Here is a 144,179-nt window from a genome sequence, read left to right on the forward strand (position 1 = left end):
AGCAGCGGCGGAATGTGATCGCGCCTGACTGGAGGCTGCAACGGGCGACTTTGACGTCGCTTTTACGAGGTTCCAGTAGCGGCCGAATGTGATCGCGCCGGACTGGAAGTTGAAGCGGGCGACTTTGACGTCGCTTACACGGGGCTGCAGTAGCGGCGGAAAGTGATCGCGCCGGACTGGAAGCTACAGCCTGCGTGGAGAGTGTGTGTGTAACTGCTGCCGAAACGGTCCCCGTGATGGGACGGCAGTCGGAACGTCGGTTGTTGGGGCGGCACCGGCCCGAAATTCCACAGCGTTGTTTTTTTGCAATTGCGATCGCGATGGCGTCTCCCTTGGATGATGCAGCAGGACACAGTTTCCAATCGCGATGGCGGCCGTGGGTTCTTTTTGCTGAGATCCCCCCCTACGCGAGGAGGATCCCATCCTCGTCGCCACTGTTGTGTCCGAGCAAATGAGATAATACACAGTATTGAAGTATTACACGGCACAAACAGAACGTTTTATATTTACAGATAAAACAATATACAAATCACAGTAAAACGGGCCGCGTGCCCTGCCGAGAGCTCCTGCTCTATCGGCTGTTCCACACACTCTGATCGTGCGGTGCTTATGGATGCGCCGGAGTGTGCGTGCGCACACTGGCATCCTCTCTGGGACTCCACCATCGACAGGACGACTGTCGCGGTGAGAACAGGGGTCGCCTATCATCCACAACAGTAAGTATCCTACGCGGACATGCCCTACCTTATACAGGCTTTCGACACTTAATTCACTACCACGTAGGTGGATAGTCAATCCTTGCTACGAGGGGACGGTCCATTACAGGCTTGAACTCATGACGGGCATGTTATTAAGTCGTTCGAGTTGACGACTGTACCACGGGACCACTCCCTTTGCGGAACTATGGAGCTTTTTAACAAGCACTTGGTACTCTCTGGAACCTTGCAGCTGGTTAGCCTGATGTGTATGGCTCACGATGGAGCTTGAAGGCTTGTTAAGAAAGTGTGCCGAACTTGATGGAACTTCATAGCTTTTTAATGCATGTCATCGGTACGAGGTGGCTTTTGTCAAAGTGTCTGTGACTGGTGCCGTCAAATATCTCATTGCTGCTGCACAAGTTAGATAAGTTAAATGAAGAAGGAATATTGAGTGAAGTGATTGTGATGGTTTAGTAAACTATGTGAAGTTATGTGGAATTCAAGAGCTTTTAGAGTTTTAAAATAAACATGCATATAAAAAACGCAAATCGTGTTGTTAAATTCATTGATGACGCCTTGCTTAAAAATAAAACGCAAAGAAAAATAATCCCTGGCACCGTGGCATAAGGAAGCTGCTTAAGCGCTATTTGAAAGACCCACCTGAAACATTGATGCTGTTTATCTACTGCAAAAGGCGAATTCAAGCAGCGATCTTTAGCATGCCAAAATTAGCTTCTTAAGCAAATATGGCTATTTGGGATTATTTCGGGGAATCGTGCAAACTATGGGCTCGTCCGTTGTATAAGAATATTACGGTGCTTCAAATGCTCACAATATGGACACACCAAAACATTTTGTAAAAATGAAGAAACATGTTCAAAATGTGGTGAAAACCACCCAACAGTAACGTGCAAATCATTATGCTTCAGGTGTATAAATTGTGAAAATGAAAATCTAAAAAATAATGCCATGCTAGATACAAACCATGCAGCCAATAGTAAATGGTGTCCAATATATAAACAAGAATTAGAAAAAATATCAAAATTTGTACAATAGCAATCAAAGAATAGCACCCCAAAAAAATGGGGAAATAATTTACTTAAACGTCGCAGGTCTTTCTACACATTATATTCTGCTAAGAAAAACTGTGGAAACTATTAAACCCTTATTAGTTTTCATTTCTGAAACTCACATCACAGAAAGTGAAGCATTTGAACAATATTATATTCCTGGATATAGATGTTCCTTTTGTTTATCTCATTGAAGACATACAGGAGGTGTGGCGCTGTATATCAGAGATTCTGCTCTTTTTAAACAAATTCTAAGCGAATCAATTGATGGAAATTGATTTTTGGGTGTCAATATTTTGAGAGGCATGTCTCCAGCTTTATTTGGTGTTATATATCATTCACCAAGTTCTAATGAAACTAAATTTATTGAGCAACTAGAAATATGGATGGATAGCTTCATTGATTGGACTAAACAATGTATAATTGTTGGAGATTTTAACATAAATTGGCTGGATCAAGAAAAATCCAGAAATTTAAAAAAAAATAATGTGTTCAGTAAATATGCATCAAAAAGTAAACGAGCCAACTCGAATCACCAATCGCTCGAGAACTTTAATTGATCACGTTTCTAGTAACATTGATTCAATTGTAGTACAAACTGAACCATCTTTAAAAAATAAATGAAAATAAAAAAAATATGGACAAAAAGTCAATTATTAGCTGGAAGAACTATTCACCGCAAGGGATTTGTTATTTAGTTTCAACAGCACTGGAACAATCGAACTTTGTAGGGATTGAAGAAAGTGCTAGTGGATTACAAAACATAATGGAATTAGCGATTGATAAACTAACCGAAGACACAATGATTAAGTCTACGAAAACAAATAGATGGTATTCGCGTGAACTTAAATCACTAAAACAAAAACGAGATAGGTTGTACACAAAATTCATTACTACTAATTGTGAAATATGGTGGCATCGTTATGCATGTATAAGAAATGAATATGTCAAAAAACTAAATACAACTCGTCAGAAATATAATTATGAGGAAATCAACAAAAACAAGGGAAATAGTAAACAGTTGTGGAAATTCTTAAAATCTTTGATAGAGCCTGAGAAAAAATCTACATCAGTAGTAAAGTTTCATGGTCTAATTAAAATAAATGAGTCTGCTATAGCAACAAAATTTAATGAATATTTCATTACCAGCATAAAAACAATTAATGATAACACACAAGTGGTTCCTAAGCCAAATCAACTAATACAGACTGAAGATCCGAGACATTTGTTCAACTTCAAAACAATATCCCTGAATGATCTAAAAACAATTTGTTTCAATCTAAAAAATACAGCGGCTATAGGGAAAATACATTCAAGAGTGATTAAGGATAGTTTTGATATCATTGGAGGACAGCTTTTATCAATAATTAACGAATCTTTGGTAACTGGTATATTTCCAAAAGTGTGGAAGATATCCAAAATAATTCCTATTCCAAAAGTTCCTGATACTATTGAGGCAGAAGAATTTCGACGATTAATATCTTGCATATATTTGAAAAAATATTAGAATTGGTAGTAAAAGAGCAGCTAATGAATCATCTTTCCACTCATGGCTTATTGATACCAGAACAATCTAGATACAGAGAAGGACACTCCTGTGAAACTGCACTTAATCTTGTATTGTCTAAATTTAGAGGTTTTATAGAACAAAAATATGAGGTGCTTGCAGTGTTTTTGGATCTCAAACGTGCTTTTGAAACTATAGCGAGACCTTTATTATTGGACACCCTGCAATCTTTTGGTATTCAAGGGGTTCCTCTAAAATGGTTTACAGATTATCTCGATGGAAGAACGCAAATTACCTCTTTTTTAAATAGTTCTTCAGATCCACTAGAAAAAACCCTGGGAGTTCCACAAGGAAGTGTTTTAGGGCCAATCTTGTTTTTCATGTATATTAACGACATAAAGAAAATATTGCATTATTGTGAAGTAAATCTGTTTGCCAATGATACAGTATTATTCATCGCAAAACCTAATTTAAAACAAACAGAGGCTCTATTAAATCTAGAACTAAATGTTTTAGATGGCTGGCTAAAATTAAAAAAACTGGCTCTAAACATTAATAAAACCAAATACATGATCATATCAAACAAAAATAATCAAAAACAGCTGTGTATTTCAATAAATCAAGAACAAATAGACAATACTTCTGAACTAAAATATTTAGGGGTTATAATTGACAATAAATTAACCTTTGGGCCCCACATAGATAATGTCATAGCGAAAGTAGCAAAAAAAAAGTGGTGTCATTAGCAGGCTTAGCAAAAATTTAAACTTTTTTGGTAAACTGCAACTTTACAAGTCGCTTATTTCACCACATTTGGAATTTTGTGCTTCTATTCTTTTTCTTGGCAATAAAACACAGATACAAAGATTACAACGTATCCAAAACAAAATTATGAGGGAGATTTTGGGTCTTGGTTCAAGAACTTCTTCTAACGTTATGCTTGACATCCTGCAATGGATGTCAGTAAAACAAAGAATAATATATCAAACAATGATTTTCATACATAAAATATTGAATGGAATATTACCAAGATATCTCGGGGAACAAATAGTTCTAGGAACGGATGTCCATCGTTACCCTACTCGTAGATCAAATGAACCGAGAACACCAAGCTACCTTTCATTAAGAGCTCAGAACTACAAGAATTTACAAGTAAATTTGGATTTTTGCGGTTAGCAATACGTAGTATGATTGGACCCAAACGCCTTTTTTTATGACGATGCCGAAACTGACTCCGTTTGGTAGCCGATTCTAATTTATGAGCCATTTCCGATTCAAGAGCCAACTTCGATTCCGGAACCGATTCCTATTTCGGAGCCGATTCCGGAGTCGATTCCGGAACCGATTCCTATTTCGGAGCCGATTCCGGAATCAATACTGGAGTCGATTCCGGAGTCGATTCCGATTCCGGAGCCGATTCCGGAATCGATTCCGGAAACTGATTCCGGACCTACTATCCAGAATCGATTCCAGAAAACTGCGGAGCTAGCCGGAATCGATTCCGATAAAAACTTCATTTTTCCCATCACTAGTAGTATAGTGTAATGTAGAATGTATACTTCTAGAAGTGCTTGCTTGTTTGTATTGTGTAATAGTGTTTAATCATAACCGCATTTATCTACTTGATGATGATGGTGTATTTTTTAATTTGTTTTTGTGAAACAAATATATCTTCAAATCAAATATCTTATATTATGAAAAAATAAGATAATTTAGAATAAAATTTAAAAAATAATGTGAGTCTTCAAAGATTCGAGGCACGCGCGCGTATAGTGGACTTTGGGGTTTAGACTCACTGGTTGTAAGATGATAGGACTTAGCGGCACCTTATCGGATTCATTAGTGGGTCGAAAACATTCAATCATCCACTCGAGTGTTATGTAGAAATATTACTTTCATTTTTATACCTAAATATCTTTAAGATAATTTCGTCCTTCTCGAACCTTTGAAGGGGAAAGTGGAGGGACCATCATCATCATCATCGTGCAAACTATGGGCTTCACTAACTGCTGAGATCCAGAAGACTTCGAGCCCGCACGAAATGTGAGATATATCAGACATTGAGTCACCTGGTGGTCCTCTATGGACACAAGTCTTGGACCATCCAAGCAGAGGATACAAAAGCTCTGGGCGTGTTTGAGCAACGCATTCTCCAGACCATCTTTGGTGGCGTGTTCGAGCATGGAGCGTGGAGGAGAAGGATGAACCACGCGCCTTAGCAAGCTCGTGGTTTCATCCTTCTCCTACACACTCCATGCTCGAACACACCGCCAACGGCGAACCGAACATCCTGACGGTGGCGAAGGCTGGCAGGATACGATAGCTGGGGCATATCATGAGGATGTCGGACTCACGCCCCATCAAGAAGGTGTTCGATAGCGACCCCCCGTTCAGCACGAGGCGCAGGGGAGCACAGCGAACTCGATGGTTGGATCAGGTGAAGCGAGACCTGGCGGAGATCGGGTGTCTACATGGATGGGAGGCTGCAGCCAGGGACCGAGCATACTGGAGAATGATTGTGAACCGGACGATGTCACATTGACGTGCTCTATCGTGAGAAATTTAAAAAATCATGAATCGTCATAGCTTAATCAATATTACATATTTGCAAAACAATACAGAGTTTTCCAGGAGTTCTCATAGCTGTGCGACACTTTATTGACTCTTTCTTATGCGAAATGAACTTATTGTAATGTTAATTGGACTCTCTAGTACCCTTGTTGGACAAATCCAATAGTAATTCCCAACGAGCCTGACCAAAAAGGGTGCCGTAGCGTTCAATTTCTAACGTATGAAGTTCACTTCCAATGGGAAAGAGTCTAGGAAGTGTCCGACAAGTATGATAACCCCTGGAAAACCCTGTAATGTTAATCAGAACATATTGAAACAAATGGATTGAATGTTTAATTATGGGAAAGTTTATATAAGAACACGATTGTGTGCAAATATTTAGCGTTTGCATATGTGTTACACGAGTTTATCAAACATGTAGATCCATTATACGTCGAAGAAAAGTAATTATGTATACCGGTTTCCTCTGGCGTGTATAACATCACCCATGTATAACATCATCCAGAAAATGTCCTTCAGCTTAAATGAACTATAAACTATAAAAACAAAAAACTAATAGAAGCAATATTTTGGCTCTGCAGCTCATAAAATGAGTACTTGAAAGACCATTTTTAAAGTTGAAAATTTGCAAAGTTGTTAAAGTTGATTACAAGCAATAGAATTATTTTACTTGATTACTTTCAAACTATATTGCCACATCAAAGCCTGTTTCCTATAATTGTTGTTGTTGTTGCCAGAAATGTTGTAGAATGTGTTTCGATATAGCTGGATTTACACTGTGAAGTAATCACACATGCGCACTCTGCAGAAGAATTCCAGTAATATGTGTGTAACGTTTAATGCCGTTACATTGCGTACCAGCATATTACTAATAAGGAAAGTCTGATCGCAAATTTGAGAAGGATGAACCTTTTTTTTTGTTTTTGTACACGTAACTTGTCTGTTCGAGCACGAATGTTACCAATGTAGGATAAATTAGAGCAATGTAAACAAAATATAGTGGTGATAGTTTATCGATCCAGGTTGCAAATTTCAGGAATAACAATATATCACACACACACACATAAAACACACACAAGCATATACATACATATATATATATATATGCATATATATATATATATATATATATATATATATATATATATATATATATATATATATATATATATATACATATATATATATATGTATGTATGTATATATGTATATGTGTATTGAACTTCTACATAAAACAAAGTGAAATCTGTTCATTGTCCTTCAACAGGTATGCACAACACATATGCAACGATATACCGGTACAATGAGTGCGAGTACGTACCATCTGTTAGTATGACTTGATTATTTCTCTTGATAGTTTTAGTGAGCTTTGAGACCTTTTGCATGTGTTTGAGAATTTCTAACGAATGTGTTAGTGCGCATGCTCAGATTACCTTCAAATGTGTGGGTAAAAGAGGCTTCTCATTGTCAGAAACTCAAGTTTGCACTCATTTTCATCTAAGAATTACATTACACGAAATGATACAAACCGGTCAATATCCACGTGCTGCCCAAATAGCAAATCTATAAGCCACAATCTAAAAGTTAGTGTGTTATTATGATGTAAAGTTAAGTGTTATTGTGGAATTGCATTACTGCAAAGTTTTTGTAAAAAAGTTGTATTATTCAACAATCTGGGTTATGAACAATTTACAGATTTGCTAGTTGCATTTTGTACACCACTCAAAGAGATGAATATACAGGTGTATCGTAATGAATAGGAACAAATTAATGGTAAGATAGTATAAACAAAGCATTGATTCTGACTTAAACTCTGCAAACATTAAACTGTTGAATCAATTGAATATGACGATATGTTTTATTTTACGATGCGATGTGATTTTTACACAAAGTATAAGGTAATTACGTATCACGACAATATTACCTGCGTTGTATCTAGTAGTTGCGCAATGATTTCTTTGTGGTTTGGTAACTCCGGTTGATTTATTTTATGTATATTATTGACTAGCGAACTCCTTTACAATGCTTTTCGAACTCAAATCAAATGTATTTTATATTATCCGAGCAGTGACTTCCTGGTTAATTTAATTTCAATTTCGAACAGTTTTCATATGTAAATAAACTTTAAAATAAATGTAAATTTCGAACAGTTTTCCGCGTAAATAAAACATTTATTAAATGGATAATATGTTTGTAGTAATGTTCGTTTATTTTCCGAGACTCATAGCTGGATGTGTTATGTGAGCTTTATTGTTGGTATGACTCTTATTCTATGGCTGCTATATAGTTTTACTGAATTACAGCCTATCATGTGAGATGTGTGTCATGTGTGTGAAGTATAAGCTGTGCATAATTTCGTTTATTAAATTAGAATTCTGCATTAAATCATTCAATGTTTGAAATATTTACATGGTATTATGGGTACAACAAGCAATGGGTTTGTTACAAAACATTGATGCGAGTAAAGCACTTTTCTTTTTAATTTTTATCAAGATTTTATATCTACATCCAGATAATATAAACAGTTACCAGGCACTAGGTTCACTCATAGGCCGGCAATATGTGTTCATTAAAAGTGTGGGTTTTGTTTTTTTTTTTTTAATATTTATCAATGTTCTGTAGTAACCTCCTAACTATTGTGCAGGCCTCCAAACTTTTGACCGTTAGATTCCAAACGATGAATACGAAGGAAAGGATGGATTTTATAGGTTCATAAATCTAGCAGTTTATTGCTTTTTCAAAAAGGGCACAAACGGCATAACAATCTAAAGCCTCCCGTCGAAATATAAATTGAAGCATATTTATTACAATTTTGTTCTTTTCCAGGGAAATTTTAACATTCTGGAACATTCTCTTTATAGATACAGAGACCCATCGGTAGTATTGTAATCAACAACGTTCCAATATCGATCTGTTGTTATTTCCTTTTGCGAATTCGATATTCTAAATAAATGTGGGTTTGATTTATTGGATTATTGGTGATAAATGTAACCTGTTCTACAGATGTTATTGATAGCGTTACGGTAGTAATAAGCATCACTCTGATTGATGCTTTTGGGTAAATAACATACCTTTTTTTTAAGAGCATTCAATGAATTTAAGTGAATTATTCCTTTAGAGCTAAGTCCAAAATCTTTCAAGTTTCTGAAAATAGTCTGAGAAATCCTCATGGTAGAAGTTTTGAAAATACAGCAACTATTAAAAAACCGGCACATAAGAGTTCAACACCTGTCAAAAAGTCGTGTACTGTAATAAGATTTTTTCACTTGTTTTGTATTAAAAAGTCGTGCATACTGTAGAAACATGAACAAAAAGAGCGGCTTACCATCTCGCTGTCGACAAACAATCCATCTAAAAGAATATAAAAGCTGTTGGACACATAGAAAGCTGCCCAGAAGATATGCTTTACACATTTAATCAATAAACTTGCCTGAATGTAAAATGTAACTATCTTGGCATCGTTAAAATTTATGTAGAGTTTTGGTTTTATAATATTTGGAATTCATTATTGCAATTAAATAATTTACATTTTTTGTGTTTTTGTCTTGTTTCAGTTTAGATCGTCAATATTCAAAACAACAATGTCGGGGAAAACGAGGTACTGAACTACAAACACGTCTGCATGGAAGCCATTTAACTGAACTAATTCCAGTGCAGTTTCATTCCCTAAGTAACGCATCTGCATTATCAGAATTGAAAAAAAGTATTGAGTGTTAAAGGAAGATATTTAAAAACATCCGGTTCTACAGCATTTACTTGGTTTGAGTCATCCAACAAAAAAGCCTTTTTACACAAAAACAATCGATTGACAACGTTGAATCCATACAACCTTCCAACCACGTGTTTAAAAACTAGAATAAACAGGAACCATGCTATACCCAGCAACATACATTGCAACGTGCCGGCCACTGCAGCTGCACCATTGCATTCAATCTACAGTAAACTTGCAACAAAACCGGCTTCACGAATAAAATCGGACTGTCTTGAGGTTGTTCAACAACTAGATATTACTCGGGAGTCTCTATGTGATCATAATAGACCGAACAGTACGCGTTTGCATTTTAAGGCAAGTAGTATACAAACTATATTGAAATATTATCAGAGTAACGGTATTCTGTGGCACATCAACTACATACAGCGTTGCTTGTCAGTAGACCAAAAGAAACACAATATATCTCTAGTATCAGATATTGAACCATTTTCAATATCAAAAACATCAAAGTAGTAATATTTACCAGCAAGGTAAAACTAAAAAAAATATACTTCGAGTATTATGAACACATTTTCGATTGCAGTAATAAACGAAGCAAAACGAGACAAGATCAACGCATTGTTAGATGATTTTCGTCAAATAAAACTGGAACCGAGTAATGAATCTGAGCCGTCACGATGTGCGCCAAAAATCATTCTTACGGACTTTTCCAGCAATAATATAGATCATATAAAAAATAGTGAACAATATGTAAAGAACAAATTATTTGAAGACAAATCGGAGACAAATAATAATGACCAAGGAACAGACTTTTCCTCAATTCATTATTGTGCTAATGAATGTGTTCGAAAGGATAGCCGTAAAAGAAATGTGAATAGCAATAACAGTGAGGGACATAATTTTCTTTCGATTCCTGAGTTATATTACAGCGAAAAAAGTGTATCTAAATCGAACATTTGTGATTGCTACCGCAGTGAAGCTAGACCACCGTGACGTTGAAAATTTTAACTTTGAATACTTTGCGTAAGTAAGTGTATCCATATGTGATAATAAATGTGCGTAAAATACTTCATTCCCTCAGGAGATCGTATAGCATGGTTTCAATTATGGATGTAAAATCGGAAAGACAGGCCTGTGATAATCGTGTAATAGTATCGCAAAGTGCGGTAAGCCAAAAGTCGATTGATCTAGATATCTCGCTTAGACCAATCATCTCACCGACAGAAGATCGTGATACAGGTAGTTTGGCGTCGAATAATCCAAATACTAACGTGAAACAGTCACAGCAGCCTTGTTCATCTTCAGTGTCATCTATAGCGACTGGATCCGATTCGTACAACCATGATATTACCGATACAGATTTGGCAAAAAAAAGTATGAAATTAAATTTGGTGAGCTCATCTAATAATAATAAGTTTGCAGAAAGCAGTATTCATCACGGATCAATCAAGGCAGAATCTTCAGATACCAGTGCAGGAGCTAGCACCAGTAGCGTTGTTACAACTACCACAGCTATCATCATGAAGCATCGCAAACTGAAAGACCGCTCGTTAAGCGATGAAATAGGATCTCCTAAATCACCTGCGGCAACAACAGGTACGATGTTTGAACTAAACCTATATCAATAATGATAACAGTGTGTATCATAATATTTTAACATGTATAAAGAACCTAAACTGTTTTTGTATCTGATTACCTGAATACAGTTTTGGTCACACGGTCTTTCTCGTCATGTAATTGTGTCGTGGAAATAGTAGTAGAGCAAACGGCTTAGTTTTACATTTTGCTATTTTTATATACAACACCAAATCTATACGAACTACACATTTATAATTGTCTTTAATTAAACCCTTTTCAACATCAAAAGAGCCTTAAATTTAGTTATACCAGATTTTTATATGTATTTATGTATGTATTAGTGAAATCTAGAGAATCAATGAATGAGCTGATTTTTCTTTTTATTCTTTTTATTATACTCTTACATGCCCTTTAGGTATGGGCATCACTGATTGCGCATTAATGTATGCCCCTACAATATCACCATCCATTCATTTAGAAGTAGTCGACGATCGGAAAGCACTAAGAGATGCTCTGTATCAAGGAATATTTCATCGACATCGGCGAACTATATTTGCCGTGGGAAGCTTTCTACGCATGTTGAAAAGTCGAAATTCTTCATACAATACAATCCGCAGTTCCTCCGAGGGAGAGGACGATACAAAATGATCGAGCATCAGATAAATTGTTATCTAAAAAATATAGTAGGGATTCGATAAATGTCTAGATAGAATTTTCTAGTCATTACATCTAAAATATATGTCATTTTAAAACATTATAATTTATAAACATAAACCAAAAATTTAAAGTTTATCCCACCGAAACAAATTTAGGTGTGTTAAAAAATTGTATTAATCCATTTAATTAATTTATAATAATATTACATAAATCAGAATATGCTCAATTTATCTCATTATTTTACAGCTTTAAATAGTGTGTTAATGAACTTTATTTACAAAATGGTGAAGAACAAGAGCTTTGTTCATAGGATCATTTGCAATCGAATTATTTAATGGGTTGTTGATACTCTACAGCTTTTTTTAACTCTAGAGCGAATAAAACGACCAATATAACCCCGGTGATACATAACATCAACAGTAACTATCTGCCATTAAATGTTAAATGAAATGCGTAGAATTTCTTTATTTGGATTACGCTTTTTTTTATATTTATTGCATATAGACATTTCTGGCAATTAAGGTTATCGTTATACGAGATCTAATTTACACCTCTTTCAAATAAAATAAAATTATATCAATTTTATGACAGATATAGTGTTATAGCATTTGTCATAGCTTAATATTCATATTCTCTATTCCTCGCTCGTTCCGTTCGTTGAATTTTTATTAATTATTCTGTACCTTTGCCACAACAAACCATAGATGGAGTTCACGTTTATTTTATCAATTACTTCGTCAACAGCTATGCACATAAAATATTTAACAATTAAATATTTTTTTGTGATCCCGTTTATATGATTTGACAAACTACGTCTTTTTCTTATTCATAGTTCATATCACTATATTAAAACATATATAGCTATCTACATACACATCATCACAAAGTTTCTCGAGTTTTTATTACTATTCCCAGGGGTTTGAAAATTTTCCCAACAAAATGTTTCTGTTCTTGAAATTAATGGCTTGATAACTGTTCTGGCACGGAATTATAAATTTAATTATGTTGGACGGAGAAATTGTTAAAACAGTGTATAGTGCTATTTTTAAAGTAGTTTATCAGATGATTTGAAAGCAATGTGCTAGATAATTTATTCATTCAATTCAAAACAGGCATCGCATGGTTTAATATTGCCATCGATTAATATTCATAATATTTATCCAAAGGTTTACTGCCAATTGAAACAATCATGTTGAAGCGAGCAAAGTTAACAAGGAAATGAGTAGAATTTTATTACTAAACCACTAATACAACCAATGAACGAAAAAAAAGTAAGGACTGATATGTTGGTTAAAGCTTTTAGGTCACTCGTAGGATGAAGTAAAACATGCGTAAAACAAGTCCTTTGAACATTAGATAATAGAAAAAACCCCATTTTCAAATCATTCCAATATTAGTGAGAGAAAATAAATATTAGCTAATACCCGCCCCATAGTATTGAGTATTGACGCTCTGTTCAAAATGTTGTGCAAAAAAGCGAACAAAAAAGATGGCCAGGCATGGCCCGGTGTTCCAGAATTTTATACAAAGATCCATCAAGCGAATAACAATGGCTAAGTCGAAACGGAAAAAGTAGAGTATAACAACCATATATTTTCCGGAATGAAATAATTGAACGCATTTTTAAATGATATCCAAAGAGCTGCAGTTTTAAACTTAGCAAAACGAAAAATCAGATACGATATTACTAAGGTATTCATTTCATCCATATACTTACAATGAGATAACAGTGTAGAAAACTGCATGTATAGATTTGTGAATAAAAGCACGATGATGAAAATGTAGTTAGCGAAAAACTGTTATACAAAAAATAAAATACACACATGCATTATTGATCCTATTACCATGAGAACTAAAGATGAGTGTTGTGTTAAGGTATAACTTTTTTTATTTATTTCGAGCAAATATTATCTTTACGAATTACAGTCTTTCCCAGAGATACGTGACACTCGAGCTACGCGAGTTTTTAATTTTGACTTATTTACGATATACGTGTACAATTTTCTCTAACGATTCTCAAATGTAAAAATAAATTGCTTTTTTACTCAAAGTTTGAAAGTACTGTAACGACAGAGATAACAAAATTTTCTACATGATTTGTATTCAATTAGAAATTAATTAACACATTTAAGTAATAACATTAATAAATTTTATAATGTATTTATCAGCCATATTTTGTCTGAAAAAAACGTGATGTTGAATTACACAAAAAAAAGAGTTTCGTGAATGTTTGAGGAACACATTATTCGCTCAATTCGGGGAATGGCTGTATTACAAACAATTGGCATAACGTTGGCACTTCTGATGCTAATTCTTAGTAATGTATCAGAATGATCAAAAATTTATTACAGGTATACATACTCTTCCTGTACAATTTATGAACTAATGGAGAGACGGTGGCTTGATGGTATGAGTGAGTATGTTATTGTTGAGCAACATGCATTTGCACTACTTTGTGGTGTGGTAAACTGCTGAATGTGTTCTATAACTGTCCTGAACTTATTTTGATGCTAAAAGAAGGTAAAATCTTGACTTCAATCGTCGCTCGCAGATGGTATGTTGTTATGTTGGTGAAACGGTACAGTATAAAAGCATCCTTCGACCTGTCAAAGGATTTATTTGACGTTATTTGACGTTCTACTGTTTTTACACGGACATTCGAAATACGCGGTGCTGGCAAAAATTTGCTACAATCGTACAACGATAATGATGTGACATTCATATCAAAAACCTTGATTGGATTTTTTTTCAATTGAATTAATGGTATTGCCGCTTGGCCTCCGTCGTGCACCGATCTTTGCGGCTGGTCCTGGCGATGCCGTCGGCTTCTGTGCGGCAAATGTTTGTCCTCTACCTTCCCGTGTTGTCGAAAGGGATGGACGAAGTGAAGCCGCCGACCACGGAGACCTCCCGCAGTGTCTTCAGCGACAGAGATTAGCGCCTTACAGCTGCTTTCCAGCTAGCTTGCAGGGGCCTATGCGGACGTAAGAGGAATCCTGCCAATGTCTAACACCTTGGTCAGATGACACGAGGTGACAAGACGGGTAGAACAGGAGAAGATGGTGAACACGCCTTATCGCCAAGTAGTGTCCAGTCGAGATAACCTTGGGTAAGGTCTCGAAGGGAGTACGAAGCATGCGTGGATTGAATCTACTTTCGGAATCGGAAATAAATCGCTTGCACATATTTCTCCTTTTTTGCTACTGATTATTTTATTTCATCGAACTGATTGCAATCGATAACGAGGTTTTTCTGGGAAAATATAATATTTACATCCTTAACTGAAGTCCTTTTCTATGATTTCTAAGATTCGTGTGCGCAACTTCTCCGACTTGCGCATGCCACCGCGCAGCGCTTTTAAAAGCATTCTGCTTTGAACCGGTTTTTAATTGTTTAATTGTGTATTACTCGTTCAATGGATAACAATGGATCCGTGTGAATGTTCTTAAGTCTAATATTAGTTTAAAATAAGTAGTAAGATCATCTCAATAATTCGCTTCTAAGGCAGTTTTTAAAGGATTGCACTGAGGTTCCAAAATCAAACAAATGACGAACTTCGTTAAACACCCTAATCATGGAGTCGAGGGGATCTCTAGATCCATATCCAGTTCGACTACGGTTCAGGGCAAGTAACGGACGTGAGCGAAGCTGAACAGCAGGCGCGTAAAAGTTTAACTGCTGAAGTAGGGATGGGCAGTCGATGTTACTTTGCAGTAAACCAGCCACAAATAGTTGTTGTGTGGTACGGCGTCGGATGTGGAGCGGAAGCAGTCCGAGGAGCAGAAGTCGCGTTTCATAAGGTGGTAACTGACTGCCAGGTGGCCAAGGTAACAAGCGTGTTGCGTATCGGGATAAGGGACGCTGTATCGATTCCATTCTCTCAGAAAGTCTTTGGGTTGAGGGCTTCCAGACGACACAGGCGTATTCGAGTACCGGGCGGATAATACCACAGTATAACGCTTTGATGCAGACTGGGTCTTTGAAATCTCTTGTTATCCGAAACAACATGCCAAGCAATTGATTACCTCGGGTAATCACCTCCTCTGTTTGCTGGTCAAATGACAGCTTTGAATCAAGTATGACTCCGAGATCCTTTATAGCATTAGTGCGTTCTATTGGTAAACCGTTAACTGTGTAGCTGGTGTTCTTAATTTCTCGTGCTCGTGTGAATGAAATGACTCGGCATTTTTCAATGCAGAGGCTCAGGCGGTTTCGATTGCACCATTGGTGAAAATCGAGAAGGTATTGTTGTAGCTCGGAGTGGTCTGTGTAATTTTTTATCGTCATGTAGATTTTAATGTCATCTGCATACATTAAATGATTCGCTGCTGGTACTACATACGATAGGTCGTTGATGAACAGTACGAACAGTAGTGGACCCAGGTTGCTACCTTGTGGCACACCAGATGATGCAATGAAAGACCTTGAATGGCACCGTTGGAAAGATACAGCATACGATCGATTGACAAGGTACGATTCTAACCAGCATATTAAATTTCGCCCAAGTCCCAACTTATTCATCTTGGCTAAAAGGATGTTGTGATCGATGCTATCAAAAGCAGCCTTTAAAAAAGGTTTTGTCGGCTTAGTAGTAGTGGTACTACTAGGCTCCACCTAGGCTCATCGGCACTCACGTCGCGTGAGCGGCAGGTATACAAGATACACGCTATGCAAAGTGCCCCTCTAAATGATCTAAGCTTTAGTGCCTTGTAATATTTTCGAGTTTCATTTTTGTTCATGAATAGTTGTTAAACCTATAGTTATTGATTAAAATAATATTCTACTAATGAATAATCCATTCATTCAAAGTGAACTGTTCGTAAAACCATTGAATTTTGTAATTTTTATATGAATTTGACATTTCTTGGACCATTATCCATGGAAATAGATTAACCGGAAACCGACCGATCCCGAGCTACCCGGATAATCGACGTTCTACTGTACCTTGCATCGGATGCGATCTTATCAGACTGATACGTCAAAATTATATACGGGATTTGAAGATAGCATCGTAGCTAAAATAATTATGTAAACTATTAAACTCATCCAAATCATCGAGATAACAGTTACAGTATACGCTCGGCAATCCGCACCTTTTTAATCCGCACAGTCGATAATCCGCACCTCGATAATCCAATAATCCGCACCTCGAAAAAGCAGTGAACTATGATTTAAAAAAATAATATTAATGATGTCAAAACGTCATTCGATAATCAGCACTCAATTAAGTGCGGATTACCGATGGTATACTGTACCAGCACTTCCGATAAAAGCGCACTGACACCAACCATAAATAAATAGGGTTTCGAATGTTCACTAAATTGATTCTATAATTCATTCAGCAAATATCGCATTGGATCTGAGCTGATTACTTATAAAAACTACAAAAAAAAAAATAAACAATACAATTCTAAGACGCATAACATCGGTTAACCCAGAAGAGAGGAGTAAATTGAAGAGCTATGTTGCTCTTGGCATTTAAATTTCCGTTTTTATTTAACCCAATTAGGTAATTTGCCTTCCAGAACGGTTGCTAACAGTATAGCACCTTTTGTCTGATATTATCAGCTACTTGGTTCCCTCCTAAATAAAAAAACAGCTAAATACTTGTGACCAATAGTACACTTTATGTATTAGTAAGTAGCTATTGCTTTCCAAACGGTTGTATATGGCACTGTAACGGGCAATGGTACAGTGTATTGGAAGTGTGAGAGCGTACGCTATTTAATTTATGCAATATATTCAAGAGGTTGAAACTAAGACAAGCCCTCAATGCATGACCACGACAAAGAGAGTTTTTTTTGTTTTAAATTAAGCGTTACGTTCGTTATTTTTATGCTACTGGTTGGAACAGTTGATTGCCTTGTTGTAGACTTGCGATTCATTCTTAATTGAACATTTGGTCATTCAACAACTAGATCGTGAAAAGAGCGTTTAGGCTAACAGTTGTATTATCAATACTGCAGATTGCCGATTAGTTTCGTGAGCATACAAAAGATATGCTGTAGTTATAAAACCGTTTAAGAACAATCGGATACGTTGTCGTAAATTGTAAATAAAAAAGCTTGCAGTGCGACATCATTTTGTTATGTAATAAATAGGTTATATACATCGTGCATAGAGTACACGAGCACAAGTTGGCCGTTTCTGCATGATTTCAAGGTTGGATACTTTTAACCTTATTGACTTTTGTCACAACTATGGCGTTGGTGCTGCGAAATATTTATCAAACATTTAATTACTTTTTCACCGAATACAAAGGTATGTAATCCTTCCGTTTTGTTAAAAAAACGTCTAACGATTCTGCGCATTGTTATATTTCATTTGTATGTGAATTTCAGATCCTCGAATCGAAAATTATCCCTTGTTAGGATCACCATGGCCAATCGTAATGATAATAATATTATACCTAAAGTTCGTCAATGATTGGGGTCGCCGATTGATGAAATATCAGACTCCATATGATCTCACTATAGTTATGAATATATACAATCTGATACAGATATTTTTGAACCTTTACATTGGCATCGTAGGTGGTTTAAATTCTTATTTTGATCCTGACTATAGCTGGAGCTGTGAAACGATCAATCAAAAAGACAACCCAGTGAGGCGTAAACTTATATTCATCACGTATCTTTATTTCATTTCAAAAATTATCGACCTTCTAGATACGGTAAGATTTTCATAACATTTAATGCCATTTTTTGAATTTTGTTGTTTTTTTCTTCAACTTTTTTTTCCTACATTTCAGGTATTTTTCATATTGCGGAAAAAGTATAATCAAATTACTTTTCTTCATACGTATCATCATGCTGGAATGGTAGCTGCTACGTATATTTTTACAAAATTTTTAGCAGGTATATATGTTGTTATGGTTAATCAGTCACAACCATTTAAAGTAAACGGCATACTTAAAATAAAATATACATAAAATTGACTGATCTAACATCTTGTATCACAGGAAGTCACGCAACACTTCTAGGACTTATAAATAGTTTTGTGCATGTCATCATGTATTTTTACTATTTCCTTACATCGTTTAAGCCTGAATTGAAAAAATCAATTTGGTGGAAACGGCATATAACGCAAGTCCAGCTGGTAGTATAGCAATTATGTGATTTTATAAAACTACACCAATTTTAAAATATTTTCATTACGTATTACAGATCCAGTTTACTATTCTTATGCTACATTTTGGAGTTCCTTTGGTAGGAGGATATTGTGATTTCCCAAAAACTCTCCTGTTCATTGGTTTTACACAAAATATGTTCATGTTCACATTGTTTGCCGATTTTTACATCAAGACATACATTAAAAAGAAGTAACATAGGTTAAAAAATAAAATAACCATATTCTAAAATAAGTCTTATTAATTATTTGTGCCCATACTCTTTATTTGTAACAGTAACTATTTAAATTTGTATGTATGTATGTACAGTGTTTCAAATTTCAAATATTACACTGTATGTGTTGTTAAAAACGTACTCGAAGAATAGAAGGTTGTATATTGGTTGATACTCAATAAGCCTCGAAGTCCCATGTAGGCCAGTAAGGCCACGTTCGTCGTTACGCGAATAAGAAGAAGAGAAGATATATTAGAATTGCTTGCCGTGACTAGAGTAACGGCTATGTGTTTCAATTTTGTTTAAAAGTATATTAGAATTAGAAAGAGAAGATATATTAGAATTGCTTGCCGTGACTAGAGTAACGGCTATGTGTTCCAATTTTGTTAAAAAGTTTTAAATAATCGAACTACTTTTAATTTGGTAATAGTTTGTATAAATAATTACTCTTTTTGTCTATTGATTTTTAAATTTACTATTTTAGATGCTAATATCGTTGATGACAATGAAATTATACATAACGGAAAGAAATTAAATGAAAATTCTGTGAATTGGCCTAACATAAAGGAGATACGTAGTTATGTATGTAGAAGTAGAGCAAATATATCAATTTGTGCATAACATAGGTTTTATTTTTTATACCAAGAACAAGTAAGCAGGAAAATTTCACAAATAGATATGAAACAATTTAAAATTGAACAATTTAAAATTCAAAACACACAACAAATGCTTACAAAGTGAGGTTTCAGAATTTGAACTAAAAAAATTGCAGCATTGCACCAAAAGTGTATAAACCGAGATGAACCAAAAGATACATCAAATGTATTGGTAACGTTGATTTGACTGATCAACATTATTATATCAATTGTTTCCTCTTGTATGATAAAAAACGGCGATGGATTGTTCAAGGCGCATTTATATCTTAAACGCCTATTTCAATTGTAACCACCATAGAGACGATAATATGTTAAATCAATTTCCAATAAAAACTAACTTATGAACCAACTGAAAGAAAGCTTTCATTATAATCATCAGTCAATGATGGTCAATGACAAAATACGATTGAATAGTAGGCTATACAATACATCCTATTGAATGTAAAATTGATTGTTAAAATTATTAAGTCGCTTTGAAACTAACGGAGTCACTGGGAAACTGTAACATCATTGACTCATAGACATGTTTGTTTATTGAAAAATTACCCGTCCTCCGCGAAGGTGTGAGGAGAGCCTATTGTATTGCCGCATTCTTAATATGTTTCTAAATTTTGTCACTCTTGAAATGTTAATGGTAGTCAAAAAATTATGCAAGTTCGTTAAATCTCCTCGACATGATGACTTACAGAACCCCTCAAAACAAACACCCTTTATAACGAGTTTTTTGCGTAGCAAATATTAATCCTGATTAATACCACTTTTAACGAAAAAAATCTCACATAACGAGCAATTTCAATTGTACTCTATGTACATTTGCTTTTTTTATAGACGTAAATGACTTGTACGGAACAATAGAATTTGTCATGTTCAAGGAATTATTGTATAAAATCCGAAAACGATTATCAGTAATCCGTTAAAAAAAATGGATACGTAATAATGGCAAATAAATAATGGACTGTATATATTAATTATTCCAGTTATCAGTATTATGATTATGTTTTTCATTTTTTCATACCAGCACATCTGCGGTGCTGGAACCAATTATTTAATTTTTCATACTCTTCTTTCTTCTTTTGCCTCAACAACCGATGTCGGTCAAGGCCTGCCTGTACCCACTTGTGGGCTTGGCTTTCAGTGACTAATTGATTCCCCCCCATAGCAGGATAGTCAGTCCTACGTATGGCGGCGCGGTCTATTTGGGGATTGAACCCATGACGGGCATGTTGTTAAGTCGTACGAGTTGACGACTGTACTACAAGACCGGCTCAAAAAACCTGTAACCTCAAAAAACCGAAGTTAATTTTTCATACACATTATATTAAAGGAGTTTTTCGTATAGGGGATACTGGATCGGATTAAACACATTATGCGAGGATCCACTGTACTTGGTATACTCTAAGCAACAAATATCTCAAATATGAACTACAATTGGCATTACGTAAGGCAAATATGTTTGTTGGTTTGTCTGATATGCTAAAATATTATCTTCAAAATAACTAATTAATATGTTTTTGAATTATACACGAACTGTTCAAAATTGCTCATAGGTTCAAGTCTCTCAAATACAGAGCACAGATCGGCTATGAGGAGAATACATTACTACAGAGCACAGAACATTATTGATGTGGGTCGCAGATAAACAGTATAGGTGGCTTAAGTCTAAAGTTGAAGAGCTAAATATGAAAAATAATAACGGTAAGTATTTATAATGTTCATTAAGTTAAAAAAAACAACTGAGTAATGAAGCCGCGTAAGGGTACAATCGTAACATAACTAAATTTTGTATTATAACACACGAATCGGGCAAACAATTGAATTTATCAAAAATGTGGTAATTTCCAAATGATTACGTTAAAATATTAAATTAACTATATGGCGATACGAGGAGGAAAAGCAATTAAGTATTAATGAAAACGATCTTTCATATATGTGCATTGTAACTCGTTAGATAGTCGAGTTTTGTTGTGTGTATGAACAAATTCCATTAGTAAATGTAAAGTACAGGTATTCCCCGATATATGCTATTAATGTGGACCGGAGGCAATAGCTTATCTCGAATATTAGCGTATGTTAAATTTCGAGGTTTTCAGTCAAATTATAGCTAATTTTCGTAACACTTCCGTTTTGCTTGAAGTGGTAGGTTTTAGCCACTAAATTAGCTATGTGATCTGATTTTAACTAAAGATTACAATTTGACACTTTTTGAAATGGTTTTTAAAATTCGACCAAAAGGGAATTTACTTTGCATTTGATATTCGATGAGTCAAATTAGCACAATTTGCTGAAAGAACTGTCAAATTTAAAACAAAGCGTATAGCGAAATCGCGTATATCGAGTATGGCGTATATCGGGGAATACCTGTAGTAAATGCAAATTAAAGAAGACAGTTGCATTATTTTTGTTCAACCAATGATGTAACGTAACCACTCATTTGACCGCTATTTAACGCTACTTCCAGCTACTTCAATGGTGCAACTGTTTGAACACTTTTCAAAGCTGAAGAAGCAACATTTCTAAACCAGTAATGTCTTTTTAACAGACATAATAACCTCTTTGATTTGCCTATAATTTGTATCGTTATGCAATCAATTTATTTGGATTGCAAAACCATGGTTCTGCAAAACCATTGCACACTTCGAATTAAAATTGGTTTAAAAACTCTACTCTAATCATCGATGCAGAGCAGTAATAAGATACTAGCGTAAGGGAAAGCAGTTCTAATATCGCCCTATATTGTGTATAAAGTTGAACAGTGCACCATGGCGACATTCGTTAGTTTTGTTACTAAAAACTATAATGATTTATTTTTTAAGCGAAGAGGTAAATATTGTTTCCCGATAAAATAGCTGGAATGAGTGTAAGCAATGATTTTATTTTGCAGACGAACGTAGCGTTCACCTTCCCTTGGCTGGATCGCCTTTATTCATCATAGGTATTGTTTGTACATATTTATGCTTCGTCCTACAGTATGGACCGCGGCACATGTTAAATCGAAAACCATATAATGTTCTGAACATGATTAAGATCTACAATCTAATTCAAATGATTGCTAATATTACGCTATTTCTACATATTGTAAGTCTGCTGGATCATTTCTTCGTAAAAATGAAACTTATTTATTTAAACTAATTTTTATTGCAGTGTTATAACGTATTCCTATTGTACGATAATTTTTCATTCCGTTGTCAACCGATCGACTACTCAATATCTAGAGTAGGGATGGATGAAGTGTACTTTAGCTACGCTTATTTCTTACTCAAGCTGCTCGACTTAGCCGATACGGTGTTTTTTGTCTTAAGAAAAAAACAGTCCCATGTTTCATTTTTACATGTCTATCATCATTCATTTATGGTACTTACTACATATTGTGCTCTAGTATTCGTTCCAGGAGGTCATGTTTTGCTGCTAGGTCTTTGGAATACACTAGTTCATGCAATAATGTATTTTTATTATTTTCTTTCATCGCTAGGAGCACAAAACCATAGCATATGGTGGAAAAAATACCTAACTAGATTGCAGTTAATTCAGTTTATTCACCTAGCTTTTCATTTTGGACGTCCTTTACTCAGTGGCAATTGTAATTTTCCGAAATTTTGGCTTTGGTATGGCTTTTTACAAGCAATTTTTGTACTTGGATTATTTTTGGACTTTTATATCAAGACTTACAATAAAACAGATAAATCTATAACAAGTCAGCGTCATTGTGAAAAAAAACGCAAAATAGAATAGAAAAAAGACTGCTACGAAAATATCGTTGTTTAACCGATGCAATAGGCCTTACACAAAAAGCTTCCTGAATCACTAGCTGAAAGATAGATATGTATAATATATTACCAATGCCATCATCCATATATTAAATTCAGTACATATTGCTCTCAAACTGTATACATTGTACGGAAGTATATACACATACGGTCTTTGGTAGGCCTCCTTCATACTGAAACAATATGCTTTCTGTTCAGCTCTGGAACAAAGCCTAATCGTCTTTGTATCTTAGTGCCTCTTTGGCCGTGTCTTTTTGTGTGTGTTGCGTACAGCGAATCTCGTAGCATTGGGCATATGAAGTGTTATACTAATTTCTTGATTTTTTTCTGTAGTGAGACATAATATGTAAAATATTGTCAATATTATTTGGTTTTAAGAAGCAAAATACAATTTGAGGACATTATTAATTTTTTAATCACAAAACGGATTTTCTTGCTATGGGTAATCAATAAGTCTCTGATAAGACTCGGATAAGGTGGTACAGGCAGACCTAGACCGACAATGGTTGTGATGGGTAAATTCAACAAATATATTCCGCCAAAATCAAAAGCGGCTCCGGAAAGTAGGTGCAAAACTCTAGACTGGGAACCGGCCGGAACCGCTAGTCGGCGGCAGTCGGAGCCGTCCGGAGTCAGAATAGTCGGAGTCGTCGAAGTCGTCCGGAGCAGTCAGAAACGTCGGAATAATGGAAATAGTGGGAGCCGTCCGGAGCCGGCTTCGCCTACCGATTAGCTCCGGACCGAAATCGTCGGATTGATATAGCCGGGAACGGAGCGAGTGTAGCAATTTTCGGATATTCAGTATAGCCGTGGCTCCGATTTCGCGAACCTATCTCTACTACATTGCATGTACATTTTATTCCAAGGTTGGGGAGAGATTTGAACAATTCCATCATAATGGAGATATGATAAAGACTTTATCTCATTGACCATTCAATTCGAACCGATGTCGATATGTATGATTCAGGCGACAGTAAAGCTTCAATCGCACAATCTTTCATTTGGTGTTTTGATACTACTGTAACAGTGTTAAGTACTATTTCACGTATTGAACGAATAACAGTGATGGCTGCAGAACAATTACACTTTGTTATTTTAGGAGCTGGAATAAACGGATTGTCATGTGCGGTTCGTTTGTCACATGAATATCCTCGTTCAACAGTACATATTATTAGTGAACATTTTAGCCCCAATACTACTAGCGACGTTGCGGCTGGACTATGGGGACCGTACTGCCTAGAAGGAACGTCAGAATATGAATGTAGGTAAGTATTTTTAAAATCCATCTAAAGCCATCTCGAGTTTTATAAAATCAAAACCTTCGATGTCAAATTCGTTTCAGGAGTTGGGCACAGGAAACGCACAACTATTTCCTACAGCTTTGGCAAGATGGATATGCTGATAAGTGCGGAATTTGTTTGGTGCCTGTTATAGAATTATTTCATAGAGACACATCTTCTCCGTGGTGGCGAAATATTGTATTCGGATTTCAAGAAATGTACCTAAGTTCTGATGATTTCGATCTCGCTCATCAAACGAATTATCGGAATAGCAAAAGCGTTGCGTTTATGTATACAACGTTTACCTGTGAGCCTTCGAAGATTATGAAATGTTACATTGACACTTTATCTAATCGAAATGTAAAATTTTATCAAAAACGATTGCAAAGTATCAATTGCCTGGAAATGTTAAACATACAGGCAAATGCAATCATTGTCAATTGTCTGGGATTGAATTCGCAACACGTTTTTAACGATCTTGAATTATTTCCTGTACGTGGTCAGGTTCAAAAAGTAAAGTCGAGTTCCGTATTTCATTCGTTTGCCAATGAATCATGTTACATAATTCCTAACACAGACACAGTGGTTCTGGGGGGAACTAAACAGAAAATCGATAGTCTACGTATAGACCCTAATGACCGTTACTATATTAGAGCGAATTGTTTCGCAATTCAACCACGCTTGAAAAACGCAGCAATTGTAATGGATTGTGTTGGATTGCGACCAGCCAGGTCTTCCGGAGTACGTTTGGAAATAGAAATTATTAGTTTTGATAATGGTAAGATTTTATTAATTATCCGTACGCATCATGTATAATTGTTTCTTGTTTTAGGTCAGAATCATGCTGTAATACATAACTATGGGCATGGCGGCGCAGGAATCTCTCTTGCATGGGGTTGTGCAGGAACCGTAACACGCTTGGTGCAACAATACATCGGTGAAACGTCGATTACTCGACTGAAATTATAGTCAATGCAAATTATAGGATACTGCTTACATACAGAAAGAAGTTGTTACTCCTAATTTTGATGAAACAAATATAATATATTTAGGAAATATACTAAAAAAGTTTATCAAATATTCATTTTTTTATGTGAAATAAAAAATTGAAATAACTTATTTTAGCAGTTGACACTACAGTAAAATGGATAATGTTTAAAAACGATCAAATTGTATAACATCTTTCATCATGAAATTTCGCAAATCCCATAAAGCATCAATTACAACCTCGGGGCGATCTTGACCACGTTTACCTAGCCACTGTGATGGAAGTCTGTTGACATCAGTATTAGGAATTGATTCTTTTCTTGCTGTGAACGTTTTTTGCCACGGCGTTATATATGTTGATTTCTGTTGAAGCCTCTCTATATATTTTATATATGCGTCAGAATGTAGCACTCGCTGTGGTCGTGGTGGTACTGTTACAAATAATGGTTCCGCCGGTTGACTCGAAATATCTAAAAGTGCATAGAATGTGCAATAAATATATCAAACGAAAAACATTCAAAAATTGTTTCAGAAAAATCTTACAGCTAAAGTATGGCGTAGCAATCGTACTGCCAATTTGTTGTGCATTGATTCCATTTGCATTGGGCATCGATGGAGGTTGCTGTGCGTGCATTGATTGAATTTGATTGACACCAGGGTTTTGCGATGACAATGCCATAAGGTTTCCGCTAGTACTATGCGATGAATGATTTCCTACGTTACCCATTGGTTGCAAGGTTATCATTCCGATGTTATTGGTGTTCGTGTTACTTCCACTCATTCCTGCATTATTTCCGATCTGTATGCCGGATGTAAAGCGCTTAGAATGTACGTAGTTTTTGCTACGGTCCTGCGGTTGAATTAATTTGCTAACTCCTTTCGTTAGATGTACTTCTTTGACATGTTTCACAAGTCGTGTAACAGATGGAAAAGGAGGCATATTTCGTCGAAGTCGTACACAATTTCTCCAGATACAGATAAATTCTTGTTCAGTTGGCGCTACGAAGGACTTGTAAACACATCCTACACCTTCAGCAATGCAATGCTCAGAGAATTCCGCGGGATCCTCAAACTGAAAGTCACATTTATCCCAACAGCACTCATACGCCTGTTTATGAAGTAAAATTGAGAAATAAAAAATAAAATAGAGAAAACAGATGATTTTAAGCTTACAGTTAGTAGTCTAACGTCGTAAAAACGGCCATAAAGCTACAATTATTAGAAAGAAACACAATGAAAATCTTGCGCACAAAATAGAACTGATAATATCTACTTATTGTCAAGGAAAATTATTTATCACATCTGAAGGATTTAGCATTGAGAATGTTTAAGCAACTTAAAAACAACATAACAACAAAAATAATAAAAAAAAACACCATACATGATTGGTTATGATGTCCTGAATGATTGGACTCTCGGTCTTGAGGTTCGCTGGGCTGGGACAATTTGATTCACCCATTTCAGCTGCATGTTTTGCTGCGCTTTCTTCATTCATTTTAATGGCGCGCTGCTCCCATATAGTCTTCTCTTGATCGCTCAAATTACGCCACTCGTTTCCGACTATTCGTGATACGTCACCGAACGTTGCTTCCGGATTACTGGCACAGATAGTCTTCCGATGTTCACTAGAGTACAATATGTAGCCTGTAACTAGCTTCTTGCCCGGCTTAGATGTTTTTTTGGTGGTCATCGACGGGGTACTGGTGTTGATAGAATGTGTTGGATGTGGCGATGCCGTCATGATTGTGTCCGAGCCAATTGACGGAGGGCCATCGATTGAATCATCGATGATACCAAAGTCGTCCTTCATGTCCTGTAAGATTCAGGTGGGGCATAACAGCACAGTTTGTGATGATTTTTAACTTTTCAACACCAGCTTTTAAATATCATGATATTGTGTTAGATTATGTTATTTCCTCCTCCATGTAATTATATGATAACTGGCGGAACACATTTTACTTTATTTGGCTTAATAAACTATGTTGTTGGTTAGGTACGTATTTAAATCTTAATTCATTGTTATGTGATAATCTTTATAGTATTGTAAAACATAGTCAATATTTATGAGGTTGTGCAAAACAGATAAACAAGCATTTTAATCGAAAAATAATAAACTAAAAATATATACAGGTTCATATTCACTTTTAGTCAGATATGCAACCGCTTAATTCAGATATGTTAGGCTACGTGTTAAGTCAGTTAGTAAGTACAACTACACACTCAAGAAATTCGTCAAACTACTGAAGACCAAACATAACGGATGTATTTTTACATGGTTTGCATTTACGTACCGTCAAATCATTCGCCGAAATCGGTTTATTCTCCTGGGCTGAAGCAATCTCACCACATGTGACCTTTTAGGATGGGCATAAGCGTAATTGACCTTTAAAATTTTATCTCAGGATTTTATTGTAATAAAAGATTACCTTGGGAGGGTTAATAGGACGTCGGAAATGATATATTTCATCTGTTGTGACCATCTGACTGTGAGTAAATTTACGTAATCCAGAAGGAGCGACAATCTTTCTTATTTGTTTTTTGAATTCATCGAAAATGGATTCACACATATATACATCTGATTCAGCTATTTCGGTTGGCCTCCCTAAAAAACATTTTTTTCAGAAAATAAAATACTAGAGTCAAGCTGCAAAACACATTATATATAACTAAAAAAATCAAACGTTCATTCCAATAATATTTGGTGATCATATAATTACCGTTAAACGGTTAATCTTGCTTTTCTCTGTTTTTTCCTATAATACGTCTTTCAATTAATCTTGCTTGGATATACGGGGAAAATTAACTTCGTGTACAGATGGGGGCATGGCAAATTTAGGAGGTAGAGACTAGTGTTGAGTTTCTTGACTTTTTCGATGAGATTTATTCATATGAATCTTCAGTGATGAGTGATTCGAATCTCGAAAGTGACATGAATCTTCAAAGATTCATCAATCTAAAAGATTAATAAATCCATTATATATCTCCAGGGATTCATGAATCTTTAGAGATGTATGATTTGCAAAATAGTTAATTTGCGCGATCTCACCAAACAACATCCTCAACATCTTAAACAACATCTTAAACCCGTCGCGGCTTTAAGCCGCGCATGGACCGTCTCCCCGTAGAAAAAAAAAAATAACCCTGTTGCGTGGACTTGTCAAAAAGTCCCGAAAGCCTGTATAGGCTGGCATGACCATGTAGGTTGTTGCTTCAAAAAGAAGAATAATGAGATGCTCAAGCTCTATGATTTTTTGGAGATGTATGAATCTCATGAATCATGAATGGATTCATGAATCCCTAGATATGTGAATCTTTTGATATTCATGAATCTTTCGAAATTCATGAGTCTTTTGAGATTCATCAATCTTAGGTGATTCAAGAATATTTGGAGATTCATGAATCTTTACAACCGGGATTCAGATTTATTCCAAGATTTATTCAGATTCATGAATCTGAATCATTTACCCAGCACTAATAGAGAAGGGCAAGCTCGGAACTGCGTTCATGAAGCTGGGTGCTGAATACAAGATCCTGTCCTAGATCCTATTCTGCAGACTGGCGTCCCTTGCTCCAAATTTAGTCGCCAGTAACCATGGTGGATTTATTGGAATCAAATCTGCCTCCGACCAAACTTTTACTCTACTAAACCAGCGATCGGCAAGGTACGGCAGGTATGTCACAGGTACGACAGGTTTACTTACTAGTTATATACTCGCTTTGATCTAGAACCGCACAACGCCCAACAATTGCTACCGCGGAAGTTGTTTCTTGAATTGTCGAAAGTAAAACTTCTTGCCTATAAAATAGGCGATTTACCGTGCCTGGGACTTCAGGAGGAGTTAGAAGCCACGGCCCTCGAAACAAAACTTTCCCGCTGTAAGTTAAAGAACATTTTAAATTAATAAATGCACGAAGCAAACTCATCAGGCAGATGATTATTCTCGAAAATAAAGCACACTTACTCTTTTGTTTCCCAAATTGAAGTGATCTGTGAAATCGATTGCTTGCCAGATTCAGTAGCAACATACACATAATCGCCGGTCTTCACTACGCCACCACAAACGGTATTGTATTGTTCGTAGTATACATTACCATCCTCAACACCATTCATGTAAATAACTACGTTTGGTTTCTCCTTTTCAGGAATTGCTTCTTGGAGCTGTAATTCAGAAAGCTCTTCTTTATGCTTTTCCACGCGCTCTTTGAAAACCGACATTACACGTTTCACTTCAATTGGTGTTTCTCGTGCTGTTAATTTCACAGGGTCATTTGCGCGCACAAGATTCCATGTTTTGAGTTTTTTAAACGATCTCGCCTTTGAACTATACCGTGATTCGCATACAAATACATCTTTACTGGAAAAATTTTCAGGTTTGAGTTTAACGTAATCTCGTATATGCATTACAAAACACTTATTTAAAGCCTTTGACAATGGAATTTCTATTCGTTGATCACTTTTGAAAAGCTCTTGTTCCATGAATTTCCTAGTCTGAACGTGAAAAGTTTCGTGGGGGCGAAGCAGTAACAAACCATTCATCATTTTGATGTTGTCACTAGTGGTCCACAAGCGCTCTATGTACATTATGCCAGGAACTGTAAAAAAAAACTTATTAATCTTTTCGACAAACAACTTAACACTGGCTCACACGTAGCACGTAATTCACACGTAACAAAAAATAGAATCATCTAGCCTACATCATACACTTACTTTTGTTTTCGGGCAAATCGATGTAGACAAAGTCCCCAGGTGAAAATACTTTTTGATCGATCGTCATACTTTCTCCTTGAGATGGTTGCTAATAAAACAGAAAGCAAAACAGTTCTTGAGAGAAACATGATTCTAAATTAAATCAATAAATTTTACAAAAATAGTAAAACAAGAATATAGGATACTAAATGGCAGGGGATTTTCATTCCCACCTACGAGTGTGCAAAGTAGATTAGCATTATCTTCTTTATACCCTCAGTGGCGGATATAAGGTATCGGTGGCCCTAGGCGATAAGACGAGTCGAAGCCCTCTATAGATGTTGAGCAAGTGAAGGGCGGTAGTGATAGCATCCAGCTTTTCACTATTGGATAATTCAACAGTGGAGGGGGCATGTTTATATAGATATAAATTTTGCATGTTTAAATGCTCTAGTGCTCTTCGCTTTTTGCACAGAAAATCCTCATTTTAACAAAAAATCCTCATATAAATAAAACGCTAAAACTCATAAACTATTGCTTTCAATCAAATAATCTCGAAATATATGTTTAAATTTGCAAACGATACAAAAAGCCTCCGACAAAAACACCTTGAGCGTTTTAAAAATCATATTGCTCTTTTAAAAATAGCTTCGGTGCGGTAAAACAACAACTTTTGACTGATAAATTGAATATTAACCTACTGAAATTCCTTTGCTGACGTTTGATTAGGCCCTGTATTAGGTACCATGCAGCCGGATAGTCAATCTTTGCTACAAAAAAATCTTTGAAGAAAATTCCGTAATACCCAAGGTTTACACTCACAACACGCATACAATACATGTAGAACATTACTATACTATTTGATAAAACATGTTTATACACCCTATACACTTACCACTGCATCACTATCGGTATCCGCTTCTTCTTCTTGTAGTAATTTTGATTGCCGCAGAGACTCAACAGCAGCACTTAAGTGCATCGTGTTATAGCTCAGGGCTGGAGATTCAAGTACATTCACATTTTGACATAATTCATCTCGTTTTTTTATAAAAAACGATTGTAATTCTATTGAATCTTCAAATACTTGAGAATCTGTGCGACTTAGCCGGCGTGCGCGTTCCAGACAACTAAAAATGTCTTCTTGAAATATATCCAAACGCTTATACAATCCTTTATCAAGTCGCCGTTTGATGAGATCCAATGAAATAGCTCGAATCCTGAAACAGAAAATTGTTTAATTGACGCATGTTTTCTAAATTATAGTTTATTTCGTTACTACCTGTTACCATCGCATTCGTCATACTCTGACAACTCAGCTAACGAATCGGAGTAACATCGACCTTCTTCGTCTTGGTAATTATAAAATGTGGTAAAAAGTGACAGTAGAAGTTCCTGCACCGCTTGTTGAACGTTAGGTACCGTTTCCTCGCTACGCAAGGCTTGTTTCGTTTGTATGAGCAATTGTTGCAGACACAGAGCATCTTTGTAAATTTGAGAATCAGGTTCATTGTACTTGCAAGCGTTTTCAAACATGAGCATAAAATCTGCTGCCATATCATCAACGGTTTCATAAATTTGCTGTCGTAATTTTTTTTCGATTTTTTCTATATCAATTGGATCTTTGATTATGTCGTAATAATCAGGATATTCCTAAAATTTAACAACTTAAACAAATTAGCACAGGAAACACAAAAAAAAGAAAAGAAGATATGCATTCGTACGTTTTTTGATGGTAGCTTCATAAATATATACGAAAGCTGACGATTTTGCTTCGGTTCTCTGTATTCCCGTATTGTGTCGTACATCTGCTTCAGTTTATTTTCTAGTGGGGTTGAGTTACTTTTTCGTGCCGGTTTAGGACTGGAGATAGACAAGAAATGACATTAAAAAAGGTTACATTTTAGCCATTTCTTTAGATTTGAACAGCATCTTACATTTTTCCTATTATGTTCAGTTTTTTGCTTATTCCAGAGAATTCCTTCAATTTTTCATTGAGTGCTTTTTCCAAGATATTGGCATCTTCATAAATCATTGATCCTTCTTCGTTGTATTTTCGGCAATTTGAAAACATTAGGCGATAATCTCCCACTATGTCATCAATTGTGCTGTACCGATCAGCTTTGATATTGTTTTCAATTGTTGTCATATCAATTGGATGCTGTATGACTTGATAATAGTCAGGATACAGTTTTTTAGAAGGCTTTTCCATAAACAGAGCCATTGGCTGATGATCGTCATACGTAAAACCAACAAGGAATTCATGCAATGATAATAACTTCTTTTTGAGAGACACTGCTGGTGCTATGCGGTTGGTTCTAGATACAACTGTATTACTAGAAACCCCATGAGAAGGAGACCCTACACTCTTAGGCATACGACCCTTTTTACGTGTCGAAGCATGTGTTGAAGAATCGGTATCTTCTTCATCTTCATCTTCGTCGCTCTCTTCTAGATCACCAGAGTCAATAAGCTTTTGATTCAGGATTCTTTGCATCTTTAAGGCATCCTGCAAGGCAATTGAAGAAAAGATATTAGCAAAGAGCTAGGAAAATTGTTGGTATCACTTACCTTGTGTATCTTGCTGTTAGGAGCATTAGCTTTTTTCGCATTATCTAACATCAAGTAAAGGTCCGCAGTCATGTCAGTAATATGTGTATATATTCCTTTTTTTAATTTATTTCGTATTTGAGCCATCGATATTGGTTTTTTAATCTGGTTGTAATATTCTGGATGGAAGCGTTTGTTGGGAAGTTTCCAAAGAGCTTCACCCAACGGCGCACCTAAGGCATTGGGATCTATGTAAATATATTCGACAAATAGTGTAAAGTAAACGAACACAAAATGGACAAAAACCAATATGAAATTTAGGGGAAAATACATAAAATAAAATAATGGAATACGAATGTTAAAAAAATGATTGCAATACTAAAAACAACATATTATCTCCATTTACAACAAGCAACAAATAATTCCGGTTTCCATCACAATAATAAATGAAAACAGCAATAAATTTGATTTAATACGAAAAACAAATTCATTTGGATACATTACTTACCATTAGTATTCGCAGTATTGTACAGTTGGTCGAATAATTGCCAAAGTGGACCGTCGCCCTCTGTCTCTATCGAGTCATCAAAATCATCATCGGAAGTATCGATTTCCTCCTTTAAGGCTGCTACCATTGCACTGGACGCCTGACGTGGGCGTTTCAGTGGTGGTTTTCTATACCGTCCCGATTCAATTTCAGTTTTTTTTGCCATAAAAATTTTTTTCAACATTTTTGCATCCTTGTAAATTTGCGATCCAGGTTCATTAAATGTGCATGCATTTTTTGTCATTTGCAACAAATCCTTTTCCATTTCATTGAGGCTTGAATATGCACTGGTTTGAATTTTAGTTGCAATCAATTTTAAATCAATTGGATGGTCTATAATATCATAATATCCAGGATAAAGTTTTTTAGAAGGAAGAAGCTGAAACATATGATATAGATCGTGATTGTCTAGAGGATCTGTTGCAGTCATGACAGTTGCAAAAAGTTCTTCATATGGATCGAAGTCTGACCATTCTTCGTATTCGTCCTCTTCAGTAGTAAGTGATTTACGGGGACGAGTAATTTTACGAGTTTTGGATTCTGACCATCCTTCTTCAATATGGTGTTCTAAAATTCGTTTTTTGTTTGTGTTAAACAAGTCTAATAATTGACAAGCATCTTGATATTCAGTTGAATCTGGCTTATAGAAAGCTTTTGCATTGTTCACAATTAATTCGATATCTGCGGCCAAGTCTTCAACATCTTCATACGAATCTGTTTTCAGTTTCTGCTGAACTTTTAACAAATCGATAGGATTTACAACTACTTCGTAGTATGATGGCTCTTGGCGTCGCTTTGGTGCTCTGATGAAAGTGTCACAGAGTGTTGAACCATCCTCTTTCTTAAACGTACGAATAGATTCGTACAGATGCTGGCATAATTCCATCTACGAATAAAAGAAACCTTCATTATTTGGAGGCAAATACACAATTGTACCCTTTACACTGAGGCATGAGAGTATTTCTTACGCACCGGATCAAGCCTTTTCTTCTTCCTCGTAGTTGTAGGAACCGGACTATGCTCGGGAGAGGCATCTTCCTCACTGTTTTCGTCATCTTGCAAAGAGCTCATTCGACGCCGTTTGCTCATGCCAAATATGCGATACTATATCGCAATTAACTACAATGATGACAAAGAAACAACAAACAGGAGCGGTAATGTAAGCACCTAAAGATTATAATCTATTTGTAGTGATGCTGATATTCCTACTAAAGGCGTGCCGGCTATAAATCATATTCAAAACGGCAAATGCTCCAATAAACTTACAATATTTGCTTTAAAGAACTTTCGTAACCAATCGTTTCAATGGAACTCCCAAACCTTAAAGAAACGAATGTGTTCTAGATGTCCACAAACTTATCTTTTATTTTATCTCACGCTCAATTTACAAACGCTATGGCTTGGAAAATGCTTGTCTAATTTGAGCTGTCATAATGGAAGCCAAACCAAGGTGGATCTGGGAGATCAGGTGATGGAACCAAGGTGGATTAATGATAACAGGTAATGGAATCTAGAGCATTCCCGTACAACAAATTCGAGCAGTCTGCGAGAGCGCATTCGATCAAGGTGTATGTATAGAGAAGGTAACCGTTCAAGCCTCGCGCGACAAAAAGTAGCTCAATTTTGTAAACAGCGCGCTACATTTCTGCTTCATTTCAGGAATTATCAGAATTATCAGGATTTTTTACGAGCCATATTTATTTCAAACGCTGAGTAATAGATTTGAACACATTTTAACCTATTTTTGTGAGTTTTCAAACATATAACAAGTTGGTTGACTGAGTCAAATGAGTGTAAAGTTGCGGAATTTTTCGGAACGGAAAAGACGAAGAATCGGAAGGTGTGCGCTGTTCTGATTCTCGAGCACGAATGCCGTTTTATTCTGACGTTTACGCCTACGATGCTTAAATGTTAACGTATACCGCGACCAAGGTGTTTATGTTTTTTGAGGTGTATTCACATACAATTTTCGGTTTCTACATGAGCTACTTTGATTTACACGGAGTTAAATTTTGAGCTATTTTTTTTCACGCACGACGTTATTGCTCCATGTCTATTTGAACGGTAAAGTCATTCAGAACAAATTAACGACAATTCACGACTCGTCGTAACAATACTGGAGGGTCTGGTATAAAAATCGCTGAGGCCTGGAGGGGGTATCGGAAATTTCTCCATCGGAGCTTCTTCCTCGTATTGTGCTTATTTTCGAGTCAAATTCAAGCGATTCCAAATTTCAATTTGACCGTTATTTTTATAATAAAATGAAAAAAACTTAATGAATAAATTAAATAGAATAGAATATATGGTCGGCATTACTTGCTTACAGCATTAAAATATAGAAAGCATTGATTACCTATGAAAATCGTTAATTTTTTGCATCAAAACGTGTGGAATACCCGGGTATGCCAGTTGCCAACTTACGTGTGTAAATCTGGTTGCCAACTCTATGGTTAAAGTTGTCATTGAAAAGAAATTGATGTATTTTTTTGAATTTCTGTGCTGCTACCCGTTATACACACAATTCTAAAGATTCCACAACTATCAGATTTTGAATATCTACAGTAGAACGTCGATTATCCGGGGCCGGATTAACCGGCGGGCGGCTTAACCGTGCGCATAAATCTGACAGCTGTTCATGCGTAAGTTTGCAGCGATAGTCAAGTGGCTAACCAGTTTCTTATGCAGCTCTGTAGTGTGTAGTGGTATTTTCGAAATTCTTTTTTGTTCACGAACAGTTGTTAAACCTATAGTTATTGATTAAAATAATATTTTACTAATGATTAATCGATTGATTCCAGGTGAATTAATCATAAAACTAGTGAATTTCATATTTTTTATATGCGTTTGACATTTCTTGGACCATTATCCGTGCAAATCGATTAACCGGCAACCGTCCGGTCCCGAGCTACCCGGATAATCGACGCATTACTGTATATTGTGTTCGGCTTTTGGAATATAATTATTACATTATCGAACTTTTTTTTTAAATGAAATACACGATACCATTGATTCCACCTCTTCAACTTCGGTTATAAACTTTATATTCATAGATATTCGATTTACGACTATTTCGACTTACGGCTGGCTTTGGGACATTTCTTCGATCCCAAATACAGTCGTATCTCGGTGGACTCCTGTACATACACGTCTTATGCTTCTTCTGTGCGGACACAACAACAGGTGCGAAGGAAAACTGTGTATTTTGTTATTTAAACTTACAGGGTTTTCGATGATATTCGGCCGTATTATTGACATGCTCAGCGCGCTATTGAATATTTCGAGCATAAAACGGCCGTGGTAACGCTGATCCTATTGAGCGTATTGAGCGAGCGCAGTGAAACACAACCGTTGCTGTCGATTGCCAATGCTCAACTGAGGTTTTTATTCTAGATTCTAGTTCAAGGTATTTACAAGTGTACAGTTGTATATGTGAATATATTAAGCACGGTTTCTACGTATTGAATTGATACTTCAACACTCCCTCAATTGAATATCCATAACAATCCTAAGTTCATTCTTTGCATAGTGAAACTTTGTCTAGGCAAACCTTTCGTCATTATGTCAGCCTGTTGTTCTGCTGAAGCAATGTACTTCAAAACAATCTTTCCGCTCTGGATTCTATCTCTTAGAGCGTTTCTACATACACCGACAACGCAGCTGAGAAAAAAGCTGACAGCATGCTTTGACAGCGACTGACAGCATTTTCGGTGAGAGAATTCTCCTCAGCATGCAAAGAACGATGGAGCTGAGAAAAAATTAAATTGGTAGTTTATGGCGAACAATCAATTATAGTTTGCATTTTTGCAGTCTAATAATCGTAGAAATATTTCTAAAAAGTAAAAGAATTTTTTTCACTTCATTTTAGGGATTAAAATGGATTTTTTCCAACATCATTTTAAAAGTCTCATCTCGGCGCTTTTCAGAGCTTCTACACACACCGGCGTGAGAAACCGATTGTCAATTCTCTGACAGCCATCTCTCACCAGCAGTCTTGGTGTATGTAGAAACGCTCTTATAAAAAGATGCTTCACACTCATACGCTTCAGCCGACCTAAGTTTCGTTCATCTTCAGCTACACGTATTGTGGACTGATTATCCTCACAATAAGGAACTGGACTACTTAGCTTGTAACCTAAGTCTTCAAGCAATCGTTCCAACCAAGCTCCGTGACATACTGCATTAGTAAGAGAAATTAATTCTGCTTCTGTGGACGACAATGCTATTGTTGATTGTTTCCTTGTGAGCCAAAAAACTGTTGCTCCATAGACCTTGAAAATATATCCTGATAACGATTTTCTATCTAACTTGTTGCTAGCCCAATCGGCATCTGCAAATGCTTTTAATATCTCCATATCCATATTTCCATCGTATATCAATTTTAAATCTAACGTTTCCTTAATATATCTCAGTATTCTTTTCAAATGTACCCAATGTTCTTCATTAGGGCAACTTTGGAACTGGCTAAAATAAATCGTTGCTGCGCATAGGTCTGGACGGGATGTTAGTGCCACATACATTAGACAGCCTATCAATTCCCGATAAGGTTTATCAATTTGTTCGTTCTCTTTGCCTTTCTCTAAATTCAAATCAAAGTTGCAACTGATTTGCAATCACTCATGTTAAACCGCAACAACAAATTATTAAGAAAAGTTTTCTGATGAATGTACAGTAATTTGTTTTCTTTGCAGCGTTCTATGTCCATTCCTAAGAAATGTTTAATTTCTTCACTATCTGTCATTTTGAATTGTTCTGATAGAGCTTTCTTTACTGTTCCTATCATATCTAAACTCTCTCCCACGATTAGTAAATCCTCAACATATAAAATCATAATAATTCTTTTCGAACCACTTCCTCTTGTGTATAAGCAAGGATCATAATTCTTCTTCTTCTTTGGCTCAACAACCGATGTCGGTCAAGGCCTGCCTGTACCCACTTGTGGGCTTGGCTTTCAGCGACTAATTGATTCCCCCCCATAGCAGGATAGTCAGTCCTACGTATGGCGGCGCGGTCTATTTGGGAATTGAACTCATGACGGGCATGTTGTTAAGTCGTTCGAGTTGACGACTGTACTACGAGACCGGCTCAAGGATCATTATTACTAGGTAAGAAATTTAAACTTTCAACAAATTCATTGAACTTCCTATTCAAAGCTCTAGGGGCTTGTTTTAAGCCGTACAGGCGGTCCCCGAGATACACGGTACCTCTTATACGCGGATTCGGAGATACGCGGTTTTCAAAATTTGACAGTTCTTTGAGCAAATTGTACTGATTTGACACATCCATTGTGAAATACCAAATACAGGCGGTCCCCGAGATACACGGTACCTCTTATACGCGGATTCGGAGATACGCGGTTTTCTAAATTTGACTATTCTTTGAGCAAATTGTACTGATTTGACACATCAATTTCAAATTGCCAAATAATTTCCGTTCTGATCGAATGTTAAAAACTATTTCAAAAGGTTTAAAACAGTTATATTCAGTCAGAATCATATCAAATAATTCATAAAGTGACTAAAACCGCCCCCTACTTGCAAAATTACACGAAAATTTGTGATATTTTAGCAGGAAATCACGAGATTCGACTTACGCGGAAATTCGAGATACGCGGTATTTTGCGGCCGTTTTCGGTCCCCAATAACCGTGTATCTCGGGGACCGCCTGTATAAAGATTTCTTCAGACAGCAAACTAGGCCCTTTCCAAGATCAAAACCTTCTGGTTGTTCCATATAAATCTCCTCACTTATTTCGCCATTCAAAAATGCTGTACACACGTCCATTTGATGAATATTCCAATTTTTGCAGTTGGCTACAGCAAACACCGTTCTTATGGTATCTAACCTTGCAACTGGGGAGTAAGTGTCAGTATAATCAAAACCCTGTCTTTGAGAAAATCCGCGGGCTACTAAACGAACCTTGTATCTAACTTCTTGTTCATTTTCCTTCTTAATCTTGAAAACCCATTTGCATGATATTGTTTTTCTACCTTTTGGGAGTTGTACTAAAGACCATGTTTTGTTACTCTCAAGCGAATTCATTTCATCTTGGACTGCTATTTTCCACTTATTCCTTACTTACTTACTTATCCGGCGCTACAACCGCTTTGCGGTCTTGGCCTGCCTCAGGAGTGTCCGAAACCGCTCACGGTCTCGCGCCTTCGTCTTCCAGTCCGTTATCCCGGCCTTAATGGCGGACGCCTCCACGCCATCTTGCCACCTCAATTTGGGCCTACCAGGCCTCCTCTGTCCTTGTGGACGGCCTAAAAAGACTTTACGGGTTGGGTCGTCCGTTTTCATGCGTATAACATGGCCAGCCCACCGGAGCCTGGCGAGCTTGATACGCTGTATGTTACGTCCGGTGTTGGGGTGATATAGGACGGAGGCCGATTAAAACTCCGGACACAACGTTTAAACTTTACAAACATATATTACAAAACTGCTTAAAGCTAACACGCTAAAAAGAACTGTCCGCGGCACGTCTGTGTTCCCTCGCTGCTGAACCTCGAAGAAGGCACGATCGGCTGTCGCGCACGATCGCAGGCTCCCGATCGCTGACACCGAAACGTCTGAGAGCGTTTCTACATACACCGAGAATGCAGCTGAGAAAATAACTGACAGTATGCTTTGACAGCGACTGACAGCATTTTCGGTGAGAGAATTCTCCTCGGCATGCAAAGAACGATGGAGCTGAGAAAAAATTGAATTGGCAGTTTATAGCGATCGATCAATTATAGTTTGCATTTTTGCCGTCTAATAATCGTAGATATATTATTAAAAAGTAAAAGAAACTTTTTTGACTTCATTTTAGCGATTAAAATGGATTTTTTCAACATCATTTGAAAAGTCTCATCTCGGAGCTTTTCAGAGCTTCTACACACACCAGCGTGAGAAACCGGTTGTCAATTCTCTCACAGCCATCTCTCAGCTGCATTCTCGGTGTATGTAGAAACGCTCTGACAGTTGTCGCACGGTCACGACAACCCAGAGTACCAATGTCGTGTGGCGCTGCTAGCGCCCGCAACACTGTACGACAGTGGGGTCGCCGTACATCTTGTATAGCTCATCATTATAGCGGCTCCTCCATTGTCCTTCCACACATACGGGGCCAAGTATCCTTCTTAGCATCTTCCTCTCGAACGCGGCTAAGAGGGTTTCGTCAGATTTGGGCAGTGTCCATGTCTCAGAGGCGTATGTGAGTACTGGTGCTATATAGGTACTATATAGTCCCAGCTTCGTCCGTCGCGACAGGTTCTTTGAGGTGAACTGCTTTTTCAGGCTGTAGAATGACCGGTTGGCAGCCAGCATCCTTGCGCGCAATTCAGCTTCCATGCTATTGTCGTTGCTGACCTTTGACCCAAGATAGGTGAATTCTGGGACGACTTCAAACGTGCGTTCACCTATCTGTACATTACGCCTAGGTAAATTCTGATTATTTATTGGTAGTTGCCACCATCAGTTTGGTCTTTGCCTCGTTTATCTGCAATCCGAGGCTCTCTGCCGCCTGCTAGATCCCTTGGTAGGCTTCTGCTACATAGGAGAGCCGCAGACCAATGATGTCTATATCATCAGCGTATGCTTGGATCTGGGTTGACTTATAGAAGATGGTTCCCGTAGTCTCCACCCTCGAGTCGCGGATGGCCCTCTCTAGTGCCAGGTTGAATAGGAGACAGGCAAGCCCGTCTCCCTGGCGCAGACCTTTGGTGGTAGCAAAAGGTCCTGAGAGTTTTCCATCCACCCTCACCTGGCATGTGACGTTGGTCATAGTCATTCTAACCAGCCTTATCAGTTTGGCCGGGATTCCAAATGAGCTCATAGCGTCGTACAGTTTTACCCTGGCTATGCTATCATATGCGGCTTTAAAGTCTATGAAGAGATGGTATGTGTCGTTTCTGTATTCAGCCATCTTCTCCAAGATCTGCCGCATGGTGAAGATCTGATCAGTGGTTGATTTCCCGTTTCAGAATCCTCTTTGATAGTTTCCGACTATCTCTTCGACGTGCCACTTATTCCAATCAGGCCTATTCTTTGCTTCTTCTAAAGATCGCGATAAATCGTTCACAACAGTTGTTGCACTTAATGCAAACCCCACATAATCCACCTCATAGTTTTCATGCCATCCGGGTGGTTTACGTTCTCTATCTGATCGACGACTCGATGATTCAGCTTCTTCGCGTTCATCAGATCGATCATCCATCGCTTCTTCTTCGTCGCATGTACGGAAACTTTCGTCTACTGTGCTCGGTTCAGATGTTTCATCAGATTTCTCGATTTGCACATTTGGTTCGTCATCATCGTTTTCATCGTCAGAGATGTACTGCAAAATATTAACTGGAGAATTAGTTATAGAATTTGATGTCACCTTTAGCTGTGTTGCTCGTTGGGTTTCCTCAAAAAACGACATCTCTTGCCATGACGATTTTCTTCAACAGAGGGTGCCAAATGCGATAGCCACAATGACTGTAACCGACGAAAAGTCCTTTCCATGATTTCGAATCAAGTTTCTTCCGGCATTCCTTTGGAATGTGAACATGTACTGTAGAACCGAAAATACGCAGATTACGAACATCGGGTTTAACACCTTCCCACATCTCGTACGGTGTCTTTCCACTATCGATCGCATTTGAAGGACTGCGATTAGTTAAGTATGCCGCTGTCTGCACTGCAGTTCCCCAAAACTCCTTTCCGATACCACTATCACCAAGCATTGAACGAGCCTTTTCAACCAATGTTCTATTCATACGTTCGCTTACACCATTTTGCTCGGGCGAGTAAGGTACAGTCCATTCCACTTGGATTCCTTTTTCAGAGCAAAAACTCAAGAAACTTTCACTTTTATATTCTCCATCGTTATCACATCGGATTCTGGATATTCTTTTACCAATTATCCAATCATCAATAAATGTAACAAAATAATTTGCGCCATTATTGTCCACTGGACTATTAGGTCCACATACATCGGAATGTATTAATTCAAGCACACGACGTGATTGTTTTTCTTCTCGCGAGTGAAACGGTTTCTGAGTTTGCTTACCTGTATTGCATGCTTCACAAAACACATTTTCGTTTCCGAGGCTTCTTTTGTCCGACACATCCAAACCACGAACCATATCACCTTTCATCAGCTTATCCAAATTTTTGAAACTAGGATTTCACTATTTGGGCTCGTTTTGTTATCACTTCTACGCACCCATCATCAAAAATAACTTTAAAACCACTATTGTTTCCGTATGGAAACATGGCTATGTGTTTCCGTATGGATAACAAATTTGTAGGAGTTTCCGGCAAATACAATACGTTTTTCAGGGTAACTGGAATTTCATCACTACCACCAGGATCAAATACTATATCACCTTCATGCCAAGCTGTAATAAATTGATTTTCTTTCGCGACCGAAATATTCACTGGTGAACTTAATTTCCTTAAAGGTCTTATTATACGGAGGAAAATACTGTCATTTCTCGATTGGCATTTATCTGTCAAACTTAGACTTTGGCACAAAAATGCCTCTCGTACGTGTTATAAGGCAAGAAAATTGTTCTGTCATCTTTCAAATTTATTATTAATTTTATTGATTTTCTTGGCTTTATCCAAAAGAATTATTCTTTATTTCCCATTTTTGTTGTTTTTGTACATCATCATGAGGAAATTCAATACGCTCTATCGACGTTGGAAAAGTTGAAAAATTTTCTCGGAAGCAAATCGGAAATGAGCATGCCGAATTCCGATTTTCCGACTGGCGTCTATCTGTCAACCCCTATTTGAAGGATAGATTCCGAAATCGAATGACAGTTTTTTCCTCCGTCTAATAAGGCCTTAACTCGCGAAATAAACTCTTATTATTCGATATATGCTCCGACGACCCAGAATCGACGATCCATGTTTCGTCAGAATTCATCTGAAATTTCCCATTGTTCACGAAACACACACCACGCGAATCGTCATCGTCACCACCAAGGTACGCGCTGGATTTCTTTGTTGGGTTTCTTCCCGTTGCTTTGTTCTTTTCTGGACACTGATTTGCCTTGTGGCTGTTCTTTTTACACATTTTGTACTTTTAAAATGGTATGGATTTATTATCTACAATGTAATATAATATATAAATTAGTACACTCATACAACAATAACAAACGGGATTGAAATACGTCCGTCGTACGGGCCGGTCGGGAGCGAAGAGGCCGAAACTTGTCACTCTCTCGCTGATAGCGCGTATCATCGGGAGTGATCGCCCAACCGGCATTATCGCGCGATTTTTATGTGTATCTATCATTTTTCTCATTCTAACATTCAGAAAATTTTTCACTCTGTCTTGCTCTTCTGGGTGTTGGTCACTTTTTGCTCGCAACTTGGCTGTGTTTCACCAACCATCCTCATGTTGCATATGGTTCTTCTCTTTCCATCGTTCGAGAGAAACTCTTGTGTCTCGCTTTTCTGGGACTTGTCTAATTTCGCTTGCTACACCAAGCGTTCACGCAAGCGATCTTCTCTCGTCCGCTCTTTGTATCATCTTGCAGGTACTCCCCGATATACGCTATTAATGCGGACCAGAGGCAATAGCGTATCTCGAATATTAGCAAATGTCGAGTTTTCAGTCAAATTATAGCTAATTTTCGTATAATTTTGCTTGAAGTGGTAGGATTTACCACTTAATTAGTTATTTAATCTGATTCAACTGAAGATTACAATTGTACACCTTTTGAAATGGTTTTTAATATTCGATCAAAAGGGAATTTATTTTGAATTTGATATTCGATGTGTCAAATTAGTTCAATTTGCTCAATGAACTTTCAAATTTAGAAAAAAAGCTTATAGCGAAATCGCGTATATCGAGTATGGCGTATATCGGGGAATACCTGTATAGCCACCCGAGGAAGGCGCTGCTTCGCGTTCACATGAAAATGTGGTAGTGTGAAATCAAGTTTGCAAGCGGTAGGCTACGTCGATGCCTGTCCGTTTTTTTCTCTCGTGAAACCAGTACGGAAAAACTATTTGGTAAGTACAGCTTCTAATAAAGGATTATATCAATCTGTATCAAACTGAATGGTATTAATAATTGGTGATATCAAATCAATTTCGTTTTCTATAGCAAATCGTAACACACGCACAAACGGAAGTGAGCACGGACCACGATAGAAATAATCAATTGGTTGGTAAGTATCATGCTTCGCGTTAAATGGAACAGCGGTTTTCAAAATAGATAATATTTCCCTCTTTCACCAGCAGTGCCAAAAACAAAAGGACAGCAGAGGCAGGAACGATCATTCAACGCGTTAGCGCCGGACGAAGGAGAAGCGGCAGGAAGGCAGGAACGATCCTCCAACGTGCTAGCGCCTGGTAGAGGAGAGGCGGCAGGAAGGTAGGGACGATCATCCGCTAGCGCAGCACCTGGGAGCAGCGAGGGGGAGGCAAGCAGGAATAATTTTTAACGCGTGCACACCATTCGACGAAGACAACGCTGGATGAAAGGAAGAACGAGGAGAGAAGGCAGGCAAGACGGGTACGTGTGTATTCCGCACCGGTTTTCGGCAGTGTGAATTGTGTGAGTATGTAAATTTGTATGTGCGAGTAAGAAGGTAAAATAAAGAGCGTAAGCATGTGCGGAATCGACAAATGAGAGAAAGAGCTTTGTAGGGAGAATGAAGAGAATGAAAGAAATTGAGAAGGGATGTAGCATACAGAAACCAAATGTATGATACACGCTGTCACACGGTTGGAAAACCTTCTCTATAGTTCTGCTATCGAGAACGATTTGACCGCGCTATAGAGAACACTTTTTCAATACAAAAAAAACCGGTTGCAACGTGACAATGTTGGGCGGCTTATCCGTCAACCGATCGGCAATCGCGACACAGGGTGCTCCCAACAACACACAAAACACTTTATTGTTCTCGTTTGCTGCTGTGGTTTTCGCTGCCAACCGTTTGCACTAGAAACCGCCGCTGGTTCCGAACTCGAGCTGTCCACCACACTACCACTTTGATGCTTTGTCTCTTCGTCAAGCAGTCGACTTTTCACGAAATCGACAGTTAAGCTATTCTCCAGCATTGTTTCCAAAGCCGTCACGAGCGTTGCATACGACGAATTCAAAGTAAGAAGGAGATGGCAAATCACATCTTTATCGTCCATTTTTCCACCAGTTGCTTTGTAATCGCGCACCAACTTGTCGAATTCCAAGAAATGCTCTCGAAGCGAGCTACTTTGGTGTTTCAGCCCAAGCAATTTTTCTTCAAAAACATTCGGGACGCTAAACTTTTTCTTTCGTAAATACTATGATATAGATCATCACCATCTTTTCGTTCTTTCTGAATACAATCGGACAAGTCCTTTTTCTTCTAATAGAATTAACATTCTATATTTCGATGAAGCAAAGTTCGTTCCATTAAGCAATGGTAACAACACAACTTTATCATCTTCCATGGTTCAACACCACCAGTTTTCACTGCACTGTCCGTTAAACAATCACTTCACAAAAGAAGCCGGTATTCGTTTTCGCAGTACTGGATTAAACGTGTTCAGGCGCGACTGGGCTCATAACCTATTGAGCGTATTGAGCGAGCGCAGTGAAACACAACCGTTGCTGTCGATTGCCAATGCTCAACTGAGGTTTTTATTCTAGATTCTAGTTCAAAGTATTTACAAGTGTACAGTTATATATGTGAATATATTAAGCACGGTTTCTACGTATTGAATTGATACTTCAACAGATCCAATGCGATTTTATCGGATGAACCGTTTTCGAACCCAAATAAACAATGTAAACATTTGACGGCCAAATGAAACTCTGATGCCTTTCTGAACATCGTTGAATCCCAACCAAGGACTGTGTAGGAACGAGGTCAAGTATTAGTCAAATTCAGTTTGACTATCTTGGATGTTTTTTGACAGCAGATAACCCTGGCAAACACATCAAACCCTGAAACCATTATTATTAAAAGGGGCATCAATACATTTGGTAAAACATCCAATAACCAATTTACCACTTTTATCACAATTAAAATTTGAATCGTAAAGGGCCCTTAGATGTCGAACTGATTGTAACGAACTTTTGGCTACTTGTCAAATCGTTTTATATTACTTGACCTCGTTCCTACACAGTCCTAGATCCCAACCAAGGTCTGTTGAATGAAACAAATGGTCATATGTGTTCAAATTAAAGGAGAGACACGTCTGTTCCGTTCGGAGTTCAGATCAAGACTGGCTTAATTATATTTTAGTTCTATTTATATATACAGGAAATTGATAATTCCAACAATATGCACAGTCACTCTTATAAGATCCTCATTTTAAGTGGTAGCGTATGGTTCGTATGGTACACTGCTCCTTGCTTGTTGGCTGAACGGTTTCAATAATTGTTGCCTATATATCAGATTTTGCAAAGGAAATGTTTTGTTGGAATTCAGTAAAGTTCAGGTCAGCGTTTTAATCAAAGATTTGGCCGTCACTTAAGTTTATTGGCTTCTTTCTTCGTGCCACGCCTGAGTAAACCCACATACCATTTTTGCGAGATACCGTGGATATTTCTGCACTCCAAGGCATACTAGATTTTGTTACGAAACAAACTGTCGAATTGTGGGCCAATGGCTGGTATTCAGCTGTACCGGCGAACTCGTTCGACGAGAAACATTCGTCGCTCATGAGTGTACCACTAGGTTGGCCTGTACAAAATTTATACGGTTTTCTAATTTTTGATCTAAAGGGCTATGATATGAGTGAAAATGAACGTCGCGGCGAACGTTCCCAGGAACGAACGAGTTCGCCGGTACGGCTGATTATTGAATCTGTTCGTAGTGGGAACGTACGGCGCTCACATGAAATTCTAGGGATGGCAACACCCTAAGTGACATCTTAGAGTAGATTTTTTCGTTTTTCGAGCTGCTGGAAGCTTAAATTTAGCTTAAAGAGCTAGCGATATCATCGACTTTAAGCTTGTTTTAACAGTTGAAACGTCAGAGTGAAGCATTTTTTTCTGGTGCCATTTGCTACCGGTCCAAAACAAAACACGCGTACTCTTCAATCCGTATCAAACAAAAAGTTTATTATAAAACACGCTTTCACGTTGTTTTTTTGGTCCGTGCTTTTCCTCGCTATTCTGATACTCCTGAAAAGATCTTTATTTCTTCTTACTCAGTGTTTTGGTTGTTGAACACCGAGGACGAAACTGTAAGCTTCTTGTTTGTCCGGCTTCTACCGAAGTTCTGGCATAAACATCAACGCTTCACCACATCGTTGTTCACTTACACACCCATGTTTTCAAACGTTTATGTGAGGCAATGGGATAAGTAGAGCTGTTCACGAGGAGTTTAACCTAAAAATGTTGAACAGTAGTCACCTGGGACATTTCTTGCGCTCGGTCCTACAACGCCGCGGTGAATAATTGTAGCAACGATCTAGTACGTTAGGAAAATAAGTGTCGGGACGTACGACGCCGCTACGAACGGATCAATAGTAATACCCAAGATCTATTAAGGGGAACAGGTCGACGCAAAGTCCGTTGCTAGGTTGCCATTTTCAGCTCGCTTTTGACAGTTTCATGAAAAAGTGTTTACAAACAAACGGCTAATAGTTAACGCGGAAAAATGGACAAATTTACTATTAGGAAGATTATATTGGTTAAATTTCTTGCGGTCAATCACTTCTGGAGAATAAAGGAGAAGTAATTGCACTTTTCTCTGTATTCAGAAACATGAATAACCTTTTTAATTGTTTTCAATTCCATGACCACGAATCGCTACCGTTTGCAACGGTCCTGCTGGAAGAACGAAAGTTTAACGGACATGAAACAGCACATTACATGTTCCAACTGGGCAACAGAAGTCCTATTTACTTTCATTTAAACACTGAGAGTAAAATAAAACATCGAATCGGCACACACAAGTACAATTTGCATACCGTCTTCTGCTTATAATCCGGCGACGAATGATAAAAGAGATCCTTGGATTGTATCAGCCATGTAATATTCTAACTGGATTCTAACTTTTGTATTATTCTAATAGAAAATGAGTGCAAAATGTTGAACAAAACTCTTATTCACTCCATAGCAACATCCATCGCTAAACATAAACAATATTCACTTTAACTGTCAAAATTTTCCCATGGCTTTCTGTCAATTTGCTCTAAGCGCTTCGACCTGTTCTCTTTCAAAGTCCTTGAGTAATACCAGCCAATGTATTGGTGAGGAACAAAGTGAGTGTATATATCAGGGGGATTATTTTCTATTTTGAGTTAATAATTTACTACATGCGTTTACAAACCATTAATTTGGAGTCATTACAATTTTATTCATCATTAAAACACAATTTTGACATTTAAACCATTTTGCAGTTGTTTGGGTATACTTGGGATCAATATGTATATAATTTGGTTACTTATTGCAAACATGAAAACCACTTCGACCATCAACCTTATAATGATCATTATAGTAAAAATCAGTACAAAATATTGTTGAATTTGGACGGCAAATAATTTTATATTTCTTTTGTGGCTGTGATATGAATAAGTTATGTAAACTACTTTATACCGAATAGTTTTTCAGTGTCCATACTCCATGTTCTGTTGCCATACAAACCATCACTGATATGAACTTATTGTCCTACATAGCGAACAGATTTCATCTGTACTCCCTGGCATTGATCTAGCATAATGCCCCTGCTAGACACACCAAAAAGTCATCATAATGAAAAACCTTACTCATGAAATATAAAGCATTGTAACGTTTCTTTTTTCGGTCGACTGATTTCGATCGGCGCAGCGAAATCCAAACGAAATTGCTGTTAGTTTGCTTTTGCAGTACAAACCAACAATTTATTATATATATATTACTTATGTTTTCCAATTATTGTTATTAAAATTGAAGGAAACAAAATTCGATTGGTTTTGGTCACGATTAATTTTGTTTATAAGCGTTATTTTTCGGTTGTCAAAACTTTACGTTACTGTAGTTTATTTTTGGTGTGTCTAGCAGTGGCCTGACACTCAACATGATATGCATTGTACATCACTTTACACTGAGACAGGCAAGGGATTTTTGGATACTTCATCAATAGAAAGTGTAGTAGATAATTCACCATTAAAAGCGCAATCCAATGCTGTTGTAGTAGAGTTATCCATGCGATCTACAAAACATCCTTCTTTATAAGACATTTTGGTAAGACTCGAAACACCGTCGCTAGGAATGTTACTGATGTGGGATATTTCCTCGTAATTGGGATTTGATATAGAAAGATGTCCATATCTACCTCCATCGCCATCCTTCAGACTGCGATACGTCCCACGGCGCGACTTATTAGTTTTAGGAGCTGAGTAGAGTTTCAAAACTTTACAGTTACAAGATACGAGCAATGCTATCACGAGACCCTGAAAATGTAATCAAATTTGTGGTTTGATTAAAAGGGAAAGAATGGGTTAGTAATGCGTTAAGTAGGCAAAACTTGGTCGATAATTAAAATAAATTACAATAATAACAGTCATGCAATATTTTTCAAATTAGAGTTTTTTTATCGTATTGAAAAGATACCTCAAATAGCAATATTTATTTTATTAGCGCCAACAAAGTATTGAATTGCGACCATACAGTAATATGTTTTTGTTATATGAACTCTAGAAACAAAATCAAATGTATATGAATATAAATAACAAAAACACATTTGAACATATAATTATTTAATTAAATTTCAATGGGCTCTACGGGTTCTACGATTTCAACCAAATATCTACGTTTTAAAAACTATATTATTCCTCACCTGTATTCCCTGTGCAATGCTGTAAACAGACCAAAGCTCCATAATATTTCCAATAGAAGCAATAGCACCAAGTGCTACAACGGTTGATAGGACAACCAAGATCTAAAATATAAATACGGTATATATATCGTAGACTCGTAGTATAATATAATACATAATATACGTAAAATAATTACGTAGGATTGAGGTCTTAGGTGTATATGAACGATATTTTGTACACATTTTGGTATGCTAGGAGAATGACTCGTCAGAATTAAATGAAGAAAAACGAAAAGAGCACCAAAATAAGTAGAAATAGTTGCAAACCCAGCATACTATGCATCGACCTGTATATCCACTCCTGTCATTTTGTTTTCAATTTTATATAGCACGGCTGTCAAATTGGTAGGGACAATCCCACCTATATAATATACCCACTTCGAATTTCTATTCGCTGGCACCAATCGAACACGAGTCTAATATAAGAGCGTTTCAACATACACCGAGACTGCAGGTGAGAGATGCATGTGAGAGTATTGACAACCGGTTCCTCACTTCGGTGTGTGTAGAAGCTCCGTAGAGCGCCGAGTGACATTTGGAATTATGTTGAAAAAATCGATTTTAATCGCTAAAATGGTTGTCTGTCCTTCAATGTCGTGTTCGATTGGCTGGCTTACACAGAATATCAAGTAGCTTATTTATTTACCTTAAAAAATAATCCTATTTGTAAACCTCGCTTTTTAATTAACTTATTTTTTGTGCGGGAATCAATTTGTAGAGCAGCAGCAATTTTTATGGCTCCCTCTCCTTGACACGCAAGATAGAACCCTGAGAAAAGTAAAACGATAGCTGGCATTAAGAACCCCCAAACATATGCCGATCCTTCCATTAACCTGTTTAAATAGAGAAAAAATGAGTAAAATTACGTAAATGAATGAGAAAACTAGTTCATCAATCCTCTAACTTTTGTATTGTTAAAATGATATGATGACAGCATATCATATATTTGTATTTTGTATTGTTTGTATTGTTAAAATGATTTATTGTCTACAATACAACATAAAATATAAATTAGTACAATTATAAAACATAAACACAGAATAACAGATACTTCCTCGAAAGGGGTTAATACGGCCAGGCCGTAATAATAAAATAAAAACAAACAAACAATAAGTCGGAAGTAACATTAGCGGAATGAATGAATGAAACTCTTCTCGCTACACCTAATCGGAAACAACATTAGCGAAATGTAATACTGTTGTGGGCAGCCGTGCGTTTCGACTCCTGGCTTGCCACGAGGATGACAGTGTACACACACGCGCACTATCGCACACACTAAGCGCGCAAGACCTAGTGTGTGCCGAGCACCGGGCATAGAGTGCATTAAGGTCGATCGAGCAGGAGCTCTTGGCAGGGGCGCTTGGTGCGGCTGTTGCACGGCCCGTACTTATCGTTTGAATGTTCATTGTACTTTTATGTTTATTTATTACTGTACGTTTTATTAGTGTTGTAAATAAAGTATTGAGTATAAACAGGCAGTTCATAACACTAATTCTTCATGATATCAGATTGCGCATATATTTGAAGATTGCGCAGATCTGTCAAACGGCTTGATTTGATATATTTATCGGTAACAAAAAAATATATCTGTCGGACATACTAAGGCATTATGGGCCTAAGTAAACAATGTTAAGGTGCTATTGAACATTGTTCACCTATAAGTAAAAATCTGACGGCCAAATGAAATTCTGATGCCTTTCTAAACATAGTTCAATCGAAACTAAACATTTATTTATTTAAACATTAACATACGTTTATATTACCTGGTTCGTTTGTTTGCTGTTCATTTTGTTGCAATTAAATTGATTGAAACTACAAGCATTATCCGATATACGCTATCGTACGGGACCGATCGCAATAGCGTATTTCGAGTTTTCGCGTATAGCGGATTCCTATGGAAAAATAGCTTACACTACCGGTTCAAGGGTTGAAAAATATCGCCACAGAGTTTTGCATTATAGTTTTTTGTTATAAAACAGGTATCTTTTGCACAAATTTAGTGCAAAATGCATTAAGAACATCAAGGAAATTTAAAAAGAGCATACATATTTCAAAGAATTAAAATATTTGCAAAAAACACATGGAGCTTAGAGTCAAATTTAGAGTCATCGCGTACTGCGAATTCGCGTATATCGAGTATCGCGTACTGCGGATAATTGCTGTAAATTGAAATTGATTTTGTACTTATGTAAAAGTCAGTGAATAATGTTGAAGGTCTCTCTCTCTGTCTCTCTCTCTCTTTCTCTCTCTCTCCCTCTCTCTCTCTCTCTCTCTCTCTCCTGCTCACGATAGAGCACGTCGATGTGACATGGCATGGTAAAAAATCATTCTCCATGATGCTGGGCCATTGGCTGGCTCCGACAGGTCTCGTTTCACCTGATCCAGCTATCGAGTTCACTATGCTTTCCTGCGCCTTATGCAGAACAGAAGGTCTGAGTCTCCGGCAAGCAGATACTTCGTCTTGGTCGCATTGATTCTCAATCCAATTCTTCAGTCGCAGTCAGATTCAGAAGCAGTCGCGTTTGAGTCGGGTGTATACCTCACACACCGTCGCTGTTGTCCTGTCAATGATGTCGATGACATACGCGAAGCAAAGAAATTGGAGATATCGGTAGAGGCGCGCTTCGAATAACACCTTCCTGGGCGTTGTTAATGAGCAGACAGGTAAGTCCGTTACCTTGCCTCAGACCTCTGTGAGATTTGAACGATGCCGATGTCAAGTTCAGTACTCTCTGTTGAGTTAAGCTTAATATAAGGATTAAATTCCAACAAACGCAGTGGTTCCGTTCTGGTTGACGGTCTATGCTCAACTAAATAGTTCATTTACTGTCCGATGAAGATATTTATATTAAGATATTTATTGTTGTAGACACCTTGGGAACTGAGCGCAGCACCGCTGCTCAACTCTGTCGCCACTTGCCAAGGGCTTGTTTCGTACAGTGCGTGTCTTACAAATGCGTATATTTTATATACTTTTAATTTGTTAAATAAATAAGAAATAAGTACCTAGTAATGTTTGCAATCCATAAAAGTGGCGACGAGTAAAAAGGAAAAAGACTTTGGTACTGAAAAAGTGAAAAGTAATACGTGTGCAAAATTCCGTCAACGCGTAAACGGTGCCGAAAGGACACGAGTCCGGAAGATATCGAGATGGACGAGGAGCCGCGAAGACGAAACAGCATGGAGGAAACTAGGGCAACTATCATTGGTGAAGCCTTCAGTAAAAGCAAAAACTTCCTCTAACAAAGAACTGAAGCTTTTTGGTGAATTTTCATCAACTGTATTCATGAATAATATCACAAAGCCAGCTCCTTCTATTAGGCGCAGATCTAGTGGATCTTTTCGAGCTTGGTTCCGTTCCAATGAATACGTTTTGTGCAACAATTTCAATTCACACGCATATCCCTGAGAAACTGCAGAAAAGTCTTCCCGAGGTTGTTAATGGCACAGGGTTCTGCACGAAAGCGCAGATCAGATTGTAGCTTAAGGCAAATAGTCGAGCCGTTTTCCGTCGAGGAGGCCTTCAACAAATTCCACTATAACCTTAGAGCTGAAATCATTGTAGCCACAGATGCCTCCTCCGTCGGACTGGGTGCAACAATAAGTCACAAATTTAAGGACGGGTCAACAAAAGAGGTTCAACACGCGTCCCGTGCATTGACAAATGCCGAAGCAGCATATAACCAAATAGACCGCTAGGGATTGACTTTACGGTGACGCGTTTTCGTGAAATGCTGTACGGTAGACATTTCCGGCTCCAAAATGGCCTTCCATCGTGAACCATACAAGTCAGGCTAATCAGCTACAAGGTTCCTGAGAGTACCATGTGCCTGTTAAAAAGCTTCATAGTTCCGCAAAGTACCATCTATCTCTTAATCAGCCACAAAGTACGACATCGGAACGATTGTTCGTTAAACAGTCCCAAATCAGCTATAAAGTACGAGCTGGCTATTTGGCTATTGTTTTCAGCCGGAAGCTCTTTCCCGAGCGCTGTTGCGTACCCCTCTGCCACATCAGCACATCAGGTTGAGCCTTGAGAGTTGAGAGTTTCTGGTGTAGTTTTGTTGTTGAAGGTATCGAGATAAATTATTGGCATATAAATCGTAACTAATTTCGTAAATGACAGAAACAAAAGTCTAAACTCCATACAACAAACGGATCAAGTTGGGGTATAACTTGTTTTGTAACGATTGAACGAAGTTCAGATAGGCATCAGTATTTCAGTTAGACGTCAAATGTTTAGTTATAGTTGAAAAAAAAGTTCAAAAGCAACTTAACATTTTTTATATGGGCTCGAAAACGGTGTATAATCTTTAAAATCTATGCGCAATTCCGCCTGCTGTCAAATCTAAGGCTTCAATCAAAACAACCAATGTAAATCAAACAAGCCCGTTAGGACCATATCACCCATATTAATGAATCAGGAGGATCAGTTAAATTCGTTTAAATTTAATTAATATTTCCATCATTAAAATTTATTAATGAATTTATGCAATATATTTGCAGATTCTTATTTTATAATGAATTGAATGAATAAAATGTTAAATATGATATGAATGTTTACAGTAACATATTATTATAAAAAATATTTAAATCGCATTATTCAGTTTATATTGATTTGCTAAAAAAATATTTAATGAACCTATCGGTGAACTATATGGATTTTAGCCGTTGACATTTTTCACGGTGAAATATTTTTCCTAAAAGACAGAACATTCGGAGAATGAAACGGTAAATTTCTAATTTTCGCCCGATAGAAATGGTAAACATAAACCGCTTCAACAATATGACATGCATTTCGCTCCACTCAGAATTTCACGCTTTGCTCGCGGTCAAAAATAATGTTCAACGGGGAATCATAAGGAAACGCATTAAATTCATTTTTTGAGCTTGTATTGCAGACTCAATAGCTGGTGAATTAAATACCCTTTGTTTTGCTGTACGATGAGTAATATTCCGATTAATATTCAATGAAATATATCCGAAAAACAAAATTTCACGTTCATGTTCACGCAAGGTCTGAAGCGGCGTTTAGATTGCGCATCGTTTATTTAAATACGTTTATAAAATACGTTTACCATTGATCTCAACACCATTGATTTCGATGTTAATATTTTCCACGGCCATGGTCTAAATGTCATTAATAGACTTTTTTTGGCGGCCTGCAAGCAGTGTGCGTCATAGAAGCACCAGCATTAGCTACATATTGAAGAAAATGTTTAAACATCTGGTAAACATCTGTAAACATTTTTCACGATTCTAGTCAGTTTTTTTGTATGGCGTTTGACAGTTGGAGGCTGAAATCATGTAAACACTCCATACAAAACCGCACACAAAACTAGCCTGCAATTTTCAGTCTAGATAATTCTAGCCTCAAAGCTAGAATTAGATTCAAGTACCTGCTCGAAAAATGGCAAAACACGGTGTTGTTTACATTTACCCCAAGGTGTATTAAAAAGATCACGTGGTCTAATCTAGAATCAAAGTGTATGTAGTCCAGGTGATCTCATAGCATGTTTTTATAATCAAATTTGAATATCACTTTTTGACAGGATGGGTGAAACTTTTGTTCAAACAAGCTTTCTGGAGGCTTGACGAATACACAAAACACTCTTAAAATCTTCATTCAGTAACAGAAGCGATAAAAATCAGCCTTCTAAATTCATACTTCTTATTCTTCTTCTTCTTCTTTGACACAACAACACAACCACTGTCGGTCAAGGTCTGCCTGTACCCACCAGTAAAGTGAGCTTGGCTTTCAATGACTTATTGTTACCATAGCAGGATAGTCAAGTCCTACGTATGGGGGCACGGTCTATTCGGGACTTGAACCCATGACGGACATGTTGTTACGTCGTACGAGTTGACGACTGTACCACCAGACCGGCCCAAATTCATTCGCATTGTGATATGCCCACCTTCATATTATACTCACTTAGATAGCTGCTCGAAAACTGCTATACAATGCTGACAGCTGACAGGCTGAAATTTCAGCCTACTAACTTAAAATGGAAAGGGCTCCAATATTCGAATTTTATCACATCGAAGTAGATAATGTTGACATCGAATTAAAATAGGTTGAGAATATTATGAGAATATATGAGAATATACATTAGTAAGCCGTGGAAAATATTGACAACGAAATCGAAGATGTTGAGATCAATGGCAAACGTTATTTATTCAATTGAAAGACCCTGTATAAGGTGAGAGGAAACAGTGTGCTGTCAAAAGTAGAGCAATATGATTAAAAATATTATTATATTACTTTTTTTTAAATTATCAGCATTCTTTATACCACATGCAAATGTATGTAATGCTATAATTGACTAATGGACCGAAACAAAAATAAGAAGTTAAAAAGACATCAAAACGTCGTTCGATAATCCGCACTCGGTCAAGTGCGGATCACCGAGCGTGAACTGTATGGCAAGAACCTTTTATATGATGATCAGAAAATAATCCAAGAATACATTTTGATCATTGGTATACATTTTTAAAACAATTTATCCTTGTTGATAAATAATGCTTAAATAAAGAGTGCCCATTTTGTCCCGTTTTCCGCTACTCCGAAATCTTGTAGCGAATAAATAAAATTAAATATTTTTTATATATCAACATTTATACGCGCTTTAATTGTTCCCTCCTGAACAAAAATAAATAAGTAAAAGAGTTTCTCTTACCAGCAGTGATTTTCTCCATTCAATTCTTGCACTATTTGGGAAAAAATTTGTAAGTGTGTATAACCGCTGATTCTAATGTCTCTTTCTTTATATTTAAAGGCAGCTGCAACTCCAAGCATTATCAAAGGATACCCCCATGATACGAGACTAAAAAGTATATTAGAGTAAAAAGCAATTTGTTGTGAGTAATCTCTTACTCTGTCTTCTATTTTTCATACAAACCTATAGTTAATCAATGTTTTACCCATTGTTGATTCTCGACTTGGGCAGAGATTGGTGTTTGAGCGAAATAAAACAAAAGCGTGATGACAACAACAACAAATCCAGCAGAGTGATGCCAATTTCATGAAGAGCAATGCCAGCGACAGTGACAAACATAGTTCCGGGTCCTACAGAAGGAAAACATATTCTTAGGCTCTGAGTATTTATCAAGCTGTATGAGGAGTACGAAAAGGAAGAGGAATTGTATCATGTATGATCCAGGAGGATGATCAGCAATGGCACTTTAGCAGAGTACTGCAGATAATTATCACGGGAATAACAACGACGTAAATTGATTAGAGTATTTTATACAACATAAAACTCCTATCGAGTGAAGGAAATCAAAGGGAGAGGTTATTCGTGTTAACCAAGGCACTCATAGACTTGCCCTTACTTTATATGTTTAATACGTTGAACACATATTCTACTAGTTATCCGTGTATGTTAACGATTATAACGTTTGATAACAAAAGTACCTACTAAAACCTTTTTGACTAAAACATGACCAATATTCACTTCAGATGAGTCCATTTGTTCCACGGGTCTCAGGAGGCTTGTCGGCCATGTGGAATATTTTTAACAGACAGTATTTCCCCGAGTTACGCGACATTCTTCTACTTAATAGAGTTGGTAGGTTGAGGCCTCCTATATCATCCGCTTTTAGAACGTACAATCAGAGGTTTGACTACCAGTTTTTGGAGGGGAAACTCTCGACACACAAGTTACGCGAATTTGTAGTTTATTATGTGTCAAATTGATACTCCAACAATTGCCCAATTCAAAATAAATTACAGTTTTGATAAAAGTTTGAAATCGCTAAATACATAAAATTAATCAAATTTTCTACACGAATTGTATGAAATATAGTCGTTGCCGCTAAGTTTTGACTCTAACTCACCTATTTTTGTCTCAAAGACACCAATTTTCGACAGCATGTCGCAATTTTCGCATCGAAGGCATCAATTTTTGACAGTGCGGATCAATTTTTGTCTCAAAGGTATAAATTTTTGACTGTGAGTCTATCGCTTTATTTATAATATTTAACGCATTTTCTGACACTGTGTGTTTCAAAATTATCGAAATGAGTTAAGTAGTGAATAATTTCACTGATATAATTTAAAATATAACAATTGTTATACCTATTTTGTAAGTTTTAATGGAGAGAAAAAATTGGCATGTATTTGTAAGTGTAAAAACGGCTCTATAATTTATTGAATTTCATTTAAAAAAAATGAAAATAAACGGTTTTTGTATTTTTTTGTGATTAAATAACATCACTTTGATAGTATACCCACTTTGATAGCTGCTTGAATACTGAGTGCAACCAGCTGATAGATATGATAGAGATGCAACCAGCTGATAGATTGAAACTTCAGCCAACGAATTTAAAAGGGAAAGAGGCCCAATAACAGATTAATAGCAGACCACGACTATAATAGAAATTATTAACTACACAAAATTAAGCTCACGGACACAGGGACCTTTGCAATTTGCAACCTAGAGGACACAGCAAGCCATAGAATCTTCACATGCCATTAATACAATATGGAACAAAGACTAATCGGAAATCAAAGATGGAAATTTTAGGCTTGGAAGGCGCAAGACAAAACAAAAATTAGAAAAGTGATTAAATTTATAAAATCCAATCGAATATCTATCTGAAACGATGCACTCAAGCTCTGTGACTCAAATACATAGACGAAGTACTTTACTCAACAACATAAATAGACAACCTAAACAAAACTTCATGGATCAAATCACAACATAGAGAAATAGGAAATAAGATCTTTGATGCCGTCTAATCTAGCAGAGGTTGTGTTCTTACCAACACAATAACGGACTAATACCGAAGGGCCCAGGAAGCCGTCAATCGACCTCTAGAAACGAAAGAAGAAGAAGAAGGATAATCTTACCTGTACACCTCCAACTCCAATAACAAAGAGTAACTGACTCATAAACAATGAAGCTAGAAGGCTTAATAGAGTTGTTCCTGCCAAAGATTTTAAATCTGAAAATAAACTGTAAACATTGACCTTAAATTAATTGAGGAAGCGTTAACCTTCTGGCCGCAAATACATGACGCGCTTTTCCGCACCCGTGGAAACGCGTATAACAATCGAGCTATAGGAGACAAATGAACTGAGGAACTGTTTTACTGCGTCCAGGGAAACACGCGTCGTGTATTTGCCTAACATTAGATTTTGTTTTTGTTTTTTGTTTTGTTTTGTTTTTTAGCACAACAACTTTTGATGGTCAAGGCTAGTCTATACTACTAGAGGGCTTGGCTATCAGTGAGGGCGGTGGCAACGCTCATCGGATGCGATTTTATCGGACGAGATTTATATGGGATTTGACAGATAACGTTGGACGTGCGATTTCGTCGTCCGACGTTATCTGTCAAATCCCATATAAAAATTTGACAGGCCGTCCGATAAAATCGCATGCGAAAAAGCGTTGCCACCGCCCTGAGTTATTGAATACTCTTGGGAGGATAGTCAGTTCTATATAACATGTAATTGTGCTACAGTTAAAATTAATGAATAAAATAGTCTAAAAATGATTTAAAATAAGGTGTTTGGGTGGCATCGCGAATCGTAACGATCAACGTGTATATACAGGCCGTCTCCGAAATACACGGTCTTAGGCTTATTAGACGATGGAAAGTTCTGTCATGCTTGTTTGATATTTTTTCGTCATTTCCGTGTGTATATCGTAGGCTGAAATTTCAACCCATCAGTAGTTTGCATTGTACAGCAGTTTTCGAGCAGCTATCAAAGTGGATATTATATACAAGTGGGCCTATCCCAAGACGTTTGTGTTTAGAAGGCTGATTTTTATCGCTTCTGCTTCTGAATGAAGATTTTAAGAGTGTTTTGTGTATTCGTCAAGATACTAGAAAGCCTGTTTGAGCAAAGGATTTCATCCATCCTGTCAAAAAGCGAAAAAAGTGAATAAAAACGTCTAATGACATTTGTCATGACATGACAAACTAATGACATATGTCTGGATTGTTATACGCGTTTCGGCACCCGTGAAAACATGCGTCGTGTATTTTTGGTGTAATAAGACATGAGAATGTTTCTGTGAGTTTTCGCATTTTCACTTATTTTTTTTTTAATTTATTGAGCTTTATTATAAGCAATCAAGAAATGTTTATCTCTCACATCGTTTTCATCAAACACCAACAGAAAATTCAAATACTTCTATTGACTTTGACGGAAAAATCCTCTCCAGAGCTAATTGGAAATGAGCTTGTCGAATTCCGATTTCCAGACATAAGATTGCGACATGATAGAAAAATACCAAAGGAAGGTGACAGTACGTTATAGGAGCGTTAATATTTTATCGGTAGTTTTCGGTAGGAGTTTCAATTTGTATTACCTGCACGTCCAATTTCATCGCATTTCGAGAAGAATAGACACGGGCCTTAGTGGCCATTGTTGAACTTTTGGTTCTGGTCGCTAGTGATTTCCATATTTCATATGGAATTTACTGCATTACATCATTTGGGAAATGGTTTAATGACTTTCCGGTGAGTATTATGAGAAAATATGTCATTTTTGGTGGGATAATTGAAAAATCGTTAGTTTTGGAGAGGTCATTTGTGAATCGGTAGGCATATCAAAACTCGGTAGGAATACTAATAAATCGATATTTCTGATCACTGTGCATACCGTTCTGTCACACTCTCAATACAAATAGAAACGGTACGGTACGCTAACCAGAAGGTGTAGAGGCCCAATAAGAGGTTCCGTGTTTCTCGTGGAATGCGCCTACACCTGTAATAAAAACGTTGAGTTATCCAAAACATTTGTTCTAAAATCGGGGAAAACTTTTGAAAAAATTTATAATAAGTAATTTATAATTTATGATGGTTATAGGGTAATCTAATAGGGCGAAATTACGCGCCCGTAAAATTTCGGTTCGTGTATTTTCCGCCCAAGCCTACTACGATTGTTAATTTGACGATGAAATACTATAATCGACCAGTAGTCAACTTTTTAACAGTTGTTTATTTTGACGATTTTCATTCGCGATGCCACCCATTGTTAACGCACATTAAGTTAACGAAGATAATAACATAAATAATTTCAAATCCTTACCTGTATGTAATAAAAGCAAATGCTAGTCCAACTAAACTAACAGAGCTACCAAGGACTACTCCTAAAGCAATTAAACCTCCTTGTGAGCCCCATGCAGTGCTTAGTGATCCGTATGATATGTTCGCTGATGGTGGAAATCCATGGATATGTCCCGTGTAGAGAGTTTCCATTACTGTTTCTAGGACAAACAAACATTTATTGTGAAGGTTACAACGATTATACTAGACAAAATAACGAAAACTTCGAACAATAACAACTCTTCTTCTTTTACTTAGCGTAACGACCTACGCAAACATGCAGGCCTGTACAAGCTTTCGAGATATAGTACCACGTATGCAGATAGTCAGTCTTTGCAAGAGAGGAGGGGGGTTCATTCTAGACTTGAACCCACGACGATCATGTTCTTAAGTCGTACGAGTTGACGACTATACCATTCGAAACAGCGTTCGGTCAAAAGTAGTGCAATCTGATTAAAAAGTTTAATATACAGTCTGTTCCCAAGTTACACGGTGTAGGGATTGAGATAGGACAGGGAAATAATAATAAAAAAAAAAATAAAAAAAAGGAAGCAAGTGATGAACTAATATATCAGTTGAATGAGAAGGAGTAATATTGATAGGAACGGTTAATAATAATATTCAAAACAAAAATTGAATTACCCTTGCAAGAAAATATTTAATCAAGCAATTTGCTTGAAAGGGCGAAAGAGCGTCAAGCGCAAAACAGGCCGGGCGAAACTGGAAAGTAAAGGAAGTTGGGGAAGACGGACGTCAGTCTTGTGGTTGATCAATTGAAGCAAGGTTGTGGGGAGGTTTAAAGCGAGGAAATAAAGAAAAAAAGTTTGATAAAAGTAAAAAAATAGATAAAAGTGAAGAAAAATGTCCATCGATCACGACACACGGTTCTCGACTTACGCGGATTTGGAGATACGCGGTTTTCTAAATTTGACAGATCAAATGTCAAATCAGCACAATTTGCAGAAGAATTTTCGGCACAAATCATATCAAATTATTGATAAAGTGTATAAAAGTACCAAATTAAATAAAAAACTCTGAGTAATCAATAGTATTTTAGTCAAAAAACGTGAAATTCGACTTTTGCGGTTATTCGAGTTACGCGGATTCGTCGGGAACGCAGAAACCGCGTAACTCGGGAACAGACTGTATTTCTATTTTTTTTAATTATTAGCTTTTTAGTACCACATGAAAATGTATGTAATGCAATAATTGACCGCCACAATTGATTTTAGCACCTGGTCTCTTATATAGGGTTTTCCAATTGAATAAATTACGTTTGCCATTGATCTCAACATCTTTGATTCGATATCAAAATTTTCCACGGCTTACTGATGCATGCATCCATATTCTCATCCCATTTTCATTCGATGTCAACATTGTCTGCTTCGATTTGATAAAATTGAAATGCGGATTTTTTTGTACTCACATTATTGCTAAGCTTAGCAACAGTAATGCTTTTACATTTTGTAAATTGGACACTTTTTTTACAAAAGTTATAGCCGTTTTTCAAAACCTCTTCCATGTACCAATTGTTGTGCTATGTGTTCCAAATGTTGTGCTAGCTGTGTACCAATTGCTGAGCTAGTACAAAAAATACGCTAGAATTGTTTAACCGTAGAGTTGGCAAGCAAATTTACACACGAAAGGTAAATAACCCGTGTATTAGACACGTTTTGACGTAAAGATTTAACGGTTTGAATAGGTAAACTATGCTTTTTATCTTTTAATGCCGTAAGCAAGTAATGTAGACCATTTATTCTCTTCCATTTCATTTATTAATAAAGTTTTTTTTCTCGTTTTATGATAAAACTAATGGTCTATATGAAATTGTAAATCGCTTGAGTTTGACTCGAAAACAAGCACAATACGAAAAGAAGAAGAAGAAGAGAAATGTCATTCTCCGTACAAAATATATGGAATATCTGGGTATGCTGGTTACCAACATACGTGTTATACGGACGTCACACGAAGCGTAAACTTTGGCGTAAACTGGATTTCAGCCATACAACCCTGAAATCTTTTGACAAGAAGTTTACGCTCTCCCATACAAATCAAGCGTAAACTTTTTGAGTTTACGCCTCGTGTGACGTCCGTATTACAGTTTAAAATAAATCAAAATAAAATATTTACAGCGTATTGAAAATTGCAATTTATGCACAAATCGTAAATTAAAAGTTGGGGGGCTACGGAAAATTTCAAGTGAATAAAAGCAATTAATTAAAATTCTAGTAGTTTAAAATTGAAAAAATACCCGGGTATCCGGTTGCCAATTTTAACCGCGAGGCCACATGAGGTGAAATATACAGCGAAATGAACTATTTGACAGGCGAAATATCTGACGGATAAAGCATCACAGCAACCAGCTGATGTGCAATGTAAACAAATAACGTGCACAAAATCGTATTTAAATCCATTAAAAAACTTCATTATCGAGTACTTCGTCAATTTTCATTCAACATTTTATAATTTCTTCCAATTAGGGAAGGTTCTGCTTAAGAAGATATTATTTTTAATAGAATTTCGAAAGCGGATGTTGTGTCTCATCCAATCCTTTAGCTGTACCTGTCAGATATTTTACCTGTCGAATAGTTCATTTCGCTGTATATTTCACCTCATGTAGCCGCGCGGTAAGGTTAATCCAACAAAATGGTTTTTCAACGCTAAGGTAAATGTTTTTCACAAATAACAAAATTTTGATAATGTTGTGGGCAGCCGTGCGTGCCGACCCCTGGACTTGCCATGGCAGTTGCGCTGCCACCGGTCAACGTCCAGGGGACGACAGTGGGTAAACGCACACTGTGGCACACACTAAGCGCACAAGGCTTAGTGTGTGCCAAGCGCTGAGCAGAGTGTGCACGAAGGCCGATCGAGCAGGAGCTCTCGGCAGGGGCGCTCGGCGCGGCCGGCGCGCGGCCGAGTATTTAAATGTGTATTGTGCTTGTGAGAAATATTTATATTGTGTACTATTTATATGTAGTGTTTAATAAAGTACCTGATAAGCCAAAGACACAACAGATAACTAGATGTTGAAAAAAACAATAATGTATTAAAAATATGGATTAGAACGACAATTTTGTACAATTTTCCATGTGAAATGACACGACTGTTTTTTTTTATCTATTTTTTAGCTATTGGTAAAACAGGAAAATGAAATATTTTATTTAATGAAAAAGTATCTATTGATCGCTCATTAATCGCTTTTAAAAAGAGCCCTCTTACATAATGTAATTCTTATTCTAAATGGCCAGAAATATAAATTATATCTAATATATTTAATTCATTTATATATATTTTCAATATTTTATATTTTCTACTCATTGGAAATGCTACTCCTATTTTAAGCTTTAAGGTTGTCAACGAACTTCCAACTTTCAGACTATTTTTCATAACCATAGTGCAACAGTGAAAAATATTAAACCTGGTTTTTCTTATAATTTAAAAATTTAATCTCGTTTATATCGATTAATCTTAAAACAATAAACCTTTTTTCATCGCAATTTATAATATTTGTTTATTAATCTAATGTATACAGGTCGGTCACGTGGATGACAAAACTGTTATAAGAATGCTGCTTGGGAATATATTAAGGAATGTAACGCTTTTTCAATGAAACGTAGAGGGCTGAGCCTTACTTTTACCAATTAATCGAATTAAATCATGTAATTATGTACTTCAATTAAAATGTAATATTTTTTTATTTTTTTAATTTATTTAATTTATATAGAAAATGCGTTCTCACACGGCATTTTCTGCTAGAAAATATCAGTCAACACACACATTTTCACTGATGTTGGGGAAATCTAACAGCCTGCGGCGAATTTTTTTCGAGCAATCCAAGCTATCCTTCTTTGTCAATCCAACACAACAAAAATATTTGCTAAATAAATCGTGTTTTTAACATATTTTTTATCATCCTCAATCCCGATGTGCTCTAACGATTGTATAACGTGCAATTCTTATAACAAGAAGCTTTGTTTTACGAAATATTTTGTTAAATTAATATAATTGTATCCAGCGAAGATTCGTGGTGTGTGAACGTCAAAACATTGGCGAATCTTTTTCGAGATTCGCGAAGAAATATATGGTTTGTGAGAACGTACTAAATATGTTTTACAAAATTGTCTCGATTTAGAAAATCATCAACATGATTGTCTATTCCACAAAAAAAGAAAAAAATACGATGTATTAAAATGAAATGAAATAATGAAATTTAAAAATGAAGTAAAATATAGTGTGTTATATGTTGCTGTTTACAGTTTACATTACCTGTCTTCCTTTGAAATCGATATTCCCTAATGCACTTTTTTTTTAATTTCCACAATACATATGCATCAATGGTTTGACACGAATCAGTTTTGTATAAAACGCTATAAATTCGTTCCAGATGTTTTTTTTTTTGTTTTGGTAGGTCATAAAATTACAACGTCCCAATAATTTCTTACATGCATGATTTTGGAGAACAACCAGCATCACATTCGTCACGTAATTCGTCGATGTTTCAAATCATTAACACAAAACCTACACAGAACAGAATATTTCCATTTCTGCGGCCATGAACAAGCACATATAGCACAATAAAGATGCTTTTGTTTCAGTCAATTCCGTCTAAATCATTTAGAACAACACTAATTGGTAACAAAACATAATTTATTCAAAATGCTTGGATGGATATGGGTTACTTTGTATGTGGTTGATAGTCGCAATAGCAGCAAGTTATTAAACGTTCTGACTATATATTTTCACTGTCAGATGGAATAATAAAAGTTATGAGGTGAATATTCACCAGTACACTGCGCATGTGCCTAAAAACTATAGTCGCTCGATGAACATGACTTTGTCTGTTCATGTGATATATTTTGTAATGTTTGATGTAAAACAATGACCGGCATAAAAAAAAATAGGATTTTCCGAAATCGATAAATGTCATATTAGAGTTAATGTTTATGCTAAGCAAATCCACAGGTAGGTTTAACATAACAAAATTTTGTATATACTTTTACAATATCAATTTATACATTTTTGAAAAAAATACTAGGGTAACTGTACCAGTTTTCGGCAGGGTAACTAAAAACGTGAAATCATGCAAAAAACGCGTTGAAAATTGTCTGAACATAAAGATATGCTCATTTGTTATTCATTTACGAAGTTTCACAACATTTCTTAGTATACTTTTCAAAATATCAAACAAAATGTGCAGAGCTCAGCATTTTTCATCAGATTTGCTGTCAGCCAATAGTTCGGCAGGTTTCGTTATTAAGAGAACCGGAGCAATAAACCAATGAAAGTATGCAGAATTTATTATAAAAAATTCAATGATTTCAGAGAAAAATAATAATTTATGAGTCAGTCAGAGTCGTTATCTATACTCGACATATGTCTCTTTTCTGCAATGCCTCCTTTATTTGTAACTCACATCAAAGAGACTGTAAAAACTGCCAGCTAAATGACCAAAATGGGCAACATAAAATTAATAATTTAAATACTTTTCTACACCAATCTTAGGAAAATGAGAGTGTAAATCAGTTTTAAATATTGTTGTCAACCTATTTGCATTAATAATAATATTTTCCAACCCGTATTCGCGTTGCCGAAAATAGAAGCACAGCCTGCCGAAAATAGGAGCAAACTGCCGAAAATAGGAACAAAAACAGTGTTTCCATTTTCACGAATATTTCTAAAAAATTCATTTCGGCAAATAAAAAATATCACAACAGAAAACAATAGTTAATCATTCAAAATATCGTCACTTTCATGAGATAAAATAAAAATTGTGAGTGTACGTGCAGTTTTTGTGAAACTGCTGCATTAACCTGCCCGATACTGGTAGATTTACCCTATATTCGCACTGATGTTTGAGATGTGCTAAAAATTTATTTACAGCTGAATTTTTTTACTCTATTACTAGGTGTAATGGTTGCAGGGTTAGTGTAAAGAAAAATCCCTTTGTAATATCATTCTATTTCCTTTTTAATGCTCAATATCACGAATGTAATACTGATATTCTTACATGAAGTAACAAGAGAACGATTGAAATTTTTTACTTTGTTTTTAATATTTTTCAGTTAATCATGCTTTTAAAGCTCATCTCGCAACTTAGAATTGCTACCAATAGCGAAAGAATTTGTATAATGATGTGCTCTAAGTTTTCGCCAGAAAGCTGCACGTTCTTCAAAAAGCCCTGTTTCTAAAGCTACAATCGGTTCCTTAGAAGAATCTAATCTTCCTATTCGAAGATACCTTAGAGGAAAACTGTCAGCTGGACGCCACTGAGGCAGCAACTGATTTTGAGCGGAAGTATTGTCCTTTTCATCCCCTGGAGTTGGATTGCCGGTGCGAGCAAAATTAATCCAAAGCTTTAAAATAACGCGCCGTATCTCTAGCTCATCTTCCGTAGGAATAGCTGTCTGAAAGTTTGGAATTTCCTTTGCAATCGGGAAAATATATTGAAGTTCCTCCGCATGACAAACACCTAATTATGAAAAGTAGATAATAAAATAATTAAAGTCGTATTCATCAATGCAGATTATCTTACCATAGTAATTTTCTGCTCCTCCTTTAAATATTTCCGTGAAACTAGCAGAAGCTTTCTGAGCGAAGAGATAAACATATGTTTCTCCTACTTTTAATGTCGAGTTTCGCTTATTATGTCCTAACAAACGAATCCGCAAGTACTCATCCATGCCTGCTAAAAACCATGCATCCGAATACAACTGTTTTTTTTTTGTTAAATAAAGATGATTACATATTGCATAATAGAGTAATTTAGTACTGTGCAAGATTAATTAAATAGTTACAGCCTCGAAAAATATAGTACTTACATTTGTTAAATTTCTCTCGGTTGCAGTTACGAGTTTCTGGTTTTTAAAGTAGAAACTATTTATTTTCTGTGTAATTTGTCGCTGCATCTCAGGTTCATGATGATCGTAATATAATGAAATAGGTAACGCACGATCCCAGTGATCATTCAAACTCTTACGAAGCTCGGGGATATTTATCAGCGCTACATTACAAGAACGTATAAATCAATTAACATGTCTACTGCGTCGCTAAACATGCGTCGCGCCTGAAAAAAATACTCACATGCACTTTTTAGAGCTCCCTCATCAAACGTTAATCCAGTCATCCATGGAAGTTCAATAGCATGTGGCTCATATTCATCTCTAGGATGTTTTGTTATAAAAGCTCCCGGAATGTCAGGTTCTATAACAGGCGGAAATGGGATCATTGGATCCGTGTCCCAAAGCTGCAACGGATTTTGTGAATTAGTTTTGATGCTTATATTTATATATATATATATATATATATATATATAAAATAATAATTACATAAAAATCATAGAATTTTCTTGTGATTTCTTCCGCAGGGACTCTTCGGAGACAATCCAGCATCTCAATATAACTTCCATCGTTGGTTTTTGTACATTTCAACATTTTACCAAGCTGAATAGATCGGGATCTTGCTACTCCTGGATGTGCTGGCTGAGCCCAGGCATCCAAATTCACTCCTGACTGAGAAATAACTCGATGAAATAAACCTTTCGATAAAGGTGACATCATGTGATATGTTCCACTTGCTCCTCCCGCACTTTCTCCAAATATAGTAACCGATTTCGGATCCCCTCCAAAAGAGGCTATGTTCTCATTAATCCATCGTAGGACTAAACTTTGATCCTTTAAACCATTATTTCCTGGACAATCCACTTGTTCAGTGCTTAGAAATCCGAGTGGCCCGAGACGAAAGTTTGCTCCAATGTAGATAACATCATGTTCGAGCAAGAAATCGGGACCATAGAAAGAGCGAGTTCCAGAGCCACATTGCCAACCACCACCATGAAAGAAAACCATCACAGGAAATAAAACTGGATGTGTCATATTTGCATCCACCGACAGCGATCTTGGCCGCTCAGGCACATATACGTTTAGATGTAAGCAATCCTCAACACCGGAAATGGATTCGTCTCTGCGATAAGGATCTCGTTGTGTACATAATGGTGAATCAGTAGTTGCCATTAGATCACCTGACCAAGGTCCGTAAGGTACAGGGGCCTATAAAATGTCATGAAATAGATCGAAATAAAGAGAAAAATAAAATTAGAAAAAATAACAGCAAAAATATTCCTCGTAAAACGTTTGATAATCGCGTTTTAATTACATAAAAAGTTTTATTTTTTTAATAGATTTTATTTCTCTCAAGAACGGCCTATTTGGTCGTATTACAGATACTTCATAAATTTAAATTATTTAAAATGCTTTCTTATCACTATTTAAATGGAATAGATTAGGAAAGTCGTAATTACGTGCATTGTAATAATCGGCCTTAGCACAATTTTTAGATCGAAAAAATTCGATCGATCCGGCTGTCATTTTGGTGTCATTTGACACTCATTTCGCCGCCAAGGTGTTCATTTTACTAGTCTTTTTGAAAACTGGTATACCATGACACTCACGAGCAAAATGAACTATGCTACAAAAATTCGATCGTTCCGCTTTATATGGCGAAAAATCCGCAACTCATTGAGCTGCGGAAATTTTAGAATATCAGAAAAATGCCATAAATCAAGGTTAATGGTTTTGAAAAACGTTATGTAAAGCTAGTTGGTAATTGTTCTGGTTCTTTTTCAATATTTTGGGTGATAAAAAATCATTTATTATATATTTTAAAAAATGGTTTGCCTACACTAAGTACTGAGCTCGATGGGAATCGACTTCATTGAGGAGTATGAAAGAAATAGTTATACTGTCAGTTTTACGTGAGCGCCTATCGATTTTTTTCGACCGAAAAATGGTGCTGAGGCCGAATATGTTTCCCACCCAGCTCAAACATACAAAACGAATAAAATGGATAACACTGGGCGTCTCCATACGTTTGCGGCTGATACCTCATTATAACTTGATTGCACTCATGATATAATCTAAAGAGCAAAAACTGAATATCCGTTCAACATTGGTCGCGATTGCATACGCGATGGTAAACAGCTGCTGTCAGTTGATAGCTAAAATTACAAATTAATTTTCAGCTTTGTTAGGGCGCATTCGAAGCAATCATATGGCTTTGTTACGGCGCAATCAAATAAAAATTTAACACACTACTTGTTAAATAGAAAAGATTATATATTGCTGCTCATTATACGCATTATTACCATTTTTACAGCAATGCTGTATGATTTTTCATCAAATCATTAAAATTATAAAAACGATTTATAACCATTGAAACTGTCAAAAATATGTTCTAGAAAAGCCGAATCTGGAACGGCTTTTAAAATAACAGAAACGTATGTATAATATATTATTTCCTTTAAAAAACCGTCGTGTCCAGAAAATTGACGTAAAAGCTCTACATATTCATACAATAAAAGTTGTATCATTACAATTGATTTTTTGGATCAGGGATTTAATCGGATAACATAAAAATATGAATAGCGAACGGTGCTCTCTAGAAATGTATAGCTAGTGCAAATCCATATTGCCCTGTAACAAAATTCTAACACAAGTTTACATTTTGTTCAACTTTAGTGTTAATTTTTTTGAATAAAGTTAATGTATTTATTAATTTGTTTAACTTAATATTAAATGCGTTTTATAGCTATGCATTTTAAAGTAACATAAAAACGATACATTGTTAAACACAGATGTAGATTATAAGACTCATTTTAGATTTCAAGCAAACGGTAAAAGCCTCACAATATTAAAATCTAAAGTAATCTTGCAATATTAAAACGTTAAACTGTTTATTAGCAATGTTAACACTAGGTTTACGGAACCCGTCAATTTGACTGAATTAAAACTTTGAAGTGAAATATTAAAAATATCTTTAGTTTAATTTCGATGTTTACGTTTTGTAAATTTAACTGTACAGAATATGGGCTTGTAGCATAAGTATTACTTTATTAAATTTAATAGATTTTCAGATACATATGTGGTATACCAATCTCCACGAAACAAATTGACGGGGTGGGATAATTACATTTAATTAAGTTTAGATAAATCAAATAACTAAATTGTCCCCAAACGAAATTGGTAACCAACTTATGTTACCAACATGTTTTTCGAAACTCCCGCCGACATCGGTCAAAATGTGGCATCGAAAAGATGTCGGTCCTCGTGTTTGTGAACAATAACGATTATTAGAAGAAATTAGCATTGTGCAGTATTTATATAGTAAAAAAATTTGTAAAAAAATTCACCATTGTAATAAAAATGCCTTTTTTATTGAAAAAAAAACATTATAAATACGTATTTTTATCCACCGGGGTGTTTTATCAAATTGACGAGTGTTCGTAGAGATAGGTATATTAGAGACGCCCGTAAATCTAGTATTAATATTGGTCTATGAAAAGCGAGGATGCTAAATCTCGCAGTCTCATACCTTGCAATTATTTAAATTTATTATGAATAAATACATTTTATTATTTATAATAATAATAATGATAATAATAATAATAATAATAATAATTATTATTATTATTATTATTATTATCATTATATAATTTATGATCATACTCACTCTAAAACGTAAATCTTCAATTGGTGGTTTTGCATACGGTATGCCTAAAAAGGCGAGAATGCCTTGACCACTAAATGTGTTCAAATATCTTCCAATGAGTCTACCACCATGAGGTAAAGTGATTTTTAATTTATCTGAAGTTCGCCCATCAGTTGTAATGGAAGTGATAATGACGATGAACAATATTAGCTCGACATTCGTCCATTTTTGCAACGCGAAGCTGAAACACATGGCTTTTTAACAGTGAAATAAACTCTAGCCCAATATCATAAAACAGACACTTTTGAAACTATCACTTATCCATATAATCATAACCACTTGGTAGTTGAAGTCGATGAAATATCATCAAGCAACCAATTGTATAGTTCACAATACAAAATCGGTACAATAATATTACATTGATCACCTACAATACACCTAACACAAGCTCAACAATGTACATTCAACTGTTACGCACAGCTCTCATAACTGACTGAAGTAAAAAAGATATACTTTAGAGCTTTATACAGATCACTCTTACACCAGTCAAACATGTTTAGCAAACAGGTGTTGAAACTAGTTTTGGAGGTGGAAGCTCGGACATCATGGTGAACCACGTTTAGACTGCGACACAAATTGATCTGTGAATAATCTCCCTAATCATCAAGCCATCCAACGAAACCATGTCGAAAAATGCGTGAGCAAATATTTTCATTATTTCAATACTTTTAGTTTAAACAACGAGTACATATTCGAGATAATATTATAACGAATATTTCTGTTGTAGAAGATGTTTTGTTTTTAGGTACCGCGAACCGGTTTTCAAATATCAATTTATCACAAAAAGATGACCTTGCAAAACTAGATTTTATTTTTGGAGTTTGTTATTGTATTTGTGATAAATATCCCTAGAGTAAAACGAAATGTAGTCGTTTGGCAACTTGCCGGCTTGAATTGTACAAACAAATGACCAAAAAAATACATTTAACACATACAATACATTTGATTATTAAAAAAAAGTGTTTACCACTAAAATGATTTTTTTAATGCTTGACAGACACTTGCTTTGCTTTATTGTGTTATTATTAAAAATACTTCCTCAGTCAATTGTTTCATCCTTTTTTAAAGGCGGCATCGGTTTAATGATAAACTGTGAACATTTCCCACAAATTGACCACCTGGAGTTTTTCAAACATTTATTGAGTATTTTTAGCTAAACAGTTTTGTGAATGGTTGCAGTTATTTAATTATTTATGATTTTACATTTGAGAAAAAAATCTAAAATGCTGTAAATTATTTATTAAATATACTTATTGGTGGATTGTATGGCATATTAAAATGTCTTGTTCAAACCAAAAAAAGCTCAAATCATATTCATGTGCTAGACCTGCCATATAATTACTTTTTGTAAAAGACTTATTAGATGAAAGAAAGTACTATCAAAATCGTTTGATATTTTTCTGAAAAACTCAGGCTTTAACTCTAAAAATCCTGTCATACGTATACAAAGAGAAGGAAATTTAAAGACAAATTTTAGATATTCCACCCAATTTATTGATTTACTGAGCTTCATTACAAGAAAATAAATGTCGTTTATCATTCATGATGTCAACAAACAAATCCCTTTTTTCGATCGATTTTCAGATTAGTCGCGAGACCAAAAAAAAAAGCAAACGAAGATCACAATATTTTCTTTTGTCTAATAAGCCTATCAGTATTGCGCGAACAACTACTAAGAGGATTTTGGTCTGTATCTTATTGGTTAAACGACCTTACACTGTTATTTTCACGGCAATCGATACTTCAATGTCTTATATATTCATATAAAACAATTAGAAATGTACGCATTAATAACAAATATAAATGATTAAATTGAAATTTTTAAATCAACGTATCAAAATGTATTGTGTGGGGTAAACGTCAAAACACATCAAAACAGAGGGGCCAAACGGATCACAACATTGGACTTCGTTTAAGCTCTTGCTTCTAAAGTGTGATTACAAATTTAAGCTTATTAGTAATGGTTTTTGTTGAGTAATTTAGTAAAATACTGGAATATTCAAATAATTCACGTGTTATTAATGTAAAGCTAGGGTAACTGTACCATTTTTCGGCATTGTACCTGGTTTCGGCAGGGTAACTAAAAAGTGAAATTCTACACAAATGTGGTAAAAAATGTCACAAAACACAATTTTGTAGTGAAAATAAGGTCATTTGTTATTCATATACCAAGTTACACACCATTTCCTTGCGTATATTAAAAAAAATCAAATACATGGTGCAGAGCTCAGCATTTTTCGGCAGAATTGCTGTCAGCCAATAGTTCGGCAAGTTTTGTAATTAAGAGAACCAGAACATTAAAACAATGAATATGTGGCGTATGTTAAATCATTTATGCTTTTTTAATTTATTCTTTTTTGGAATTTTATTTTCATCAATTTATTTTTTTATGATTTTATTTTTTAAAGTACAATTTAAAAAATTGGAAAGTTCTGAATTTTTTACCACTGTTTGAAACGCGTTTTTCTATGCATTCTGAAAATGTTGGATCGATTCGATGCTCCAATACAAAGATATTATAAAAAGAATGAGCCAAACATACCCAGGTTGTAGGAAAAAAACGTTAAAATCATCCAAATAACAGCAATTTTTGCCGTACCGGCGAACTCGTTCGACGAGAAACATTCGTCGCTCATGAGTGGACAGGGTTGTACCACTAGGTTGGCCAGTACAAAATCTATACGGTTTTCTAATTTTTGATCTAGAGGGCTATGATATGAGTGAAAATGAACGTCGCGGCGAACGTTCCCACGTACGGCTGATAGCGGTGAACGAACGAGTTCGCCGGTACGGCTGATTACCTTTATGCGGTGTGTATGTTATGTGTCTTTCTGATTTTTATGATTTTCATTTTTAGCTGTTGAAATGGCTTCAAACAATGCTTGTTCAGCTTGTCGAAATACACGATATAAAGTAAAAAAAGCTCCAAATGGATGTAGTATTCCACAAGTTTCCAGTTGACACATCGTTACGTAGTAAATGGATTAAATTTTGCAAAAGGGGTGAGTCTTAGACACCATCAAAAGACCACGTTATTTGTTCATTACAGTTCGTTAAAGAAGATTATCAAATGGTACATGCAACTATAAATGAAGATAGAAGAGTTTTGAAAAAACTTAAACCAACTGGTATGTTGAAAATGTATTTTTAACATTTAACGTTTTGAAGCGAATAACATATAATTCAATATTTTATTATATAATATGATATAATATAATATTTTTATTTTATTATATCATATTCATGATATAAAGTTTCAAACGCTTCAGAAAACGCTTCATTGATGGTAACAAGTTTTGAATATCTTTAGCGCTACCAATATCGTAGAAAAGCTACCAACCTACCCAAGTGCCACAAATCCACTAAACGACCACTAAACGGCTTCTAAACGACTCAAGTTCTCTACCTAAACGGAATATAGAAAGACTTCGTTTAGCAGACGGCAAACGACTCATGCGTTCTAAAAATAGCAAAAAAGCTGGTGGCGCTCTCTGTTGGTGGGTCCTCCAATCAGCTGAGCTTCATCGCTTGGAGGAGAGCTTTCTCATTTCCTCTGTACTGTTGTATGGTTTCGCATTGAAGTTATGCATCGCTAGAACTAGAACGGCGATACAATTGTTTAAATACTAAACTCCAACGGAATCCACCAGTACTGAAGCAAGTGAGATTTGAGTAATGGTCGTTGGTGTTGATACCCACGTATCTGACCACGCGACCATTCATATAGATTTTTGCTCAGAAAGTTATAAGGCTATATAGGTCATGATAAGATGAAACTTGTCGAAACACATTGCAAGAAAAGGATAGCAATATAATGATGAGTTGTAATACGCCATCTATTGATCAAACCAATGAAGCTGTGGCGCTTTCATTTTTTTCTATGGATATTCATATACAATTTCTGCGAGATTTCGTTTAAACTTCAAGGCATACTAGATTTTGTTATGGAACAAACCGTCAAATTGTGTGTCGATGTATTGGTGAGAAAGAACACCATAAGCCCACCTGATATATACACTCACTTTGATCGAAACCAAAGGTGTTGAGATCAGTGGCAAACGTTATTTATTCGATTGGAAAATCCTGTCAAATCGCATCTGATGCAGCACAGATACGGACACGGCCCTAAGGACTAGTGTATTTTGGTTGCTAATAACAGGGTTAATTGCGTTACTTTGGAACACACTGTATCTTCAAGTTTGACAGCTATTGCCAATGTGTACAATTCATGGTATTTATCCACTTGCATCACGAAAGAATAGGTGAAAATAACAAACATGAACATAATCTTCACACTTCCGTACGAAGAGAACTAATAAAGCAACTTGAATAATCGAACATTTGAATAATTGTGAAGTTATAACGATTCTAAAATACAGGCACAGAAAACTTGGTAAGATTGGGTTATGGTTAATACTTGATATACAGTGTTGTGTGGCAATTGTAGAAGGTGTGGCTGTGATTGTGCGATCGGATAGATTGCTTAGCAGTAAAAAGACCGTAATCGATAAAAAATGTAAATGTATTTCGGTTATGCTTATTAGTTTCTTTAATTAATGCTCAACTAGCATAAACTGCTGGAATATACACATAAGTATAACTGTTAAATCAGATTGATCAGTGCTCAGACCATGGAAACATCCCGGGAGCATCATGCAAATAAAAGAAAGTGCAAATTCGCAATCCAACATGTTGAATTGGCGAAAGAGTCACACAAGAAGATACTTCTTGTTGCACAGAAACTGTTTTTTTTTATTGCAAATTCCAAGGCCTGTGTGTTATTTATTTCATGTGCATACTGGTGTGACAAAATTGCACCGTACAGCAAACGTGTTGTATGTGTGTATAATTATGTATTACATATATAATGCGTTAGTGTCTGTGTATCTGAGTAAACCTTTTGGATTGAGTCGGCATTGCCTACAAACACTGGCCGTGACTGAGCAAGTGTATTTGGTATGGCTACAGAAAACAATATAAACAAAATCATTCGAGTTGAAACTTCTCTTAACTAATCGGTCCATGAAGATCCATCTATGTTATATTTACATTTTTTTAGAAAAAAAAGGGAGTCTAAAAATTTATAAAAAAATCGGGCCGGTCTGGTGGTACAGTCGTCAACTTTTACGACTTAGCAACATGACAGTCATGAGTTCAAGTCCCGAATATACCGTGCCCCCATACGTAGTAGGACTGACTATTCTGCTATGGTAACAATAAGTCATTGAAAGCCAAGCTCACTTCACTAGTAGGTACAGACAGGCCTTGACCGACAGCGGTTGCTGTGCCAAAGAAGAAGAAGAAGATAAAAAATTAAAATTGGAAAGTGAGCAAATTTAACAGTATACATACAACTGTGATCTGGTTTTTGGTTAGAGTGTAAGTTTGATCATAGTTTATCTCTGATATTTATTTTTCAATAATTCTTTTGGCCATTTCGACCTAGGTTTTGACACTTTCAAGTATCATTTTGTCAGCCTCACCCTTCTCCCTGTGACTGGGATAAGGGATTCGTTTTGGCGGATGGTGGCTCAGACGCAGTATGATTATGATGATGAATAGGATTACATTATTATTTACTTCAACAGCTTTACGATATATATATATATATATATATATATATATATATATATATATATATATATATATATATATATATATATATATATATATATATATATATATATATATATATATATTTTTTTTTTCGTTTATTTATTTAGAAATAAATATATAACATACAAGATTTAAGATTTATGATCTTGTATTGTTACCACATAATCACTATTTAGGGTTTGACATTCTTGCAGGAATATCATCAACGATGGAGGAAAGGCGCGTTGCAGATTACTTTGTAGTAGCTGGAATGACCGACCAGCCAAAACTGCTAAAGGAAAACATTTTCAACGACTCATCGCACTTACGATCGACTAACAGTATCGATCCAATAACAGACATAGGAGTATATTTTCCTTCTCTTGGTGAAAAAATTCCTGCTGATTACGAAATCCTTGAAAACACCCCCTCGGGACTATTAGCCGATTTAAATTACGGTTCTGTGCGCACCATCGGTTGCTTTATTTACTATCGACGTGGAAAGGATAAGCCGCCTTTGGTCGATATAGGTGTGATGTACGAAGGCGCAGAACGTATCATGGCCGATGCCGAGATCGTTCTTAGTACACCTGGGGATCGGTTGGCGAATGTAAACAACTCCTCTGCCAAAACATTTCTAACGTTTAGACGTGCTACCACGGATATGCCTTGCAATGAACTTGTTGTAACTGATTTGTGCGTCGTGATACCTTCAAAAGGTGAAAAACCACCTCATGCGTTTTGCATGATCCACAAAACACTTAACAAAGGTATCATGGGAAGTGATGTCTATTTGTGTTATAAAAAATCAATGAACCGTCCGAAATTGATCAGCTACGAACCAGAAATTTTGCATCGTTATCCAACGTATGATCATAACGATTTTCCGCTAACGCTGTGTCCAAGTGTACCGTTATTTTGTCTACCAATGGGTACAACTTTGGAAACGTGGCCCCATGTACCGGGAGGGGACGGAAAGGTAAATTATTTATTATGATTGTTTTTTTTCAAAACGGCCATTAATTAAACGTTAATCTTTTTTTAACTTCCCCTATTATATTATAGATGAAAAGAAAACCCATTCAGCCTATCTTTAGTACGTTTGTTTTGACCGTTAACGATGGAACATACAAAGTCTATGGATCAGCATTAACGTTCTACGAGGACTTCAGGTGAGTGAGACGTAATCTATATAGTTAGGGTAAGCGTGCTACATTATATTATTTTTTCTTTTAGTGAAAAACATTTAAATGGACAACAGCGGGAATTACTGGATTGGACTGAGGAGTCGCATAAGACCCATTCACTGCATGTGAACAAATCCATTTGTATTTTGTCAAGATGGCCGTTTGGAGATACTTTTGAGAAATGGCTTCAATTCTTACATGTAAGAACAAAAATCACAGCTATTGAAGAAAATGTCTCCAAAAGTTTTAAATTAATTTCAGCAATTATCTATTCTCGACGAAAAACTACCTGTGCCTATCGAACGGTATATTACTCATTTGCTCGATGAGGTGCCTTTTCCTTCCCCAAGCATTTTGCTACAGCTTTCTACGCTGAGTAACAATAGAGTTCTCTTAACGCTACCAGAAGATTCACCTCTGCCACGGAGTGGTGCTGGGTTTCGTCAACTTCTATCCAATCTTGGCCCTGAAAACTGTCTGCATGTGCTTTTACTGGTTTTAACAGAACAAAAGTTGCTTATACATTCATTACGTCCAGCAATACTGACGGCAGTAGCAGAAGCAGTGTCGTCGTTTTTATTTCCTTTCAAATGGCAGTGTCCATATATACCTCTATGCCCACTAGGCTTAGCGGAGGTGCTGCACGCGCCATTACCATATCTGATTGGAGTAGATTCGCGTTTTTTTGATCTGTACGAACCGCCAAACGATGTGACTTGTGTGGATCTTGATACAAATAATATCAGCCTGTGCGAATCGCAGAAACATCTCACGACCAAGTTGTTGCCGAAAAGGGCGGCTAGGGTCCTTCGCCAGACTCTGCGTAACTTGGAAGAAATGAGTCAAAATCATGGATGTGATTCAAGCAATAGCTTAGATCGAGACTTGAAGAAGCGAAAAAGAGAACAAAATTTAGAGCAACGGATCCAAGAAGCGTTTTTGCAGTTCATGGCATGTACTTTGAAGGGTTACAGAGATTATCTGGTACCTATATCGAAGGCGCCTACGATTGGTGCAACGGATCCTAGTGCATTGTTTCGTATGGATGCATTTCTACGATCTCGCGATAAAACAAACCATAAATTTTTTCAGCTTCTCATGAAAACACAAATGTTCATCAGATTTATCGAAGAGCGTTCATTTGTTTCGGACAGTGACCACAATTTAGCATTTTTCGATGAATGTGCCGAAAAAGTTAGTGCATACGAAGATACACAAACTGAGATAAAACTCATTGAATGGGACTCGGGACAGAGTAGTGAGCGTACTAAGTTTATTCTGCCCCCCGAATGCCAGCCAGGTCTGTCGGATCAATTGTATACGTACAGTTCCTTTACGCTTGACCCATTGTTGTTAAAGCAAACGCGCAGAAGTGTAATCGATAATGCACTTCAGCATCATAGTAGTCTAGCACCGGGATCTCCGATGGCGCGACGAACTAAGCATGAAATAAAAACGGCTCAAAAGCTAGCTCGTAAACATCAAGGGAATCCGGAGTTGTGGGCAAAACATTTGCTTGCCACGTGCTACTCTATATACTTCATCGTGTTACCAAGTTTGATATCAGAAAATACCGGTCGCGAGCATTCGGTGCTAAAAGAGGCATACGATTTACTTAGCAAAGCCTGCAGGTTGAAGGTACCATGTGATGAAGTTTGCTATCGCATTATGATGCAACTGTGCGGATTGCACAATCTTCCTGTCTTGGCCGTTCGATTGCATTACTTAATGAAAAGATCGGGTATTCAACCTAACGCTTTGACGTATGGTGTTTATAATCGGTGCGTTTTGGAAGCTCAGTGGCCATCAGACTCAATTTTATCTTCGCAAATGCGCTGGAATAGACTACGTAATATTGTAATTGGCGCAGCACATTTCAAACGAGCAGGCAAAAAATGCGCCGATCGTCGACGACTCTCTTTATCAAACGAAAATAATGTGATAGGCTGTACATTACAGTCCGTCGAAGGCGCATCGAGAACTAGCCTGGATTCTGGATATTCGCAAGCAGAACAAAATGTCAATGTAACGCTCGATTTTTCGGCTTTTGACAAGCTTCGTGGAAGAATTGGAGCAATTGTAAGGCAAAATACAACCCCTGGTCATCAAGAATCTTCTGATGTACTATCGAGTGCTGGATTATTGATTAGCGGCGAAGCGAACCATCATCACAAACTACAGTCCAATGCCGCAATTGTGAGTGATGGCAAAGAATCAACTGCTGTATATAAAAAAACACCACCTACGAACTCTTGTGACCTTAGTCCGCGCATGCTAGCAAAAGTTGATAGTTTTGCTGGAGACTCGAAATTTATAGATAAATTACAAAAGCAAATTAAAGGCGATGGAATTAAAGCAAAGAGGACACTCGAGTTTAATGAAAAAGAAGAAAGTAGTGCTAATGACGCGTTAAATTTGTCGAAGGAAACTAATCCAAAGGGCAGTCCCACAAAGTAAGTACTGACATATATGGGTCGATGTTAACAGTGTGAAGTGACACATCCTAATTCTTTGTTACAGAATATCGCCTCGCACCCTGGTCACGCAGGGTGATCCATTAGGCGCGTTAAACGATAATGCAGCTGTAGAGAGCGAGATCAATTGCGAACCTGTAGATGAGACAGTTGATCGATGTGAAATAAGTAACAACAACAGTATTTATACCGATCAACCCATTTTATTCAAAGGACAGCGCTCGGCAACATTTGACGATTCTACACAACTCAATAAGAGCATGCAACGGTCAGAAACTATGCCCATGACCAGCACAGCCACATCAGGATTTGGAAGTTTGGGGTCAACATTAAAATTTAATTTTGGGTGAGTAAATGAAAGTTTAAGAAAATACACATGTTTGTAATTCTGTTACATTTTAAATTCATTTTTTAACTAAGCCTGTATTGTAGCCAGCTTGATACAGTTGTTCTTGTTTTGAATGCACTAGTTTATTACCTTGAATTAACACACATTACCTATCGTGTGTTTTTGTGTTTGTTTGCAGAATGTATTTTGTATGTGTAGCAAGAGTTATTTTTGTTTTCTTTTATTATTTTGTTAACGTTATAGCCGATACTCACCCGCACGTATGTCAATGAAAAAAGACTTGAAATCGTTATCAACAAACATGATAGAAAACATTACTAACATAAGGTGAGTTCTAGTGAAAAAAATATCTAGAAATAATAGATGATGTATCTTGTATATTGTTTTGTAAGAAAGCGAAAAATGTAAATTGCAACATTTTATAATTACATTATGTTTTTTTAGCCCCAGTCTCACAGGGAAAAAGTCGAATGAAATTATACAAAGTGGAATCAGCAGCATAAAAAGTGCTGCCAGCTCCGTAGCAAAAAAATTAGATGATATCAAGGAAGCCATATCGGCAAATACAACGCCTGTAAAGACTGGTACCGGTTTGAACAGCACGATAGAGAGAAATGGCCATGGCTCGGAAAACGATCTTCATCAACACGACGATACGACGATGGCATTAAATGGCAACCGTTCAAGGCGTGTGTCCAGTGAATTTGACCTATGGGGACGTTTTAGCGAATCGCGAAAATCCAGTTACAATAATTTAGTTCCCTTGGGTGAGAATGCCACATCCACTAGCAGCTTAAATGCATATCCAACATTTCCGGACAACATTTATCCTATCATTATAGAGGTATGGTAAATTCTATGCGAACAAAATATGTATTCATACATTGCATACATTGGATCAATATTTATTTTTAGGGAGGAGAGTCAGATGTAGATGTTTTAATAGAAATAACATCTTGTTCGCAATGCCACAATTGTTCAGTACTCTTATATGACGAAGACGTTATGGCAGGATGGTCGGCGGAAGATTCTAATTTGAACACCACATGTAATGCATGTAGCAAAGTGACAGTGCCATTTTTGAATGTGCAAATAATTTCGAAAGATCAAAATCAGGACCATCGAGAAGACAAATCTTCACCGCGTACGTCTTCAAAGAATCAACAGGACATGATAAGCGTGCCATATTTAAATCCGCTCGTATTACGGAAAGAATTAGAAAACATCCTAAGTGAAGAAGGAGATCTGGCACTAACTAAAACAAAATTTGTTGAGGAACATCCTATTATATATTGGAACTTAGTATGGTTCATGGATCGGATTGATGTTAACACCCATCTTGCAAATCTTGTTCTACCTAATCAGGTAAGTAGGGGTCATGTAAAAGAATTTTCCAAGAATTGCAATAATAATCTATATTTTATCAGGAGGATGACAAAGCCGATCCTTTAAGTAATGTAAAATCAATTGAAGTCCATTGCTTGTGGGACAATCCTAGACTTCATTCTGAGGCGGGACCGGCAATGTATATGTTGTGGCGTCAAAATCAACCTGATAGTACGTTATTGAAAGCTCTACTCACTGATCAAACGTCGATTAATCGATCGTAAGTATTTCAAGTTTATTATTTACGTGGCATCCCAGATGAATTGCGCAATATATTGTTATTATTTTTTAAATTTCATATTCCCTTCAGTGTGATGCAACAAATAATAGCCTCTATTCGTTGCAACGATTTGTTAACTCCGGTAAAACGATTAGCCAATGAGAGACAAAAGCTGAAACATCGAGGTGTTGATAGAACGCACTCAATTTACCGCGACATGTTATTTCTAGCATTCGTCGAGATAGGCAGGGCTGATATCGATCTTATATCGTTTCATCGTGAATATGCTGCGGTATTCGATAAATTGACTGAGAAGGAATGTAACACATTTTACCGTAGTCAGGATCTGCCGCCGTCGTCTACAGCCATATTTTGTCGTGTTTACTTCAAACCGCTGCTTTTGCCCTGACCTTTGTTTCCATGCAGCTTATGCATGTTTGTGTCGCATCGTTGGTAACATAAATGGTTAACTGGGTTTTAGTAACATTTCATAGTTTTTAGTTTATTTTATGTAGAGCTACGAGCAAAAGATGTTTGGAATATTTGTCTTCATATTGCATTGAAAGTACGGTTATGATAATAAGTTTGCAGGTTTTTTTTTTTCAAAGAGTCAAGACGTGGGATTGAACTAATTCAATCGTTGTAAATTTAGTGTCAGTGCAATGTAAATATGCTCATTTTCATTCCTGGTTAAAATAGCAGCGAATAACTTAGGAAAATTGACACACACTATACTGAACCTAAGGTTCTTATAATAAAAGATTAAAAAAAATCATGAATAATGTTATGGCTTCAATAGCAATGAAATAGGATCTCGCGTGCCCTGCCTACTACAGATTTGTGTATACTTATTATATACTACATTAAATGTGAAGGGTGTTAGAACTTACTTTGGATTTGTATTGACATCGATTTTCATTTTAACTTTGTAGTTAAACATGAGGTTATTCAAGGTCCTATGATTCGCAACGTCCATTTAATTTTGTTTGTATGGTTCACAACTTTAAGGAACTGGTAGAAATATATGCGCTTTTAACATCACATACAGTATTGGTGATCTTTAAGATAACTGTAGGTTTAGCTTACGATGAGAAAACAGTAGCTAGATTTGAAGCGATTAATAAAATGATCAGCATGGAGTAAAATACAATATATGTGCCTTAAATTTAACCATATTTTGGATAGTTTTTTTTACGAACATTATTTTCTTCTGTGTTTTAAAGTTAAATAATTATCTGCATATTAAGCTTATTAACACACATTCCAGATCCACTTTGTGGTGAATTGCTAATAGCAATATTTTAGTTGTAATCTAGTAGACACCGGTTTAGAGCAACCGGTGTTACATCGAATAAATAATAAATATTATTACTCTTAATTCACGCTTAGAACGGATCACTCCTAATTCAAAAATTCGTGAATGAAGATGTCAGAAACTTTCAGTGCTACTGCAGTCATTGCAGTCAAATTACCGAAATTCTGGAAAACGGATACATGTGGTTTTCACAAGCAAAAGTTCAATTTATATTGTCCGTTATTATGTGAGGATGAAACAAAATTAAGTGAGGAACAAACAACAGCCCTCATGAAAGTATAGCTACGTCAAGTGAAAACATCTGAGCGCGGTAGATTGCATTCCGCTTGTCTAAATTCCACTTGGATCTAATGATCAAATTGATCAAGTGCGGATTACCGAGCGCGAACTGTACATATATCACCAGACATTGTACCATGACGTAACATTTATGGTTTTCTGAACAAGGTTACTTCATTTCAATTACATTGCGCCAAATCTAACGTAGAGAGAAAGATAAACAGCAATAAAGAAAGAAGGCAAAATTTACCCTTGCAACGAATAGAAACAGGGGAGAGTGCAATCTAAAGCGTAAGGTGCATTTGACAAAGTTGGTGCGAATAATGCTCGCAATTCACGGCGGTGTGACGAGCATTACATTTTCGTAGCCCAAAGCAAGCGATTTTAATAAAAAAATTAAAAGTCGAGTTAAATTTTTGAAATCATTATAGTTCGAATCGAGATGTTTTACACATTTATTTTTTTATTGAATTTGTTTGAGTTTCCATTAGGTTTTTTTCATCAAAAATTTGAGTGTGATTGGCTGGATCACAGTTGTGATCTAAGTAACTCGATGGTAAAAATATAGCTTTATTGTAATTTAGATTGATGGCTATAGTCCAGGGATCGGCAAGGTACGGCTTTTTGATATCGAGATGGTGGCTGTAAACAGTTCATATATTTCAAAGAACTTTTACACATTTTTGCTCATGGTTTAACAATTTGGCTCTTCACATGAAACTCAACAAAGTTGTTTTGTAGAATTTAGTTCCGGTCGCAAGTTTACCGACCGCTGCTATAGCCTATATATTTATATATATTTTTTTTAAGATGACTCATAGAAACGTAGTGGAAAAAGGTTAAATATATTAAAAAAAATGTTATAATAAATACATAAACTGAAGTTATTTTTCTCCGGTACTAAACCACAATGAACTGCAAAGTAAATGTCTCGTGTTATTTGACCTTCCATAACGTCGATCAAATTAAAAAAGCTCCCCCTACAACTCAAAAAACCCTTGCACAAATTAATTTGAAAATGGTGACGCGTTTCTTTTGGGCGTAGATGGTGCAAGATCCATGGTTTTACACACCCATCCTGCAATATCAACGTCCTCCGTTTCAATGTTTTTAATCCATTCGTGATTCTAAAAGATAAAAAAAATATTTTTAAAGTATAAACTCATTAGAAAATTTTCGAATCTTCTTACCATGAGTGTTTTTAAATCTGCACGCTCCTCGGGGTTCTTCTTTAGACAAAGATCAACAAAAATTTTAAAGCGGTCGGTAAAAGAATTGTGCTCTAACTTAGGCGGAGGTTCGTTTACAATGTAGTCCAGTAGTTCGAAAATAGCCATTGGTTTAGGTTCAATTATGCTTTGTCCAGGAGAGCAGTCTTCTCCACGCTCCTGAAATATTAAATCTAATGTTTTTGCATCTGGAGGAGGAATCGGATACATTCCAATCGCCATTTCAACTAAAGAGAGTCCCAGTGACCATATGTCAGATTGAACAGAATAATGCGTTCCTTGTAAGCGCTCGGGCTGAAAGAAAAAGGTAATGGTATGGAACTAGCTATTATGGCCATCAAGAAAAAAAAACAACTACAGCATACTTACCGACATATAACTTCGAGTACCTACAAAAGAATTGGCCATTGAATCAATCAACTGACCGGAAACGCCGAAATCACAAATCTTTATCTCTCCACTGCTATTTACAAGAATGTTGCTCGGTTTAACATCCCTATGCATAATGGCATGCTTATCTCTCAGATAGCTTAGTCCTTTCAGTACTGCCGATGTTATTTTTGCCAAAATAGCTTCCGGGATTCTTCCTGCTCGTTTTAAAATTAGGTCTAATGAGCCACCATCCATGTATTCCATACATATACTTATCTCTCCATCACTGTAGAATGCGCCATAGAATCCAACTATGTGCGGAAAATTACACTCGTGTAATACCTTAAGTTCTCGTATAATCTGCTTTTTGATTGCAGGTTTTACTTCTAGGTGTATCAATTTGCGTGCCATTATGAGCTGCGTAGGAATGTGACGTACCTTCATTACAACTCCCCCATTTCCGGAACCCAACTCGCCTAGTTTCTCTAAATCCTCATCACTGAGTTCGCCAATTTTTTCTTTTTGACTGAGAAACACTTTAATGCGTTTACGTGCACTTTCTTCCATTTCAAGTTCTTCCAATGTTTCGGTAAGTGCATCGATGCTGTTCTTAGCTTTTCCCAAAAGATTGTGTTTTCCAATCACGTATTCGGTACCTGATGGAGTTTTAAAGGAGGGTGTTGGCGTTGTTTGTTGTCCAGCAGGAACATCCACGGAACCAGGCGGCAACGTCAAATTGAGTTTGTTTTTTGTCATTTTACTCATTGATATTACAAGAAATGTGTCTAAAAAGAAAAAAAAACAATATTGCACATAACATTGCATATTCTTGTATGTAACGCGGGAACTGATTTACCCTTGGGTGTATTAACTGGAACTAATCCGATACAAGGTGCCAAATAGCAGATAGTAGAAGATCTGTACTAAAACAAATTATAGTTACAAAACTTGTTTATCTTAACCGAACTACGCACGTATAACACGTTTCACAGATCGTATGTATAGAAAAAAAATAGTAAAATATATCTTGATACAAAATGACTGCAGAAAGTATTTTTGCTTGAGCAAATCTGCAAAGATTCTTCGATTTTCGCTGTTCTATGAATTTGGAAAACTGACAGAAGGAAAAAAGGATTGAAATGAGCGCAGCTTGACATTCTTCCCAAGGTTAATATATTTATCGTACTTATAAAGTTTGACCTGTACAGTCTGTTCTCGAGATACGCGATTCACGACCGATTTTATCGCATGAAATTTACAGAGAAGCACCGTTTATCCGGCTATCCGTTTATTCGTGCTGTTGAGAAATGACAGTTCAATTTAAAGGTGGCATTGCGTTCCGAGGAGGATATTTGAAAAAAACGGATACCAGAGTACATTGTTATAACAAAAACCACAATAATTCATGCCAAATTTCAAATATTCTCATTGGAAAAACATTAAGTCATTAAAAATTTGCTAATTTGTATCAATAAATAAGATAAATTTCATACAAAAACGAAGAATTTTTGCATACATATAGTAGAGAATAGAATAAGAAATAATAAAAAATATAGAAGATTGATGTATAGGCAAGTGTCAAAATGATAAGCAACCTAGGACGAGAGACGGAGCCAGAGAAAGGTAGCACAAAGAGCAGAGAAACGAGAGCGGCAGAGAAACAAGAGCGGGAGAGAAACGAATTGGAGCGATGACCACGAGAGACGATCGAAATCGGAGAGAGCTTTGGAGACGACGGAGAGAGAGAACGACACAGCGATCAGTTTTTGGACGAATGTTAACGAGAGCGGTCATACAGGGTTTCACACTTTATCTCAAGACCACGGGACTCCTTGCCGAATCTGTTTTAGCCAAGGCCAAGACTGCGGTATGATGCTTGAAAACGTTGATGATACCTGAATTCATCGGATGCAATGCTGAATCTGCGGCACATTTCTCGAACACACTGTTCCGCGCCGAGGACATGTGGTCGAATATTTTTTTACACGGATAACCTTTGTGTACATCAGTGTACTGAAAACAACCTATTATTTCTTTCGTGTTTTTACCAAAAAAGACAATTTAATAAAATGAGTGAATGCATATTTCTGCAATTAAAATATTTACAAGTGTTAAGAGCGACAAGCATCCTGAGAAACACGAGACAGCAGTGGGAGGAAAAGAAAAAGATAATAAAAAGTAGAATGGAAAAAGCGAATGTAGTTGTAATTGGCGAAGAAAGCTGCGGATATCACGACACATATATTCTTTGCCTCATTATCCGTGCTATTAGCATATCCGGGCGAGGTCAAGTTTCGATGAGCCTGGATAAACGGCGCTCGACTATATTTGGGATTTGATAGTAACGTCGGACTTGCGATATGTTGTCCGACGTTATCTGTCATATACCATATAAAAAATTGACAGGCCTTCCGATAAATGTTCGGCAGAAGCCCACAACATTGAGCTGTTAAAAATGAACATTTACTGTGTACCTATTTTTGGCAGCATTTAAAGTGAAATATAACTTGTTTATCGTGATTTTAAAATTCCATTCAAGCTAGAATAAACTAAACTAGTATAAAATATTTAATACCCAAGTGCCACAAATCCATTAAACGACCACTAAACGGCTTCTAAACGACTCAAGTTCTCTACCTAAACGGAATATAGAAAGACTTCGTTTAGCAGACGGCAAACGACTCATGCATTCTAAAAATAGCAAAAAAGCAGGTTGCGCTCTCTGTTGGTGGGATACCCCAACCAGTTGAGCTTCATCGCTTAAAGGAGAGCTTTCTCATTTCCTCTGTACTGTTGTATGGTTTCGCATTGAAGTTATGCATCGCTAGAACTAGAACGGCGATACAATTGTTTAAATACTAAACTCCAACGGAAACCACCAGTACTGAAGCAAGTGAGATTTGAGTAATGGTCGTTGGTGTTGATACCCACGCATCTGACCACACGACCATTCATATAGATTTTTGCTCGGAAAGTAAGAGGGCTACCCAAGCGCCACAGATTAAGCTTAAACGACTGGAAAATTGAATATCCATAGAAAAAAAATGAAAGCTTCACAGCTTCATTGGTTTGATTAATAGATGGCGTATTACAACTCATCATTATATTGCTATCCTTTTCTTGCAATGTGTTTCGACAAGTTTCATCTTATCATGACCTATATAGCCTTATAACTTTCTGAGCAAAAATCTATATGAATGGTCGTGTGGTCAGATACGTGGGTATCAACACCAACGACCATTACTCAAATCTCACTTGCTTCAGCTATTGATCAAACCAATGAAGCTGTGGAGCTTTCATTTTTTTTTCTATGGATATTCAATTTTCCAGTCGTTTAAGCTTAATCTGTGGCGCTTGGGTAGGTACACTGCCCAAAACTGGTACAGTTAACTTAGTTTGATACACCGGACAAAATCTTTATTTTGTCCATTGGGTAATGGTTGCTCGATTTCACAAGCAGAAAACGTCAACGTAAACGGTCGTATTCCCTTAACCACCTTGGGCTTCAGTGTGGCCAGATTATTTTGGCAGATTTCGGTAGGAGCGCCAACATTTTATCTGTAGTTTTCGGTAGGTTAAAACTTGAAACTCCTTAGGTGGGGTGGGGGGGGGGAGTGCTAATGCGTAAAATGAAAGATCCATATCACGAGAATATGCATCCTTTATCTAGGATATGGATTAGGTTTGGTTAAGCGGTTAAACAAATGAAGGTCTTTCTGAAGTGTCGATTTGAAAATTGTACCAGGAATTCTAAGCCAAAGAAGGACTAAGACTCTGTGGTGTCATGTTATTTTTCTCGGGCCTCCACGCGACCGCTTAGAGCCGCAGCAGTGCTCCATCGGATATGATTTTATCGTACGTGCTATCATTTAATTTTCGCTGGATTATTTAGACTGATTTTATTGTTTGGCTAAGTTTTATAGTTCAATGATTAAAAAAATTGAGATTTTTCCTTCAAACCCTAGATATATATATATATGTATATACATCGGTGTTTCTGGTCACTCTGTTGGGCTTGACACCAGAAAACTTATTTGTGCGCGCTTTTAAATGTCAACACACCACGATTCCAGAAAAGACGCGGTTGCCTAAACAATTGGTGAAATATTAAATAGAGTTATCGCATTTCATCCGAGTGATAAGTTCAACGTAAATGGCCAGTTATGTTTGACGAGTAATTGTAGTGTCTTGCAGTGTGATTTAATGTCGTATATCTGGTATATGGTGACGTACTGATTCTATGAGCAAAGTGCTGGATTGTTGATACAAAGTGGAAAGAATTGCTACTCCAACTCGTAATAATGGATTCTTCAGGTTCAACGATGGTGCAAGATAGCTCCAAATTGTCTCCAGGAGCAAGTGCTCGTAAAATGAAGCAAAGTCGACTGCCGTTTCAAATATTGTCAACATCTGCCAAAACTTTCGATGAACCTGTAGAAGCACGGAAGAGAAAACCATCAACGGAAGGAATAGATCTCGGACATGTAGCCAAAGCTGGACGCATATCGGAAGTCAAAGAGAATGTTACGACACTGGTCGCGGAAGAAACGCGGAAACAGATAGTTGAGATCGCAGAGCCAAATGTTACGAATGCTGATATGGAAACATCTGAGCCGGCTGTTGGTTGCAGTGGTCTGCCTACAAGTAAGGCGAATAAGAAGAGCAGTGGGAAAAGCGATGTAAAAAGGACAGAGTCACCAAAAATATTAATAAAACTGCCCATAGGAAAACGTAAACGTCCTTTGGGAAAAGTGAAACCTGTGAAACGAAAGGCATTTATTGAAGATAGGTTGAATTTGAGCGGTGGTATTACGAATGAGGTTTTAATTTTGGATGATACAGATTTATCAGACGACTCTATTGATGAGGCAGAAAACAGGAAATCTTTAAGTGTAAAAGAGGATTCAAAGATTTTGCATGATAATTCTAAAAATGTTACAATGACGCCAAACTCAACTATAGTGCTGGAATCTTCTGCTAAAGATTACAAGTTTGTAGCAGATTCGGTAGGTGTGAGTGATACAAAAACAAATTACATTGGTTCACCGCAGTTAGATGCAATTGATAAAAAGGAGCAAGATATGGAGGCTTTGTTTAAGGAAGACATTTTTGCTCCACATACAGAGGTTGAATTAAAAACTCATTCGAAGACGGATCGATCAAGCAGTGCTAATTTTGTAGACCCGGCATCTGATATTGATTCTAGCGAAGATGATGTTTATATGCTTTGTACACCTAATTCTAAGATTGTTCCGAATGAAGACGATAATAGGGCTCGTAAACTTACTCCAAAACAAATAGCTCGACGACAAGAATACGAAAAACGACAAGCAATTAAACAAAAGGAGAAAGAGGAAAAGCTGCGCAAACTGCAACAAGAAAAAGATGAAAAAGCGCGAGAAAAAGAAGAACAGGAGCGATTGCGGCGAAAAGAACGCGAAGAAAAAGAGGAACAAAAACGCAAGGAGCGAGAAGAAAAAGAAGAGTTGAGACGCAGGGACCGCGAGGAAAGGGAAGAACAAAAACGTAAAGAACGCGAGGAAAAGGAAGAACATAAACGAAAGGAGCGCGAAGAAAAGGAAAGAAAACGACAAGTAGAAATTGAGCAGAAAAATGAAGAAAGGCGTTTAAAAGAAGAAGAACGCCGTAAAAAAGAAGAGCAAAAGGAAGAAGAACGCAAACGTAAGGAAGAAGAAAAAGAAGCAGAGGAAAAACGGAAACAGAAGGTGGCACAGGCTTTCACGAGCTTTTTTGTCAAGAAACCGATCAATGGAGGAGGCGTAAAAGCTTCTGATGATGAAAACTCAGTGGAATCTTGTTTTGGTGGAATAACGAGCACAACAACGACTATCATGGAGCGGCAAAGATTTATGCCGTTTTGCGTTAAAGGAGATATGCGACTGGCACCAACAGTTCGTAGAGTTTTGGATGATGTTCAAAGAGATGCTCTGGAAAGGGTGTTCTATATTACCGATGATGGTGAGGCAATGGATCGCACCAATTTGTATCTTGAGAAGTTAAAAAGTAAATCTCATAAGCCCTTAAAGACAGATCGAACTTGGAATGTCGAAGATGAAGAGGAATGCGATGATATTATGGTTGTTGGTATGTATGATTTGAGTGTTATTTCAGTTGTGATGCGCGTATCATTAATTTTTGTTGTTGTTTTTTTAGATGAAAATGTATGCCATCAGATCGAGGAAGATCCTGGAAAAATGAAGCAAAAATTGAAAACCAAGTTTTTTCTGTTTGAAGAAAATCGTCGTCCGCCCTATAGAGGAACATGGCGAAAACGAAGCTGTTTGATAAAGGCGCGACGTCCTTTTGCTCAAGACATGGTAAGAGAATTTAATGATTGTAGAACTTTAATAATAACCCCATGCACAAAAGAAACTAAAATTGATTCTGTTTAATTTAAGAAATTCTTTGATTACGAAGTAGACTCTGACGATGAATGGGAAGAAGAAGAACCCGGCGAATCACTGCATGGCAGCGATGACGAGAAGGATGTAGATCCTGAAGAAGACTACGAGGTTGATAATGAATTTTTCGTGCCTCATGGCCACCTTAGTGACGAAGAGCTGCATGCTGAGGAGGAAGGCGAAATAGACGATAATAGTCCCGAGGTACAAAAAGTAAAGTTGAAACTAATGCAACAAGAGTTTGTAGCAGAGATGAAAAAGAAAACCGAGAAGATTAAACCCAGGCTCATAGGGTGTATTTGGACAAATGTTAGCGCGGAAGACAAAGCTCGTTCCTCGGAGTGTTCTGCAATCATTTGGAAAATGCTTGACGACCGTGCTATGCTTTATAATCCAGATGAACCTGTTTCATTTACTCGATCCCACTCAAGGGCAAACGGTAGTTGCAATGATCAAGATTTAACTTCCATTTCTCCTAGTAAAGATATCGAAAAATCAGTAATAAAAAAGGTCAAAATAACAGATGAAGCCGTCTGCGACTTAGCGCGATTGGTTCATGGAAATGTGAATAATCGTAAATTTTTAGTTCGCGAATTTCATGCCTTTTGGAATAGTCGGAACGAATCTGTTGAATTTAGCTTCGAAAGTATAAGAAACAAAATTAAAGAGATAGCTAAATGGGGCGCATGTCGTATTAAAGGAACGATGGAGGGAAAATTATGTTGGACAGTAGAAAATAGCGTTTTGGAACAGTGCAAACTGATGGATTTGCCATTACCGAACGATTGGAAGTATCAGTTACAAAAAGAAAGTTTCATAAAAATGGACAAGAAACCCGACGCGAAGCAAGAGTCTAAATTAGAAACACAAAAAACACCTCCAATTGATACGAACAATGCACGAAAAGATGCAAATGAGGTGACCGTCAGTACATCCAAAACGAAATTAAACGAAACCACGTCTATGGCAGGTAGTATCGTGAAATTTGCAAAAGTAATGTTTAAAGAAGATGAGAATGAAACATTGGTTTTGGACAGTTCTACATTAAAAAAAGGTCTATCATCATCTCTTCTCAAAAACCTGGATAGCAAAAAAGAAAAAAATACAACAAAACCAGCTACAAAGTGCTCTAGCACTGAGACATTTACAGATCAAAATTCAAAAAAACGTGTTAAACTTTTGATGTCCGTTCCTAGGGGTCAGAATATAAATCAGTCTACAAAAAATAACCTAATCAGTCAGTTTTTGTGCAGGGAGAATAGAAAAAATGATCAATCAATTAAAAAATCAGATGATACAATAATCGAAATCGATTGACCCTTGCGTTGAAATGTAACGTTTGTTTAGATAAGATTCTGTAATATGTATTTATAGTTTATTATTTTCCCATGTTCTTGCAATTAATACAGCCTATCACATGCGAATATATGCGGCGACGAATAATTTGCTGTGTTTTTTTTCAATTTAAATTAATCAATTATTACATTTTGATACCCCCCCCCCCAACACCCCCCACGCCCCAACCCCTAGGACAACAGCGAAGGTGTTGGAATTGGTAGCAATTGGATTGAAGTTTATTTGATACCAGATCGTGCAGGAGAATCGTGCATACTATGGGCTTTACCGACTGCTGCGATCCAGAAGACTTCGAGCTCGCACGAAATGTGAGGAATAATATCGCACATTAATTCGCCCGGTGGTCCTCTATGGAGTCCTGGACCATCCGAGCGTAGGATGCAAACGCTCTGGGCCTGTTTGAGCGACGCATCCTACGAACCATCTTTGACGGTATGTTCGAGCATGGAGCGTGGAGAAGGATGAACCACGAGCTTGTTTAGCTGTACGGCGAACCGAGGATACGATGGCCGAAGCATGTCATGAGAATGCCGGACTCATGTCCCAGAAGGTTTTTGGTTGTCGGAGCAATCCGGTTATAGCTACCAGAGCGGAAGAACTTGCAATGCATTAATGTGTAACCGGACAACTCCGGGTGATTTCGGACGACTCCGACTCCAGACGACTCCGACTCCGGACAAATCTGGACGACACCGAATGACTACGACTCCGGATGACTCGGACGGCTGTGGGTGTGCTCCAGAGAGCACATCACTAGTTGAGGGTTGTTAGAACATGAACGTAAGAATGTAGTCTTGCACGGAAGAATCTTAAGACTATTATGTGATTTAGAATGTCTAAATTAACACATTCAAATAAAACAGTTTTTTTGCGGGCAGCTGTAGAAATTGTATGTGCGCAGGTTTTTTTAAAAGTATATTTTCAGGGCTCTGCGAAGTCTTTATTTGCAGGAATAATGTGGCATTCGTGCTTTATCAGTTTTAGTAAAATTTATATAAGCAAAATAATGGAAAAAGAATGTGGTAGAGAGCATTTATATTCATTATACAGATGGTGGTAGAGAAATGATGGTGGTGACAACAGGGTATGCTGGTGCATGATGAGTATGTAATTTGTGACCCAGCTCACGCTAGATGAATTCTACCTCACTCTGTAGCATAGATGGCTGGGGTACGGAGCGGTTTTTTTTACTATGGATTTGCTATTGTCTGGGCGTTCTGGCTTGGTGTCACACATGTTGACTAATGCTGCACCCGTTTGTTGCCGTATGACTATTTTCCCCGTTGTTCGTCACTCCCGGGAAAATTGAAAATTCCAATGCGTGAACATTGTGCAATGCTTAGCTGTGCATGGGAAGGGATAGCTGAGTAGCAAGGAAAGAGAGGGTGCGGGGTTGATTTGGTTGTGGAATGAGTTTTTTTTGTATTTTCGTTACGTTCTGGTGATTTCTAGCGTTTAATGATGTTACTGACACGCTATACCTGCAGGTTTAAAAAGTTTGTTTAGTCTTGTGGTAACGCTGTCCCTATTCAGACGTGGTTCTGTTACATGTTGCGCCAGATATTGAGATATTTGCAGATATCCGACACATACTAAAAGGTATTTTTTAAATTTTATATTGTAATGGTACGTACACGTTTTATGGTTAGTTTGGGTTTCATGTATAAGTTAGCCTTTTTGTGTGGATATTGAGTACAGAATGATATTACTTTGTTTGTTTGTTTATTTTAATAGAGAATTTGAGCGGAATGGTCTCATTCTTCTCTTTTAATAAGTGAATTAATTCTATACTTAATAACTAACATTCATCTTTGTGGCTTGCAGTTAACATATACCGAGTAGTCTCGGTTTTCTTAAAAGATAGTTATTACTGAAAAAATACAGTGTCTTCCTACATTTATGGTACAGGTTGTCCCCGATATACACGGTTTTTTACATTCCACAGTTCTTCGAGCAAATTGTACTGATTTGACACATCAATAGTCAAATGCAAAATAAATTTCATTTTGTTTGTTTGTTTGTTTTTTTTTTTTATTACGGCCTGGCCGTAATAACCGCTTTTTTTTTTTAAATCATTCCAAAAGGTACTAACTAGAGTGTATTCTTCGGTCAGAATCATATCAAATAATTTATTTCGTGGTTCAAAAGAAAACGAAAATTCACCATATTTTTACTAAATCTGTAAAATTTGACCTATGCGGAAACTCAAGATTAGCGATTATTCCTGACCCGCATTAACAACCTATCTGGGCGACAACCTATACTCTAGATTTTTAACACACTTTCGTAAATATCGTTGCCAGTTCTCAAACTAAACTTAAAATTTGATGCTATACGATAGGTAATCTTTGAGACCATTTATGAAATCGGTTCGGCCACATACTTGTCCATTAAGTCGTAGATGTACCATCAATTGATTGAATTCCAATTATGAGGTTTTGTACGTTTGGCCAAATTAGTAAAAACTAAGTGCTATAATCTTGGATTTTAAAAATTTCAACGATGCTCAGAAAAAAATTTCCTATCCTAAAGATAACATCAACATTTTAAGTTTGAGAAATAGCCACGTTTTGAGTGAAAATCAGAGCAAAAAAAATTAGCGTACCATCAATTTAGTAAGCTGCTAGTATGTGTATAGTGTGTATAATCTCACAATCCTGAACAAGTGATTAGAAAAGCGCAAAAATAACTACATTAAATCGTCGATGATTCGGGTAGCTTGGGGCCCTACGGTTGCCGGTTAATCGGTTTCCACGAGTAATGGTCCAAGAAATGTCAAATTCATATATATAAAAAACACTGGTTTTACTAACAATTCACTTTGTATCAATCGAATTATCATTAGTAAAATATATTTTTTGTATAATAAAAATATTGCTTATTAACTTGACTATCACTGCAAAAGTTCTCCACGATTGAACAGCTGTTAAATTTACGCGCACGTTTAAGCCGCTACCCTTTTAATCCGCTCCTGGATAATCGAGGATCGTTTGTATTTTGAAATGTGTTCAATTCATTCAATTTGACAAAATTTTTAACATAACAAATATTTTTAGTTGCTTTTCTTCTTCTTATTTGGCTCAACAACCGATGTCGGTCAAGGCCTGCCTGTACCCACTTGTGGGCTTGGCTTTCAGTGACTAATAGATTTCCCCCCATAGCAGGATAGTCAGTCCTACGTATGGCGGCGCGGTCTATTTGGGGATTGAACCCATGACGGGCATGTTGTTAAGTCGTACGAGTTGACGACTGTACTACGAGACTGGGTCAAGTTGCTTTTATTGTAGCGAAAATGTAATAGCACGACAAGAACAGACCATAACACAACGCAATCATGGATTTCATACACTATTTTTATAGTGTAGTATTGAAATTTACATGTTAATAGAATGCTTCAATAACAAATTACCATAGATGTAAATGAAGGAGGGACATGATTGCGATCATTTCGATGTAGCTATATCAATTTCAATAGCATATGCATACTAAGTGACTCGCGCTCTAGATCGCAATAAGTAGGTTCGCTTCGTTCAATAATCGGAATAATCAGAACTGTGCCGAAATGTAGTAGGTTTGGTTGGAATCGGGATTTTATTTATTCTAACAAATCAATGTTCATTGAGTCGTAATTTTCTCTATGAAATCCAAATCAGCGCCAATATCAAACACATGTAAGAAGAGCTGAGAAAACATAACAGACCTTTTCTATTATCAATAAACCTTTTCTTTCAGTTTTGTTCCTTTTGTCAAATGAACCTAGTTGATATATGTGCCAAGGTCCGAGCTAAAATAAATTCAGCATTATAGTCGATAGTAAGTATATCAGATAATTTTTTTTATGAATTTAATGTGTTTGATGCTTATATGTTTATTTCAGTCAAAAATAGCAAAACTTGCATCAATGGACATGACGGAATGGAAATGTTTCGTCATCATAGGACTGGTGTTAATTAATTATCACGTAGGAATGAGTAAAGCGGAAGATAAAAATACGGAACAACTGGCAGACCATAATGTAACACTAGTAATAACTGACATAGTTGAAATGAAACAAGGGGCTGTTAAGCAGCCTGTAAAAGATTGGAGAGATCCGCTATATCGCAAGAATCAGCTTGCAAATACACCAACATATTTGCGGCCAAATGTTAAGGAAGTTTTTATGTCAATGCAAACTCGTGTAAAACGAGAGCTGCAAAATATAGCTACTGAAACTCACACGAAAACAGAAGATGGTGACGAAAATTTACCTGTGCCCGAAAAACAATCAATGAATACGCAGCCCATAATTCGAAAAGAAGCATGGGTAAAACCAGCACAGATGCATCTAGAGTTTCAATCAAAAAAAGTAAAAGAAGAAATCGATTCCGACGCTGAAGAATCAATATTAATCCAAGAGGGCATAAAGTCACGTGCTCCAAAAGTAAACTTTATCACACAACAAAGAAAAAGTGGTTTCACGCCATCAGACACTCTGGAAAGAACGAATGATAAGTTGATACAAGAGTTGTATAAGAAACCACAGAGAAGTCTGAACTATGAACATCCATGGACATATGATTCATTTATGGCCACATCTCAATCTCCGATGTATCCTCAAATTCACAACAAGTACGATTCATTTCATCGTGACATGATTAACCGCATGCATCCTCCAGCACCGCATCACTTTGACCATTACTACGAGCGTCGGCATGACGTAGAATACGATTCGTATTTCCCTCGATACAAATTTCCTTATTATTACTATTATCCGGATATGCGTTATGACGTTCCGTTGCACTATAGAGATAGGAACAATCTTTACCCAACTGAACAGTTGACACGCGCCATTCCTTCATATAACAGACCTTTGCCAACCACCGTGGTTCCGCCAACAATGCGTAATCGTCGTATAATATATTTCGCAACATTGCCGGAAATAGTCCGTAAACATCCAAAAGAGAACATCATGAACGATCGTTTATATCAAGGAGATCGATATAGTACTTATACTATGAAATATTTCTATCCCTCGAGCGCCTACAAATATCCTCGGCCTGCAAAAAAAGCAAACAAAGATGATAAGTACGTCAGTTCGAAGCCAATAAAAATTGTACGTGAGGCAGATGTCATTGAAAATAGACAATCTTCAATAAGAGATCTACAGAAAATTAATCTAGAGCTACAACCAAAAACATCGGCTAACTTTCGAGGATGAATGAATGCATCGTTCGACGCAAGAACATCTTTGCTCGGAATGAGGCGATTTTCATGATGATAATTTTATTATGCGTGGATCGTTCTTCGTAATTAATTTTATGTATGTAGTATGTTATTTTTCTGATAATAAGCGCAACTACGTGCAGTAATTTAGTTCATTTTTTCTGTGTATTTTTTTTTTCAAATAAGTTTTAACGGTATGTTCTGAATTACAAACTATATTATCTGAAACTTAAACACTTTGCAAATTACAGTTCACAAATATGAAATTGCAACATGTGCGTCGAATTTCTTTTAAAAAAAGTTAAGAAAGGAACCCGTAAGCTTTTATCGTTCATGTTTTTCATAAGTTTAACAGTCGCTGTTAGCGACACTTGGTTGCATTTGGTACAGTAACATAATTTCATATATATTTTTTTAGAAAATGTTCATATTAATGGTTCATAGTTTCAGCAACCTTCTTCTTTTTTGGCGCAACAATTATTATCGGTCAAGGTTTGCCTGTATGTCTGAGAGCTGCATATCTCGGGAACAGACTGTAATTCATTGAAGAACCCCTTTTTTTAATTATCGAAATTTTAAATTTTGCACATATTATAGTTAGTTGGGTTTCGGTGTGGTTTTCTTGCGTGTGCCTTATTAATTATGTCAATCCTTTGCAATCGTCGTTGGCGAAAAATGTACGATAATTATCAAACATCGCGAAAGAATTTCACGCTTTTATGTACGTGTCCACGTACTTCGGAATCATTGGATCATTAGTTTTCAACAATAATGATGAAGTTTGAACATTAATTTGATAACGTGGGAGAGGTGGGCAAAATACAAAACGGAACATGCTATTTTCTGTTTTTTTTTTACACGTGGCAATTATGTTTTGCTTTCGTCATTTACTTAATTCCCATTTAGTTTCCGAAATCTTACGATAGCGATTGGCGTTTATTCGTTAATTATTTTTTCCTCAATGCTATTATTACGTGTTTGATTTTGTTTGGTGGGGCGTGTCGCTTGTGAAGAGGATACTATAAAGTTTGCTCTTGATCCCAGTACGCCTTTTACGCCGCTACAAGTGAGCTGATCTGCAGATTGTCAAAAGACTTTCGGAATGTTGGTTATGTGCAATGCCAATTAATTAAATTCGAAAAATTTCACAAATGCTTAACAAACACATGCTAATTGAACGAATGCATGTATTACAGGGGGTTCCAAGCTACTTTCGAATGAAAACATTGTTTTACATCGCGTGCAAGAAGTTACAGGGGTTTCCAAGTCATTTTCGAATGTAAACATTGTTTTTCACCGCGTGCAAAATGTTATTCCACATCAATCTGATATTTAAATTCCATCAAAATAATTTTTAATTTCTACAGCATGATTTTCAATACGACTCAAGCTGGATTGAGTTTGGCAGTTCTTTGTTATGTGTTGAAAATCATTTGTTGAAACTTAAATTTCATATTGCAACAAATAAAACATTAAATAGCTGTTGAAAAACATACTGGATGCGGTAAAGAACAATGTTTACATTCGAAACTGACTTGGAAAACCTTGTAATATTTTAAACCAGATATATAGATCATAAGTCAAACGGTCACTTTTTCTTTGTCTTAAAAACTGGTTTTGCACAAGCAAGACATTAGGTTAATTTGTGCGTTCTAAGCAAGAGTTGTTCTTAAAATAATGACAAAATAAAATAGGGAAAAATAAACATAAGAACAAGGGAACTAATAATAGATAAAATGAAAAATAAAATAAATATCTTAGTTTCAATCGTTCAACCAATCCATAGGATAGCGCTAGAGGTGTCAAATAAATTTAGGCCAAACAAATAAATTTAGTTAACCAGAAAACATAAACTTTTATGTTCTATGTGATACTCATCAGAAATATACGTAACATGCAAAGGAAGAAAAAAGCGTAACAAAACTTGCAAAACCATATTTTGCCATGTTCGTGTTTAACATCGAGCATTCGATTTAAAATATTAAAATTTAATCACAACTTTTGGAGCATTATGTTTTAGCCACCGTGGCGAAGGCACCACTGCACAGCATTTATTGTCTGCAAGAAAGACATGAAGGGCGTAAATGTGACTTTTCTAACAACATTCACGTGCTTGATACCGTGGTGTCATTATGAGGGGAGGGGGGGGGGGTGTAGAGCAATTCTTATTTTATTTTTATGTACGCAATCGAAAAGTAGCAATTGTACATGAAAAAATAAAAAAAAATGCAAAATTTGAACCATTGATTATCATGGGAGTAGGGGCTACGCGTAAAATGTTTGAACCTTTATAATCACAAATCTCTTCTCTATAATAAAATTCTAGTAAATGCTGATCAGCGCGTTGCTTTCTAGCGGCTGTTTGGATACTTTTTACTCAGTAAATCAAAGTTCAACCAGTAACTGCAGACTTTTTATATGCGATTTTTAATTACATTTACATTTAATTATATAGTGATAAATTATATTGCGTGATTTTTCGAGATAGTCAATCCTTGCTTAGGGCGGCGATAGTACCGCAGGACCCGTCTATTAAAAAAATCCACTGGGCTGGATAGTCCCCTGACTGAGACTGATAGTGGTACTATTTTTGGAGACGAATTAAAAAGGCAACAGAATCAGGACCCGGAAAGGGGTCTGTTCCAGGACCGATTTCATTTCAAGGACCAGTATGGGTGTGAGATCACTTCCAGTAACGATAGGTATATGTAACAAGATTTGAAAGGGATCAGTTTTATGACCAGTATAGGTAAAGTGGAAGTTCTGGTATGAGTTTAGAAACAATTTCAGGGCCGGTACAGATTGGAGAACAGTGCCAGGACCGGTAAAGGATCAAGATCAATTCCAGGTCCGGCATGGGATCGGGATCAATTCCACGCCGGCATGGTGTCAGAATCAATTCCAGGGCCAGAGAATGCATAACCTCATGACTAAGGTGGCTCTCTGGCACCAATCGAAAGAGAAACAAACACGACTCTGTTCGATAGGTGCTCTGTCAGCTGTTCGATGCCGTATAGACCTGTCATGATGAACTGCAATACGCCTATCTTTTCATCTTAAAAATGAATCATTTTCATAGTTTAAATGAATATCCATCTACAGCGGGGAGATTTAATATATAATTAACTAGTAATTCACATCAATAATAATATAAAAATGTTCTCGAGATACTTGGTTAATGCGTTGCGAAGGCATCCGCATTATATGAATATCTGAGTAAGCAAAATATCACGTTTTGCAATAAAAATACATATGAAAAATAGTTTTTTTATAAGGTTTACGTACTATTTACCATGCCTGTTATGGGTTCAAGCCCCGAATGGACCGTGCCCCCATACGTAGGACTGACTTTCCTGCTATGGTAATCAGTGTACAGTCTTTCCCCGAATTACGCGAATATTTAATTTTGACACTTTATACGTTCAATTGGTACAATTTTCTCAAAGAATTGCCAAAATAAAAATTAATTGCAGTTTTGCTATATGTTTCAAATCACTAAATACACATAATTATCCAAATTCTGTACATGAAATGTATAAAATAACTAATAATGAACATGAAATTATTAAATTTAATTATAAATAACTTTGTATCATTCATATTTTGGATAAAATAATGTTAAATGTTTAAACTTACGTGAAAATCCTCAAATTACTCGGGGAAAGACTGGTCATTATTAATAGTACAGGCAGGCCGTTGATCGACCGACAACGATTGTTAAGACAAAGAAGAAGAGTGTTCACCAAGCCAGATATTCAATGATGTGGAATTAGAATTTGTGTCACTTGTTGAGCAACACAACGACGATTTTTGTAGGACTACCATTAGTTGGAATGCTTCTCATTACGAATAGATCATCGAACCAGTCCTTAACAGTCTCGCGATTTTGAAGAAATAGATCAATGAATTATCATCTAATTTTGTATTTATTCTCGAAAGTTAAACTAAACTTCATAAAAAAACGAACTAAAAAAATTGTTTAAAGAATCCTATATGGACTGCTCGAGCACTGCTCGTGCAAAACTGTAAAGTCACGCTCACTTTGTCCGAGCAGTGCTCGGGTAAAACTGTTAAGGGGTTCTCTGTTAAGGGATTACAACTATGGTACATCACGATATTATCGGAGGCTATCGAATTTCCGTCACACTATTTTATTTCTTAGTTGTCTTGAATGCGAATACACTGGCCGATTAAAAATTCGCCAGGCTAGGCAGATTAATATGATTTACAAACTGTCTTCAAACAGTGCTATGTTCGTTGATCGTAAAGAGTTTGTTGAGATGTTGAAAATCAAGTGGAGATAAGTAATCAGCCAACCGTAGAAAAGGCCGTCATTTTTCATCCTTCACATGTCAACTGTGACAAAATGAGCCGCTCTCCCGCGACACGACAATTCGCCTGAAACGCGAGGCGAAGATCATTTAAATCCATTTACGATGGTTGTCTTTTGCTTTGTGGTATATTTTGTTCTCTGAAACTGAATAAACCGCATTATTTTCTGCAACTCGTTTGAGAGACACAAAAAGAAAGAAACAACTTTAGATGGTACGAAGTAAAGTTGAAAGAAACCGTCTTATCCCAGCGATGAAATAAATACGTCGCTCAAAAATGCCGCAAACAGTTTAAAATGTGACTATAACGTATAATGGGGCTTACCATAAAAAAATTACTAAAATTCATTTTGGGTCTTAAATTGATGTGCTTAGGAGGTTTCCGTAGCTGAAGTTTTAATCAAAACCAGAATCGTAGAATACCCACAAGATTGAAATGAATGTAACAATAAGGCTTATTATTGAGTTGTTTTAATTCGAAATTGTTGGACATGGAGACATCTTCATTGCTATAACCAATACACAACAGCCAATTGTCACAAAACACTCATCTACAATCTTAAACGTTACAATCATATGAATGACCTTTGCACTTTTATGGCCAAAGGTGTATAACCTCGACATTTAATTTATTCTGATTCACTAATTACTATCCAGATTTTTTTCTGAGTTTTTGTTCTATTGTTGGTCAACATACAAACATCATCCAAGGCGAGAGTAACACAGAGAGAATACAAATTACCCAGTAGACACGAATATTGGTTCAAATGTGAGTACCGACGCTTTGTGCGAGGGGTTGTTCGATATTAAAGGAGAATATGTAGTCTTTGTTTTCATTTCATCTTGTAGTACAGGATTCCCTTGTAGCTATTAGAAAACGGTAGGAAAAACAATAAAATAGAGATTAGCACCCAACTGGCATTAGTTGATTGGCATCTTGAGTTTGTCATGTGGTAGTGTTCACACATTTCTTTCTCATTAACGACCGTATCCACAATGACCACTTTCATGTACTTGTGAAACGTTGATGGATTCGTGAAAAATGTGTGTTCATCTAGAAAATTGTGAACGAAAGCTTCTAAACTAGTAGTCCAAATATTTTCTTATAAAAATAATAATTGAAATAATCAAGCTGAATCTGGTTAATAATTTTGTTCAATATTCAATTTAACGTAAACAATGCACAGTAGAATATAGCATAATATTATATAATGATAATCCTGCCTAGTTTGACTTATAAGGTTAGGACTGAAGTATTTTTTATTGCTGACCGAAATATTTTTTTTTAATTAATGATTTTGAATGTATATGTTTGTCTATAAAATATTTTATTTCGAAATACGGTTTCGTTGTATTTTGTATTATCGTACGCCAAAATAGTTTTAAATTCAAAATGAAAATAAAAAAAAACTGTTTTGTATCCATCTGCAAGGTGCTCCAGATACATGAGAATCGATGGTATTCAAAAAAGAAAGGGAAGGTGTTGTTGATGGTGTTGTTTTCTGTTTCCCACCTCAACGCCCTTGTTGTCGGATTTTTATACGCTCACTTTCCTTTCAATTATAAATGCTTTATGAACATCTGTAGTTGTTTTGGAAGCTGTAGCTTAGAACGTAAATTGTTTTTGCTCTGCTCTCACAGACACGGCTACGTATTTTGATACTTTGGATATTTTTTCCTTGCTGATTTCTTGCACAAATTGTTTCGTAAGAAGATTACGCCCAAAATCCTCTGGCCTACAACAATTTCACTCAATCACAAGTGTCCCTAATTTCATGCTAAATTGCTAAACATCCGTTTTGGTGTTTGTCGTTTCGTGTTGTTGCTGCACAGACAGCGTGTTAATCAAATAATAAATGATACAATATTTTGCTGTGCGCCAGCAAAAGTCAACGCAGAAGTGAAGAGCTGCGGCAAAATTTAAACCGATGTACAGCAACTTAAGCTTGAAGGATTGTAAGAAGACACATTAATTCAAAACGCTGCTTATACACCACTCTCTGCTGTTTTGTTAACCTATTAAACATTTTTGCATATCCACATGGACATCATATGAGGAGAGTATCACAATACGAAGAGTAAAATATCACATTTGATAACTTTAGTAGACCATTATGTACCAATAATACAATAATTATTTATTGTAATATGATAGGACATAATAAAAAATAAATCAACATTTTGTAAGTTAAATTTTGGTAGAATCATAAATCAATGTCTAATTATTATCTGTACGACTGAACAGCGGAATGAGTAGTATTATTTTTGTAACCTTTCTTTCATGATTTTATCTACGGATGTATGGAAGTTATGTGAATTGGGGGGAATCTGCTAGTATTGAATCCCAACAGTAAGTGTCAACGACGCGGTTGAACCGACTCTGAAACACCCATCAAGTAGAGATTAGATAGCGTTCTTGGAAATAGTTCAGAAATGGTGAGTTATCGCTAATAACATTTCTCATACATTGTATATGAAGGCTAGATAAAAGGTAGCTAGAGAGTCATATCGAAAAAAGGAGTGAGTGAGCCGATAAGAATGAAATATTGTGAATAAAAACACCAAAAACCCAGAAAAATGGAAACCAACTGCTAATCAACAAGGATAGCTAATAAATTGTTCTATTAAGTACTATAGATTGTTATTGATTTGTAAAAACTGTAAATAGCTAGTTAAGCACTTTCATTGTTTCCTTGATGGTCAAAGTCGTTTATAATAATGTAAAGCGTTGATATGAGTTGCATTAAATTAGTTATTAATATGACAACAAAACGAAACAAATACGAGTATACGTTATTCTACACCGTCTACCGTAACTATATGGACAGTCGTATTTTCAGATTTGCAGAAAATTCAGAAAATATAGATAAAACCAGTAAATGTACGATTTGTTGCGCCTTTGTAGCAATCTAAGAGAACATCGATGGTGAAGTGAAGGGTGGTGGCAGGAAAAAAAAAACATGTCAGGCTATGAAAATATTCCTTAACTATTTATGTTATTTATTGTTTCCCTTGATTAGTTTTTTCGTAATAAATTTTATAATGATGACTGATACAGATGATGATACAGATCATATAATAACTTTTTTTTATTATAACACATTTTTTATTGAAGGTGCTTTAAAAAAACAAATTTGTAAAACATTTCGATTCGAACTCTAATGAATTCAATAATTTATGTTGATTTTTATTACACGTTTTTTTATTGAAGTCGCTAGCTTTTGGCTATGAAAATGTAATTCTCGTCACATTGCCGTGTTTAGCGAGCATTATTCTCATCAACTCTCTGAAATGCATCTTACGCCTAGTTTGCTTTCCCCTTGTTTCTATTCGTTACTGAGGAGAATTTTGCCTTCTTTCTCGATTGCTGTTTATCTTTCTCTCTACGTTAGATTTGGCGCAATGCACTTGAAACAATCCAAGTAACCATGTTCAGGAAACCATAAGTGTAATGTTATAAACTGCTCAATATCTAGTGCAAGATCTTTTAAGGAGAACCCGTTGCTAGGTTACCATTTTCAGATCGCTTTTGACAGTTTCATAGTTAACGTGGAAAAGTGGACGAATTTACTATTAGGAAGATTTTATTGGTTAAATTTCTTGCGATTGGCTTCTGGAGAATAAAGGAGAAATAATTGCAGTCTACTCTGTATTCAGATAACCATATTGTTAACCATTCCGTAACCACGAATCACTACCGTTTACAACGGTCCAGCTGGAGGAACGAAAAGTTTAACAGGCATAAAACAGCACAGTACATATTCCAACTGGGTAAAATAAGTCCTATTTTTATATCCTAGTCCTCACATTTATTAAAGCATTTTAGTACGGTTTTAAACCATTTTTAGTGCATAAGTAAACGAGTTTTTAAACTATTTTAAATTTTTAATTTATTTATTTCCTTTACACATATTTGTATGTGTCGATTCTTGCGATTCTCGTCATGGCTTGTATGAACCAGCACTTCTTATTACGATGGTAGGGGTTTGTGTAAGGGAATATCCAAACTTGTTAGAGAATTTGATTCTGGTAATGGATGTGAACCTCAATTACATCGATTTTGGAGTTTCTTTTGATAGTGACGTATTCTAGCTGTATAAAATACATTTTGCAATTGTACACCACCGGTAAAAAAGCAAGTAACCTACGCTTACTAAACAAATATAAAAGGGAAAAAGGTCAATCAGCTGAATTAAAGGTTAATGAATTATGTTAAGTGTACTGTTGTCCCTGAAGTATGCCGTGTGGCAAGTACGATGGTGTCTTGCCTTCCAGTTTGATTTGTCAGGCATCAGCCACACGTGGGTCGTAAAATTTTATGAAAACAGTCGTTTTTTGGCAACAATAAAAAGCACTCCAAATTGAATACGTCAGTGATACGTGATCTGAGAGTACGATGGGCTTGCACAGATACAGAGAGAATGTAATGGGAAAATATGGCCTTCTGTTTCCATCCCGTAATTGTGTCGTTTGCCAAGGGCGAGAAGAATCGTGTATTCAAATACTCTATCCGATTGATTCTATGTTTGCAGTGTATAGATACAAAAAATCGGTTCACACTTGACAAGAGTAATAGTCATTATTTTCGCACATTCGGTCATCAAAAATGTATAATATCGTTTGTTTAAACGATTTGTACTTATGGATATCCGTTATGTTAACTGTGAAAAGGCATGTTCGATGCTCCCCTTGTACATCAGATAAATAATATAATATTTCTCTCTATTATGTATTCCATTCATGTTAATACATCGAAAAGAAGAGTAGGAGCAAAATCAAAAGATAGAGATTTGTAGGTAGAACATAATTTACTTGAAATTGTATTTTTATTATTGTTTTAGTAGTTTGAAAAGCAGCACCTATGGGATTTCTTTTTGTAAAGTTTTACAATTTAACATTCTCTTATACGGAATCATCTTGACTGTATTACTATTGTTTTGTTACATTGTAAGTCAAACTGGTGTACAGGCATTTGTGTAGCTATATATGCTGCTACCAACTAGAAGGTGAAAAAATAATCCAGGGCAAGAGCATCTGTTAACACCAGCAGCACAAGGCTTGGCCAATAAGTGCGTGAGTGCTAATAAATTGAATGACATAAATTAAGAGCCATCTGAGACAAAGAATGATCGATTGGCGTCTGACCAAAAGAGACTAACGCCAACTATCGTAAATCGGTCCTCATGGGGATTGTTCCGTAGAACGTAGATATTAGAGTTCAGTCATCGTCAACCAACCGGCAACAACTTCCTGGTCGGATAGACAATGGTCGAAAATCACGTACAAACTTTTTCTATTTGCAGTCTATTAATTCCCTTGTTTTTCTTTTCGCATAGTTTCTTCGTATGTTTTGTGAACCTTTATCTATTGCGGTCAAAGGTTTTTACTTCCGTTTCAGAAGACATCTGACAAGAAAGCAACACAAGGGCAGAATCATCTTGCGTGTCCTAGATTCATTACTACTCGAACTTCCATCGCACACATATTTTCAGAAGCAACGTGTCGGAGAGGGTGTAAATATGACCACAGTACAGGAGTGCTTTTCATGTTGACAAGAAATGTTACAATAATGCAGGACCTATGCAAAATTAAGATACCATATTTACATTATTATGAAGGATTTCATCAATGTTTGTTTTTTATGTTCTGAGATTTATTAAGTAAGGTTATTTCTGTAATTCACCGCTTGAATCGCGTCAGTTCTTTTTTATCATTAAAATAGGGTATTTATAATTCCATATTCTATAAGAATGTGTTTCCCTGGTATGCATGCTGGTCAATACAACATGCTCATCATGGGTTCAAGTCCAATACGAACCGAATGAGAACTCCTATACGCTGGAGTGAGTATGGTTCTATAGGTAGGAACACTAATTCATGCCAGACATCAACCACAATTGATGTGCTTAATCAGATAAACAGTAATTTAGATTGTACAACTCGTCCTTTTGAGATGCGCGCACTGCAAGATATGTTATTGATATATGTTTTGATTTTTTTATTGAGCTTAAAATGGTTGTTGGTGGAAATTGTGAACTTGAGCATGGGCGCAAGTAGAATTACGTTACATATCCCGATCCAATCAAAGTCTTGTGGTTGCAGACATATGTGTGAATGATTAATGTTGATTCATTTTTGTACTCGATAGCATGCGACCTAAAACTTACGTTTATTCCTCCATTTAGAGATAGTCATATAACGAATTCGTTAACACCTTTATCCATCTTCTTTGCTTGGTATCTTAGTACACTAGTGCTGGTGTCAGCTCTCTATTTACGGCCAGTGGGATCAAGGGACACAACTAATTAGTGTTGGTCATTCATCCCAATCTTATTTATTGCGATACCTAGAAGTTCATTACCGTTAACTGTGTGGGAAGCACTATAATGTTGGAAAATGCGCCACTGGAGTGAAGATGAATGGACCTAGTGCACCGTAACGACTTCACTTTCCGGAACACGTTTTGTGTCGAAAACTAAAGTAAAGGGAATGATTAGTACGTAGTGCTCCGTTTTGTTGTCCTCGAAACACCGTACGACAACACTAACGCTACCGAAGACGAATGCTTCGTAGCGTGGATGTTTATTCACATTCTAAATGAAGGAGCTTATTCGTTGCAATAAAAGTTGTAGGTGACTATTTCTGGTGAGACAAAGAAAAAACATAAAATATATTCCGTTCGTTGGAAATAAGAGATGAGGTTAATGATTACTTCTTCATCAACCCTCTTTAAGGTAAGTAGAAAGAAAACAATCGATTTGCTCTTTCCGTCTTAAATGCGCCTTGTAGAGTATTTTTCTCTATTATTCTTCCTAGCTTGTAAAAGGCGGGTTGATGACATCCCCCACAATTATCTAGCATTCCAATGTTCCACTATCCCCAATGCACAGATTTTTATTAGATAGAGACAAGACCTGCGGATTTTATGCAGTAAGAATTTAAAAAAATGTGTTTCTCAAATTTGTAAGAATTTGTTGTGTTAAATTCATAAGCGTAAATAAAAAAAAAACTTGAAAAAGTTGCACAGAAAGTCAAGATAATGAATTATCAGAAACCGAAACACCTAGTTTAATATAGTTTGGAATAAATGATTATGCCTACCAAACCCGTTTTTTACATATAATAGAAATAGTATGATCTATTCATCATACTAGAAATAGAAATAGTATTTAATCATCGGTTTTGGAGTATGTTGCTCAGGCAAATAAAAGTTCAAACCGCATAAAACACTTAAACTTGCAAAAGGTATGATAAACATACCTCGATTACATTGAAAAATAAACGCTTCCCGTTTGCGGTTGGCAGAACTTTAAAACTAAGCAATCTGGGACTCAACATCCGCTGTTAACCAAAATCTGTTTTATCCCAAAAATTTGGTGTTAGGCGGTCGGAACCGGCGTAACGGTCTTTTGCGGAATTTTTATCAAAACTGAAAAAGGTATTGAGGTCGTGTCATTAAATGATATAAGGCTGGAAATACACGAACCGAGATTTTCGCGGTACCGTGAACATCGCGTATGACTAGTACTGTCAGTTTTGTAATAAAATCTGACAGATAGTCGAGATAATCTCGGTTCGTGTATGGACTCATTTGAGGTCTGGTGACGATTAAATGACATGATTGAAGGCGCGAAAGATTTGACAGCCCAGCTGTTCTACAACTGTTATATACAAGGTGCGAAATTTGCGGTACCGTGACGATCCCGATTCGTGTATTTCCAGCCTAACATCAAAACACATAAACTATTATATTTCGAGGCTATATAGTTTAAAAACCAGATCTCAATTCCCTTTTTCAGTTTGGAAAAAATCCTGCAAGCAGACCGTTACAATATTTTGCTTTTAAATTGTGAGCTTGCAGCATTACAGAAAATTTCCGTTTTTCGAGGATTTCGTACTAAAAAAGTATACATAAATTCCGTTTGAGATTTTGATTCAGCAAAATAATGTAGTTTTAGATATTTTGGATTATTATTTTAAACATGCCTTCCATTTCTACAATTAAATGAATGCGACATTTACATTTGTACAAGAATGACATTTAAAAAACAACGATAGAGCTCTTCCTAAAACAGGACAAACATCAGATACTTTGCAGATGTCCGGCGTTATCACTTGTGTTGTCGTTGTCGTACACTATGTTTGTTTGAGATGCTATGATCGCTTGTGGAATTTAATTTAAATTATTCAAAACTACCCCTCGATTGGCCATTCCAGTTGGCGGTAATTTGTCTGCTACTTGCCGTTCCCCTCAATGAGCCTTGCTCATTTCCAGATGACGTCGGGTACAGGAGGCTGCGGATGATTTATTTCAAAACATGATTCAGCGGTGAAACCAGCGGTGCTTCAGTTAGGATCAAGATTTAAATCAATTATGTAGCGGAAACACTACAGTGAAGGGAAGTCGTTTTGAGGCCGGAAATCGACTAAACTGTTACAGTTTACAAATTGAATCCGTTTGCCCCCGGCGGTTCCAAGACTGAACCTTCTGCAAACAAGATTACACTTAAAATTAGGGTTGACATTCGTCCATGACGGACGGGGTCGGCGAGGCATGCAAATGTTTGCTCATCATTTCAACCAAACCATGTCCATGGCTTTCCCCTGCTTTCCCAGACAGGATTCTTTGTACAAAACATAGCGCAACAGGACCGCGGTCGCAATAAGAATTTAGTTTTAATTCGTCAAAGCAGGTATGCATGAACAGAAACGAGCGGTAAACGGATGCAAAAGTAGTGCAATGTGATGTAAATTCCTTTTTATTTCTAAGCTGTAGTGAGATATCCTAGATATGACTAAATTTTACATTTGCTCACAAAAATATAGAGCGGTACTTGTTTCATTTCATCTTTTCTGGGATGGCACATGCCTATTTTATGGTTTGATGACTTTTGGGAAGCTACTTTTGAATTGGAGGATGTGGTTCCGCGGACACAAAGTTATTTTCGTAATGAATTTTTTTCTTTGATCTAACCTTTTTGCGATGCAATGAGGACGAAAAAATCTCCAGGATAACGGGATCGTGTTGTGCTGTTAACAGGGTTAGAGGTGGAGAAATACATAGCTGTATTTGTAAAATCTTTTTGCATGATTCAAGTTTACCAACAGAATGGTGTTACGTTTTCATAGCAAACGATGTTTTATGTTTGTCTCTTTTTAATATTATTCAGGGGCGCCCGGCTGCTTTGTCAATATTAAATGATGATCGCGAGGGTATGGCAGGAGTGTGGGATATTTTTTTCCAAAGAACCTGATGTTTATAAGCATGTAATTAATCAAGCATTGGCGGAATCCTTAAACAGTTTGGTTAACGAAATCGAAAGGACTTTAACTAACCTGCATGAAAAATTCGATAAGAATACTTACTTTAGCGAAAATGTCTACTCGATGTATGAACGCTGCAAAATGACGATGGTATAGAGAAATGAAGAACACAAGATAATATGATATATAATTAATTTTTTCAACTTTTAATGAATGCTGTAAAAATGTATATCTCTAAAGTAAATAGGAAATTGTATGAAAATTATATTACATTGTATCAGCTTGTTATTTGAATTTGCAGGAGTTGTCTTTCACCAAATGGTTCTCTAATTTGCGACTAGCGTAGGAAAATGTTAAATTATGAAAACGAATGATAACTTTTAGTTCATTACTTTTTGTTGTCGAAAAAACAAAGGCATGTGTTGTAATTTTCTAGCACTGATTTTCATAACATTGAAGCCGACGCAGAGAATTTAATGTCACTTCATTTGTCGAACATAACAAAAAATCAACAGAAGTAAACTCTTAAAACTCAAAACAGTAATATGTAATTAACATATGTGAAAATAACCATTTATCTTCTTTATCCATTTAGAAATGCAATTCTGAGTCTGTTACTTCGGTGGTTCTCACTCATTTTTCATACCATGAATCATCGATGTGAATGTAACTAACGAACAAAGCCGATGACATACAAAATTATAGTCAAACAATATTTCGCTTTATGAGCCGAGTGTTAAAATCGATAGCTAAAGTACAGACATAACTAAGCTTAGACAAAGTTATTTAGGATAAATTATTGAACTATAACAATGCAGAGTTTAACAAGATAGTTTTAAAGTTCTTAAAGCAAGGAACGGTAAAATATTTGAATAATATTTATTAAAAAAACTCTGCTATTTCATGAATATTTTTGAATAGGTTTTGTAGTACATTTGGTCCATTCATCCTGAGAAGGTGTAGGAGAAGTGTAAAATCCTTGTGAGAAAGTGAGAAATCCACAAATGCAGTCTAGTTCATAGACTTAATGCTATATTCAAGACCGGATTTGGTTTGAATATAGTTACTACAGTTTTCCATAACAACGGTACCGAATAGGTTGTGTTGAAATGTTTAAGATACATTTAAATTTAAAAAAATTACTTATGTCTTTTCATGACTTTGTTCATTCACGTTACATAGTGTAAGACTGAATGTATAAAGCTAGTGTTAATTGCTGTTAATTAGTTCTTTAGTTGTCATTGTCCTGAGGTGCTCTTGACTTTAGCTGGTTTGTTAACATGATAATTGAAATGTAAATAAGCTGGAACGTACAAAAGCTTCAACGAATTAATACTGTATTGTCTGCAAAGTACGTTTTTGTGAACTCTTTATAATAGGTAGCCTTCTACTGCCATATTCACTTAAAATTGCTACATAAGCGTCGCGAAGGAGTTAAAATTCAACAGAATACGTTAATTGGCTAAAAAGGTGTAATTTTTTCATGCAATCTTTGCCAAATAATTAACATCACCACGGATGAATGGATATTTATGCAAAATACTGGATGTTCTGCAACACGAATTAATATCGGAAACTGATGTTTCTGCAAGGAGCAGGAGCAGCCTTATAAATAAATAGGGAGATATAATGTTTATATCCTCTCACTTGCATGAGTTGATTGATTTTATTGATTGATATTATGGATTGAATGGTTTTATTGATTTTAATATTAAATATTGAATAGTTCTGAGTCCTGGTTTCGTTATCTAAACTAGTTTGTTGGTACGTTTGTGGCCAATATCAACTGTACGCTATGGTTAGTACTAGAAAAGTGGACTAGGTATAGTACAGCTCACGAATTGCATTTGGTTGTTGCCTTTGATATTGATGGTGGTTTCAGTTCATCGGGTAGATTACTTCTATTTCGAATCGATATGTTTTATATATCTTGGCTCTTTGTGTTGGCACGATATCGACCTCGTGTGGATTAACCAAACAAATAGCAAATCAAAACAACGAGCTGTCAAGGACAGCTCGAACAATTGCTAAAGGTTACCCCAGATGGCGCTGTCGAGAGAGATAAGGACAGAAAGATGCGCCAAGATATGAGACAACCAGCTGATCATAAATAGGGCCAATTGGATAAAAGTTCGGCTAAGTTCACTAAGCGGGGTCAGGCAGGGTCGAGTAGCACAGCTGATCGAGGAACAGGGCGCCATCGCAAATTGCGGCAGTAGTAAAAGTATAGCCGGTCTCGTAGTACAGTCGTCAACTCGTACGACTTAACAACATGCCCGTCATGGGTTCAATCCCCAAATGGACCGCGCCGCCATACGTAGGACTGACTATCCTGCTATGGGGGGAAATCTATAAGTCACTGAAAGCCAAGCCCACAAGTGGGTACAGGCAGGCCTTGACCGACAACGGTTGTTGAGCCAAAGAAGAAGAAGAAGAAGCAAAAGTTAAGATAGAAAGGACAGACGAATTTTTAAACTGATCAGCGATAAATTTATACGCGAGCGACAGTTGTAGAAACGTTTGTAAAAAGCTACTCAGAAATAAACGGATTGCTACATCCGTAGCAACACTTTGTATCTAATGTTTGGAGACTACGGGTCTTATCAGATTAAAGTCGAGAAAAGTAATTTTATGCTCTGCAAATTAAGAGTACAGTCAGAATGTAAAAACGTTGTTTTCCCACAACGATTCTTGCTCGAATGTCGCCACCTAAGGCGCCACAATTTGCTAAAAGTACTGTGAAATCAAAAAAGCGAAATCGCGTATATCAAGCATGGCATATATCGGAGAATACCTGTACTTAAAAAAGTTGACGAAAACCAAGAAAAGATAGAATTATAGCGCAATTATCGATTATACAAGTTCAGTGCACAAAATTAGGATGAAATCATGTGCAGCTCAAGAGGACCAAAGTGAAAAGGCTAGTTTCCTGATTGTGGTCGTTTTTAAGTGATGAATTAATGAAAAATCTTCTCCATGCAACGTTCTTGAGAAGGAAAGATATAGTTACACTAGGTTTTGTACAGAAAATGCACAATTGGCCCTAAAAAGTGTTTGGTTGTGTGGAAATGATTGTATACGCTTTTTCATCTAACTGTCAAAAATATGCTTTGAAAATGGTGGTCCACAATTAAGCTATGCATCTACCACTGTATTATATAGACTTTGAGTACATGCAATCGAAGTTCAACCAGTGAGGTCTGATTGCAATACTATTTTTATCCCTGGATAGACCGGATGGAAAACAATCCACGACCGGCTTAACATTATATGAACGACTTCTTATTTGACGCAATAATCGTGGTCGGTCTGGTGACCAGACTCTGGTCTTCACTGAGTCATAAACTAATTGGTGTACCTATAAAAGGAAAGACACTTACGTATATGAGGATGGGGGGTTCGGTCCACCCAGGGCTTGAACTCATAACGGATTTGGTGGTAAGTTGTGCAAATTAACGACTGTACCATGTTATACTTTAATATTATAAAGGATAAATGATTTTTGACCTTATTCGTTATTGGTAGAATACTTACAAAAACTACCGGTCTCCTAGTACAGTCGTCAACTTGTACGACTTAACAACATGCCCGTCATGAATTCAATATTCGAACCGTGCCGCTATACGTAGGACTCATTATCTTGCTATATGTAATCAATAAGTCACTGAAAGCCATGCTCACCAGTGGTACATGCCTTGACCGACAACGGTTGTTAAGCCAAAGAAAACAAAAAATAAAAACGAGCAATGTATTTTACATTATATAATTCTTTCTATTGAGTTTTCATCAAATAAGCTGCTCCAACTGCTCCGTTTTCTTTGTATGTCTATGCGACTAAGATATAAAAATTCTAATATTGTTTTTGTGTTGCACTTATTTCCCGTACGAATTTACAGTTAAGTTTGCAGTTCATATGATCTGGGCTGTCCCTGATTCCAAATGTGCCAAAATAGTCTAAGAAGTGTTAACACGTAGGGCTATCAATTGTAAGAAAAAGGCAAGCACATTTAATTAGCTGTCAATCACACATTAACTACATCACAAACATGGACGACAATAGCTTCACATGGAACCACAACAAACTATTTTATTGCGAGGGTTGAAAGTGGATTGATTTTCGATGAAAGTCGTTAGAATGAAAAAAAAAAAGGGAGATGTTTGAGTTTAGTGCGGAAATCACGATGATAACACGAAGGCCAGCTGAATGATGTGTTGTAGAGGGAATCAACGTGCTATAACGTGCTGTGTTGTAGTTTTCCAGCTGGATTAATCTCTGAGTGAAAGGCTTTGTGTGAGAGACAATGATATCGCTTAACTTACACTCGAATGGCGTTCAAAAGCTTTCAAAGGATGATTGGATGGCTGGAAAATTGAGGCACATCAATCAATTCTGTAAATAAAAAAAAATGGACTTAATACAGTCTATTAAAAGCACAGTTGAATGTATTTAATATGGTACTTAGTTTTAGACCATTGTAGTTATTAATTTAAAAGAAGATATTTCACGGTAAAAAATTAAGTTAGTAAATAACGAGAATTTTAAAATTGTGAAATATTTTTCGGCATTTCGGTATATCTCTTCTACCGGTGTATTGAAACATTAGAATGTTCCATCTGAACTAATGAACTGTTTTGTTAAACAGGATCAAAATGACAGGGCTGTGTCAGAACATCCCTCGCCTGACACAAGACAATAATGAAAATAAAATAAAAAATCAAACTTTTATCAAATTAAGTTAAGTGCATGTGCATTCCTCTGTTATGGGTAAGATCAAAATTTTGTTTTTTTGGGCGAGTTACGATATCTTTCTTTGTTTTCAGCATTTCTTCTCCAGCCAACCTACTAGGTTTCCAAGGGTTTGGTGTCCTAAAATATTTGGATGCTTACCATATATACAGAGTTATCATAGGCAGAAGAGGACGTGAATTCTTCGCGTGCTCGAATTAGTAGTATAACCTCGACGCTCGAAGAATAGCCTTCGTAGGATAGGCGCGTGCTGCTTTGCTGGCGAAAAAAGTGAAAAAAAGGTGTTGATTGGCGATCTTTGCCGCTGTCTCCGAAGTGTAGTGCGTTAGGAGGGGTAAAGTGTCTAGAGCTGCCACAGTTACTGTTTAGATTAGGTGTAGTTATTGTTTGCCGAGGAGCATTTCAAATAGCTTTGCCAACAGCAAACTGAGTTGCGCGTTGAATTACACAACCCACAACTATATGCGAGCTGGAACACAACGCAAGCAAAGGATATTACGAATAGCTGTAATTACAGGGTTTACCAGTCCAAACTTTCAATTTGTTTATACCAACCGTCTCATTGAATAGACACCGCTGCACGGTTTGATTCGGAACGGTTTGTTTTGTTCGGCAAAATTTTGCTAAGACAAAACAGATTCAAACATATTCAAGCAAGATGCAGTATAAACCATATATTCCAGTAAATCATAGCATCAATTTTGTTAATACTGCAACAACCACAACAAACCGTACCGAATATGACCGTTGTGCAATCGAAAATGATAATTGTGTTATTAAATTGGACAGAGTAGCTTACACCATCTGACGAGTGCTCAAGTGGTAGACAGCGGTGCCTATTAAAAAGACAATTGTTATAAACAAGTGGACAGTTGTTTATTGTACTGGTAAACCATGTATTAGGAAAACACTCATATTAAGAATCTCGAGATTAGTTTCGTTGGTTGGTTTAGGGTAAGAATTTTGCAAGATGGCAGTGGATAGAGAAAAACCAAACCAGACCGAAGCTCGCTTAATTTTCTGGAACACTGCTGCTGATATGATGCGATCGGCAGGATTTGATGAGTCGGGTGTATGCCTCAGTGCTGCTTTGCCTCCCTGCGGCTTCGTTACATGCGTGTTTGTCATGACATGTACATTGTCGCACGAGCCAATGAAGTGTGGTGCATGTAACAATATGTGATGTTTGATATTTATTCATACATTCAATTGCTCCCGCGAGGTACCCTTGATACCGATATTTAAACGCACGAATCGTTTAACAAAAATTCGTTACACGAACGAAAAGAGTGAATTTTTCAATAACCTCAACCAAAAAAGTCAAGTGCGTCGGGTACCATTGCAAACGGTAGTGTTGGAAATGGCAACCTAGCAACGAACTGTACTCGTTTATACTTCTTGCATTGTACATTGATTAAATTTTAAATAATCTTAGTTAACTCTGACAGATTGTGTAAAGTGTTACACCTCCGTTTTGTAAACATTCAAAAAAATGTCTGAAGAGATTCCAAAAAAAATCTATCGTCATATTCTTAAAGGCTTACAATATTATCATCTTGTGAAAGGAAGTGGTATGTACTCAATATATATTTCGGGGTAATTGTATTACAAAAATGTATATACTTCTAGGAAGCCACCTTGATGAATTAGTTTCATTTGTATTTTTGAAAAATAAACGCACGGTTCATCCTACAGTACTGCAAAGATGGATAAAAAATGCATTAGAATCTTTTAAAAGTAACAGACTTGTTCAAGATGAGTTTTTGGATTATTATCGATTACACGAGGCTTTTTTTAACGGACCGTTTGATAATGAGGAACATTTTGTGCTCAATCCTGATAGAAATCATTTTCGTGACGAGAACAATACGAGCCAGGAAAGTCTATCAACAGTGCCTTTTTATCGCAGAACTTTAAATCGTAAAGGCAGTTACTATAAGCTACCCAAACATCGAGTTCGAGGTAATTTTCAAAACCCTCAACATCTAACCAAACAGAAACAAACGAAGAAAAGTACTGAAGAGAACAATTTATTGTTGAATGTACCAATGGATGAAAATTTCAGCACAACTTCATTGCACGAGACCTTAGTTTTCGGAAGCATAGAATCGCATGAAATATCCTCTGATGAAGATTAAAGAACGATATTTGAGTGCTCAACTACATCTATAATTGACTAAGAAAATTTGAAACGTTCACAACGGAGAGTCGTTAAAGATTATTGTTTGAGCTGTAAAATAAAAAGCCTTGGGCTGAAATTGTCTCCAACATAAAAGGACTCGTGTTACGGTACAAGCTGTGTGAATTTTATTCAATAAACTTGGAAAGAGCAACTCGCCTGAAGCCATGGGGTGGTGTAAGTGTTGTGAATTTGAGAAGCCGCAGTGTTTCCAAAGATCCAACCTTGAACGCGTTTGTTTGTATGTTTGTGTTTGTAGATTAGATCAACTTGTTGAAACTGTGTTGTGTCTTACTGCTGCTATTTGCTTTGACGATTAATGTGAGTGCAAATTAAATACTGAAAGACATTTGTTATTTATAACTATAGTTTCAAAATGCGACGAAGCCTGTACCTAGTTGTTCTCCAATTCTAAACAATTTTTATATATTAATTTAATGCATTAATTATGCTCTGAACCTGTACGTGAATTACTTTGACAGCGTCTGATGATGGATTCTATGTTTTTTTTTCTATGTGTCAGTTTTTTTTATATAAAACCTGTCTGTTCTTTTGATCTTTGGCTTTAGGTTTTATCAGAAGATAGATGTTTGTACAAAGTATGGGTTGTAGTGGTACAACCAAAAGCTTTGAGGCGCCTTTTCTTCGTAATTTAACCGCTAGCACATCTGCATGTAGCATCTGAAAATGATGGTGGTTTTGTTTCTGGTATGTTATGTTTACGGGCCCATTTTTTATTTCCTGGAATATTTTTAACACAATGAGCAGCAGGTTGCCCGGCCATATGTTTTTAATAAGAAATTCTTAATTGAATTAAGGAGGAAGCTTTCCACGCTTACCACTTCCAGTATACAGGTTCGTTAAAGCAAAACTTTTCCCCTGTTGAACACTTTGCTTCGTCTTTGAACACCACTCGTTTGCTTAATCTTTGCATGCCAAATTTCTATCTGAGGAAAGTTTAGTCAGAATAATATTACAACTATATATATGCTTTGCGACGATTGCAAATGGACAATATAACATGATAACCCAGTTGGTTAGTTTCACCAGTTTAATCGATTAAGGTTGTTTTGTGGTACATTGAGTCACAATGATACCATACCAATCATTTCACCTGTACAGCTATACGTGCAAAATTCAATACCAGGACATCAAGGACTCAGTAAACAAAAAAAAAACTTTACTTTTTCTCACCCTTGGAACAAGGATAAGAATTACATGATAAGCTAAAAAACACCCCAGGAATCTGTAGGTGAAAAAAGAAAATAAACCAAATTATGGGTAGGCGAATTTCAAGACTAGAATAAAAAAACATCAAGCCTGTTGGTAGGCCAGAAAAATCTCAAAGATAAATAAATATAGGGGAGATGATAAGGCTTGTTAGATGGAGTTGAGTGTTCAAAGACGCTTCGGATGGGTGGAAAAATAAAAGAGGAGTACCGACTGTACGACTGTGGAAAGTAGATGGGGTGATGACTGGGGAAGACAAATAAAAAAGGCACCAGCTTCACATATATTCAAGGAACTAAGGCACGGCATGCTGGTTTGGCAGGAGTAAAAAGATCAACTGCTAATTTTCCCCAGGCCGTTTGTCGGTGTGTGTCGGTGGGTTTGACTTGGTGGATTTTCTGGCTTCTCTGTGATCTGCGGAAGTGTTGTTTATTGTGTTTAAAATACTTTTTTTTTATTACAAAAGGAAAAGAAGATTTCCGAAAGATTAAGCAATTTAAGTGACGGATCATTTTCCGTTGGTTTCATCCCATGTTAGAGATATCGCTCGTTAATGATGATAATTGGACATTGATTGGCGTTTTGCTGAGTTCGATTTGTATCCTGAAAGAGTGGGGAAAAATAAGTAATACAATGTAGACAACTGGTAATAGTTAACACGGTAGCTGACATTGTTTTTTATCGGGTTTGCTTAAGGTTGATTTATTAATTCAACCCTTTTTTCCTAAATGGGAGCACATACAGCCGCAGGCAGCGTTCAGCAAATCCTTTTCTAGAGGCTCAACGAGAAGTCCAATTTTCCGGCTGTGGTATAAGCGACTGGAACCAATAAGCATTTATGTCCTTTATGGGTCCATTGGGAACAGTTTTCCTGACCAAGAGGATGGACCAAACTGATGCTGTATCCAACGATCCGGACATCCGTACCATCAAGAGAATAAGTCTTCCGGTAGAGCACATGTGAGAATCTTAGCTTGGTCAGTGAACGAAGCTAAAAAGGACGAAAGAAGCAGTACGACCAATGACTTATGGTTCGAAAAGGAGTAGATTCTTCTTGCACAATACCACTTTATGTCCAAACCACATCATCCCCTCTCAATTGCTTTTTCCTAGACAGGAAGGCGATGTTTCCAATGTGAATGTGATAGCGATAAAGGTCACAGTGAGGAGAGTCAAATTTCGGTTAACCCAAATTTTGATTTACTCGATGTTTTTTCCGGCGTAACTTGAACAACAACGACGTCTTTGAAAATAATTTCCGCCTTAAGGAAGTATTTGCTTACGGTCAATTAGAAATTTCGATGGGGAGACAAACAAATTTTACTGTGGCATACTACTAGTTTTATATGAATTTATTTGCTTGTAACTCTCAGAAGTCAGTACGATCTTCATGCTGTTAGGTATCCGGTAGCTGTTATTTGACATGGTAGGTACAGTATAATTATTCTTTTTAATGATAAAATAAATTCTGAGCTATTAGTGTTTAAAGTTATATTAATCTTAAAGACGTGGGATTTGAAACAGTTTAGTATAGATAATATTTCAGTAACAGCGAATTGATTTGATCAAGGTCTCTCGATTTGCTCCAGATTCAATAATTGAAAGAAATGACACATACGTGGCATATCCTAAGGTGCGTCTTGGCAACGACAAAAAAGAACAAATTTGGCCGACAAAAAGAACGACACAAAGAACAAAAAACATACGATACAAATGCTCATGAAATCAAGTGCTCTTTTATACACATAGTGTAAGGAATGTCGTGAAGCTGTCACCTCAAGCACATTATTCTGGTTTTCATAATGGGCTGCAAAAAAATTCTACAATATCCAACCACCAACAACCATCTCAGCAGGAAATCTCTATTCGTCAGGCCAAATTTCTTCAGAAAGAAGGGTCCCCTTATCAAACACTTAGCATAAATTCGCAAATTCGCATGTATACTATCCAGTGGTGGAAAGGATATAAATGTGCGATACAAAGAGGGTGCCCATCTATCATTGAAAAAGATACGGATATTAACCCTCGAATGTTGTCCTATACCCGTATCCGGAAACAATTTTCCCTAAAACGAACGCGCAACATAGCAAGTAGGAAATTTTGAAAGTAGCAAGGGAACTGGTTGCAGGTTTTTGGCAAAAGTACTTTATAATGTGCGAAAAAGAACGTCATAACATGATAGCAAAGGAGCGTTCCTTACTACAGCCAGTAACAAGTTGCGTTTATTCAAGGCTACTTCTGAATATACCCAGAAGCCTTATTTGTGTACACGCCTAAATTGTTCATTTCTGTACATATCAAACATCCTTATTTATGCATCACGTTCAAGAAGTATCGTCTTGATGATCCCATTAATGGTAAAATAAATGCTTGGGTGTGGACAGATGGGAATAAAAGAGCATTAAGGAAGCCATTCTTCAAATGGAAAATACCGTTAATTAGAAATAAATTAGACCATCGCCAAAAGTGTGACATTTAATATCAAGCATAAATTACATTCAAGGTAGACTGGGAAGGGTGGACAGTTTAGAAGATGTACAAGAATAAGCCATTATTTTGTTGTCTAGTTTCCAGGGTCCTCCTTACTAAAACTGAGGAAATAAAATGTTGTTTACTCAAAAGTACCCAATTTCCGGTCACGTTTACCAATACTACACTCCGCCCGGATAAAATTTCGGTGGCTACATTTAATACGCGAAGTAACTTTGAGGATAGCCATAATCGATCCTTGTTGCTGGTCAGAGCCTGAGATTACTCCAGAGATTCGGGATCAGTTCCGTTGTCGTAAACAGGAATCAATTTATTGACTATAAATTTTAAACGATGACGCCAATGGGTCCTTTTCAATCGAGGGACTAAAGGTAGCACCATAAATTCTCAACTTGTATGTCAAGATCCACAGACTTTGGGGTATCATTGGGAGAGCTTTGGTATCTTGCTTTGTGTTTGTGTCTGATTTGCCAACCAACACATATGACATGAACGGCCTGAATTTGGCAATGAGTTTGCTCCAAAGGGATGGTAAACCACCTTGGTGAATATATTTGGTACATAAGAGGACTATTGGATTGGAAAATACCTTCCCAGGGGAAATGAAAAAGACGAAAGAATGGTGTAGGATACTTTCCAATGTTTAAAATATTAAAAGTATAGGGAATAAGCTGCCCAACTTGGTATGTTGGTCACGTTTGATGACATTTTTTTCCGATTGAACGATACGTACCTGTTCAAAAAATAGCCAAATTTCATTTGATTTTTTTTCATTGAGCTCAGTTTTTTTTAGCGTAAAAAGTTGTTGAGATAATGGTAGGTAAAAAAATCGCTCATTGCTCTCATTTTAAAAGATTCTTCAAATTACTTTTATTTGGCTAAAAACTACCAACCCTGTACCATAAACATTATCCTTATCTTTGATTAAACAATTTTCATTTTAGCAGTCCAGTATTCCAGCGACTTTAAAGAGTATAACCCTATCTTAACCAGGTTATAAATCACCCCTCTACACAAATGCAAAAAAAAGCCTATCCTCATTCACGGGGACATTGTATTTGTTGCAACATAAAACTTTCATAATCATAAAACCACGGTCCTTTTTCTCTAAAAATCGCCCATAGGCAAAGCAAATGCGTCTTGTAGCCGTAACAGCATCGTAGACGCGGCAAAATATTCCCACTGGAACAATATGATTTGACTCATTTGCATATTTCTTGTTTTTTCCCTAACTAACCTAAGCGACACTTTGATCACTTCTGGGTGGTAATGGATAGAATAGCCCACCCGCTGAAAGAGTGCTAATTCACCCTATTCGTATCCTCCTTTTCATTTTGATGCATTGTAATGTTTCTAAAGATACCATATTTACCAACGGGAGTCAGAAATATTAAAATTGTAATTGAATAAAATTAAATTTTCAAAAATTAAGCATACCTTCCTACCCGTCTTAATTGTGCGTTTTTTATTAGATTTTTGACAATGTCATGTTTCACGTTGAATATCATTTGTTTAGACGACATGAAACAGACAATAGTATATTTAGAAGATTAGCATTGTACGTGTAACAAGAAGTGATTAAACATAAGTATTCTCACAAAAGTGTTAAGGTTATTCTTTTATTTAACAATAAGTTAACGAAACGAAGTATTACATGATATCATGGAATTTCGATACGTATTTAGTAAAAATCTCGAATTAGGTCTTCATCAATTAGAAGTGAACAGAATTTCTTACATTTTCGTTGAGATTGTTATTAAGAAGCAGTACTCAGAAGCAAAATAATTATCTGTCCATCATCATGAGCCGAATGAGAGAGGAAGCAAGTGGAATGTGTCAAGGATCAACGTTATCACACGAAAGTACAACGCTTTGGAAATGCTGCATTCTGTATTTACGTCACGTGAAAGTGATTTTCCCCATTTCTGTATTGCCCAGAAACTAGTGAGGAGGAGAAGGCATTCAACATAAATACTCTTTTAATTGTCGAGGGTGTCAAACGTTCTTGGACAAGTGATAAATGGGAACTTTGTCACCTCACTCCTTACTAACGTGACGCACTTTGAAAGTAATCGATTGGACAGGATAGCTGAAATGACCACCGTTTGTATTTTGTATTAGAGTATTTCGGAAACAAGGCATGAAGATTGATTTCATTATATTATTTTTACCTAGCTGAACGAGTTGTTATTTGTTCTACACTTTCCAGTTATATGTGGAGATTGTTGATGAGATAGAACTAAAATGTTGAGATGTCGCTACAGCAACACAAGAATTTACCATATGCTTGTGGATGTTTGCGTTTGGTCATTTTTAATTGATAGCGTTTACAATATTTCACATCCGTGAACCTTAAGGACGCCTCTAATGCTACAATAATTAGTTTTTAAACATTCCCCTAATATATTGTTGTACTCGCTCAGATAATAACATAATATACGCAATCAACTTCTTTGACCGTATACAAAAAAAAAACGTTTCCTAAGACAAATTACCACTTGTAATGGGGGCGATTATGTTAATTTATCCATAATTAATTCTTATCTACGATGGAAACAGCCGCTGTTCTAGGCTTTTTTGATATTTTTTTTTCGTTGGATGGCAATGATACACGTTGGGCAATAGAAAATTCAGATGCTTATTTTTTTCGTTTTGTGAAGTAAGACTAACATGAGTGATGTGATTCATTAGAAACTGCAAATCTTTTTAAGAGCATGATGCTGGAACAGATTTTTTCTAATATTTTTTACTGGTATTTCATACAAATAGTCGTATTATGTTGTGAAATAGATTTTTACTATTTGGTCAAATATATCTATATTTATAGAAATAGAAAATAATAAATAGAAATCAAAAGTTGATAACCAGTTGACCAGTTGATAAAATTGATACGCAATAGATTTGAAAATATATATGTTTTTTTATAGATTTCACCAATTATAGGAATCCATATGATGTATGGAACATAGCAAAATTATCTTTCAATTTTTGTGAGTTGTATGGAAAAAGTAACATATTTGATTAGCAATGAAAGTTAATTGAATATTGCTAATCACATATGTTATTATGGAATTTTATCGAATATTGCTTTATGTTATAGTTTATAGTAATATATAAAGAACTTTACAATTATAACATGTGTTTTTTATTTATTTTAGGTGTCTTGGCTAAGAAGGTCATATCGTGGAGAAAACGTCCACTCATCAATACAAAGAAAAGTGTCATGTCTTATGTATGTGATGGTTTTATGTCACTCACCTTTTGCAATATCTTTTTATAGATTATTCGTTGATGTCAATCTTCTTCCTGCCAAAGGATAGTGTTACATTATTGATGTGAAACGGTATGGATATCAAATATATGTTCTGAAAGGTATCAATAAAAATAACGTCAAATGTTATCTTTGTCAAAACTTGTCAGGTGATTGGAGCTTACTTGATAAAGTGTAGTGGAATTTATTTTAAGATAAGAGAAAAGAAATAAAGTCTTAAATAATAATTATTCTCCAAAATTATGTTGGAAACATTATTTTGTATGCAGTTATCATTGGATGGTTGCTATACTACCAACCCCTAGCAGTAAGCAAAGTGACAAAAAGTCATCAAGTGAGTGCACATGCCTTTGCAGCTCGAGACACCTAACATGTGGGGCAAGAAGACAGGTTTCATGGGGCAACTGGAAAGCAGCAAAGATAAACAAATGTATTAATAACTTCATCATCTGTTTTCGATATTTTCTGTTGCGCGTAAAGTTACGTCCCCGCGATTCGACGCGACGCCAGACTGAGCTGTTTTTCTGTTGTGCTCGTCGCTACTGGAAATACCAAGCCTACCTTCATAAACGATCTGGCTGGTGTTTACAAGAGACATATGGCTCTCAAATCCGTCAAAAGGTTCGATAATCTTTTGGTGTTATTGTTACGGACCCTCTTCTGTGCTCTGTCTCTTCGTACTTGAACACAATGTAACTGATCAATTTTACGCGATTTAAGCTGGCAAACACAAGGCATACATTAAGATGCCATTCAGTCGAGACTCAAGAAAAGAACACGAATTTTGTGAAAATAAGAAAAAATACACTTTCGACATGTAGAAACTATCATATCTCTGTGGAATCTTTTATCTAATATGGTATATGATACTTTAGAATTTTAAAGAATAAAATCTTTATTTAATGTTTGATTTAAGGCAATCATAAATACAAATGCCTAATATTTATTTTTGGCACTACAAAACGCTACCGTTTACCTTAAATTCATTTTTGACCACACGAGTTTTTTTTGAAAACTACTGTAAATGAAGGTTGAACCGACATTTAAGTGTTGCATTTGGCACGGCTTATCAATTTTGTCCTGACTACAAATCATTGTTGAGTTCAATCGTGGTCGTTGTTTGCAGTCGTGCGCTTTAGTCACTGTTCTTTGCTCTATATCGAATGTACAGAAATAGCGAGGTTGAACTCTCCAACAAGTTGGTCGGTGAGAGTTGACCATGTCGTCTGTTGGTCTGGTCGGTTCGAAAACTTGCCGAGCCTACAACATGTAGCCCTTGGAAAATTGTGTATACACTGGGTCTTTTTCAAGTCGTCTTTTATCAGATGAACAGCTTGCAGCCAAATGAGAAACATAGTTTCTGCATTAAAATAATTTGATAAGAAAAACGGCTTGATCTTAGCACTTCAGTACTGATGGTTTAACGTGAAAAGATTTAGTTTCACTGCATCTACGCGGGGCATTGATGCGCACTTACTCTGTTGTGCCATTTTTACCGTCATTCGCATCACTTGTATCTTCGTTATTCCTTTGTATGTATTACTTTACGATGTGGCCGAGGTGGATGAATGGAGAAACAGTAAATTAACCCGTGGCTTTCCAGAACCGGTCTTGGTTGAGGAAGCATTAGCAGCACGCACGGAAGCAAATTTGAAAGGATGGTAAAAACTACAGAGGATGTCCAAGGAACCAGTGAACAAGTCATGGCATTACAAAACAGATTAGCATCCGCGCGACAGAAGATAGCGCAAAAAAAAGCTTCAAACGAGCGGCACATTTCATACAAGCTCACTAATTTATGGACCTCTTTGGCTGTGTTGTATATTCAGCGCTATCTGTTTGTCGTCACCATTTCACGATATCATTGTGACATTACTTTTGGGATGATGCGAAAGAATTAATCGATGAGAAGAACTGAAAAACGGTGTACAGAACAGAGAGAAAATAATAGATATAACATATCTAATTGTTGGCACGTATTGTTAATAGGAATGGAGTAAACATTGTTAAAGTGAGTGCATAAAACATCTTTTGTTTATATATTATTATTGTTATTATCATTATCAATATCTTTCCTGAATATTTTACTACTATTATTGATATGTCGATAAGTATTTTTATTTTTATTTTTGAAATTTATATTTTTTAATATGTTTATTATAATAAATATATTTAAAATTAATTAATTAATAATAATAATAATAATAACAATTCAATCAATAATAATAATGATAATAATGATAATAATAAAAATAATAATAATAATAATAATAATAATAATAATAATAATAATAATGATAATAATAATAATAATAATAATAATAATACTAATACTAATAATAATAATAATAATAATAATAATAATAATAATAATAATAATAATAATAATAATAATAATAATTATAATAATAATAATAATAATAATAATAATAATAATAATAACAATAATAATAATAATAATAATAATAATAATAATAATAATAATAATAATAATAACAATAATAATAATAACCATAATAATAATCATAATAATCATAATAATAATCATAATAATAATAATAATAATAATAATAATAATAATAATAATAAAAATAATAATAATAATAATAATAATAATAATAATAATAATAACAAAACTAATAATTATGATAATAATAACAATAATAATAATAATAATAATAATAATAATAATAATAATCATAATAATAATAATAATAATAATAAAAATCATAATAATAATAACAATAATAATAATAATAATAATTATAATAATAATAATAATAATTATAATAATAATAATAATATTGTTAATAATAATAATAATAATAAAAATAATAATAACATAATTTTAATATAATAATATTAATAACAATTATAATAATAAAAATAATAGTATATCATATTATATAATATATTATAATAATATGTATTATATTATTATAATAACATAATTTTAATATAATAATAATAATAAAAATTAATATTATTACTTTTATTAATATGATTATTATTATTATTATTTTTATTATTATTATTGTTATTATTATTATTATTACTATTATTATTATGATTTTTATTATTATTGTTATTATTTTCATTATTATTGTTGTTTTATTATTATTATTATTATTTTTATTATTATTTTTATTTTATTTATATATAAAACCGCAGTTTATTAACTCCATTGTTTAATATATATTGTGAGATATAAATGGATAAACTATTAGATAGAAAATAACTTTACACAAAAACTAAGCTAACGAGATTCGAACGTAGTAATATACCGAAAATTGAATGCCATATTATCGTTATAACATAGTTTGTTTGAGGTGGTATACTTTCTGTTTTTACATGAAAAGCAAAACATACTTTGCTGGATCATGAACATTGCTGTACAATCAAAGTCTTGGACCTATCATTTCATGAACGTAATGTTTGGTAGCGTTGCCAAAAAGGTGATATGAGGTGTATGTTTTGTATATTTATGATTATTATTGCATACTATTGGCATATGCTTTTTACGACGGACTTAACACTCATAAATACAATTACTTTTTCCTTTTCCTTTCTTCATGATAGCATAATTTTATGAGAATTGAATTGGTAGACGATTGTCGTTCACGATGTGCATTTACGGCACAAGTCTTCTTGATTATCTTTTATCCTATTTACCCAAACTAGAAACAACCATCTTACACGTGCTTGGAAAGATGCAAAAAATTCATATTTTAGTAATGGTTAAAGTTCTCAAATTGCTCTAGTGTGAGATTATGCGTTAAAAACTGTACATCATAACAATCGGATGCAGAAATATGGTTTGTTTGTAGATATTTTATTTATTGTTTATCATCGCTTTGGGACTTCTGAAGAAAAATCAGTCATTGTTTTCTAGTACGCTGGGTACAATATTCTTTCCTACTGCATGATTGTTTATCGTGTTTGATGGTTCAAGATGGCAATAAAATCGATGTCAAATAATTGAAATCATTTTAATTTTAATAAAACAATAAAAAAAGGTTTGGGTTTAGAGTTCTGGAGACGATAAAATACTGACATTGAACATTTGGACTTGACACCAATGCATTAGCGACGTTTGACAGATTTGACTACCGAAGCGATCTTAATCGTCACGCCAGTTTATCGCTGTCTCGTCTCGATTCCTGAAGTGAGTGACGAACCTTGTCGCCTACGAGAAATGTGTCTGGTGTATTAAGTGGATTGAAAATAAACGACGTGTAAATTTAAAAATGACTATTTATTTCTTTGTCACTTAATTATTATCAAAATGAGGTGACGTTTTGAGATGTCTCTGCTGGAATAAGATATACAAATAAAAAGGGTGCTGATTTCTTAGTATTAGCTTATAGTATATGACAGTGGAATCAATCTCATATGCGCGTTGGATTGGAATATTGCTTGCATAACTTTATATTGATATCGATTCCTTGAATTTGTTTTATAAGAAGCGTTTAATATTTTTCACATTCGTACGTTGCTTATTGTTATGATATACGTAATTGAAATATCCGCAACTTTATGGTTGAAGATTGTTATTAGTAGCAAAGAACTCGATTGTTTATTATGAAGAATATACAAAAAGTCTGTATAAAATTGTATAATATATTGGACTGCTTATTCTGAATACCATAACATATTTTAGATTTGGTTTTCATATTAACGAAGACCGCTGCAGTAGGAATGATGCGTTCGTGCTGTTTGAAACGAGAATGTTTGTAGTATTACATATTCTTTTAATAGTTTTATTGTTTTCACGTGACTTCTAGCCCGCTCAGGCTCCATCGGGCCCATGGCGACGACGTGTCGGGCGAATGTTTTCCTTTCTTGGTCATACTAAGAAAATAGCCTGCGGGTGGTCATCACCTTCGCTCAGTTCTTGGCGTGTCGGCTGTTGATATAATCATGCTGCTGTTCGATCGAAAACGGACGCGCCAGCCGTCGTTGCAACGTAGTCGTCGCCAACGTCTTAAACGGCATGACATGCTGCACAACAAATGAAATCTATGTTTACAGTGTACTAGAATTTGTGCTCTGCTAGAATTTATAGTAGGGTAGACGGAGATATTGTATGAAAGTCTTAAAGCTGTTAAAAATGTGGTCACTTTGTTTCATAGCTGATATAACTACGTTAATTTATTGTTATATAAATACTAATACCTAGCGATACGACCAAAGTCATTCCTTCTGACGTTATGCTTTCCTGTGTTAACCACATTCTCTTATTTACTTCATACACCATTATTTCCATTTGCGAAGTGAATAATACCGGATTTGAAGTGAATCATAGACGACAATTGCAATTAATATACACATGCAGTATTATTGCAAACGAATTAGCCAATTCCAAACGTTTAGGATTTTGGTGTATGTATGAATTCAAATAAACTTTGATTAATGTTTGTGACTACGAAACAAAAATAAATTACCCATAATTGTATGTTCGTGTTTAAGAAAATACAAATTTGTCTGCTTTTTTTCCGCTTCAACAACAAAATACGCTTGTTTTGTTACTTATATGACTCGAACAGTTATTGGAACTCTTTTACCTAATTGTATACATGCATAGAGAAAATGTAGAGAAAACAACGATACGGTTTGATGACGATGGATAGTTTGACAATGTGATTAGAAGTGCATGGAGTTAAAAATCTCTTAACATTATAGGTTGCCGGAATTGATCGGCTGTACTCTACACAACCCTCTGGTTTGTTCATAGCCCAAGATGATACGTACTGGATGAAATTGAAAAATATTTCAAAAGTACTTCACAAATATTTTATTTCTAGATACTATTGTATTTACGTAGTATCATAAGCTTACATAATTGTTTTAAGTTATCGTGAGCATTGGCCGTTGTAAATCTTTAGCTGTTGTTGCTTTTGTTTGCATTACAGTTTATTTATCCACATTATTTATCAGCATTTTTTTTGTCTGATTTGTGGCCTCTTTTATAAATGTTATCGTAGAAGTGAAAGATGTAGTATTTATTTTAAAAACTGGAAAGAAGTAAAACACTGGTTAGACTCTTCCACGCCCTTGTTGCAAATAATATCCCTAGTAAACTTTGAAGAAGGGTGAAAACAATTGAACACAAACAGAAAATGTATAATTTTATTCATATTCACCGTTTGGGGTTGTCCATTTATTTACATCTTCGGTATTTCTAGGGGAAGAAAACGTCAGTGCTAAATGGAAATGACAGTTTTGTAGTACGCCAGTACTGTGATATATCTTTTAACGTTGGTTGACGATTGGTAATTGTTAGGAAGGGTCATAACCCATCAGCCATCGGTAGTTCTCCTTCGTTTGTATTTTTACGTTTCATTTGGTTTAGATTGTCATAACTGTCGTTTGATGTTTGACTTCCCGGAAGGCGTTGTCTGACTGCTATGTAGTCAATCCTATTAAAGGTTTGGTCCCCTTTATTCGAGATGAATTTAAAATCATATGTAATACAAGACTGTTTAAGAGACAAGTTTATTTAGGGATGATGGAAACAAAATTAGAGGCGTTGAATTCTCACTGCAAAGGGTACCAATATATTTAAAGTTGTGAAAAGCTAGTTGATTGATGCGATTTAAAATGAAAGACTGTAGAAAATTCATACACTCAATGGATATTTTTCCCATGACTTATTGGATTTGATCATAACGGGATGAAGCCATGCTTGTACCACTAGTGGCACAAGGCTTGGCAGTCAAGATTTCCTTATTGATTACCCATAGCAGGATTGAAACCATGACGAGCATGTTGTTAAGTCGTACGAGATGACGACTGTACTATCAGACCGGTCCGCTTTTGGAATCAGTTGTGAAAATTTTGAGAGGTTGTCGGATTAATTATTCTTATAATCATTATTCGTTTCTGAAATTTTCAACTTATTATTAAAACCTAAACAAGTTAAAAAATAACTGCGTTGCTATTGCTCTAACTATGAGTAATATTTCTTTGAGTTGTCTAGTGGCTGTGTTTTATTTAAACATGATGTCAGTCCAGCTCCTAGGGTGAAATCACACATAATGAAGTGAATCATTTGAAAAAAGGGCCGCTTAGTGCATCAACGCCATGAGAAAACATTTTAATTACAGATTTCCATTAGGAACTTCCAGCGAACTTTGAAACTGTGCATTTAATCTTTTCGTTGTGTCATTTATGTTTTGTTGTACTTTCATGTCTAACAGGAAGTTGAGTGACTATTTAATTTTAGCAAGGGTGATAATAATTAATTCAAGTCTAAATATTTTTATTCGTTCATCTTCTCTGAGATTGTTGGATCGAATCTGTTTCTTAATTTTCTGCAATCAGTAATAATAATATCGATTTTGTTTAATTTCAATCTGAACAGTTTTTTTGCTGTAACAGTTATGCTGATTTTCTTTCGAGTGTTCAGTTAGTTGGTATTGGTAATCTTGTTAAAAAAATATCTGTTAATCAGACTTGTTAATTTGAAAATATTTCGATGATAATTCAGATTTTTATTCAGTTTTGTCAATTCGCAAAAACAGAAAAATAACACCTAAGGATTGTTTTTTTTAATGTAACTAGATCACTAGAACACAAGTTAGGATTAAATGATCGAACTATCATCGTTAAGAAAGATGCGAGGTATTTCAATAATACATTTTATTTAAGTAGCTATTAGCAGTTAAAAGGCAAAATTCGTCAGTACGATTAAAGTTTCTACAAATAATATAGACATAAAATAGTTTATGCAATGCAACTCTTCTTTGTCGTGGACTTTTCAGGTTTTATTTGATTTTTTTATTTAATCGTATTAAACATCTACAAACAATCTGAGGATAACATTTGGTGGCTTCTGGAATATTTGATTGCCAACAATAGTAAGAATAGTATACGGAAAAAGTTATACAGCAATAAAATGCCGAAAACATGATGAACAGAAAAAAACATACCCAACAGTAAGCTGTTATCAAATAATTGAACAATCGAGTTGATCCAAAATTGATAATTTATTTCATGTTTAAAAGTTGCCACCCCCATTTATAGTTTCAAAAGTGACATTGTCCTCCACAGCATCGCTGAGGAACGAAGAATGATAATTTGACAGATAAATAGGCCCCAAGTCGCATATAGCGGCGTTAAACCGTTAGGAGCGCACATGAACAACAAACCACGACTCCTTTACTTGGTGCCTCCCATTTCTTTTATAATTGGTATCTAAATTCGTCAAATTTCTAGCCTGGATTGAATCATTGATCGCTAGATGGCGGTCAGAGTACAAACTTCGATCATAAGAAACTACGCAATGAACAAACCTGTACCAAACTCTCAAGAAACGCAAACGGTTGTCTATTTTTTCCATCGTTAGAAACGCCTTTATCCATGAATAATAAACTCCTCGGCGTGCATGGAAATTATTTGTATTCGGTAATTGTCAGGTTTCCAGCAAGGAGTATGTGCTGTGTGGCTGAATCTTGCCCGTAAAAGAAGTAATACGATAAAAATCGCCCGTGGAAGAAGTAACAAGGAGTCAACAAAGGAGAGATGTACACATGTATGGATGTTTTTCATAACGTGATTATTTTGTCATAAGTTTATGTGATATGTATAGTTCTGAAAATAATTTAACAAAAAAAAAACAAATTTGAAATTTGTATTTAAATTACATTAGGTGTACATTTCTAGGTGTATTTTCTATTTCAATTTACATTGACTCAACATATTGATGCCCAAATTACGTCAAACAATAAAAGGACAAACTGTAATATGATGAAAATTTAGTGCCTTGCTCACTCATATGTACAATTTTGGCTTGTCAACAACATCATATTGCTCGAATGCCCATTTTGCATTTCCTTGTAACATTGTCATGGAGCTTACTGAAAGGATTATGTCGCAGTAAATTTAATCTCACCATTCCCTGTTAATGTCATACTAGTTGAGAAGGATGGTTCCTGATTGATGGATGAGGCAAATCCTCGAGGTAACAAGTGGTTTCTTCGTTACGCAACGATTAAAGCACGAGGGTGTTGTAGCCCTCGTCCTCGTATTAGCATGAAGAAAATATGGGGTGTTGTGATTTATCATTCTGGAGTGTTGATTGAATTCATGTTTTTGATAAATAATTCGGCAATGGTTGTGCCAGGGCGTGAAGGGAGATCAATGGCTGCGCGAAATTCTATTAAGTTGAACAGGAGAATTAAAATCTGTGCCTCGACAATTGTTGGAATAATAAATGAATGTTATCAATCATATCATACAAAACAACTGCAAAGAGTGTATAAGAATTTCAGAACAATTCTAAAATTAACTGAAAATAATTACAACGGGCTTTGGATCATGTGAGCTTGGAAGATCAGTATGCTGGACTACAGAATATACACTGCGCTCACATTTTACCAACTATCTGGGTGTGGTATTATTGGATAGGTAGAATATGAACTACAAAAATGCTAAACTGTTATGTAGATCTAACATACTAAAATAAACAACCAGCATTATACGTTAGTTGGGACATGATATGAGGACAGACTCATGTCTCGTTAGAACGATAATAGACAGATAACAGCGTCTCAATTGGCATTCATAAAAAATACGTGCCATTTGTAGTCCCGTGGTACAGTGGTTTGGTAAAGTGGCTGATAATCAGTGAAATCACCAACAAGGCACTTAATGTTACACAGAGCTCAGAAAGTAGGTTAACTGTTTCATATCTTATTTAAAACTCTGTAAACATTGAAAGTTTTAGTTTCTGTTGTTTTTTTTTTTAATTTAGCATATAAATGGGAGCTGCTGAAACCTCATACTCTTCAAAATAGTTTCAAAAATACGTACGACGTTCAACCATAAGGCACTTCTCGATAAAACCGAACGACAGCCGATTCGAGTGTTAATCACGCTCTCGCACTCTAAACTATTTGCTTACAGCATCATTGTTTACATTACGCCAACAGTTTGGCTCAGAGTCATTCACATCTTACCACGATTTCTATTGGTGCTTTTCGTGGATTCTGTGAACTGCGACTCGATAGCCTGCAGCTAGAAACGTTGTTGGAGAGAAATTTTATTCAAAATTATGACACTTTTTCAACACATTTTTCTGGCAATCGGGTTGTCTTTCTAAACCATTCGAAAGCAAGCAGCTAATGAATGAGAAATGCATAAACAATGGATGTTTTGCTTTAAATTGAACCAATCTTACGCCCGGAAAAGGTATATCAGAATATGCTTCTATTTTTCCATGCTGTGTGTATTTTCAAAAGCATCTACCCATTCCAATGACATACACGCTCATATTAGCAGCATCCTTGGTATATGTAGAAGGAAAATTTCATAACTTGCTTCCAACCGTGCGATTCATTTTCATATTCAATTTTGTATATTTTGCTTGTCATGACGGGCCATAAAATATTGCTAGTTCACAGCTTTTCGTCGCCGTCGTCGTGGATGACCCAATGGTTGTTGGGATTTAGAAACGCGTGGAATATATAAATGACTCAGTAAATGACGTTTCAACCATTATTCAATACTAAACGAGGTGTTAGAAAAATTTGCTTTTTTATTAAATTTGAAATACTCTTGTTAAATTATTATTTAAAACTTTGTTTAGGTGTTTTCTACTTTCTAGATGTAATAATTAATGATTCTTTATTAATTTGGAAAAGCTTCGATGTTGTTTTACTTACCAATTATATTTCTCTTTCTTACAATAGAAGTGAATTAGTGATTTATTGTAATAGGCTTTAGGCATGATTATCAACCGTATACTATATTTGTTAAGAAGTTAATATTATCGATTGTGTGAAGAAATAAGACCATTTTGTGGTCCGTTTACGTTTAGTATTGCTCCAAAGGTACGAGACGTTTTGTAAAAGACGAGATCACACTGTATTTTCTTTCGACTGATAGCTTCTGAGGCAGCAAAAGGCGATTAACCACCGTCACCGTCAGCACCACGTGCAACGGGTCTTGGAACAAAATATGTAATAATAATGATAAAGTATCAACCTTTCTTGGTAGCTCTGCGAATGGTGGGGTTGGACAAGAGTATCAATTCGTGATCGACAGTCACGTTTTTATCGCATACTGTAACGTTTCCAACATCAGCTAGTTCAATGGGACGATTCCAGTACGACGGTGCCTCTGTCTGTCATTATACCCGGCCAAGAATGCGAAAAGTATTGCCCACCAACTTTTAAGATGGCCAGGCCATCTTTCTGTATGGTGTGGCACAGGCTGTACCATCAAAACGCGAATGATTTGTATGAGAAGGCGTTTTAAACCTAAATTCTTTAACTTTAGGTTATTTATCTAGAACTTATTTAGTTAATGTTTTATTTTTACATAACAGTAAGCAGAGTACCAGTGTCGTTCAAGTATATAAACGATAGTATACTAGTAAATAAAATAGAGCCTAGTCGAATTATTGATTTGATTCTTCTTCTTTGGCTCAACAACCGTTGTCGGTCAAGGCCTACCTGTACCATTTATGGGCTTGGCTTTCAGTGACTAATTGATTTCCCCCCATAGCAGGATAGTCAGTCCTACGTATGGCGGCACGGTCTATTTGGGGATTGAACCCATGACGGGCATGTTGTTAAGTCGTACGAGTTGACGACTGTACTACGAGACCGGCTTTGATTTGACATTACTAATAAAATAAATTAAAATAAAAAATAATCTTGAAGATCTTATCTTATCTTTAAAATTATCTTTAAGTATATCGCAATATGTATGTGATCTGGTTTTTTAGACCAGAAACATCTTTTATACGTATCATGCAGGAGTCTTTGTGCCATGCACTATGCACAGCAAACAATGTGCAGAATAATGGAAACAAAAGAAGAGAAATGCAAAAACAGGACAGCAGGTGTGAAGCGGCACAGTCAAAATAAATACCAGGATTAACCCCTCGCGATTATTACTGGAGAGTCTGTCCATTTCAGGTTTACCCTGAAAGAAGATTCGTGACAGGCAACATAAACATTTTAGCCATCCAAAGCTTTAATTCATCAAGCAACCAAGCAGCATGCATACACACCACGCAACACAAATAAGAACATACTGTCTGGGTTGCGCTTTTCTTGAATTGTACGATACCGTCACATCATTCGATGGGTATATAGAAAAGGCATGAGACGAAGCATGGAAAAGAGGAATTTTGTTTTGGTTTCGTTTTTACACAATTGTGTTCTACTATACTTTGTTCCTAAACATAACCATGCGAAATGTTGCGGAGTCCGGGATGTGGAGTCTGTTGAATCTAAATATACACATACAGTTTCGATTTTAGTTCTACTTCAATGCGTTTTTGCTCCACGAATATGAAAAATAAAGTGAGGGAACTATGGGTACGCCAAACTATGTTGCTCTTAATTTAATGATTGCAAACCAAAAGTGTATTGTATTCAATACAATTATTCTTAGAAATTGCAATTATTTACAATTATTTGCAATTATTCGAAGAAATGACTCAGTGTCAGGATTCACTAACATGATTTTACATTAATTTATTTAGGTCGACATGCTATGGATTCACTGTTATTTCATATACTGCAACTATCCGCAGTACGCGATAGTCGATTCGTTTTAATTAGACAGCTCCTTGTATGTTTTGTAAGTATTTTAATACTTCAATATATTGAATGCTATTTTTAAACATTTCACTTAAACAAGCATGTTTCACAAATTTATGCAATTAATTTAAAGGGTTTGTTAAATGTTGAGCCACGTCTTGTAAAAGTGTTTATTTTTACAATTTTCTGCTTCATCTCCTTGTTGGTGCCTACCGTGTGTGTTTCCTTGACCGTCCATTCCATAGTCATGCGCCAAAGAGCAAGTGTCAGCTTGCCGTACGAGAAAGAACGTTGCCAACTATACCATGATAGCAACGACGATGGCGTTGGTGATGGCATCGGACACTGCAATTGCAATCGATCTTTCCACTTCTTCTTCGCTCTCCACCCGCTGATTTGGAAGGTTTCGAGAGCGAAGTAGAGAAAGACTCTAATTTTACCTTTCCCTGGTCGCCACATATAGTGTTCCAGGAGCACGTTAGAAGCAGAAACATGGAATATCCATGGAGAAGGCGTACTGCTCGTAACGATTTTCTGCCATCCAAACCGTCTATCAACGGACACGAAGTCACGGAATCGTACTACCGGATGACGGCTTGATACGACAATTACTTCCACCGTTCACCTTAGCCAAGGATGAAGTTTCTCGTAGCTTTTTATCCTGCAACTCTTTACCAGGCAGATTAAACTGCCAAAGCAATTGCGGGAATATGCGGGTGTGTGTAGTAGCTAAGGTAGCCTACGGCGGGCCTTCCAGAGCAGCCTAAAACGATTGATGCTTAAAATCGTGCCGGCTGCAGTGCTTCAGTGGAGTTGATAAATAAACTACAACAGCAACCAGCTAACAACCAGATGGCCGTACCTGTGTCTTTGCTTGCAACAGTTCTTATAGAAACGTTCCGATGTTTCGGATTGATGTGTCTTTTAAGTTTGTAGTGGTCGCAGCATCAACATGTATGGTATCATAATGTATCAATTTCACAAATAGGGAATTACTAAGGCCAAATTCGTTTGTACTGTTCAGTGAAGTGTAAGTATCACAAAGCATAACAATTTACTAGTATCAAATATGTAAGATGCTCAAATAGGTAAGTACAGGTAGATAAAAGGGTACGCAGTGTAATGTCACGTTTTGCACATTACTATTGATGGTCTCAGGAAAACGGCGACTACTGAAAACTTGAGGAAAAGGGCGATATTAACTTATGGTCTATCTGTATGTTTGTAGCAAAACTTTGCTGCTGTCTGCAGTACTAGTTTCAATGAGGTTCCTCGAGCCGAGAATTTATTTATTTGAAAGCAATGCTTACGATTAAAATAACATGTCATCGTTCATCAATGAAATCAATTAAATGTTCAAAATTTGCTTACACTTTTCCCTTGCCATTTCGATAACTCAGTAGGCAGTATTTGCATTATAGCATCATAGTGCTCTTAGGTGGTTATGATAGGCGTTGACTATGTAAGAGTGTTGCATAGAGTGAACCATACATTCTTTAATTAAATTAACAAAAATAATGGAGTTTTATGGTTAATATAATTATTTATTAATTAACTGTAACATTTGTTTTGAAAACCTTCAGAGTTTTGTATGTGTGCGAGTGAAATATGGCAAAAGAAAAGAGACAACTAGCTGTTTCTGCAATGTATCGTAGCGTCACTTCCCCTCTTTCCAGGAATGTTGCATACAATATAGATGTGGTGGTGTAGGCACCCGCAATTGTCGCAATGCAAATACGCGGATGTATGGCACAACATTCAAGGTAAAAATTGTTTACTTCGTGTTGATTTTTGGTGTAGGGTATTCTATTGCAATAGACGGACTATGTAAGTCAGAATTTATCCTAGTTTTGCTCAAAAACTTGTGAAGAGTTTCAAATTCCCCAATTGTCGGATTTAACGCAGGGAAATACCACTTTTCCGAAATTGGACACTACACCATTGGAAAAATAAGAAAATCGCAAAATATTAATAGTGAATCTCTAGGAATTCTGCTAAAAACGTGGTTTTTAAATGTGCTTTATGCTTTGATTTAATAGCCCTTAACTTCATTGTTCGTGAATCAGTACATGCATATGCTACTTGGAACATGATTTCTGCAAAGAACATTAAAGAGAATGAGGTAAACACAGCAAAGCTTCAAGCTTAAAATAGAAGAATGAAATGTTATACAGCATGACCAATATTTAGAGATGCTGGACGTATTATTTTCACGATAAAGCGGCCGTTACTGTTGAAAACTACATGATTTTTTTTTAACTTGATAGCTCTAAAAGCTGTGTCCTTTGTTGCGTTCGAACAAAGAACACGTGGTTTCAAGGTAGGCGGCATCAAATGCCACAGAAACCAAAGCGACAACTCTCGCCGTACCGTTCGACGGACAACGATAAACGGATCGTTCTGATTGGTCGATTATGCTTGGCTTCTTCGTACTGGCGATTGTCACATCGGATTTTGTCGTCAAAGCGGTGAGAGTCGCAATTATTATATATACACGCAGGGCGTTGTGTGCGTGGTCAGTTGGGGAAATAAGAAAAAGTTACTGCTTTACATCGAGCAAATAAACGAGGAGAAGCTTGCGCCAAAGCAGTAACTCAGTGAATCCTTCGAATCTGAGAGAGCGCATGAGAAGATTGTCACTTGTGTCGCTCAACCCCATTCATTGTGTCGCGTAGCGTTTATGAGTCCGCATTTGCTGTATGTCACCAACTGCAGTCCAAAGAGTCTTCGTTCATGTATATAGATTCTATATATATATTATATGAAGGAGCTTCATCCTAGACAGGGATCACGGACGTTCTCATTCTCTCGGTTGACATCTAGTGTTGTTTTTTCTCGTTTATTCCACCGATTGGGAAAATACTGAATGTATCTTCTGAGAACAAAACACAAGTCTTCATAGAGGACTTGTATGGGAAAAAGATCATTCCAATTGCACATCCCATTTCAAAGTTGAACAACACGAAAAAACTACCTGAAGAGCAAAGGACGTATATATGTATATAGGCAACGTCTGGCGACTAGAATTAACATACGAGAATGATGATGAAGTTGGTATGCTTTTAAGGTAGAATATGTGACATTTCTGTGCGATGGTTTGTAGACAATTAATTAGATGATAGGCCGGACTTGTGATACACATCTTGTAACCGATCACGAAGGAGAAACGGATCTCGACAGCGCGCGTAAATAAAGCTTGTAAAATTGTGAAAGCGTGTTCCTGCTTTCCTAAAAAAGATAACACAACGTAGGGGTTTGCGCGATCATAATTGGTACGATTAACGTCGTACGAATTAACAACATGTTGGTTCTGGGTTCAAGCACCGAATGGACCGTGTCCCCATACGTAGGTCTGAGTATTCTGGTATGTGTAATCAGTAAGTCACTGAAAGCCAAGTGCAGTAATAGTGGTACACATGCAGGCCTTCACCAATAACGGTTGTTGTGCTAAAGAAGCAAAATTAGATGCTCTGCTGTCATGGTACCAGTGAAAAGATATATTAAAAATATATTTTGTAATGTATTTTTGATAAAGATTTTGTTAAATTACTAAATAAGAGTTTATGTAACCAATGAAATAACAAGTAAATATTATATAATTACATTTCCTTCGTAAGTATACATTACTTCGAATCGTTAGATTTGAAAATTAATTGTGTATTAAAATTTATCGCACTACTGTATTTGAGATGGGTTGTGCAATCGAATCTTCCAGAAAGTGAATGTAAATTATGTTTCTATAAATCTACAAAAGACAGAAGACTTAGTTAATAAATACGTTCCTTTTCCTTTTTTAGGATATCATTACATGTTTTTACGGGTGGTTGCAGCATATAGAGTCATTTGATATAAGGACAAATTTCCATGATCCTGATTTTTTTATCAACTCTCTCAATATGTGAATTGATGAAGATGCAGATTCAGTATGTATGTATGATCTAGTATGTTTATGAGTTATACAAAAACGGTTCGGTAGGCAATTTGATGTGATCAAGCAATAAGTTGCTTTCAATAAGCAGCAATAAGCAATAAGTTGCTGCCGTTTTATTGTGGTTGTATTTGCGGTGACGCCTACTTTTTAAATTTAGAGATGCTGTGGTTTTGATTTCGCTCCGGAATGTCACTGCATTCTCTCAGGACAGATAGATCCTGCTCACGGTAAGGTGAACACCTGTGAAAATATTTTCTGTGGGTCAAAAATGACATTTTCTGACAAGATATTAGATTTAGATATTTTTCACTAATGCATGCATCTCTATCACAAATATGTGTAATATACACAAATATAAGCAGAACACTTTTGTGGTGAACAGATATGTAGGCAAAACCTCAATCACAGATGTCACACATCTCAGTTAGTGATTTTGGGCTTTCATGAACTAGTTAATTCTTAACTAGTTATGGTTCAAGTGTCTATGCTTGAAAATGGGATATTCCACAAGGCTTAAATGAGTGTTGTTCAGAATTATTCGCTTAACAGTCATGATAAAGCGAGGACTAAGGAACAACAAAATAAAAAGACGCGTTAGCAAACATTCATACTTTCACGACTGGCTGGAGTCAACACGCCACGTTCCTTCAACGAAAAATCAATACACCCGTCACATCCTTTTTCACTACAAGCTTTAAGACCAGCAAACATCGTTTGAAGAGAACGGATAAACGATGGACAAGCGGAGAAACGTCTTTTATAAAACGGGTACGGACAAGATTACTGTGAGTAAAAAGTAAGCTACCAGTTAGTAA

General features: G+C 36.1%; 11 protein-coding genes and 2 long non-coding RNA genes across 30 annotated transcripts; 9 read left to right on the forward strand and 4 right to left on the reverse strand.

The window, feature by feature from the left end:
* The first annotated feature begins 7,326 nt into the window (after positions 1-7,326).
* On the forward strand, positions 7,327-15,764 carry LOC120894400. 7 transcript variants are annotated; one of them, XM_040296939.1, is made up of 4 exons: positions 7,327-7,453; positions 7,542-7,619; positions 9,401-11,154; positions 11,552-15,764. In XM_040296939.1, exons 3-4 carry the CDS (start codon positions 10,653-10,655, stop codon positions 11,782-11,784), a joined length of 735 nt encoding a protein of 244 aa, XP_040152873.1. In that variant the 5' UTR covers positions 7,327-7,453; positions 7,542-7,619; positions 9,401-10,652; the 3' UTR covers positions 11,785-15,764. The 7 variants fall into 7 exon arrangements, with proteins under 7 accessions (XP_040152873.1, XP_040152875.1, XP_040152872.1 ...); XM_040296941.1 differs by having other exon boundaries at positions 9,406-11,154; XM_040296938.1 differs by having other exon boundaries at positions 7,337-7,619; positions 9,401-10,581; positions 10,640-11,154.
* Positions 15,765-16,610: 846 nt separating this feature from the next.
* LOC120894399 (elongation of very long chain fatty acids protein 4-like) lies at positions 16,611-19,607 on the forward strand. The gene is made up of 5 exons (XM_040296936.1): positions 16,611-18,054; positions 18,135-18,466; positions 18,545-18,650; positions 18,755-18,891; positions 18,960-19,607. The coding sequence occupies exons 1-5, from the start codon at positions 17,994-17,996 to the stop codon at positions 19,116-19,118; spliced, it is 795 nt and encodes a 264-aa protein (XP_040152870.1). The 5' UTR covers positions 16,611-17,993; the 3' UTR covers positions 19,119-19,607.
* Positions 19,608-22,294: 2,687 nt separating this feature from the next.
* Positions 22,295-23,972, forward strand: LOC120908476 (elongation of very long chain fatty acids protein AAEL008004-like). The gene is made up of 3 exons (XM_040319468.1): positions 22,295-22,612; positions 22,674-22,867; positions 22,934-23,972. The coding sequence occupies exons 1-3, from the start codon at positions 22,552-22,554 to the stop codon at positions 23,519-23,521; spliced, it is 843 nt and encodes a 280-aa protein (XP_040175402.1). The 5' UTR covers positions 22,295-22,551; the 3' UTR covers positions 23,522-23,972.
* A 519-nt stretch (positions 23,973-24,491) lies between these two features.
* LOC120908475 (D-aspartate oxidase-like) lies at positions 24,492-25,916 on the forward strand. The gene is made up of 3 exons (XM_040319467.1): positions 24,492-24,821; positions 24,899-25,614; positions 25,669-25,916. The coding sequence occupies exons 1-3, from the start codon at positions 24,511-24,513 to the stop codon at positions 25,803-25,805; spliced, it is 1,164 nt and encodes a 387-aa protein (XP_040175401.1). The 5' UTR covers positions 24,492-24,510; the 3' UTR covers positions 25,806-25,916.
* On the reverse strand, positions 25,604-35,046 carry LOC120908474 (protein polybromo-1). Of its 4 annotated transcripts, none has more exons than XM_040319465.1 (16): positions 34,871-35,046; positions 34,577-34,723; positions 33,566-34,490; positions 33,079-33,290; positions 32,445-33,016; positions 32,232-32,370; positions 31,790-32,160; positions 31,406-31,727; positions 30,532-30,619; positions 29,786-30,416; positions 29,525-29,697; positions 28,250-28,425; positions 28,115-28,177; positions 27,205-27,636; positions 26,367-26,931; positions 25,604-26,293 (listed from the first exon to the last, which is right to left on the reverse strand). In XM_040319465.1, the coding sequence occupies exons 2-16, from the start codon at positions 34,691-34,693 to the stop codon at positions 25,992-25,994; spliced, it is 5,088 nt and encodes a 1,695-aa protein (XP_040175399.1). In that variant the 5' UTR covers positions 34,694-34,723; positions 34,871-35,046; the 3' UTR covers positions 25,604-25,991. The 4 variants fall into 4 exon arrangements, with proteins under 4 accessions (XP_040175399.1, XP_040175397.1, XP_040175398.1 ...); XM_040319463.1 differs by having other exon boundaries at positions 33,079-33,305; XM_040319464.1 differs by having other exon boundaries at positions 33,079-33,305; positions 34,577-34,771.
* Positions 35,047-44,327: 9,281 nt separating this feature from the next.
* Positions 44,328-45,214, forward strand: LOC120904888. 2 transcript variants are annotated; one of them, XR_005739843.1, is made up of 3 exons: positions 44,328-44,592; positions 44,687-44,750; positions 44,821-45,214. It is a non-coding gene; the product is annotated as an uncharacterized LOC120904888 (long non-coding RNA). The 2 variants fall into 2 exon arrangements; XR_005739842.1 differs by having other exon boundaries at positions 44,824-45,214.
* Positions 45,215-48,842: 3,628 nt separating this feature from the next.
* Positions 48,843-65,996, reverse strand: LOC120904872 (adhesion G protein-coupled receptor L1-like). 4 transcript variants are annotated; one of them, XM_040315325.1, is made up of 10 exons: positions 65,882-65,996; positions 65,706-65,739; positions 64,432-64,458; positions 61,423-61,594; positions 59,233-59,338; positions 57,281-57,447; positions 57,059-57,205; positions 51,025-51,211; positions 50,340-50,441; positions 48,843-49,953 (listed from the first exon to the last, which is right to left on the reverse strand). In XM_040315325.1, exons 1-10 carry the CDS (start codon positions 65,885-65,887, stop codon positions 49,600-49,602), a joined length of 1,302 nt encoding a protein of 433 aa, XP_040171259.1. In that variant the 5' UTR covers positions 65,888-65,996; the 3' UTR covers positions 48,843-49,599. The 4 variants fall into 4 exon arrangements, with proteins under 4 accessions (XP_040171259.1, XP_040171248.1, XP_040171274.1 ...); XM_040315314.1 differs by having other exon boundaries at positions 61,423-61,600; XM_040315340.1 differs by lacking the exon at positions 64,432-64,458.
* A 1,470-nt stretch (positions 65,997-67,466) lies between these two features.
* LOC120904869 (venom carboxylesterase-6) lies at positions 67,467-72,425 on the reverse strand. Its single transcript, XM_040315299.1, has 6 exons — positions 71,943-72,425; positions 68,765-69,484; positions 68,520-68,682; positions 68,258-68,439; positions 67,972-68,149; positions 67,467-67,908 (listed from the first exon to the last, which is right to left on the reverse strand). Exons 1-6 carry the CDS (start codon positions 72,171-72,173, stop codon positions 67,514-67,516), a joined length of 1,869 nt encoding a protein of 622 aa, XP_040171233.1. The 5' UTR covers positions 72,174-72,425; the 3' UTR covers positions 67,467-67,513.
* Positions 72,426-76,192: 3,767 nt separating this feature from the next.
* On the forward strand, positions 76,193-84,242 carry LOC120901984 (DENN domain-containing protein Crag). 4 transcript variants are annotated; one of them, XM_040310406.1, is made up of 11 exons: positions 76,193-76,374; positions 77,774-78,555; positions 78,642-78,748; positions 78,813-78,963; positions 79,025-81,216; positions 81,284-81,583; positions 81,830-81,913; positions 82,031-82,430; positions 82,502-82,951; positions 83,014-83,192; positions 83,283-84,242. In XM_040310406.1, the coding sequence occupies exons 2-11, from the start codon at positions 77,806-77,808 to the stop codon at positions 83,599-83,601; spliced, it is 4,932 nt and encodes a 1,643-aa protein (XP_040166340.1). In that variant the 5' UTR covers positions 76,193-76,374; positions 77,774-77,805; the 3' UTR covers positions 83,602-84,242. The 4 variants fall into 4 exon arrangements, with proteins under 4 accessions (XP_040166340.1, XP_040166330.1, XP_040166355.1 ...); XM_040310396.1 differs by having other exon boundaries at positions 77,792-78,555; XM_040310415.1 differs by lacking the exon at positions 76,193-76,374 and adding an exon at positions 76,475-76,497 and having other exon boundaries at positions 77,792-78,555.
* Positions 84,243-85,208: 966 nt separating this feature from the next.
* Positions 85,209-87,506, reverse strand: LOC120902005 (dual specificity mitogen-activated protein kinase kinase dSOR1). The gene is made up of 4 exons (XM_040310430.1): positions 87,244-87,506; positions 86,385-87,172; positions 85,977-86,309; positions 85,209-85,913 (listed from the first exon to the last, which is right to left on the reverse strand). Exons 2-4 carry the CDS (start codon positions 87,150-87,152, stop codon positions 85,794-85,796), a joined length of 1,221 nt encoding a protein of 406 aa, XP_040166364.1. The 5' UTR covers positions 87,153-87,172; positions 87,244-87,506; the 3' UTR covers positions 85,209-85,793.
* A 2,930-nt stretch (positions 87,507-90,436) lies between these two features.
* Positions 90,437-94,252, forward strand: LOC120896127 (chromatin assembly factor 1 subunit A-A). The gene is made up of 3 exons (XM_040300005.1): positions 90,437-92,492; positions 92,562-92,725; positions 92,807-94,252. The coding sequence occupies exons 1-3, from the start codon at positions 90,689-90,691 to the stop codon at positions 94,124-94,126; spliced, it is 3,288 nt and encodes a 1,095-aa protein (XP_040155939.1). The 5' UTR covers positions 90,437-90,688; the 3' UTR covers positions 94,127-94,252.
* Positions 94,253-95,485: 1,233 nt separating this feature from the next.
* LOC120897343 lies at positions 95,486-100,704 on the forward strand. Of its 2 annotated transcripts, none has more exons than XM_040302162.1 (3): positions 95,486-95,791; positions 97,898-97,978; positions 98,043-100,704. In XM_040302162.1, the coding sequence occupies exon 3, from the start codon at positions 98,067-98,069 to the stop codon at positions 99,360-99,362; it is 1,296 nt and encodes a 431-aa protein (XP_040158096.1). In that variant the 5' UTR covers positions 95,486-95,791; positions 97,898-97,978; positions 98,043-98,066; the 3' UTR covers positions 99,363-100,704. The 2 variants fall into 2 exon arrangements, with proteins under 2 accessions (XP_040158096.1, XP_040158095.1); XM_040302161.1 differs by having other exon boundaries at positions 95,486-95,764.
* Positions 100,705-119,154: 18,450 nt separating this feature from the next.
* LOC120894225 lies at positions 119,155-120,001 on the forward strand. Its single transcript, XR_005738181.1, has 2 exons — positions 119,155-119,280; positions 119,339-120,001. It is a non-coding gene; the product is annotated as an uncharacterized LOC120894225 (long non-coding RNA).
* The last annotated feature ends 24,178 nt before the right edge of the window (positions 120,002-144,179 follow it).

This window comes from Anopheles arabiensis, chromosome 2 (assembly GCF_016920715.1).
Source record: "Anopheles arabiensis isolate DONGOLA chromosome 2, AaraD3, whole genome shotgun sequence".
Classification (NCBI taxonomy): domain Eukaryota; kingdom Metazoa; phylum Arthropoda; class Insecta; order Diptera; family Culicidae; genus Anopheles; species Anopheles arabiensis.

Excerpts from the sequence above, each read along its gene's own strand:
- LOC120894400 (XM_040296939.1), top strand. The coding sequence starts at position 10,653 with ATGGTTTCAATTATGGATGTAAAATCGGAAAGACAGGCCTGTGATAAT. Across the intron at positions 11,155-11,551 it reads ATCACCTGCGGCAACAACAG|GTATGGGCATCACTGATTGC; the intron begins GTACGATGTTTG and ends CATGCCCTTTAG.
- LOC120894399 (XM_040296936.1), top strand. The coding sequence starts at position 17,994 with ATGGCGTTGGTGCTGCGAAATATTTATCAAACATTTAATTACTTTTTC. Across the intron at positions 18,055-18,134 it reads CTTTTTCACCGAATACAAAG|ATCCTCGAATCGAAAATTAT; the intron begins GTATGTAATCCT and ends TGTGAATTTCAG. Across the intron at positions 18,467-18,544 it reads TTATCGACCTTCTAGATACG|GTATTTTTCATATTGCGGAA; the intron begins GTAAGATTTTCA and ends CCTACATTTCAG.
- LOC120908476 (XM_040319468.1), top strand. The coding sequence starts at position 22,552 with ATGGCGACATTCGTTAGTTTTGTTACTAAAAACTATAATGATTTATTT. Across the intron at positions 22,613-22,673 it reads TTTATTTTTTAAGCGAAGAG|ACGAACGTAGCGTTCACCTT; the intron begins GTAAATATTGTT and ends TTTATTTTGCAG. Across the intron at positions 22,868-22,933 it reads TTACGCTATTTCTACATATT|TGTTATAACGTATTCCTATT; the intron begins GTAAGTCTGCTG and ends TTTTTATTGCAG.
- LOC120908475 (XM_040319467.1), top strand. The coding sequence starts at position 24,511 with ATGTATGATTCAGGCGACAGTAAAGCTTCAATCGCACAATCTTTCATT. Across the intron at positions 24,822-24,898 it reads ACGTCAGAATATGAATGTAG|GAGTTGGGCACAGGAAACGC; the intron begins GTAAGTATTTTT and ends AATTCGTTTCAG. Across the intron at positions 25,615-25,668 it reads AATTATTAGTTTTGATAATG|GTCAGAATCATGCTGTAATA; the intron begins GTAAGATTTTAT and ends TTCTTGTTTTAG.
- LOC120908474 (XM_040319463.1), bottom strand. The coding sequence starts at position 34,693 with ATGAGCAAACGGCGTCGAATGAGCTCTTTGCAAGATGACGAAAACAGT. Across the intron at positions 32,371-32,444 it reads CTGAACATAATAGGAAAAAT|TCCTAAACCGGCACGAAAAA; the intron begins GTAAGATGCTGT and ends GTCTATCTCCAG. Across the intron at positions 28,426-29,524 it reads TCAAAGCGAGTATATAACTA|GGAGGCCAACCGAAATAGCT; the intron begins GTAAGTAAACCT and ends AATGTTTTTTAG.
- LOC120904872 (XM_040315314.1), bottom strand. Across the intron at positions 57,448-59,232 it reads TTGGAGTTGGAGGTGTACAG|GACCCGGAACTATGTTTGTC; the intron begins GTAAGATTATCC and ends TTCCTTCTGTAG. Across the intron at positions 50,442-51,024 it reads AAATAGGATTATTTTTTAAG|ATCTTGGTTGTCCTATCAAC; the intron begins GTAAATAAATAA and ends TTTATATTTTAG.
- LOC120904869 (XM_040315299.1), bottom strand. The coding sequence starts at position 72,173 with ATGTGTTTCAGCTTCGCGTTGCAAAAATGGACGAATGTCGAGCTAATA. Across the intron at positions 69,485-71,942 it reads TTGAAGATTTACGTTTTAGA|GCCCCTGTACCTTACGGACC; the intron begins GTGAGTATGATC and ends GACATTTTATAG. Across the intron at positions 68,683-68,764 it reads GAAAATTCTATGATTTTTAT|CTTTGGGACACGGATCCAAT; the intron begins GTAATTATTATT and ends AATCCGTTGCAG.
- LOC120901984 (XM_040310406.1), top strand. The coding sequence starts at position 77,806 with ATGGAGGAAAGGCGCGTTGCAGATTACTTTGTAGTAGCTGGAATGACC. Across the intron at positions 81,584-81,829 it reads ACATTAAAATTTAATTTTGG|CCGATACTCACCCGCACGTA; the intron begins GTGAGTAAATGA and ends TTAACGTTATAG. Across the intron at positions 83,193-83,282 it reads CAAACGTCGATTAATCGATC|TGTGATGCAACAAATAATAG; the intron begins GTAAGTATTTCA and ends TATTCCCTTCAG.
- LOC120902005 (XM_040310430.1), bottom strand. The coding sequence starts at position 87,152 with ATGAGTAAAATGACAAAAAACAAACTCAATTTGACGTTGCCGCCTGGT. Across the intron at positions 86,310-86,384 it reads GTACTCGAAGTTATATGTCG|CCCGAGCGCTTACAAGGAAC; the intron begins GTAAGTATGCTG and ends TTTTTCTTTCAG. Across the intron at positions 85,914-85,976 it reads CAGATTTAAAAACACTCATG|AATCACGAATGGATTAAAAA; the intron begins GTAAGAAGATTC and ends TTTATCTTTTAG.
- LOC120896127 (XM_040300005.1), top strand. The coding sequence starts at position 90,689 with ATGGATTCTTCAGGTTCAACGATGGTGCAAGATAGCTCCAAATTGTCT. Across the intron at positions 92,493-92,561 it reads CGATGATATTATGGTTGTTG|ATGAAAATGTATGCCATCAG; the intron begins GTATGTATGATT and ends TTGTTTTTTTAG. Across the intron at positions 92,726-92,806 it reads GTCCTTTTGCTCAAGACATG|AAATTCTTTGATTACGAAGT; the intron begins GTAAGAGAATTT and ends GTTTAATTTAAG.
- LOC120897343 (XM_040302162.1), top strand. The coding sequence starts at position 98,067 with ATGGACATGACGGAATGGAAATGTTTCGTCATCATAGGACTGGTGTTA.